We start from the raw sequence: 143764 nt of genomic DNA, 5'->3' as shown, positions 1-143764 counted from the left end.
AGCAGGAAGGAGCAATGTTTGCATCAGTCCTCCACAGCAGTGTTTCTGAATATTTTTTTTTTTAAAAATTAGAAGTAGCCTCATCCCCCTCTCCCCACTTTAACCAATCCCCCCCTCCCCTACTCCAGAGCCAGGCACTCCCAGCTCCCCACCCCACTTTAACCAAATCCCTCCCCACCTCCTCCAGAGCCAGTCATTCCCAGCCCCTTTCACCCTTTCCCTGCTTTAATCCAATGCTGGTGACTCACCAGAGACACCGACACCATCACCTCTGCCTGGAACTTCTCCCTCAAAGAGTTGGCAAGGGATGCATGCTCAGAGTGGTGCACAGCACTCCTGTGGCTCCAAGCATTTGATTGCTCAAAGAGCTGCGTGCAGCTCAGGTGTGTGTACCCCCAGACTTCTGTCACATCACAGGGTCGGCAACTTGCCAGCAGATCAGGGAGCGCGCCTGAGGCAGCTCTGTGGACAGGCCTTGCCTGGAGAGCTCGTCAGGGGGCTCATAGACAGACACAAAGAAGACAGCGATGGCAGTGTCCAGAGCCACAAATAACTCCTTAAAGAGCCACATGTGGCTCTGGAGCAGCAGGTTGCCGATCTCTGCCCTGTGTCAATCTTCTTTCAAATTGCATGCACTGGAGCTCAACCAATGTGCTTCTTAGAACAGTGCACAGTATTGCAGCTAAGTCCTTATCAATGCTGAGTGGAAATTTAACTTCCCTTGTCTCGCTGCTAGCACGTCCCAGCATGATATTTGCCTTTTTTAGTATGGTAGAGGTTGAACCTCCCTAGTCCGGCACCCTGGGGACCTGACCAGTGCTAAGCAAGAGAATTTGTCGCACCATGGGAGGTCAATATTGTCTAGTAGCATTACCAACACTGCTACTGCTTACTGGGCTCTCAGAAGACATTTGGGGGTAAATTACAGCTACATAACAGCACAGACCCCTGAAAGCCAGGACTGGTGGCCGTAAACGAACTTTATTGGACTACAGGAAACATGGCCACACTAATGATAAGTGGACATCTGGCTAACTAAAATCATGCCAGATTACGGATGTTGCCAGGTGAAAGAGTGCCAGACTAGAGGTTTAACCTGTATTACGTTGTTAACTCATAGTTAGTTTGTGATCTACAATGATCCCCAAGATCCTTTTGTTGAGTCCTCCTTCCTAAGCTGTCATTTCCTGTTTTATATTTGTGCCATTGAATATTCCTTCCTAAGTGTAGTACTTCCCATTTACCTTTATTGGATTTTATCCTGTTTGTTTCAAAACCATTTCTTCAGTTTGTCACAATCATTTTGAATTCTAAGCCCGCTCTATCCACAAATAGATACAAACCATTGGTGAGTGTAGGTGATAGGTCCCCTACTGTGCCTCCTTTATAGAGTTTATAACTGTTACATCAGTAGCTAAAGGAAGTTGGCTATTTAGCTCAAGCGGTGACAGCTCACGCTTTTATGGAGCAGGTTTACACTACGTGGGTAAGTTACCTAAGTCACACAGTTCCAGCTCTCTGAATAATGTAACTCAGGGATCTCAAACTCAATTTACCTTAGGGCCAGTACCAGTCTTCAAATCCTCCTAGTGGCCTGTAGTCCGGCAGGATGCCTGGATAAGAGAGCCAGGGCAGGACAACCAGCTGGCATCTACATGGGGGTGAAGAGAGGCCAGGTTGTAAGCGGTGTTCCCTGGCAGCTACCCCTTCCACCTCGCAGGACACTGGGGCCAGAGCCCCAGCTTGCCCTGGCAGCCGGGTTGTAGGTGGCTTCCCTTGGCAGCCCCCCACCCACTCTGTTGGGCACAGGGCTGGAACCGCAGCTTGCCCCAGCAGTGCCCCATGGGGCACAGGCCTGGATTGCTGGCCTGCCCCTGCAGCCCCAGGTGGAGCATGGGGCAGGAACACCAGTGCCCCAGCCAGTCCCACACAGGACTGGAGTGCTGGGCATGGGCCTGGGGAGCAGGCTGTGATGGTGAGATGCAGAGAGCTGGAGAGCCACACAGGGAGATCAGCTGGGGGTGTCCAGGGACAGAGACATTAACCTCCCCAGTTTGGCAAAATCCCTTATTCAAGACCACTGAGATCCCGAAGGTGCTGGACCAGTGAGGTACAACCTGTATTCTTAGATAAAATATTACAGATCAAGTCATACTGTTCTGGAAAAGAAATTGAAACAATTATATCATTTTTCCATGGTCTAACCAAATATAAAATCAATACAATGTCTTTTTACTGTATCACTTTGAATAAACATGACTGGAATTAACACTTCACAAGTACACAAATTGTCTGAACTTTCAAGTCATGGGATTCTCTAATGTTGCACCAAGTGACTTATTTTCAACATGACTCATCTCAAAAACCATTGAAATTCATGTCTTTGAGAAGTGAAATCTGGGCCCAAGTCATGTAGAATAGAATAGCAAACCCTCACATCTGTGAGCCAGAATGAAAAAAAGAAAAGGAAGTGGAGATGGGAGGGTGAGTAGAAATAATCCACATCCGATGTGAGATAAAATCACTGTTTCCCTAAGCATCAGTGTTCCTTTAAGTATCCAGGATGGTTTTTCCCTTCCAGGCAATTTAATCAATCTCTTCAGAAACTATTATCCAGGACTGTCTGTACTCAAGCTATTTTGTCCTTTCTGTTCTCAGAACTAAGTTTTCAATTTTATTTTCAAATCAAATGGGCTATACCAGCCTTCAGGCTGCGAAGTGTTCTTGTAGTCTGTAGGAGTAAACAAACATATTACCTTAAGCTGTGCCTGTACAGGACAGCTCAGATATTCATAAGAGCCTCAATAATTGTATGACCCATGTTTCCCCAAGCACTGTGTGTGGTAAACAGGAAGGAGCATTTGCCATGAGGTGTCCTTCAATGTGGCACTTGATTTCTCCTTGGTACATCAGAGTCCAGATCTAATTTACCTTCCAGACATGTTGCAACGTCCATCTGTTTTCACAGGCTTTGGGCAGACACATTAGTGCTTCCAACTCTGATGTTTCTATACAGAGTATTGGGCTAACAGGTATTTTTTCTACAGCCCTAACACTTGGGAGTCATGTGAATATGTGTAGGATTAACATAATTTACCTTTCAAAAAGGAGCATACCCCGAGAGGGAGTGTAAATGTATGAGTATCTACCAACTCAGGTTGTATTAATGTGCTATATACACTATAACACATTAGTACAATATGGGCTTGTCTACACTACCTCCCTACTTCGAAGGGAGGATGATAAGTAGGGTGTTGGGAGTTCATTAATGAAGTGCTGCGGTGCATATGCAGCACTTCATCAAGCAAATTCCTCCCCGCGGCAACTTCGAAGTGCTGGGTCGTGTCTAGCCACGGCTCACCTGTTGGTACTTCGAAGTGCTGGGGCAACTTCGAAGTCCCTTTATTCCTCAACATTTTCAGAAGTAAAGGGACTTCGAAGTTGCCCAAGCACTTTGAGATACCGGCGGGTGAGCCACGGCTAGGCATGAGCCAACACTTCGAAGTTTAACCCTTCGAAGTTGTTGCGGGGGTGGAATTTGCTTAATGAAGTGCTGCATATGCACCGCAGCACTTCATTAATGAACTCCCAACACTCTACTTACCATCCGCCCTTCAAAGGAGGGAGGTAGTGTAGCCTATGAATTGGTAGACAGTGATACAGATACACCACCACCCTGCCCCAAGAGTGTCCTCTTTTTCTGAAAGTTCAAATACAGTAATCCTACATATGTGAAAATCTTAGCTTACATTTTTAAAAGAGTAAGTAGGTAGCCATGAACGCTGTGCACAAAAAGCATGAACATATGACCCTAAAGGTTAAAAACACAGAAGGCAAAAAGAACACAAAATGCATATATCATTTATAATAATCTCATGATTTCTAAACCAATCTCTTGATTTTTTCAAGACCAAATTGTGGTTTTTGAACATTTGAGATTGGCAGTACCGTTAGCAGCACCAGAGTGGACAGGGAATAAAACTGAAGAGTTGGGCTGGATTTTGCTTTGTCTTATTAATAGTCAAACCCCAGGAAAAGGGTGTTTTGATTCTACCCAGACTGTGTTGGCTTGCAGCTATGCAAGTCACCTATTCAAATACTGAAAACTGTCATCTTTCCAAATTACTGTGTTTCCATGATTTTACATACCTTAGATATTAATTTCCCATGAGATCTTGAAAAAAAAATCAGGGCTTACTACACCACACAAAAAACCTTTCACAGGCTATCACAGTGCTGCCAGTTGCTTCTGGACCCAGGAAATGCAGAAGACAAAAATGAAAAATAAGGAGAAATCATGGTTATGCAAACTTTGATTTGCTCAGATAGTGTGGGGTATGGTGGGCTAAGGTCTGTGGTGTTTTAACTCGCTTAAACTGGTTTGTGCCATCAGTTCTAATCAGTGAATATTCTATATGTATTTAAAACCAGCACCAATGCTACTTAACATTGCTCCGGAAGAATGTTTCTGACCATTTGAAGAGGGTACTATGAGAACAGAAGTGGAAGTCTGGGGTATGAGTCAATGTGCCTTAAAATAGCCACTGATTATCAATAAGAATTAAACAGGAAAATGGAAGATTAAAAAAAAGTGAAGGGAAAGTAGTGTGAGCATTTCTGAAGCAACTCACAGTGTTACAACACAAGCACTGAAACTCATACATGCTGTTCTGTGTCCCATTGGTAAAAACTGAATAGACTTCTCATAGAAATAGATGCAGTCAGGTTTTCTGACAGTAAGATTCCAGGCCTGAAATCATGCTGTAACTACTTCCTTTGGCCACTGATTCTATGCACAATAGATTGACCGTGTGTATTCTCTTCCAGGCAAGGGCATTCAAAATAAAGCCATCTGAGGACTGTAGCGCTATGTTGTAATAAGATTACTGTTTTCTGTAATCTCTGTAGTAAGAAATGTAAAAAGAGACAATGCATTTAAAAGGATGTAGTGAAAAAGAATCATATGTCTGTGCAAAATCTCCTCCCTGTGTTAGTGATAATGTCTTGGACTATAAGTCTGAAAGCATTTTTGTAAAAAACTAGTCTATTTTATTTGTGACTGAGAATGGTTCTGTGCTTAGGATAGTAGATTGGGAATTAAGAAACCTGGAGCCATAGGTACCAAATTCCAGATTTCCCTGGGTATACTCGATCCCTGCTCCATCCCCAGCTGGGGGTGAGGAGACCCCACAACCCCATGGCTGGGTGCTGGCTGGGGCTCCAAGCCCTGCCAGCAACCCCAGCCCTAGGAATCCCAGCTGAGGGCAGGAAATTTCCCTGCCAAGTCCCCATCTCCCATTTATGTAAAAATGTCTGTGGTACTTGCGGGACGTGTCCGGGAAATTCAGGACTGTTCTGCACATTGTGGGAGGTCCGGCAACCCTAACATTATATAGGTTTATTTCCCAGCTGTCCTGGCTCCACCCCTTCTGCTTGAGCCCCACCCCTTCCAGGAGCACAGAGCAAACCCTCGCTCTCCCACCCCGCCCTTGCCCAGAGTCCTGGCAAGTCTGTCAGCTTGCCCAAGTAGGAATTGCCAGGCACATCAGATGAGATAGTTGTTCTGTTAAGTAAATTACTCTGCTTCTCGCCACTGCAGATCAAATCATTGTTCCCTCTAAGTATCCTGTCTCTGCTGGAAGGCCATTGTGTGACAGAGATGACAATTTCCTGTAATATCTGGTCAAACCTCATGAAATTAAGTTAAATGTTATTGAATTAAGTTTAAGGATCATTGTGGCCTGGGGACTGTATACAATTCCATCAGGAAAGGGGACCACAGCCTGACAGGAATTAAGAGCGGGGAGGTGGACTGCAGGGGTGGGAGGAGAGGAGGATTAGGCAAATTCACTCAGGTTGTAACAATTCCAAAGAGCTACAACCACATGGAGAGAGGCTAACACATACAGAATCAAACTAGACTCTGGGGAGCAACAAAGACAGGATGGTAGGATGAATAGTCTGAGTTTAAACTGACTCGGGGCCATGTAGCAGCAGGGCTGGACTACCATCAAGGCTATGTCCATACTGCAGGCTTTTTCGACTACTTATTGCTACCTTCTTGTGTCTAAATAAGTACTGTCAGAAAATTGCATTCACACAGGCGTAGATTTGCAAAATTAAGTGTTCACATTGAAAAAGGCCAATTTCAAACAAAGAGCAATGCATTTTGAGCATGTATCCCACCGTGCCTGGTGTCCCATCAGCCCCTGCTCTTCTCAGAGTCCTGGGGGGCGGGCAGGGTGGTTTCTGCTCCCAGAGGGGAAAAAAAGGCAGAGCTTGCAGCACTGGCTACATGGCAAAATGCTATGGGAAAAAGGCACGAGAGGTCGCAGTGCTGACTAGAGTGCGTTATGGGAAGCCTCCCCTGAGCCTCATTGGAGGTCAGTAAAGTTGACAGTACTTCTGCCAGGTACACACACAGTCAATTTCAACCTTGAAAGAAGAGGGGTGGGTGAAAGTCATTCATCTGGATAGTTACTTCAAGGTAAAACCTTTCTTATCCTGGATTATAAAGGTTCGCTGGGTTAAAACTTGGTGTTTTGTTGGGAGTTTGTTTTTGTTTTTGTTTTTGTTTTTCCCCAGAGAAAAGGTTTTTCTGGCCAAAAAAAGCAAAACAAAACAGTTGACAAGCCCTTAGTAGGCCCAATGTGAAACATGTGTATGGAGACCCATATAGGCATTATCAGCCCTTTGTGAGTGGGGGCCTGCTGTGGCAATGCTATAGTATATCCCGTATTTGACTGCTGGTCAAACAGGGGTCCAATACTTAGGGAATGGTTGGAAGGACTTAGGTCTACTGAGGCCTCAGTAGATGACATATGGTTGTCCTGAGTTGAAACTGTGATGAGCTTATGACCACAGAAAATCCCTTGAGTGGGGTTTGAAAGACATCTCTTGGCCAGAGCTCTTGTTGGAGTTAGAGAGTGAACTCTGGTAAGCGTATTAGTATGTGTGTGTGTTTCTCTGTTGTTTTACATGTTTTTTTTTTCTGTAATGCTTTTATGCTAAGACTTAATGTGTTTGCTTGGACAGATCTGTCTGGTAGGATAAGGGTGGCAGTAACCTTGTTTACCATCTCTGGAGAGGAAAGCAAAGCAGGCTTGCTTACATAGCCTGACGTCTCTGGGAGACTCACCCATGTAGCCTGGGAGTTGTATAGTCTGGAAATAGCTCATTCAGGAGAGACAGGGACCTGGGAGTCCACCCAAGAAAGGCCATGAAATGGGCTGAAAGTCTGAGGCTAAGGCCTTGTCTCCACTATGCTGTGGATCATTATGGCAATGATCAATGCATATTGTAGACATGATAAATCGATTTCAGAGCTCACACCCTTCAACACTGGTACGCCACCAAAACAAGAAGAGCAGCCAGTGTTGACGGGAGAGCAGCCCGTTGACCTCACCATATGCAAAATGCTGCGGCAAGTATTCGACTTCAGCTGCGCTATTTGTGGAGCTGAAGTAGATCAACGATGAAGCTAAATGTAGACAAGGCCTAAGTTAACACTCAAAACAGTAAAGCGTAGCCATGGCAGCAGTTTAAAGTGAAAGAGTAGCTGTAGCATCAGCTCAGGGAGAGAATTCTCCTAGTGTTCTGTGTAAACCACCTAAAAGAGGGGAGTAGCTACCACTGCTGGGAGCCTGTTTACACAGGTGCTTTATGGTGCTGTAACTTGATGCCCTCAGTGGGGATGTTTTTTCACACCCAGACTGAGAAAGTTGCAAGACAGCATAGTGGCAGCAAAGACGTGACCTGAGAGTAGGTGTTCTTGCTGGATCACTAAGGATAAGTACAGGTGTAGTTGCCTTGAATTATCACACACACACAAAATAACTGAACTGTTCAAAAATCATTATTATGGCCCCCAGAATCCTGAAACCACTTCACTGGTTGTGTGGCAGTGGGAGGGGGAGGGAAAAAAGAGAAGGGGAGACAATGGAGCCATATGTTCTAATCTACCAGCATTTTGCACCCCCATGGTTTTTTTCATTCAAGTAATAAAATTAGAATGATAACATCTTGGCTCTTTTTATTTGCATTCTGATTATTGAAACGTTAGGATGCACTCTGGTCGTGTTTCAAGCATTGCTGTGCAACCATGAGGATGAGAAACATATTTGCCCTTTTAAACTGAAAGCTGAGATTCTCATGAAATAACATGACTCGGGGAGCCAGGGCTTTAAGATAACTGCCAGATATCATGAGGCTGAAGACACAGTAAGCAAAAATGAACATGGTAACGGTGGTACTAGGATAAGAGCCAGTATCCCCTGATTCCCAGCGTAGTGCTGTTTTCACCGGCATAGACTGCCTTACAGATCCACCAGTTCTCTTTCCCTTTTTCTCTTTGGTGCAAGCATTAAGGGAAAGCTCAGAAGGAATAGCCTCTAAACCTCCTTCTGCACTCACTTTCATACTTCCCCTGTTACATAAATAATCTTGTAAGTGATATAAAACATTTCCAAAAAAACATACGTCAAAAGCATGCAGCATTTGAGAGCCTCTGCCCAAACAGACTCTCTTCCTCTCCCTATTTCAGTGAACACTCAGGCAGCCTCATCATTTGGATAATTAGAGGTGCCAGATGGCCATCAATATGCTCACAATCCTCCTTATCCAGCTCCCTTCTATCTGGTACCCACATCGCTTACCCTGTAGCATGCACCTGGCCTGTTCCCATTCTGTCAACATCTTCCCCTCTCCTCTTTTGATCTAAATTGTTTCCTCTGGTTTTTATGTTCAATGCAGATGTAAAGGGAAGCTCTCCAGGGCTGTGCTTTGTGATGGGTAGTATTCTATAAGAATCCTCATTGATATTGATTAGTTAATAATACGTTGCCCTCTATTGAGTTCTTTTGCAGCAAAGATCTCAGCGGTCTTTACAACGGGTGGAGGTGGGGCAGGTGTAAATGGTATTATCCCTGTTGTGCAAGGGAAGATGCAGGGGCACAGAGGGTGAAATCCAGCTCTGTACAGAGAATCGGGAGAATGCTGTGCACCATGTGAATCCTATTCTGAAGACTTAGGTGTCGTGCTGGCCCCTCTTAGGGAGTGATTTGCACCCAGCATAAACATGTGACACATGCAAGATCATATCAAGGGAGTTCCAACAGTTCTGTGCTCTAACCACAAGACTATTTTGCCTCCTCTATCAATCAACACTATTTTTGCCCAGGAAGTCAGTTATAGCACAGTACTCCAACCCTTCCACCCCTTCCACAGTTAATTTTAGCTCTTGAGGGTGCACCTCACTACTGCTGGGATGTTTATTGGTTGATGTGTCGCTTTCAGGACCTGTCCACTGTGTTTACACAACAACTACAAACCCATGGCTGGCCCACGCTAGCCAACATGGGCTTGTAGGGCTTGGGCTGTGAGATTTTCATTGCTATATGGACTTCTAGGCTTGATCTTCAGGCCAGGCATTAGGACCCTTCAGGGTCAGAGATTTATTGATCAAATTCCAGTAAGTGACAGCCCTGATAGAGTATAAGTTGAACTATTGGGTCTTTGCCCATGAAAGCTTATGCTCCAAAATATCTGTTAGTCTATAAGGTGCCACAGGACTTCTTGTTGTTCTCGAAGATGCAGACTAACATGGCTGCCTTTCTGAGGGCTTGTCTACACTACCAGCTTTCTTCAAAGGAAGGATGGTAATTAGGGTGTTGGGAGTTTACTCATGAAGTTCTGCCATGCATAGGCAACACTTTATTAAGCAAATTCCCCCTGCAGCAACTCCGAAGTTTTGAACTTCGGAGTACTGGCACGCATCTAGCCACGGTGCACCCGCTGGTACTTCGAAGTCCTCTTACTCCTCAAAATTACTAGATGTGTGCCAGTACATCAAAGTTTAAAACTTCGGAGTTGCCGCGGGGGCGGGAATTTGCCTAATGAAGTGCTGCCTAAGCATGGCAGCACTTCATTAGTAAACTCACAACACCCTAATTACCATCCTTCCTTCAAAGAAAGCTGGTAGTGAAGACACAGCCTGATACTCTCTAGTCTGGCACCCTTGGGACCTGACAGGTGCCAAACAAGAGAATTTGCTGAACCACAAGAAGTCAATATTGTCTAGCAGCATTACCAATGCTTCCACTGCTTGCTGGGCTCTCAGGAGACATTTAGGGCTAAATTAGAGCTAAATAAGAGCACAGAACACTGAGAGCCAGGACTGGTGACTGTAAACAAACTGGATCACACCCACAAGAAGTGGTCATCCAGCTAACTAAAATCATGCTGGATTATGGATATTGCTGGATGAGAGAGTGCTGGACTAGAGAAGCTCAACCCATACTAGAAATGTAGGGGTGGAAAGGACCTCGGGAGGTCATTTACTCTGTCTCCACAAGCTGAGGTAGGATTGAGTATAGCAAGACCATCCTTGACAAGAGTTTGTCTAACCCAGTCTTTAAAACCTCCAGTGACCTTCCTATGTAACTTGTTCCAAAGTTTAACTATCCCTGCAGTTGGAATCTTGTTTCTAAGGTCTAACTTTGATCTACCTTGCCACTCACGAAGCTGATTACTCCTTGTCCTCCCTTTGGCAGACATAGGCCAGGCCTACACTAGACCTTAAACTTGATCATAGATACACAATTCCAGCTGCAGCAATTGCATAGCTGGAACCAATGTATCTACGATTGACTTACCTGGCTGTCCTCTCTTTCTAAATATCTTACCATTTTTGTTACTTTCCACCGGAATCTCTCATTTGTCCACGTGTTTTTTGAAATGTGGTGGTGCCCAAAACTGTGAACAGTACTCCAAAAATCTTCCATCTCCTTTTATGCTTATCTGATTTTATATGAACCTCTGTGCTGGAACCATTCTGGAGAATTTCACAAAAATGTATTTCCAAATTTTTTTGAATTCAGGAGCCTTTTATTTTTAAGATTGCTATGTATGTGCCCTAGTTTAGACAGTTTTCTAGTGGAAACATTTCATGCTTGCTAAGCAAGACCGAAGCGGAAATAGGATGTTTAAGCTATTTAAAGAGGGAAGTTGTTTTCAAGAAATTCTAAAATATACACAATTACTTTTGTAGAAAAAGAAATTGAGAGGAATAAAAGAAGGTCACAAGCTGTTTTTGGTGATTCATTTATGCTAAGGAAAGCCATACAAAACAAAAATTCCAGATCACTGCAGGACTCCAAAACGGTTAGCTTTAAAAGATGATGTATGTTAGTTTTTGCAGATTATGAATATATTAATCTTGAGTGTTACCCCTATTTCACATAACAAGACATAATAAACTCTATCCTACCTAGCCCCTAAATCAGTACCCTAACCAATGTTCCACATGTCTTAAATGTAGTAGAATCTGACCCTTGATCTCAAAATTGTTCAGTAGAGTTAATTTGGTTATTTCAGGGACTCTAGTGTGATGTTCAGAGCAGCGTCTGCAGTGAGCTCTGTGTGCAGGTGCCCTTAGGATCTATCTCTTGACTTGCTGTGTAATGTTCATCCAATCAGTTTTAACTGTGCTTCCGATTTCCCAGCTGTAACAGGCAGATCATTCTATTTCTCTACTTCCAGGGCTGCCAGGAGTTCAATCAATTACTGTTTGCAAAGCATTTCAGGAAGCTCTCCCATGAAAGGTGCTAGATAAATGCCAAGTCATACTGTGTTAAAAACATTTCAACTTCAATTTAACAAGGCAATGTTGGGAACTGGGCTGGATTGTTTAACTGTTTTTTTCCCCCACCTGTTTGTCTTTTTTTAAAAACTCTGCGCCCATTGCTCTAGCACTGTGGTGTCCAACATGCTAGCCAGTAGCCACATGTGGCTATTTGCCTGGTTAAGAGTGGCTAATTGGCTTGAACAATAAATATAGTTTCAGAATAAGGTGGCTAGTTTGCTATGGCAGTACCCACTAGAGAACTGATTGAACACCACGGCTCTAGCATTATCTGTCTCTAATGTCAGCCAGTCAGGGAATATTCATCCCTGTGCTGAAAAGCAGCAGAAACCAAATGTACCACTTAAATCCTCACCAAGTATTACATGGACCACTGACGGCAGATCCTGTTTCTAATAGTCATGGACTTAGATTAGGCAGATGGGCAGAACATCAGGTTCAGCTCCTCTTGTCTCAGAGAAATACGTCACATGGGGCAGCACCTGAGATGTGCAGAGGTCTTGTCAGACATAGGATGGTAGTATTGCCAACTCTTGCAATTTTAAGAATCTCAAGCTGTGTTCCCTGTAAACTAAGCACTCTGGTGGCCATCCAGGAGAGATTCAGGTGCCACCCAGCTGATTAGCAGAATGTCCACAGCCACCCACAGCAAGTGTTCCTATGGGTAGTGAACATCTGCACATGCCTAGGGTGCATAACAAAATTTATTCAGCCCAAGGATGGAAAAAGAATTAGAGGGAACACAGCTCTGGCATCCTGCGAGGATGTGAGATTCACAGAAAAGTAACTGTGTCGCTTTCCAGATTGTGGAGAAAAGCTTGAAAAAGTGGCCCCTAAAGGATCAGGATCCAACGGGCAAATAAAAAAAATCAGAAAGTGCATTTTTTAAGAACACAGAACCTTGTGATGTTTAATACAACCTCGTGATTTTTGGGAGCCCGACTCATGATTTTTGACCACTGAAGGTTGGCAATGCTGGGTGTGAAAGAGGAAGGTGAGGCACTTGGCTGTCAGGAAATGAGCAGCTGTTTCAAAATAATAAAGTGATTGTCATGGCTCACCCAATCAGCACAGAAGCCAATTCTGACTCGCTATTGCTAGCTCTACCCAGTAGACACCTGACACCATTGACCCAGTCTGATGTGTTATTTTCTTCTGGAAGGAGCTCAGATATTAGGTCAATGGGGCTTTAAAATAACCTAGCTGATAGCTTAATAGCGAGGAAGGATGGTCTGTCCAATGACTGGGGAGAAGTGGGTGAGCAGGGTTTTGGGACACTCAGGCTAAATTCCTAGCTCTGCCACCAACTTCCTGAGTGAGTTTTGGCAAACCTCTTAGCCTTTCCATGCCTGAACTCTCCATATATGCAGTATGAATAACAGCAGTGGCCTGATGAAAGATTGTGAGGTGCTCAGATAGTCCGCTAAGGGGACTTCTATAAGTAGGTGGAACCAGAACCGTGCATAGACAATAAAGTGCTTAACACAGAAAGGACATATTCTTCATCATCAAATCATCCTCTTATGCTCAGTCCCAGAACCCTAACTGGCGTGTAAACCCTTTAGAATTCAGATATTGGTTCCCATTCTTCAGTTCAGAGATACCTGGTGGGGATCTGCTTGACCCATCTGCTCAGGAATTGGATTTTCTGGTGGGGAGAAGCCAAAATACCATCTTGCCCCAAAGCCCCTTTTATCTGAGAGATCCTCCAACTTGCACGATTGAGCCTTCTGGAGTCACGAGAGCTGGTATGACAGCTATGTGGTATTTGTGATTTCAGTCTAGCATGGGTATCACAAGAATAGGAGGAGAAATCCTGTCTCTTTCCCACTACCAGAGAGACCCAAGCCTCAAATTTTCAGGCTTTTAATTTGTATTATCTCTCTGTTTTAGCAACGAAGCATCCTGTGGCACTTGATCAGATGCTCATCTGTGCTCACGAAAGCTCATGCTCAAAACTTTTCTGTTAGTCTATAAGGTGCCACAGGACCCTTCGTTGCTGTTACAGATCCAGACTAAAACGGCTACCCCTCCGATACTCTCTGTTTTAGATACTCATAGAACCTCATCCCTCTATCTGATCATTTCACAATCTTACTTGACTTCTGAGGATCTCAGCACACCTTATTAATTAAGCCATATAACAGCATGGGTAGTAAGTAAGGGACCACTGTTAAAATGCGTCCACCTCTAAAGTAAAACACAGCAGTTGGTGAACAACAAAGAGCAACACATGGCATTTGCATCTCTTTTCTTAGAAAAAGAGCCAAGGGACCACCAATGAGCACAAGTGGCCAGTATCTTTGTTTTCTTTCACAGCCATCTCCAATAGCACAGCATCTACCATCACTACAATAGGGCGGTGAAACAATCCTGACACAGACCACTAGTTTTGGCAACTTGGGTTTTTTCAGCATATCCAATAGGCACCTGGCCTGACCCTATGTAGCTTTTGAGATATAATGTGCTCACAGCATAAGGTTTACAAGACACACACATGACCTTTAAAATCACCCTCAGGAGGACGAAATAAACCATCCTCTAGAACCCAGGTACCAGTGACTTCCCTGAGCATAATCATTGAAACTTAGTCCCTTAAAGCACATTATCTGCCACTGCCACCCCTCCCCCCCACCAGCAGTTCTAGTCAATGCTAGCACTTGTGCACTGTTCAGGATCATATTTTTGGTCACTAATTATTGCAGCTCCGAATAATCATCCTCTGTCTGTGTGTGATGTTCATATGAATCCTTTCTTCTGAGCACAGAGCCCTGGCATGTCTCCTACTCTTTATCAGCCTGAAGAGAAGAGTTTCCAGAAATACACAGCTCTTTTGGGAACAGGCCAACATCATTAATATGCATAACTCCCAAGCCACAAGCATCATAAGGGTCAGGCCACCAGCCTGTAGAACTCTGACTTGTCTGACCCCTCCCAGGCACTCAGGAAATTCAGGAAGGACAAAGAAATTTCACTGAGTTTCCTCTGAATTGGAAGATTTGGAAAGAGGCAAAACACAGCCTTGTTAGGTTTTTGTGTAATCAAAAATTAATAGAGTGGAAGACTCTATAGTGGGCTTTGAGGTAAGTAGTTTGTAGAAGCCCTCCAGAGACTCAGCATGCTCAAAAGTATATGAGAGGATTTCCTGCCCTGAGCTCTGTTGGTATGAATGTTTTCAAGGGAAGGATAACCAACAGTACTACAGGTTGCACCTTCCTGGTCTAGCATCCACAGGACCTCAGTGGTTCTAAATGGGGGATTTTGCCAAAGCAGGAGAGCTTAATACCTCCCTGCTGGCTTCATGCCCTGCTCCCAGGCTCCCCTCCACAGGCCCCGCACCCAGACTCCCTTGCAGGCAGTTGACCCACTCCCGGCTGTCAACCCTGGCGCCTCCTGAGACGCCACCAGCTTCCCACTCCCTGAGCCAAATGATGACACATGAAAACAAAATAAAGCCCTCCACCAAAAACACCAAAACAAAACAGTGAGACAATATTTGAATATCAATAACCCAGAGCCTTTTTCTGTGCAAATACACTAATTATTGAGGGATGCATAAAAACAAGTTTTGAAACCTATCAAATGCCAAAAAATTAACAAGGGTCTAAATTTGAGGCATCTTTTAAGCTTGAGGCCAAGGCTAAATGTCCTTCTTCTTCCTCAACTCCATTAGCCCTGGTGCCCCATTCCTCATCTATACCTTGGAGCTAATAGCACTTCCCTCTCACAAAGAAGGTGTGTGAAGACAAATGCATTATAGAGTGTGAGCTGTTCAGACACTACAGCAGAGAGGGTTGGATAGGTACCCCTCCAAAGCCTTTCCAAGAGGCTACATTCATTCCACACATTTTTAGACCAAGCTCATGTTAAATCAGTGATTCTCTTAGCTTTCATTGCACTCTTTTCCTTGACACGCTACCAATCTGTATAAGAGCTCTGCTGGTTTGTATGGACACGCAATGTTACATAGGCTGTCTGCCTAGGCTGTGATCCATTGGTCTTTGCTTGTGTGTGTGTGTGGGGGGGGGTTCCTTCACCAGAGGTATTCACAAGTCTGTGTTTGTCCACAAAAGTATAGGTTGAACCTCTCTAGTCCTTTACCCTTGGGACCTGACCAGTGCCCGATGAAAGAGTTTGCCAGACTACAGGAGGTCAATATTGTCAAGCAGGAATACCAACAATTTCATTGCTTACTGAGCTCTTAGAAGACATTTAGGAGTAAATTACAGTTAAATAACAGGACAGAGCACTGAGAGTCATGACTGGTTGCTGGAAACAAACTTTACGGGACTGCAGGAAACTTGGGCAAACCCATGAGAAGTGGTCATCCACCTAACTAAAATCATGCTGGATTACAGATTTTGCCAGATGAGAGAGTGACAGATTAGAGGGGGTCAACCTAAAATAGGAAAAATTTGGATCCTAACCAAATCACGGCCAGCTTCAATGACACATGGACATCTCACTGCTAAAACTGAGCCTTATAGTGGGGAATTATAACAAAACATGAATCAGAGAATTTTTTGCTTATGATGCTTTTTCCTTTCCTATAGCCCTGGTTGAGAAAAGGACTTAGTTACCTGATGAAAAATAGCACTTGCTTAACTGCTGTCCCGAAGAAGGGTGCTTTTCTGAATTAGGGTCTATATATAGAAGCCCCTAATATAAATTCTCCTATTCCTGTGAAATTCTAGACTATATGGATAAAAATACTCAATCAAAGCAAGTATTTAGAAGCTGAAGTCCTCCACAAATTGATTTACTGCATTTATTATTATTATTACTGTTATTATTATTATTATTGCTGATATTTAGATTCCAGTAGAACCTCAAGGCCACCAGTTCCAGAGCAGAGCCTGCTTGTGCAAGGGGGCTGTATGAATGAAAAAAAAGTTCCTTCCTAACGGAGTTTACAAGCAAATGCATGCACGCGCACACGCACACATATATATGCACATAATCTATATGTGCACACATTCACACATCTATTATGCACAGTTTCTCTCCCATGTACGTTTGACATCTAATAATATTGTAATGTTTGAGATTTTCTTTTTGAAGGAAAGAGAAGCTGTTCTCAAGGGAAGCTGTATCATCTGCATTAATTCAGGAAACTAGTTAGATCTTGTTATGTCAGTAATTAGCACTTGCAAAAATAGGCCAAAGGATCTCAGGAATATCTTCTCTCTTTCTCTCTTATTTTCCCTTCCAGACTGAGGCTGAGAAGAGTTTTCATTTGCCATTAGTTGATGGTGAGGTTATATAAGGATTCTGTACAGGCAGCTATCCTTTCTATTACAGATAGGTGCCTATCCCTTATCCATCAGATATCTGAAAGACCCCAGTAGTTTAGCTTAATACTGTGAAACCCTTTTATAATTAGGTACCTTTTTCTGTAGACCATTTCTTTCTCAGCCTAATATTTACTGGATATCTGCACAATACAGGCTGTTGAAATAAACTGGGATTTACATAAAACTTATTACAAATTGAGTTCCAGGACACCTCAATTCAAACATAAGGAGATTCCATTGTATTGAGTGCCTTCCTCCACAATAGGTAAGTGATAATTTATGTATCTAGGTTGGACCTCTCTAATCTGGCACCCTCTTGTCCAGCAACATCTGTAATCTGGCATGATGTTAGTTCGCTGGACAACCACTTATTATGGGTGTGGCCACATTTTCTGCAGTCCCATAAAATTTGTTTATAGCCACCAGTCCTGGCTCTGATGTTCTGTGCTGTTATTTAGCTGCAGTTTACCTCTAAACGTTTTTTAAGAGCCATGTAAGCATTGGAAATGTTGGTAATGCTGCTAGACAATATTGACCTCCTGTGGTTCAGCAAATTATCTGGTTTGGAACTGGGCAGGCCCTAAGGGTGCCGACTGGAAAGGTTCAACCTGTATTTAACAAGACAGAGGATGCAGGAACAGGTAAAATCCACTGTCCTTTTATCAGAACTTTATCAGCATATATTCTCATCTACCTGCATGTGATGCATCTATCACTGTGGTAGCTATGTTCCCAGAGCTACCACAATAATTAACAGGGTAACTAGCTATATAGGGTAGGTTCCAGAGGTGGGGGAACAATTTGTTGACTTCCAGGGACCACCGTGATACTTGCTTTTCGGTTTTTCTCCACTCCAATTGGCTGGTTGTGGCCTTTATTTGTTTGGTTTTCCCACCTGCTCACTGGGACAGGGTAGGAACCAGGGTGCTGGGAAATCGTTCCCCACCATGGCCAGGGGTCAGGATGAGGGCTTCCAGCTACTGTGCTGCCGTAGACCCACCTGATTGGCTAAGGCAGTCAGGTGGCTCACTCTTAAACCCCGTCTCTGTGTAGAGTCAGTAACGGTTCAACACACTCACCCTTACGCATTGTCTGCCTCCCAGTGCTCGTTCTGCTGAAGGCCTGGTCCTGCCCTGCTCCTGCCTGGCTGACTACAACTGATCCCATTTGGACTCTTGGCTCTGATTCTTGGCTCGACTCTCTTTTGACCCTTGGCTCTGGCATCTGAAGTCTAGCTTTGGCGCTGACTTCTTGCTGCGACCACGAGGCCTGACTGCTCACAACCCCCTGTCCTAGCTAGGGTGACTCCTGTGGCTGTATGCTCTGCTCTTTCCTAAATTATATTGTATATCATAATGGATTATGGGTGTTGTCCATGAGAATAAGAAAGGGTGGATTAATTGAGACACTTTCCAGCATCCTGTACTACAGGAAGGCAAAGAGATGAGCTTTGCACTTTGATCTGAACAGAGGGGAGGCATGCAGGTGCACAGGGGGCCACATGTATCACCCCAGCATCAGCTTCGCCTGCTATGCTGTTTTCAACAAGTGCGGGAGCAGTCCTGCGCCTCCCCCAGAGTGGTGTGGCTGGAGAACAGCATGAGCTTCCTAGCTTTCCCAAAGTGGGAGTGAGAGGGGCATCGGTGGGGAAGGGGCAGGGCAAGGGGCAGTCCTGTCTCTTCTGTGTGATCTTGGGCAAGTCATTTCCCTGCACCATGCCTCAGTATTTATACCTGTAAAATGGGGGTGCAGCTGCTGCTTTCTCTTGTGAAGTGTTCTGACATCTTCTGATAGTGAGTGCTAGCTCTTATTATGTTCATTAAGCTTCGGCTCTTCTAGTGGGCCATCAGGAGAGGATTATGTTTGAAATGGCCCTGCTGCCAACTGCCTGTTGTCAGGATGTCACGGCAAGAACCTCCAGGTTTGTATTACCTACGTCAGTGGGGCATGAAGCGACAGATGGCCTTTCAAATTATTTTGGCTGAACCACCACCACACTGCAGACCACATTTTGCTCTCAGCTACAACAGGTAAATGCAGAGTAACCCCGTGAAGGGAATTGGGCTATTTTAGATATATGCAGCATAAAGGAGAGCAGCATGCCTATTGCTAATCCCAAATCTTCAAACAGCCTGTATCAGACACCCACAAATCACAATACAAATAATAAATATGGGGTACTTTTTATTCGCCTGTTTTTTGAGCCTTAAGAGGTCAGATTTTTCCATCTTTTCTCTGCAATGTAGAAACAGATATATTTTTTCTCTTATAAAAGGCTGAGAATTCACACCAGAGTCCAGGAGCTGGGGTTTGAAAAAAATAAAACATATTGTGAGACTTGTGATTCAGGTCATGAGATTTGACAACATTGTGAATGAGGCTATTCCCTCAACTGGAGCCCCTGGGAGTAATGAGAGTAATAATAATTAATAAATAATTATGCATATAACAGAATTCAAATCATGCTGAATGTATTTGGCATGAATTGTTCCCCTGTATTCTGCTGTTGATGTGTGGAGTAAATGGGCTCAGAGTTCTCCCTCTGCAGTAGCAATAAACCACATTTCCCTATCTTTTCAGCACACCCTGAGCCAGCAGGCAGCATGGTCTAATGGCTAGAGCACTGGGGTGAGGACTCAGGAGCACTGAGGGCTACTCCTAGGTCTGCCACCGTCCTACTTGGTGACCTTGACTAAGTCATTTCCCCTCTCTGTGTCCCGTTTTTCCCATCTATTGAATGGGGGGGCGATACTTTAAATGCTTTGAAATGTACTGATTGAAGAGGAGCATATGAAAATGAGAGATTATTGTACCAGAAAATCCCTTCTGGTGCACTGTGCTCCCTGCCAGCGCACAGCAAGTATCAGCAGTCAGATCAGAAACCTGCATTTATCCGCCCACCACACTAGATTCAGAAGCCTGATGGTGTGACTCACGACTGTGGATGCTGGCAGGTTGTTGGTTTTTTGGGGTGTTTCTTGTTACGGCAATGACAGCCTCACAGACTGAAAGCATTGGGTGAAATAGGACCTGACCTGCCTAAGGTTCATGACCATAGAACATTTTGTTGGTAAGATGGAAGTGTAGGATGCAAAGTGTTTCTATTTATGCCATTCTAGAAACATAATGGTACCTTTGGCTGGGTGTGTCTCCTAGTCACAGCCCCCTAAAAGTCTTAATGCTGCTGGAATAGAGTAAAAGGGCCCTTGGGCACCAAAAAATCAGGCTCCTCCTTACAGTGTGCATGAAAGCATGACAGAAGTTTGTCTCAGTGTGTCTAGACTACTGTTGTACTCACCTCAGCTTGGGAGTTTCTGCAGTTCATGGCTGGGACCATCTACCTCTGCTGCCTTGCTACTCTGTGCAAGGAGTCCCTGGTTGCTGTGGCATGCTTGCTACCCAGTAGAGCCATCTTGCCCAGAAGACGAGGTGGGGTGGCCCACCTGCTCACTAGCCTATGTTGCCCATCACTGGTTGAGGTTCTCTGTATCTAATTTAGAAGCATTGAATCAGGAGGTTAGTAGTGTGACCAGCCAGCTCTCTGCAAAGAACCACGTCCCCTTGTGATCCACCACTGAGTGTTTGTTACAGGTTTCTCTCTGCAGTGGCACCCTCAAACATTTTTCACTGGGTACACCCTGGGGCTGGCTCCCTGATTAGGCCCTCACTACTAATTGCGTGAGCAGACCAGAGGGGACGTGGCGCAGGGTGGACTGGGGAAAGCCCTGGTGCAAGAGCTGTTCCCACAGTACCAGCCACACTGCTGCCTACTGAAGTTTCATCTAGTGGCCCCTCTGTCATGATGGAAGATTTGTGGGGACAAACCTGAGCAGCCCTGCTACCTCCATGGATATGCCAGTGCCTCTCTGTCTGTTGCAGCTATGTTTTAAGGACCTTTAGCTAAAGTTGTAATAATGCATTTTAGCTCTTGACGTCTTCCATTCAAACCCTCAGGCATCAGCCAAAATAGCACCTGTGTGCCTGGAAGGGCCATGTTTTGGGACCTTCTCTGCCATCTCATTTATTCTATTTACTTCATCCTGGGCCTAGAGCTACCAAGGAAGAGTTTGAGAGAAGAATCTTAGTTTGTGTGGGCTAGTCATCCTTGGCTGGATGGCGTAACAGTGCCCAAGCTCAGGTTGGCTGTTGAGCTGTAGACACTTGTCTATTGTGAACTGAACTGAGACCCATCAGTGAAGCTCTGGGGTTCCCAAGGCAGGGATGACAACCGCCAGCTAGCTGTCTGTCCTTCTCACATTGCAGAGCAGAAGGGTTGAAACTGTTTGTTGATGGGCAGTGGGGTGTGTAGGAAAGGTGTCTGCTTTCTCTGATGCTGCACAGCCACATGACCGCTATGGTACATGCACAAGAGAAGGGACCGAAGTGCACCGGGGGAAATGTAAACTAACCAGGGAGTCACAGCCAAGGGGAGGGCCAGAGTTGACAAGGTCTGTTCGGTCATGGAGGATGTGGCCCATTATCCATAGCTAATGTGGAGGTGTGAACATCAAGAGCAGAGAAACTGCTTTTGTAATGGGCCAGCCACTTCCACTCTCTGTCCAATCCATGGTTGATGGTGTCAAATTTGCAAATGAATTGCAGTTCTGAAGTTTCTCTTTGGTATTTATTTATTTATTTATTATTTATCTGGACCCATGGGAAGGAGGCTCTTGAAGAGTTCCACCGTGATTTCAACAGTTTCCACCCCACCATCAACCTCAGTCTGGACCAGTCCACACAAGAGATCCACTTCCTGGACACTACTGTGCATATAAGTGATGGTCACATAAATACCACCCTATACTGGAAACCCATAGATGGTTATGGTTACCTACACATTTCCAGTTTCCATACAGGGCACACCACACGATCCATTGTATACAGCCAGGCACTAAGGTACAACAGCATTTGCTCCAATCCCTCAGACAGAGACAAACACCTACAAGACCTTTACCAAGCTCTTCTGAAACTACAACACCCACCTAAGAAAGTGAAGAAACAGATTGACAGAGCCAGATGGGTACCCAGAAGCCACACGCTACAAGACAGGCCCAATAAAGAAAACAACAGAACTCCACTGGCCATCACATACAGCCCCCAGCTAAAACCTCTCCAAGACATCGTCAGTGATCTACACCCCATCCTGGACAATGATCCTTCACTCTAACAGACCTTGGGAGGCAGGCCAGTCCTCGCCTACAGACAGCCCGCCAACCTGAAACAAATTCTCACCAGCAGCTATAGACCACACCACAGTAACTCTAAACCTGGAATCAATCCCTGTAGCAAACCTCTGTGCCAACTCTGCTCACATATCTACACCAGTGATATCATCACAGGACCTAACCACATCAACCACACCATCAGGGGTTCTTTCACCTGCACATCTACTAATATAATATATGCCATCATGTGCCAGCAATGCCCCACTGCAATTTACATTGGCCAAACTGGACAGTCTCAATGTAAAAGAATGAATGGACATAAATCAGACATCAGGAACGGTAACATACAAAAACCTGTAGGGGAACTCTTCAGTCTCCCAGAACACTCAGTAACAAATTTAAAAGTAGCCATCCTACAACAACAAAAACTTGAAAAGCAGACACCAAACAGAAACTGCAGAGCTGCAATTTATTTGCAAATTTGACACTATCAACCAAGGATTGAACAGAGACTGGGAGTGGTTGGCTCATTACAAAAGCAGTTTCTCCATTCTTGATGTTCACACTCCACATTAGCTACTGATAATGGGCCACATCCCCCCTGACTGAACTGACCTCATTTCTCCTCTCTTGGTGTTCACAACTTCACATTAGCTGCTGATAATGGGCCATATCTTCCGTGACTGAATAGATCTTGTAGACACAGGGACTCTGGCCCTCCCCTTGACTGAGATTCCCTCTTTAAACTCATCTGATGAAGTGAGTCTTTGCCCACAAAAGCTTATGCTCCAAAATATCTGTTAGTCTATAAGGTGCCACAAGACTTCTTCTTGTTTTTGAAGACACAGACTAACTCAGCTCCTGCTCTGACGCGTGTAAATTCCTGTTTCCCTCCAATCTGGAGTGAGCAGAATTTAAGGCATATGCAATGATTCCACCCACCTCCCATCCGTGAATACCACGGTTGTCTCCATGGTGCTGATTCCACCAGGCAAGATGCCGTGCTGAATGCTGTGCTGACACAAGCATTTCGCTGTGACAGAAAGCCGTGAGCCTCTGTTGGTAGGTGTGCAGCAAAGGGGACACGTGGTAACGTAAGGGGGTATCTGGATCAGTTCAGCAGAACATTGAGAGATGGCTCTTGTTCTTTCTTATGAAATGGAGGCATGCGATCTTGGGTGGCGCCTCTTTGGATTTTTCAACCCTTCAGCCCCAGGTTGTGGCTCGTCTTCAATGCACCACAGACATTTCCCAGCCAGACTGATCTGGAGGGGTTAGGGACATGTGGGGATGGGGCCTGGGGCAAACCAGACACCAGTGCCCCAGGCCTTGCCCCTCTCTTGCTCTGGCCCTGTCCTACCACCTAACCCCCCTCCCCAGCAACAGGGCCTGGGGTTGCATGCAGTGGTGGTAGCCTCTCCCGCCCCACTCACTGCTGCAGACAGTGGGAGCAGCAGACGGCCCCACTCTGCCGCCCTCCGGGCCTGCTGCAGAGAAGCTAGCGGAGCAGGCTCCCACTCCCGCCATCCATGTAGGGAGTGTGGGGGAAGGAGGGGAAGGTGACTCCTTACTGCTGCTGCAGCCACCACCATGCACAGCCCCAGCCACAGTAACCACCCCCCCACTCCCATCCAGAGGACAGCTGGGTGACCTCCCCCAAAAGCGCGGAGCCTGGGGCGGCCGCCCCACCTCATCCTATGGACGGGACAGTTCTGCGAGGGGGAAGCGATAATGAGTTGGTGTGTCCAATGCAGGGTGTGCGTGTGCGGCAGAGGCACACAAAAAGTTCTGCTTCAGTTTGCCGGTGGTTAGTGTCCCTTTTGCTGGTCAGGTGACTGAGTTCTCTCTGTCTCTCTCTGCGTACATGCGTGCTCAGGATTTCCTCGGCATTACGTTTCCTTATATGGTGTGGAGCTCGGGTAAGTCAGTGATTGGCTGGCTGGGCAGACCACCAGAGGTAGGAAGACGGCGAAAGAAAGAAAAGAAGAATTAGAAGGGAGGGAGGGCGAAGTAGAGGGGGAGAGTGCGACTCGAGGGAAGTGATCTGGCTGGCCACAGCTGGCAAGTGAAACCAAACCGACACACTCCGAATTTGTCAAGGAAATCCAAGCTGTTTTTAAGCCATGCACGCAGCCAGCCCATTTTGGGTGAGAAGCCACACACGCAGCAGGATCAGGTGTCCCCGATATTTGGTGGGGGGGCGAAGGGACCTTCCTCTCACCCTTCCACTCACGTGTGGTTTTAAAACACCAACCTAATCGGGCTCCCAATTCATTGGCCAGTGGAGATCTACCAGACTGGCCCATTGCTGCTCTTTGTTGTTGTTGTTCTACAGCAAATGTCGCAAGGAGTCCAGTGGCACCATAAAGACCAACAATTTTATTATGGCACAAGCTTTCACGAGGTGCAGCTCACTTCATCCGAGTGACAAAACAAATGTCTGTCTCAGGAGCTGAAATAATAGAACGGGACAAAACCACCAGGTCTTTCTGGGAAGAGCTGTCTCTCCTTGATCCTCTTTGGGTCAAGAATTGCTTTTTTGTGACATTTCTCCCCACCTGGGTAAACTCAAGATAATATTGGCGCATAATGTGAAATAAAAAAAGGTCTGTGCTGTGTTTGTTGGTTTTTGTTGAGGTTGCAGGATGGTTCACCACAAGATGTAAAGTTCTTCAAAAATGCCAGGTTTTGACACAAAGGCTGGGGAAGGCATAAAGGGGCAGCATTGCTGGAAGCTTGGAATCAGAGGGAAACAAAACTGTGTGTCAAGTATCAGAGGGGTAGCTGTGTTAGTCTGGATCTGCAAAAGCAACGAGGGGTCCTGTGGCACCTTGTAGCCTAACAGAAATGTATGAGCATAAGCTTTCATGGGCAAAGACCCACTTCGTCAGATGCAGGTCAGATCTGCATCTGATGAAGTGGGTCTTTGCCCACAAAAGCTTATGCTCGTACATTTCTGTTAGTCTATAAGGTGCCACAGGAGTGTGTGTGTGTGTGTGTGCAGGAGTGGGGTTAAGAAGGAAGCCTCAGACAGACGAGCCAGAGCCTGCTGAGGAACTGGAATGAGGTCTTGAAATGAGAAGCCTGTGCAGTGATTTGAAGGAGGGGACAGCTAGGTTAGTAAAAGGATTTTGGCAGCAGTGTTTTGGGTGGGTTGAAGGCAGAAAAAGAAGGAGAACTTGGTACTTAGTGTTGCCAACTTGCGCAGTATCTTATGCTTTATATTAAAGAGCCAGGCTTCTGGAATCAGGTGGTGATGTGAGAGTCCCAGCTTTCACTTTAAAATCACAAGCAAGTTCTGGCCCTCACAGTTGCAAAGAAAACCTAGAAAATGTGACACCTAAGGCCTCTGCTACCAGGAGACAAATCAGAAGTAGCTGTTTTAAAAAATCCTAACTTAAGATCGCAGGATGTAGGAGGCCCATCACATGATTTTTGAATGTGCAGGGTTGGTCATGTTGCAGCTGTCAAAACCACAGAAATGATTTTCAGTTATTTGTCATGGCAGTGCTTCTGGGGATTTTGTGGGCCCCAAACCCCTGAAATACCATGGTGAAGAGTTAATTCGTCAAGTATCTCCAGATCACCTTGACACAGGAAAGATGGTCAAATCCAAGAAGCCTGTTGTGCAGATTCCCCTGGATTACCTGGATCCATATTTGAATTTCTGGCTGCTTGTCCATATCAGACCTGAACTCTGAAGCTTCTGAGGTTCTCCCACCAGGAGAAACTCCCCCCTTCATGCAGTGAATTTAAGTTAGGGGACAACAGACCTGCTGCAGTTATGTGTGCTGTCTAGCCAGATTTTGCTCACTGTGCTCTTTAGTAGCTCACCATCTTGAAGGAATTACAGAGAAGAGATTTGGATTCCTGATGGTCTGGACACAATTTAGCAACTCTTTTATTCTTTCCATGGCTTCCTCTTGACTTTCATATGTATCTGAAGTAGTTTATTTTGCCCCTCAAAATGGAGAAGTGCAAAAGACTTCAGGCTGATGATGACTCGTGCATTGGATGAAGCGGGTCTTTGCCCACGGAAGCTTAAGCTCCAAAATATCTGTTAGTCTGTATGGTGCCACAGGACTTCTTGTTGTTCTCGAAGATACAGACTAACACAGCTACCTCTCTGATACGGGCTGATGATGGCAATCATTCATTGCTGAGTATGGCCTTCTTCGAGTTGCGGGTCCTCAGGTGACTAATACGGCCTATCCTGGAACCAGAAGTTCTACTACAGTGAGGACAGATGTTTCCAGGTACAGCAGGGGTCTGTTGACCATGATAGAAAGCCAGTTTCTCCTTCCTCTTGTCCTCCTCAGCTTGTCAGCGGGCAAGTTCAAACTGCATCACATGGGACTTCTCTGCATTTTGAGTGATCCTGGGTGACTGTCTCCCAAGTGTCGGTGTCAATATTACACTTCTTTAAGTTACCCTTCAGCAAGTCCTTCTAGCACTTCCGTTGTCCTCTTACGTTACAGTGCCCTTCTTTCAGCTGAGACAATAGGATGGAACTCCGTGAAAACGAATGAGAACATTACAGTTGCTGTCCATTCAGTGTGAAAGGTGATGAGCATCAGTGCAAAAACCAGCTAGCTAGACGGATGTGTATGGAGCTGGCTGGAGAGCTACAGAGGGTGGTTTCACTTTCTTCCCTTGTCCAAGTATATGGTTTTGGAAGACAGCTCAGAACTGGAGTGCCTGAGAGGAAAACATGAGAGGAGGGTTTATAAACTGGGTTATTTGTTGCAACGTGGCCTTGTAAAGCATGCATTTGCAAATCAGGACTTCACATTTAGGGTAGATAAGTGTGAGTTGTAAATTTCTAATAGGATTTGTAAATCTGCAGCAGGATTAATGAAACTAGACTCAGATTTATAAACTGAGACTACACCCCAAGGGGGAGAGTGTAAATCCTACATCCTGGCTCCTACATCTGGTGAATGTTTTTCACTAACTCTATCTGAGAACTTTTTTTTAATCAAACAAAAGTTGCTGTCATTTGCAGGCAACGTTGTCGTCAGCGTCAAGATCCATTATACAGCTCATGCTTGAAGAGCAAGTATAGAGATTTGCCTAGGAACTGACAGATAAAACACATTTCTGTCTACTCCATATCTATTTTTACTGTAGGTTCTTCACATCCATGTGGGTAAGCGCAATCTGTAAAAACCGCCATTCTGTCTTCTTTATGAAAACTACCTCTTAATGACAAAGAGGTCAAAGTAAACCAGATCTCACTCCTGGTCACAAAGGTGTCACCTCATAATATCTCCATTGAGGCCAATGAATGGAGAGACCCATTCATACAGTTATTACCCATTGAACCTGGGCTTTGTATCTGGGTCTCAACCAGTGTTGTCTCTAATTTTTAACATACATGGGCAGAATAGATTTTGTTCTGTGCACCAAGAGGTGTGTGGATGAGCACCACTAACAGAAACACGCTGCCAGCTGTAAGTGGTGGTGGGTGCTCTGCTAATCAGCTGGGTGGCACCTGAATCTCTCCTGGGTTGCCACCCAAGCACTCAGCTTACAGGGGACACTGGTTTCAACTATGTTATTAAGCTTGAGGTAGGAATCATTGGCTGATCACTGGTCTGTGTTATACACCAGACTAGGAGATCATTAAGGTGCCGTTTTGCCATCAGGGCTGTGGGTGAATAATGAAAGATTTCCATTGACTTGAATGGAGCCCTTCCTCTGGGATAGCTGAGACTGTACCCTCTGTCTGTACTAGTGGGCTCTCATTCCTGGAGCGCCCACTGGTTGTGTGGTGCAGAACTGCAGTTATGTCTTTGCCTCAGTTTCTCCTCGTGGGATTTCATGAAGTTCCAGATGCAAGTACACAGTGAAGAGTGCCTCTTCCAAGCTCTCGTTTAGTTATTTAGTCACCAAACCTAGCGTGCGAACAAGCCTTCTCCTTCTTCTATAAACCCCAATTTTCTCCAGGGCTTGGAGTTCTGCACTTCCTTCCCTGTTGACTGAAGATTATGACTCTGGCCTCTCTGCCTGGAGAACTTTGTAGTCTCTTTCCTCTGGAGGTGTCTTTCTTGGTGCTCATTTCTCTAGGAGCCTTTGCTCTCCAGAGAGACACCACAGGGAATAGCTTCCTACCCAGCTCCCCTGAGGAGTGCTCTTCTCTTGTTTTAACTTTGTGAGCTGGGACCCGGAGGAAGACACAAAATCCTCACTGATAAACCTGGCAGATGACAGAAAAACTGGGGGGAGTGGAAAATAAGAAAGGGGATAGGTGAGTGGTACTGAGCGGCCAGGATCGCTTGGTAAGCTGGGTGCAAGCAAGCAACATACCTTTTAGCATGACTGTAAATATATATGTTTTGAGCAAAGCGTGCAGAAGGCCCTTACAGGGTGGGGAGCGCTATCATGGGAAGTGGTGACTCTGATACTGATAAAGATTTGAGTGTCGTGAGTGATCAGCTGATGCGAGCTTGCCTGGTTATTGCAGTCCTTGGCTGCCTAGGTAGGGGAATCTCGCACAGGAATGGAAGAGAGATTATATCACTCTGTATTGGCCTGTCACAAGGAGCCCAGATACCTGGCCACTTCAAGGGCCAGTTCCCATGACAGTCCTGTGAGGTGCTGTAGACTGTTATTACATGAGTGATTCAGGAGTATTCTGGGTACTTTAGGTCATCAGGAACAGTGAGGTCTATGGTATTATTATGATTATTAGTTTATTATATGGTCTCCCAAAGTATTCCTGAATCACTCACATAATAATAGTCTGTAGCATTCACGGGACTGTTATGAGAACTGGCCCTTGAAGATGCCAGGTCTCCCAAAAGAAGTGGCACAAACTCTGTGGCTTGGGCCATCAAGCAGGCATGGACAGGGCATTGGAGATCAATTACCTGAGGAGGGTGAAAAAGATGAGCTAATACGGGTATCAGTACTCCTTGGGTGTGGCTGTTCGGTGGGTCTTCTCCTGTCTGTGGTCGTTGTGTGGCATAATGCGGGGTGGCCAACCTGTGGCTCTTTGAGCCTTCTAATGCGCTTCCTCCTCAGAGCCACGTGCCGGGAGTTCTGTGTTCCCGCTCCATGCACGCGCCCCACTGCTCGGGGGGATACACACGTGGGGACAGCTGCCCCAGGAGCTCTGGTGAGTTGCTGGCATCAAATTAGAGCAGGGAGGGGTGGGAAGCTAGGGGTGCCTGGCTCTGTGGGAGGGGGAGGTCTCTGAGCCACATATTATATATATCTATATATTGATCTATATTTATTTTATACATTTAGGTATCTATTTTAATACACTTCGATAGATGGCTATATTAAAATAAAATATAATTACATATAAATAAATATATAATATGTGGTTCTGCACTATATCCACCGCTATTTTGGCTCTTCATCTCTAACTGGCTGGCCACCTCTGACCTAATGCCAGCCCCACAATTTATTTACAATGAGGCGTATTTCGGTAGCGCTTTGAGGTTCCAACTGCAATCAGGACTCCATTGTGTCAGGCACTGCCCAGAAACGGAGTGAGAGACAGGCGTGTCCTGGAACTGGCAATTTAAGAGGTAAAAGCCAGTAGGGATGGTGCCATCTAATGACAGTTTAGTGGCTTACATGAAATGAGTTGCTGGGTCTCAGTTTTCTAACCCTCAATCACAGTTGAGGGATCACAGTTGAGGGATCACACTTCGTGGGTCTGTCCCATGAAAGCTCACCTAATAAATTATTTTGCTAGTCTTTAAAGTGCTCCTTGACTGCTTTTTGTTTTGCTCTGTAAGGGGTAGTATATGAATCCATGCTGTGGCCTGAAGGCTACTTACTGTGCAGTGGACCAGAGAAGGTCCTGTTCCCAGAGCTTTCAGTCCAGCACCTTTAGCAAGCACTAGACCAGCCCAAAGCAAAGGAGTCCCAGCTTCCTTGCTGGTGATGGGAGCTGGACTAGTCAAAAGCAGCTTTGTTTTCCTGTAAGACAGAACAGGAGCTTGCTCCCTGCAAAGCTTCTACTGCTTCCAATCCAGTGTTAGATTAGCTACAAAGGATGGAAACCGACACTATTAAGTCCCAGCTGAGCTCCCAGCTACTGTCTGCCCTCTAGTAACCTCCCTCCTCTTCGCCCCCACCCGCCATTCCCTACACACAATCCCTTCTTAGAAATCTCGGTGGAGTTAATGAATCCTGTCTGAAAGGCTGGGCAAAGGCTCTCCCAGGCTCAGCAGGTAGAGAAGCAGATGACCTTCCATGCAGCAATGAGGAGCTGGTCTACCCAGAGGCTGCTTTGCAAATCTGGCGTGAAACTGAGCTGTTCTTTTGTTTATGTTTGTGTTTTAAAAGCATCCAGTCATAGCAACACAGTAACAGGCTTTTTTTTAAAAAAAATTATTTACATTTTTTTCTTTTTTTTTTCCTTTTTTTGCTGCTTTCCCAGCTGAGGCCCGCTGCTGTGCTGGGTTCCCGCCAGTAAATAGAAACATGCTAGGAGTTTGGACAGCCTGGCTGAGTGGAGAGAAATGATCGGATTGTCTCTGCCCAGTGACAGAATATGTTCTGAGGGTTTCCATGAAGCAAAGGGGCGTACTCCATTCAAATTCCCCTCTGCTGCCCTCCCAGACCCCCAGCCAAAAAACCCGACAAGAGAACCCAGTAGAGAATATGCCCCAGCTTTGAAATAGTCACACACCCTGAACCCAGGAATGCGATGGGACCAACCAACACAACTTTTGAAGACCACACACCCTTCATTGTGTGGTGTCCCCAAACCCAGCATCTTACACACACTCTCTGTCCGGAGCAGATTACGAACAGGTAGGGCCCTGGGTCAACACAGTCACAAGGGGCTCCCGATGTAGTGAAGTATTAATGTAACAATACTACGCTTTTAAATGTATTGCAGTTCATTAGTGCTCATGATATATAATAATATTACACTTTATTTTGCAATAAGACTGACATGACACATTTCTTTTGTTCCTTTAAAGCAAATTACTTAAACAGAAGGGAGTTATGGAGCCTTGGGGCCCCTCCCGCCTGGGGGACCATGGGGCAACATCCTCTTATGCCCCTTTGTTAATCTGCCACCTCTCTCTTTAGCTCTTAAAGGTCCCAGATTCTTTTATTCAATTCTGTTCGTGCGCTGTTTGACAGCAGCAGCAGTGGTGGTGGTGAGTGAGACTTAGGCATTGTCTACGCTACCCTGGAAGAACGTCCTGCCCATAGCCAAGCTGGTCTTCTCCTTACTGGGCTCAGTTATTGAATGTCTTTCCCTCTGCATGGTGCAACTACTGGGATACTCCAGCACTGGAATACTTTACTATGGGAGGCTGTGGAGTCCCTGGCATTGTAGGTTTTTCAGAACAGGTTGGACAAACATCTGCCTGGGATGGTTCAGGTTTACCTGGCCCTGCCTCAGCTCAGTGGGACATATGAGATGACCTCTTGAAGCCCAACATTTCTATGATTCTATGACTGCAGAAAACAACAGGTTGTTTATCATTCTTTATTTGATGGGCCTGCAAACATGCAGCCAAAGGTGTTGTTAGAAGGACACCCAAATCTTACAACACTGCAGGTCTCAATGGAAACATTCTGGGTTGCCAAGGGCTGCACCTGTTTTTTGTTTTTTTTTTTGGTTTCACACCACTAATATGCATCCCTCCCCCCATCACTTGTGTCAGCAAAGATGGGTGACTAGATATGGCTTATTGCTTGACATCACCCTCAGCAGAGCATCACAGTCTCTGCCTTCAGGCTGCGAAGAGGGTTACAACAGGGGTCAATTTGGCCAGATTTTTTTGGATACAGCAGCTGCATTCCGAAGCGTTAACCTCCATCACATGGGGCAAGTGTTTGTACTGAGGTAGAGTCCCGGTCCTTGTCCTTGTCTCCCTTTGTAAGCAGCACTGTGCAGCAGGACTCCCTGTAAGTTGAGCGCCTGGGCGGCCGCCCAGGAGAGATGCAGATGCTACCCAGCTGATTAGCAGAGCGCCATCCTATAGGTGGTGCACATCTGCACATGCCTCGGTGCACACAACAAAATTTATTCTACCCATGGATAAAAAATATTACAGGGACCACTGCTGTACAGTCCACTTTGTTGTAATGCCCTCTGTCCCATTACCTGTTCTGAAACACAATGCTACAACGGACATGTTCCTGGGAAAGAATTAGACCCATCCATGTGGAATTGCACTACAGATGCTCAAAGCATTGTAGCTGGAAGGAAGCATCTGTACTAGTGAAGCAAAACCCATAAAGAAAGATACCCGCTGTTTTTGCTTTTAAATTCTCGTGTTTTGTTTTATTTTATTTTTATCACCACCTTTATAATCACTCAAAGTCAACAGAGCTGCAATAGACTGGAGCAATGTCTGAGCGTCTCTGCACTGGGGAGGTTTATTTTTGTAACCATCAGTGTGGATTGTTTTCTGAAAGGAATACCAGAAAAGCAGAGAGGAGGAACTTTGAAAACAAATGACGGAGGGGGGGGCGGGGGTAGAAAACAATTGACTAATCAAGCAACCATATAATCCTATTAGAGAGACACAAGGTGGGTGAGGTAGTGTCTGTTATCCAACCAACTTTTGCTGGGGAAAGAGCGAAACGTTTGAGCTTCAAAGCTGTGTCAGCTCAAAAGCTTGTGTCTCTTGTGGATAACAGAGATCACCTCACGCAACATGTCTCTTTCACAGCCTCCTGGGACCAACACAGCAACAACAACAGGGCAAGTATAACTATATCACATTTGTAAATACTTCATTGAGTGGTTGTAGCAAAACAGCTGTAACACTGTCAGAGACCCTGGAAACACTCTAAGGATGGAGTTTTTCCCAGGAAACTAAGGGAGTAAACAGTGCAATTTTCCTCAGTGCATAAGGCCCACATCTTTCTAGGTGTTTAGACGCCCACTGCAATCAATGAGTGTTAGGTGCCTAGATGCTTTCTGAAGATCTGACTTGATTTTCAATAGGACTTGCACTGCTAAATGACTTAGGCAGTTTGGAAAATCCCTTCTTCCATTCCTGTTAGCCTCTTTTGAAAATTCCACCCTGCCATCTGAGCCATGACTTGCTGCTTGAGTTGAGGACAGAACCATGAGGGTTTTTTTTTAGGCCCAAGCAGTGTTCTCTGTAAGCTTAGTGCTTGGGCAGCCACCCAGGAAAGATTAAGGTGCTGTCTAGCTGATTAGCAGAGCACCCACAGCTGCCCAAAGCAGGCAGCATGTGTTTATATTGGTGGTGCACATCTGTAGAGGTCTTGGCACACATAACAAAATTTATTCTACCCATGGATGGAAAAAGAATTAGAGGGAACCCTGGTCACAAGGTATCGTAATCACTAGGGTCTGATTTTCATTCACTGTCTCACTTCTCATGGGTGTGAGTCTAGGACAGTACAGTACATGAGCATGCACAAAGATGGGAAAGAGTAAAATTTTCATTACAATAGCAAAGATAATGCTGAGATGGGGAAAGTTGTTTTGGATTCCTTCAGGTATTGGATATACAAAAATACACTTGTCTGTTAACAGTAGAGTGAAAAAAGGAAAAAGCCTCTTGATAATACAGAACATCCTAAACCTGGCAATTAGTTCCAGTAAAAAGGGATCTCTGGAGGTTTGCTTCTTACAAATGACCCTGAACCAAATCCCAAGATCCAAGTTTTCTTGTGCTGTGAAGGAATTCTAATGGGAATCTGAGGCCAAGTCTACACTAAGGGGGAAAGAAAAATGGCTTTAAGATATGCAGCTCCAGCTACAAGACTTGCCTAGCTGGAGTCGATGGATCTTAAACTGATTTTTGCCTCCATCCCCACCACAGGAGATCAACGGGGGAACTCTCCTATCACCTTCTCTTACTCAGGAGGAGTCCACTGCAGTGCCCTGATGGTTCAATTTAGCACTGCTTCTCTAGGCACTCTAAATCGAACCCTGGAAGATCAGTTGCCAGCATGTCAGTCCTCCAGCAAATATAGACATGCCCAAAGCTTTGCAGCTGGCTTCAGCTGTAATTCATTTGCAAATTTGACATATTTAAATTCGGCCTTAACAGAGATCTCAACTATCTTCTGCATTACAAGGGCAATTTCCCCACCTTTGATATTCTCAGGAATGAGAAGCATCCTGCTTAATTTGCTTTGTGGACTAGCTCTACTAGTCCCCTGCCCCCCTCTTTCTACTGTATAAACCTGGATTCTACATGTGTACCCATTGCTGTCTCTGAAAGCTCTTCCCTTTTCAACCTCCCCCCATGTTCCACCTCCACCACGTTTATCATAATCATCATTATCCTTTTGTTTTATGCCTCCAATAGTCTTTTATTCCACTGTGGTTCCCTTCAGCTCAGCTAGAACCATCTCCCTCGCAACCTCCGGAGAGTCAGTCAGTGTTTATTGGGAAGGGGAATGTGACCATTGTTTATGTCCCACCTTGCGAATTGAAACTCATTGTCAGTGTAGTAGTGGAGGAGGAGCACGGAAGAGGAAAGCTAGTGAATTTAGCCCCCATCTGGACTGGTGGTGCCCAACCTGCTACTGGGAGGGTTAAAATAAATAAATAATCCCAAGGTTGCAAGGATCTGTGAGAATCAGAGGGACCCAGTTCCCTGGCAGAGAAAGGAGAAAAACGGGCATCTTGTTTATTCCCTGTATGGTATTTGTGTTTGTTCATTCCCGCTAGACTGAGGCATTTGGAGAGGCCAAACCAGAGGTGTATCTGTGCTCCCAGGCTTTCAGGAGGATTTTTTTGAGGGACACAAGTGTTTAATATTGTGTTTGGGGGGACCAAGAACTATTTTTCTGAAAAAGGGATACAGGGAGTGACCCTCTGAAATAGAAGGATGGACAGGCAACAAAAATGATTAGGTGGCTGCAGCATGTGACCTAGGAGGAGATGTTCAGGCTAGCTCAAAATAAGTTGCACAATTTGCATACCTTATTTAAGGGCATCTTAATTTGAACCTCGTGCAATAAGGGTTACTGAGAACGAACCACCATACTCCAAATAGCCGGCTATTCAAGCACAGTGTTTGGCCAGGCAGTTGTTTTTTTTTATTTCGGGATACAAATGTATCCCAAAATAAAAACAATAGTGTAGCCTTAGCCTGAGGGATCTGGGCTTATTTAGTCTGCAGAAGAGAAGAGTGAGGGGCGATTTGATAGCAGCCTTCAACTGCCTGAAGAGGGTTCTAGAAAGGATGGAAAGAGGCTGTTCTCAGCAGTGACGGATGGCAGAACAAGGAGCGATGGTCTCAAGCTACAGAGGGGGGGAAATCCAGGTTGGATATTAGGAAAAACTATTTCACCAGGAGGGTGCTGAAGCACTGTAATGCATTACCTACAAAGATGGCAGAGTCTCCATCCCTAGAGTTTTTTAAGCCCTGACTTGACAAAGTCCCGGCTGGCATGGTTTAGTTGGGGTTGGTTCTGATTTGGGCAGGGGGCTGGACTCAATGATCTCCTGAGGTCTCTTCCAGCCCTAGGATTCTAAGATGCTATGGCCTCTTCATGCTTGCCCAAGAGGCAACATGAGCTTCAAGAAGTGAGTGGCAACAGGCGAGAGCTGGAGAGTCACTGCTCTGCCATAGCTCCCTTCCCAGCAGCACTGCACAGGAAATAACTGCTGAGGAGCACAGATGCTCTGCTGATTTTCAGAGCTGAGGAGCACTGTGGTCCGGAGGTTGGTTTGTTTTCAAACTTTGAGCAGAAAACAAGACTAGCTGGGGAGTGGGTGGTTTGGTGACCAGTAGCAGCTGCTCTGCAAAGGGGAACTGTGAACTAGAGCAGTTCTGCAGAGAGCTAAGGGAGGTGTAAATAGAGGAACAGACAGAGCTGGCCTATTCTTTGTCATGAAAGCTAGTCAGTGACGTTCTGATGGAGCTGTACCCCACTGAGATACACAGCGCTGGCAAAATGGGGTTGGTTTCCCTGGAATTTCATTCTGCAGGGGGAAAAATGGGTGAGAAAACATTCTGTCAATATCCACAGCATCTTGATTTGAACATGGTAGGAATGAAAATTTCAATATTTCATTCTGAAACAACTTCTTTGTTTTTAAATTTCTTTTGTATTATCTATAAGGCAAATAATATAATTACCTCTTAGAACATAATACAGAACAAGAGGAGGCCATTGATGTAAACCATCTTGGGCGGGGGGGGGCGGGGCCGGAACTTCTCAAAGAATTTAAAAAATGGTGGTGGTTTTTCTGATTTGTCACTAAGGTGGATGTTAGTTCCCTTGAGAACCAGAACTAGGGATTCTCCTCCAAAGTTCTCTGCAAGCTGGGGGGCTTGTGTGGCCACACAGGAAAGATTCAAGTGCCTCCCAGCTGATTAGCAGAGTGCCCACAGCTAGGTTTTGTTTCTACTGGTGGTGCACATTGGTACCTGCCTCAGTGCACATAAAATTATTCCACACATGGATGGAAAAGATTAGAGGGAACATTGTTCTCTACCCAGCTCCACAGGTAGGTCGAGATGCTGCTTAAGTGTAGGGGGCTGCATTTACCCCAGTCCCAAACTCACCCTCCAGGTGCCCCTACTCCCTGGACAGTCAATCCAAGAGCCTCCGCAGATACTGCTCTGCTGTGCTCATGGGAGCTGTAGGCATCTGCTGTGTTTGATGGCGCTTATGTTAATTGCTCTCTGTCTTGGGCTACAGCATTTCAGCCACCTCAGGCTTGGTTTGAAGGGCTCTATGCAGAATGGATCTCGTGTTTTAAAATCAGACTGGATAAAACACTGATTGCCCATTCTTTTTTTAACCCTTTCATTATATCTTTTCAATAATAGCTGTGCTGCTGAATGCCACATGCCTGCTGAGCTCTGGAGTGTCTCATTCATGGTGTCCTCCACCTGCTCAGCATTGGAGGCACAGCCAGGCCCTGCCATGTATAACACTGATTTCATTGCAGTGTGACTGAGAATCAAAGAGCGCAAGGTTTAAGTCAAAGGCATGCAAAAAGAAAAAGGTATTGGCCTCTGGGCATGTTCTTGCCTTGATTTGTTCTTAGTGGGGGTAAGGATAGAAAGAGACCCCTTTATGTAGCCTTTTCCATGCTGCTTTATTCATGGCCCTCTTTTTTTGGTCTTAATGAAAGTTTGCTGGCAATTAGAGGTGTGAGACTGTGGATGCCCAGTGCTAAGGGTGAGGCTGGACCCTTTTTATAAACGAAGTTAATGAATGCAGTGAAGCCATAGGGAATTTCAAAATTGCGCCTGCTGCTCTGCCTTTTTTTAGCTCACGCTGAACACGAGATCATCTCAGCTGGCTCAGAGCAGAGCGGCCAGATGGGCCTACCACGCGGAGTGAAAAAAAACGGTTCTGTTCTTGTTCAGTCATTTGTATCAGTGTCAAAGGGGTGTAAAAATGCAACCACTTTGCACTGGTGCAAAAGACTGCACAAAGTGCAGGGGAATGGAGGCTCATGCCCTGAAGGTATGTCTGTACTACCAGGTCAGAGTTGAGCTTTCAGAGGTCGATTTTGTGTACCTGGTAGAGATGTGCAAAATTGAACTGTCTGAGGTCAGCAGTTGACCCCTGTATTCCTTGATATCGCGAGGAGTAAGGGAGGGCAACGGGGGAGTTTCTCCCATCAACCTCCCTCTGTATAGACAGCCACGTACGTTGATTACAGATACATCAATTGTTGCTACGCCATTGCCGTAGCTAGAATTGTGACTCTGCAGTCGACTCACCTGCCTCATGTAGACCAAGCTTTAATCTCTCTATCCCACCTCCTCCCACCACAGACACCCCAGTTCTCACAGACCTTCCTCCTCCTGCACACCGTCTTTCCTCCCCATGACAACGCCTAGAAGATGTGCTTGGGAAGTAAGGCAACAGCAGCACTGAACTGATTGGCATGTTTCCCCTACACTTGCCACTCTCTTGCATTTGGCTTTTGTCTGTAATCCCACAGAAGAGATTGCCAGATGGGGAAAGTTTTGTGAAATTTAAAATAAAATAAAAGAGCTTAGAAGCAAATGGAGGGGGATTTATATCCTGTGTTGGGGACAAGGTTTATATCTTTGTTCTTTGGTTCTACAGCACCTAGTGGCATTGAGCTTGATCCATAATTGGGACCCTTATGTCTTATTGTAATATGTCTAACAGCAATGAAAATGCCTGCATCGCGCACAGTGAGTCTTGGTACCTGATTGCAGCTGTGTGGGAGCTAGAATTTCTGTTTTGTGGGAAACCATGAACGTGAATAAAAAACAGAGCCTTTGAAAATTGTCTTTCTCTCCAACAGAAGCTCAGCCAATGACAGATATAGACCTTGTTTCAGGGATGCTGTTTTAAAACATCTTTTCATAATATAAAATTCAAAACTAAATACTGAAGTGTTCCATTCTGAAACTGTCCAGACAGAATGTTTCATTCTCATCAAAACTCTCTCCCCTTCTGCTTTTTTTCCCCCAAAAATAAAATTTCATCAAAATCAACAATAAGTTCAAGTTTCCAAGAGAAAAACATTAAAATATGGAGATATGCCTATCTCACAGAACTGGAAGGGACCTTGAGAGGTTATTGAGGCCGGTCTCCTGCCCTCTTGGCAGGCCCAAGCCCTATCCCTGACAGATTTTTTTTTTCAGTCTACTTATCCCAGGCCCCCTAAATGGGCTCCTCAAGGATTGATCTCCAATGCTCAAACCACCGAGCTATCCCACCCCCTCCCAGCCCCCAGTTTCCATTGGAAAATTTTCCAGCCCTGCTGCCCAAATGGAAAATGATAATGTGAATGCCCACTTTTGTCAAGTTTGCTGGAAACACTGCAGGGTGGGGGGGAAGGCCAAAGGAGTGGGACAGGCATGGCCCCTTTTTAGGCCTCTCCTTGTGCTCCAGTATGGGGCTGTAAACACCAGGTGCTGTCTAGGTTTATTGACCAGGGAGAGCGATGGAGATGACACACAGAAGGGGAACGAGCACCTCAAAAATAACACACGTTGGGCCCCTCAACATCCTGAAGTTACCTCTGCTTAGAGTCATACAATAGAAACCTGGATTCACTGAGATCAGTGGGAGTTCTGCCAGTGATTTCAATGGAGCCAGAATTTCACCACGAAGCAGCTGCTGAGGCCATTGTGGAGGTGCTTGTGGCTCATAGAGTCATGAAAACCTTGGTGATGCAGGCGCAGAGGCAGGGAAAGGGAGATGACCCTTCATACCTCTTCCCTTCCCTTCCCTAACAGCCTCTCTGGGGCCGTGGCGGGGTTGGGGAGGATGTTAGGAATTTGATTGGACCGAGGGGTTCCGATTCCCTTGAGTTGCTGCTCGTCCTCATTTTCGGTTGGGTGATTTTTGCGCTCTGACCTCTTGGAGTGCTCTGGGAAAGAGCAGGGTGGTAAGCAGAGCTGTATGAAACTTGGCTGTTTGCAGGGGCACTAGTATAATGATTTCCCTTTTGAGCTCACCTCACTGGATTTGTATCACAGGAGTTTGGGGTTGAAACATACCTGCAATGGCCCACTTTGAGAGTCAAAACCAGGAAGCTCCATCCAGAGGGATTCCCTCCCCAAACTCTATCTCTGCCCCATGTGTTCCCAGAAGTCCACTCTCGGTTAGCAGGAAGCTTGGTGAAGTTCGGCAAAACCTGGTCCCAAGCTTAGAACGTGTTGCGAAATTTTGCACAGTTCTAACCATGTGACACGTGCATTTTCATTGGAGGACAAATCTGTTTCCAAACAAACTGGGACCCTCCTCCAAGGTGCTGGAACGTCTTAGCCCCACAAATCCAGAGTGTTGGCTCCACTTTTGCAAACATCCCTAACACAGTTTCAAAGTAGCAGAGCTTCAGCTATCCAAACCTGCCTGAAACTCGGCATAATTACTCCCCTAGTGTGAAATTTGCACCAAGCCCCATCTTTAAAGGGCAAATCCACCTCTGCCTAAGGTAACAAAGCAAGCCTGAAGGGCTGTGGGACAATTCGTGTCATTACCTTAGCTGATTGCTCAAGACAGATTTTGAAGGCGCATAAAATGGTGGGAATCTTGGGCATATATGCACCTGTGACTGTGGGCATCTTATTAGAACTATGTAACCCAATCCGGTGTTTTTCCATACAGATGCTTTGATCTTAGTCCAGTGTGTAGAATCCCAAACCCAGTCATGACTGACCCAGGTCCCTGCTAATCCAGTGTAATTAGAACCTCTAGATCCTTCCTACTTTGAGGGCAGAGTTATTTTTAACGCTTAATGTTATAGCTGAAAACTATTTCAAGATTTTGTGTTGTTTACTTCTGGATCAGAGAATCTCTCCCCCTCCCCCCTTTTTTTAAGGGATGAAATCTGATTCCACTGACCTTGTAAAAGTGGCCCAACACCTGGGAAAGGATATTTCTTGTTAATTCAGTAAAAGCCAAATCTGCCCATTTGTATCATGGCTTTGTGATAAGAACCGAAGTGATCCAGAGGTTCTTCTCCCAGGTGAAGGATAGATTTTGAAGAGAGGCATGAATAACTTAACAGGAGTCAGGTGGAGCTGACCCCCACCCATTTAAACTTTGCAAACAACCAGCCATTAAAGAACCTCAGGCCAATAGAAATATTTCCACCAATGTTGTTTAATTCCAGCTGGTGGGATCTTTTAAAAAAACACAGATCGCCATTTCCCTGCAGGCTTTGCAACCCAAACATCACAGCCTTAGCCGGCAATATGAGTGAAACGGACCCGACGCACAAGGGAACATAATGAGACTCATTTCAAATATGTGAGAGGTACGAAATGTAAACAGTGAAAAGGAAATTAGACATTTCAAACTCAGTCGTTTTTAATATTCTCAAGGGGTCTTTGCAACTTGGGCGAGGAAATTAGATTTCTTTGAAAAAACAACCAATGTTAATTTGCCAGTGTACTTCAACCCCTGGGAGGAATCGGAGCACATTTGCCCTTTGTCTTACTGCATGAAACCTGAGCTACCTATTTAGCAAATTGCTAGACATCAGTCAAGCAAGGAAGCTGAAGTCTAACTTGGCATCCTTTTGAATTTCAGCGGGCCTGATATGGACCTTGTGCTATTGTCAGCTGCGAGACAATGGCATGGCGATTGTGTAAATAGAGTGTGCATAAGCACAGAATCAGGCCCACTAAATCAACAGCAGTGCTCAGCTTTGCTGTTGCTCTCCATGCCAAACCCTGACTTGCCAGTTCCACTCTGGCGTAAATGAAGGAAAGAGAAATGAAAAATGAATCATGGATGCCCTGGATCGAAGGCTCTGATCCTCTGCACAAGAAGGAAGACGTTTTTGTCGCTAAACTCATTGCACCAGGCTAGGAGGAGTCTGCAAAGCATCAGCGGACAGACAGGGTTCGTTTTAACACAGATTGCATACCTGCTGCCTCTATACAGAGGGCTTCATATGTACCACATGTATAACAGCTGCCTGCCACGGGAGTTTGCAAAAGAGGGTTTGGGATCAGTGCAAGAACAACACCAGGAGAGAGCCCTGTAAACTGCAGTTCAGGCAGGTGCAGCTCTCCTGCCACATCTGATGCATCCCAGGCTGGGAATTGCCTCATTCTGACAGTGGAATTCCAACCCTGGCTTGGATGTCCCCCACAAGCATCTTCCAGTTTTTGGATCACCAAGCGCTGACTCTTTTTTTAAAGAGGGGGGTGGGGAAAAAAACCTACATGAGGCTACCAACGCTCTTGCTCACGGAGCCACGCGGCGGCCATGGAATGGCGACTCCGGGTGCAAAGCAGCAAACCCCAGGGTGTACAGAGAGAGAGAACATCCGCCTCTGCTGCTGGGCACCTAACTCCACAAATACGCTTCACAAGGAGCTTTCTAGGTCCGGGTGATTTTCCATCCTTGTAAGCATGACACAAGCAGCCCCAGAATGCTGTGAAAAGATGCTTCAGAGAAAAAAAAAAAAAGGAGGAATCCAAACGGATTTATTAGAACGCTTTTTGTTTCGTGTCGGGCTGGGGGAGATCTGGGAGGGAAAGGGGACTGAGCTTGAGGAGCAAGTTTTGATGAGAACAGGCACCTTGTACTGTTTCAAACACTGTAATCAAAAGAAATCCTCCCCTCGGCCCCCCACCTGAAAGCCGGCCTTCACATCATGCTCTTCCTGTACTGCGGCTGTGAGGTCTGTTTGGATTTAGGGTCCAGCGGCTGCAGTTCTAACTGTTTGTACAGGTCCCTCAGTTCTTTCACCTCCTGCAGCACCTTCTTGGCTTGGCTCCAGGTGGAGGAGGCTTCGCCCAGCAGCCGCTCTGTCTCCTGCAAGATGCTCTCAGAGTCTGACTTGGATGAGGACGAGGTGGTGGAGGCGGCTGTGGTGAGATCTTTTGTCTTTCGCTTCCCTTCGCCGTAGCCCTTCACCTCGCTCAGCAGTTCCTGAGTTTTTTCCAGTTTCAGTGCAACGAGTTCCTGTATTCGGGCCAGCGGCTCAGGCTCTGCAGAGGTGACCTGACCCTCCGGCCCCTTCCTCAGCACTGCTCGCTGCGCAGAAGAGTCCCGGCGGGACAGAATCTCCTCCATGGAGGCACATTTGTTCTTTTCCGAGTGCGAGAGCTTCTTGGGGACCTGTGGGGTGTACATGGTCCCTTTGTCGAAAGAGTCCTTGCGTTTCCCGGCTTTGTCCCAGCAGGTCACCTCCCGTCTCGGTAGGCTCACCGACCGGCCTTTCTCCAAGGACCTGATGTTTTCCGAATCAGCCCGGTGTCGGCCTGCCACCAGGTGCGCCACAGACTTATCCAGGTCTACCCGGAAGCTCTCTTCGCAGGTCCCATGGTCCTCTGGAGAGGTGTCTTCCTCCTGGATAAGGTCCAGCGTCAGCATGCCATCCGACGTTGAGGTAGATGCCTGCAGAGCAGGGAGAGAAAGGCAGGAGTCATGAGCGGATGGAGGCAGAGGCCACCCATCCATTACTTTGAGCATCACAGCACATTCTCTGTGCATTTCTAATACACCTCTCTAGCAGGCTGTGGTGCCCGTGTGCTAACAGGCAGGGGCATGGAAGGGCAAAAGTCTAGAGGCTGAGGCTCAGGAGCAGTGTTACGTGTAGGCCGAGCGCTTGGGCAGCCACTCAGGAGAGATTCAGGTGCTGCCCAGCTGATTAGCAGAGTGCCCACAGCCACCCGGGGCTGGCAGCATGTGTTTATATTGGTGGTGCACCTCCACAGATGCCTCAGTGTACATAACAATACTTATTCTGCCCACAGGTGGAAAAAATTAGGAGGAACCCTGCTTGGGAGGCCTGGATTCTGTTCCCAGATCTGACACAGCCTCCTCATGTGACCTTGGGCAAGTCTTTTATTCCACCCCATGCCTCAGCTGCCAGCCAGTAAGGCACACCTCTATTCAGAATTAGAAAGTGACACATCCATTTGTTTCACGCAAGCCAGGAAACAGCCATCCATCTTCACCAATCCTGGTTGCTTTTCAACCCGGAGCTAGAAGACTCTGAATCATCTTCCACCCATGTCACAACAAATAAATGCATAAGAGAATGTGAATGTTGGAAGTGATCCACCTGAACTTGGGCCCAGGGTTTAGACTACATACCACAGCCATCAAGTGTCCCCGGGTCGGAGGCCGTCTGGAGTGCTGGATTTTTGCTCTGTCACGGGTCGGATGGGCGAGGTAGCTGTCCTCCTCAACAGTCACCTGCAAGGAGACACAAGAGTGGTGATAAAGGTTGTCAAACACCCCAGTGCTTGAGAAACGCAAACCACAAGGTCATGACTCCCTGCCAGGGTTCCCTCTATATTTTCCATCCATGGGCAGAATAAATTTTGCATGTGCACCAACGCATGTCTGGATGTGCACCACCCATAGAAACACATGCTGCTTTGAGCACTCTGCTAATCAGCTGGGTGGGACCTGAATCACTCCTGGGTGGCTGCAGGGAACACTGCTGGACCTGGGTCAGTAGTTCCTGGGGCGTAATTTATTTAACCACTTTTGCCTTTCTGTCTGTGATCTGTCCAGGAGCTGATGGCAACACTTCCCACTGTCACCATGGTGCAGAAGAATTTGCTCATATGTTTCGGGAGGAACTCTCAGGCTGCAGATTGTTTGAACTGCAAACTGCAAATCCAAAAGTCAAACATACAGTTTGCAGAGGACCCTGGCAAATATTCCAGATAATAAAAACCCAGCTTTGCATCACGAAATACACTGGCAAAACCCAAGAGATATAACATTCGCTGAACTCTGCTGGAATCAAAACTTGCTTTGAACTGGAATCAGTTATTTGGGAGGGGCAAAAGAATTCCACTGGTGGTAACAAATCCAAACCTTCCAGCCACTGGCAAAGATGCATGTGATGTGCTGTCTGCCCCAAAAAGTGTTTGCAGAACACCAAACAGCAAAGCCAAAACCAAGAGAACTTGAGACACTGGCATTGGAAAAGGTATAGAAAAGGGCAAAAAATGATGAGGGGTTTGAATAAGGTGCCAAAGAAGAAATGTTAAAAAGTCTGTGAAGTTTCAGCTTAGAAAAGAGGAGACTGAGGTGGGATAGGCTAGAAGTCTATAAAATCATGACGGGCATGGGGAAAGTGAATGAGGAAAAGTTATTTATTTTTTCCCCATAACATAAGAACTAGGGGTCATCCAACAAAATTAACGGGTAGCAGGTTTAAAACTAACAAAAGGGAGTTTTTCTTCAGTTGGCCTGTGGAACTCCTTGCCCAGAGGAGGTTGTGAACACCAGGACTTTAACAGGGTTCAAAAAAGAACTAGATCAATTCATGGAGGTTAGGTCCATCAATGGCTATTAGCCAGGATGGGTAGGGACGGTGTCCCTGGCCTCTGTTTGTCAGAGGCTGGAAATGGATGACAAGAGCGAGATCACTTGATTATCTGTTCTGTTGACTACGTCTGGGGCACCTGGCATTGGCCACTGTAGGAAGACAGGAGACTGGGCTAGGTGGCCCTTTGGTCTGACCCCGTGTGGCTGTTCTTATCAGCATATGAGAATCTCACTATCTATTTTAGTTTTTGATATGGCCATTCATCATTGTAGTATCTCCCATGTGAGACTGTTCACAAGAGCAGAGTCCTTAGCCGACCTGAATTACGGGATGAGGATGGACCAGGCTGATCAGAAATGCAGGGCATCACATCTGAGTCCCGGGGGAGGAAGAGGAGAGTGAAAAGTCATCCGCCGGGCTGTTAAGCCACTTGAGGCCCTCCTTTGAGCTGCAGACCTCCTGTTTGCCATGGCAAGCCACCTGCGTTGCTCTCCCAGACCAGTGGCTGCTTGTGCCATTTTAAAGGTGTGGCTGTAGGCTGATGTAGTGACACCGGCGCCACTGTGCATGAGGACATGGCTTTCCATTTAAACCTGGCTTCTATCAGTTTTGCTTGTGTTGGCAAAAGTGGGCCTTGTTTGCATGGGGAAGTTGGACCAATACCTCTTTGGTGTTTCCAGCAGAAGCTCTCTGACATCCTCTCACAAATCAGCCTCGTTTTGGTACCTCCTGCACCTGAGCTCACAATAATTCCACCACCAGCCGATGCCTCTACAGTTCATCCTGCTGCTTTCGCACAGCATCTGGGTGAACAGCTGGCCTAGCCTGCCCCATTGCCTGTGCACACTCCACCACTTCCAGCACAAGCTGCATGGAGCCAGACAGCTTTAAAATGAGATGTGCCCTGCATGGTGATGAGTCCTCCCAGTGTTAGGGACCAGTCAATCCTCAAGCCTAGTGCTGGTCAGGTGACTCGCAGGGCAGGTTTATAAACCTCAGAACAGTGTCCCAGTGTTCCTTTGTGGCTTGAAATCCCTCTGGGTCTGAGGGAGGGGACAGACTCCACTAAGGTTGCTTCTTTCCAGCCCTGCTCTTATTTTATTCCAACCCTGCTCTTGATTCTTGATTCTGGGTCTGACCCCTAGGCCTGACCTATCCTCATGTTGGGCTCTGACATGCATCCACAAAGGGTCCGTGTTCTCTGTAAGCTGAGCACTTGGGTGGCCGCCCAGGAAAGATTCAGGTGCCACCCAGCTGATTAGCAGAGCATTCACGGCCATCCGTGGCAGGGAGCCTGTGTTTCTATTGGTGGTGCCCATCTGCACACGCCTTGGTATTGCTCCCAGGAATGGAAAAATATTACAGAGAAGACTGCTCAGGGTCTCTGTCTCATCTTTACCTCTTTGCCACAGGATGGGATCTTAAATGGGGAGGTGGAAAGGATGGGGTGGAGGATGCTGGTCTCCATGTAGTTAAAACACAAGGCTCAAATTCATCCTGGGCTGTCAGCTATTGCATGTTTCAGTCATGCCTCCAGGACACCAGCCCAGCTCACAGGGCCCTGTGCAGACACTTATCAAAAGACAGTCCCTGCCCCATGGTGCTCACAGTCTAAACAGGACAGATAACGGGGTGGATTCCTGGGCACTTCAGTACAGCATGCTGTGGTCTCTTAAGATACAAGTGAGGGCAAGATAGTAGAATCATAGGATTCTAGGGCTAGAAGGGACCTCAGGATGTCAATGAGTGCAGCCCCCTATCCAAAGCAGGATCAACCCCAACTAAATCATCCCAGCCAGGACTTTGTCATGCCTCTAGGGCTGAAGATTCCACCACCTCTCTTGGTGATGCATTCCAGTGCTTCACCACTCTCTTAGTGACATTGTTTTCCCCAATATCCAGCAGAGACCTCCCGCACTGTATGAGACCATGGCTCCTTGTTCTGCCATCCGCCAATACTGAGAGAAGCCTCACTCCAGCCTCTCTCTTTAGAACCTCCCTCCAGGAAGTTGAAGGCTGCTATTCAATTGCCTCTCGCTCTTCTCTTCTGCAGACTAAATAAGCCCAAATCCCTCAGCCTCTCCTTATGGGTCTCTCATCTCCTCTGTTGTCCAGGTGATCCCCTGGGTGCTTTTTGGGGCTCTGTCTCAGGAGGCTGCCCTCCCAGGATTTATATCCCCAGAGATAGCACAGGTGTTGGTCAAAGAACCTGGAAGTCATACAACGCAGCATGTAGTCAACACCTGGCCTATGACATGGTAGGTGGTCACAGTGTCCACCAGAGCTGGGCTGACTGTCATCCACCAAAGCTTTGCACCTCTGGTTGTGAGACGGAGAAAGAGACCTGTTTGCGTGAAGGCAGGGAGGCCGGGCAACCTTTCCCACAAGATCTCCACAGCCAGCGGCAGCTCAGAGCAGCCATCCTCCCAGCCCAGACTGACAAATTTGGGATCACTGGGCAAGTGCCACTGTGCGAACACTGGTTGTGCAGATGCTTTTAAATGGGGGCTCGTGCTCTGAACCCCACTGCTCACCTAGAGATGGGAGCACCAGCTGGAACCTCTCCACAGCTATTTTATTTCTGCTGACCCCAGCTGGGAGACCAGCTCCCAGGCAAACGCATCTTAGGCAGGAGAACTGAAGCCAAAGGTTCCCCCCAGGATTAAGGCTGAGGCAATGGAGCGGGGGCCCCAGCCCTGAGGGAACGGCTCACCTCGTCTAAGATGCGGTTTTTGGCTCGGGTGATGGCAGAGTTGAGGGCGTTGATCCAGGATTCTTTCTCTTCCGGACTGACCGCCAGGAAGACCAGATTCGGTGCCTAGGAGAGAGGGAATTCACATCAGTGTCATCGGGGGAGGTGGGGGGGAGGGGCAAAAGGGGGTAGTTGCCCCACAGCTGAGCATTTCAAAGGGCCCCAGACCTCTAGCTGCCACTGCCACTACTACTCCAGGCCTCTTTCAAGTGCTGTGTCAATGTTGCTCTGCTGTGAGTGAGTTTGGGGGGGGGGGGCGCAAGTGTGCGGGAGCAGTGCTGTGGTCCTGGCAACGCTAAGGACTGACTGCCCTTAGTCCCGCCCCTTTCTCCTTTGGCCCTGCCCCTTCAGGAACACAAAACCTGTCCCCTCTCTTCCCTTGCCCTGGGGCCAATCAGCCCCACTGGTGCTGCGCCCAGCGCCTGGATGGCAATGCGTTGGCGTGGTCCCCATTCAGAGAAGCCACCAAGCAAAAGATGTGGGAAGCCGCACAAAGCCCAGTTTCTCCACTAACATGAGCCCACCCAGCTCCACGACTGACAAAACTGACAGCAGCAGAGGACCACGCTGGGGGTCTGTTTTATTTCTTGGGAAAAAACGCACCGCCACCCACCCATAATAGCTGAAATGTTTCCAGTCCTGCTAAATGGTTCAGTTCTAATTCCTGGTGAAGGTTGCGGTCTGTGTCAAGATCCCCCAAATGCTTTGCCCATCCCATCTTGAGAGGAACCCCCATTTTCAGCATCTGGAGCTAAATGATTGGCTTATTTAATGACACAGGCCAGAGGCCTGATTCTACTGCCATGACCAGTCAATGGCCATGTCTACATTAAAGTGAGCTGTCTTCCGACAGTAACTTCTGTTGACATATTGTGGCCAGAGAGCAAAGCGAATCAAAAAAATGATCCGCTCTGCCGAAAGAGAGTGGCTGGACCACCTGGCTTTTCTCGCAGGAGAACGGCCAGCCAGAAGCACAGCAGACAGGGTTGCCTGGTGACCCAGAAGCCCGGAGCATCCATCTGGCTTTTCTGTTGACAGATTGTCGAGAAAGGCGTTGTGCCTCGTGGGGGAAAGGCAGAAGGCTGTCGACAAAAGTGTCGCATTCTGTTGACAGAATGCATTTTTGGGGTGGACGCACTGTGACTTTTGCCAACAAAACTGGGGTTTCGTCAACAAAACTCTCTCGTGTAGATGTAGCTACTGAGAGAAACTCCTGGCCATCACTCATCACTGTAGGATCTCCTGCCTCCAGCAGATGGCGGTTCGTAGGTCTTAAAGCCAGAAGGGACAATTGTGGTCATTTGCCCGGAGGCTCTGCACAGCACAAGACAGAGAATTCTTCCCTGTGACTGCTGTGCCCAGCCCCATAATCTGAGAGGTGAGGGGGACTACGCCTTTTGAAAGGGCAAAAGGTGGGTGACTGGACTGCCATAGTCAAAGGAACCCTCGGTCTTGGGGAAGGTGATCACCAGCAGTGGAGAAAGCTGTACCGTGTTTCCAGGCTGTTTGGAGTGTGCTAGTGTGAACTTGCTGTGGTTCTTTTTGCTTCTGCTTTTGGATTTCCTGAGCTCTTCACATTTTTCATAGTCGCTCAGGTCGAACACTTCCTGGGCGTTCTTTTCATCTTTTACCTATGAAGCAAAAATGAACAGCTGTCAGTGGTAGGCCATTGCAGACAAAGGTTTTCTGCTCTGGACAGGCTGCTGGTGGGATGGCTTTACTGGAACTGCTCACTACTTGTGGTGTATACATTTATAGCCTCTGTGGTGTCACTCTGGCTGTGTGCTTATACTTGCTTTCCATTCTGAGGGCTGCACTGTGTACGTACACCTGACGTAGTAGACCCCGTTATGTCAGGAGTCTTAGATGCGTTTATGTTTGAAGGAGCTTTTCAATGGCACAGTTTGAGATAAGTGTCTGCCCGCCCTGCGAGAGGAAGACTATGGTAGAATACTAGCTTGGTGCTTAAGAGACCTGGGTTCAAATAATAGAAACACATAAGATCAGGGTTGGAAGAGACCTCAGGAGGTCATCTAGTCCTTCCCGCTGCTGAAAGCAGGACAACCCCAGCTAAATCAACCCAGCCAGGGCTTTGTCGTGTCTGTCCTTAAAAACTGCTAAGGTTGGAGATTGAACCACCTTCCTAAGCAACCAATTCCAGAGCTTTACCAATCTCCTAGTGCAATAATTTTTCCTGATATCCAACCTAGAGCTCCCTCACTGCTCCTTGTTCTATCATCTGCCTCCACTGAGAACAGCCTCTCTCCATCCTCTTTGTAATCCCCTTCAGGTACTTGAAGGCTGCCATCAAATTCACCCTCACTCTTTTGAAGACTAAACGGACCCAGTTCCCTCAGCCTCTCCTCATAAGTCATGCGACCCAGCATCCTAAACATTTTTGTTGCCCTCCGCCAGCCTATCTCCATTTTGTCCTTCTTTCTAGAATGGTGGGGGGAGGGGAGCCCAAAACTGGATGCAATACTCCACGTGGGGCTACACCAGTGAGAGAATCCCAAATGTGCTGTTGGCTTCCTGTGTGATCTTGGGCAAGTCGCTTTGTCTGCCTTGTCCAGATGTACACGGGAGGGCACAGGGCTGTGGCGATCACTGTATTAAAGATGGTGAGGTGCTGAGGTATTTCAGTGCTGAGGAGGCATCATACAACAGTCACAGGGACCCAGCTCTCATTGAGCATCAAATTCAAACTGTCCTTTGCAACTTTTGAAAACCTTTTCCTTTGATTTCTGTGTAGTGTGGGATTTCCAAAGTCCATGCACCTCGCACACCTCTATTTACACCCTTATGAAAAACTCCTGCTTTATTCCTGAGGGATTTCAGTGGCGGGTCGGACAGGTGGAATTTCCAGTTTCCTCACGCCCCTGCAATTGCGGCTGTGATGACGTGGGGGTGGGGGGGGAAGGATTTTACTTCCCTGTGGTGCCTCAGTTTCCCTTGGCACAGCATCAGTGCATAGTGGTGAAGAGAGTTTCGGTGTGATGACTTTTCACACGCAGGCCAGGCCCTTCCTGCTCTTCATAACCTACACAGCCAGGTGACACCTTTCTTCCCCGGGAAACAGCACAAAGCCGAGGAGGGGTCGGGATGGTTTGAATTGGACCTGGGCAGCTGGGGAGTGGGGCAGTTGACTGACTTGAGAAGGAGGGAGGAGGACCAGGGCCCTGGCTCCTGGACCCACTCTGGGCCCTGCTCCCCACAATGGAGGGTACTGACGGCTTCTGAGTTCTGTACTGACAAGTCTGTTCTACGCCGCATCACTGTTGACTAATAAACTCTGTGTTCTCCCTGCTGAACAAGAGTCACATCTGACTGCGGATGGGGTGCAGGGCCTGGGGACCCCCACACTCCATGACTGCAGCCCACGTGCCAGACACTGCCAGAAATTTTTCAAATCTCTGCACCCAATGAAATTGCAACATGTGCTGTGAGAAAGCTGTTAGCAGCCCACCCCCTACCCCATCCCCCTGGACTGCCAGGAGCCCCTCCCCCGCACAAGACAAAGCTACAGGTCTCCTTTGGTCTTTCACAGCTGTTCACACCCCTGTCCCAGTTAATACCCCTTCTGGCTCTGGCGCACCAGGTCAGGCAGCAGGCATAGGCTGGAGAAAGGAACGTATATAGTTCTTTGTTGAAAAAACGTGACTTTGGGCTTGTTTTCCCTCCTTGAAAATCAACTCCACAGAGCTGCACACAATCTGCTGCGTTAAAATTCAGACACAGTCCACCTGCTGTATCATTTTTACGCCTGCGTCCATCGTTCCCTGTAAGCTGTGCACTTGTGCAGCCACCTAGGAGAGAGTCAAATGCCACCCAACCGATTAGCAGAGTGCCCACCACTAGGCATATATTATATATCTATATCTATATCTATATATATATAGATATAGATATATAATATATATATTATATATAATATAATAATACATATTTCTACTAGTGGTGCACATTCGATTAGCAGATGCAATCACATTAGCTCTCAGGGCCTTTCGGAAGACGGCACAACAAAAGTTTTGGAGGATAAAGATTAGCGGTTTCTATTTTTAAGCAGGCTGTATTATTTCACAGCATGCAATGACAGCTGTTTCATGAGGCCAAGGCAGACAGCCAGTCCCAGGTTTCTGACACAGGTTTCTGTCGCTGAGCCTCATCCCTTGTGAAGAGGCAACAGGAAAAAATCGTGGAAGTGCAAAAGTTCAGAGAACAGGGCGTGGTGAACAGACGATTACTGGTGAACACCTAGCTTATCAGCTACTTCAACTCACAGTGGCTACGTCTACACTGGCCAAAAACTTCGAAATAGCCATGCAAATGGCCATTTCGAAGTTTACTAATGAAGCGCTGAAATACATATTCAGCGCCTCATTAGCATGTGGGCGGCCGCGGCACTTTGAAATTGACGCGGCTTGCTGCCACACAGCTTGTCCAGACAGGGCTCCTTTTCAAAAGGACCCTGGCTACTTCGAAGTCCGGGACTTCAAAGTAGCTGGAGTCCTTTCGAAAAGGAGCCCCATCTGGACGAGCCGCGCGGCGGCTAGCAGCGTCAATTTGAAAGTGCCGCGGCCGCCCGCATGTTAACAAGGCGCTGAATATGTATTTCAGCGCTTCATTAGTAAACTTCGAAATGCCATTTGCATGGCCATTTCGAAGTTTTTGGCTAGTGTAGACACGGCCAGTATGTTTATGCAGCTCCTTCAGAAGAGACTGCACCTGAGGGCCTGAATCTCACTGATACAGGTTGAACTTCTCTAATCTGGCATCCTCGGGACCTGACTGGTGCTGAACAAGAGAATTTGCCAGTCCACAAGAGGTCAGTATTGTCTAGCAGCATTACCAGTACTTCTACTGCTTACTGGGCTCTTAGAAGACATTTAGGGGTAGATTACAGCTACATAACAACACAGAACACTGAGAGCCAGGACTGGAAACAATCTTTATAGGACACAGGGAAACTCGGCCACACCCATGATAAGTGGTCAACTGGCTAACTCAAATCATGCCAGATCATGGATGTTGCAGGATGAGAGAGCTCTAGATTAGAGAGATTCAACGTGTACTATGGTCCCTTTACACTACCTATGTAAGGTAATGGCTCCCATTTCTGCCATCTCCCACAGGCTTTAATGTGTTTATCATCACAGCCTGCTGTGGGACAGAGTGGTGCTATTATCCCATGGCACAGATGGGGAAACTGAGGCACAGAGCAAGGGCGTGACTTGCCCAAGGTCACAGGGGAAGATTGTGCTGGAGTAGGAGCTCGAGTCTGGATCCATGGTGTCCAACCAGTTCTGAAGCAGTAGTGAACTACAACAAACTAGCCACATTATTCTGAAAATACATGCGTTCAAGCCAAGTAGCCACACTCAGCCAGCCAAATAGCCACATGTGGCTGATGTGTTGGACACTATAGCCGCGTCTACACGAGCTGGCTACTTCGAAGTAGCCGTGCCAACTTCGAACTAGCGCCCGCCATGTCTACACATGGCAAGCGCTATTTCAAAGTTGAAATCGACATAAGGCAGCGAGACGTCGAAGTCGCTATCCCCAACAGGAGATGGGAATAGCGCCCTACTTTGACGTCTGCAACCAGTTGTCGGCTCTGTGGATCTTGAGTTGTTTAGTGCAAGTGTGTCTGGGAGGGGCCCTTTAAGGGACCGGCTTGCTGTTGCCCGGGAAGTGCCAGTCCGCCCTGTGAACCCTGTCTGCAGCTGTTCCTGGCACCCTTATTTCGATGTGGGCCGCTTTGGCACATAGACGCTCCCCTGCAGCGCCTACTTCGATGTAGTGCTGCCCAACGTCGACGTTGAATGTCGACGGCACCAGCCCTGGAGGACGTGTAGACGCTAATCATCGAAATAGCTTATTTCGATGTTGCCACATCGAAATAAGCTATTTCGATGTAGCATACACGTGTAGATGTAGCTTATGGGTCAGATCCTAGGCTAGTTCTGTAAGCACTGGCCCACCTTTCCAGCACAAAGAGCCATTAATGCAGGTATACCTGTAACTGACATCCACTAAAAGGTCTTTGTGCAAGAGGAGAAACCTGGAGTGGAGCACTGGCTGCGGATCAGTCTTTGCATTCCCCGTTGGAGGATTTCCTGCCTCCCCAGGTGAATACCTGGAGGTGGAGGCTGGGGAGTAGATTTAGCTTGTTGAATACAGCAGGGCTTGCCTAGGCTCCTGGGACAACAGGCTTCCTCTAGCCTGGGTCTGCCCTTACTGTAGGATGAGATTTTCCAAACAGGCTATGTGAGTTAGGTGCTCAGCTCTCACCAGCTGTCAGCAGGAGCAGAACTGGGCCCTACATACAATCCTGGGGCTTAGAAATGGAGTTGGAGCAAAGACAGTCACAGAAACAATGTTCCCATTCAGCAATCCATATCCATACGTGGATAGGGAAGTGTATAAATAAAACCCAAGTGGGTTAGATTCCACAGTCTGGGTGCAGGAGAACTTGTGTCTATCTTTTTAAATGCCAAATCTTTCAAGGAAGCCAGTCAATTTCTGCTCTGTTCCCTTACAATGGGCAAAGACACCTCCCCGGTGCCATGTTCCAGCCAACAAAATACTCATAATTTCAGATGTCGGCTCAGCTAGGCCAGCGGGAATTGACTGACTAATAACTCTTTTCGTGCATGCAGGAGCTCGCCCCATGGCCACCAGGTTTGCTGCCAAGAAAGTGCACCTTAAATGTCTTGCCTCTGGTGCTTACAAAGTTTTAAAGAACTCAGGTCCACAACTGGCCCAAATCAAAGCCCTAGATTCAACCATCTTCGATCTCTGGGGAGGTTAGAAACCAGACATGGGGACTGGATTCACATTTTGCAAACGGCCCCGTCTTTCTGATGGGTTGAAAAAGTCTCAGTTTCCGTGCATCCCTGTCACTTAGCGCACTCAAATCGAGACCCAGATCCAGCCAATGTTTACAGAGACTGCATCACAAGACCTCAAGAGAGTAGACAGTGGAGCATGTACAGTAAATAACTGGCACACAGTGGTAAGTGTGCAAAACAGGAGCTGGTTTGAGCCAGCCTCCTTTGACAATAAAATCTTCAATGACACAATCGCTGTCTTTAGTTAGAGGACTGTGAACAGAATGGGTGATGCTCTCTTAACGAGCAGCAAATCAATATGGTATTTTCTGCTGGTCGCTTGCATCTGTACTTCCAATGTTATGTCCACAGAAGCACTGCCACTGATGTCCTTTGATAATAGGGATGGCATTTTGGGTGCTTTGGAAATGCCAGCTTGAATCTGTATCCCTATAAATATGCAGAGCCTAGTTCTCACGTACCAAGGCACTGGTTGTGGAAAAGGGACATCAGCTGAGTGGGGCTGTAATTTATGCCCGTCTGAAGGTGGCTTTGCGCTGCCAGAGTGGTGTGAAGGGGACATGATGTCACTGAGAAATAGGCCCCTTAATGGTGATGTGATTTTCACACCCGCAACATGGTTTTCTCACACCTACAATGTGGTTTTCACCAGCCGCAAAAGGTGCTGCGCCTCCAACCACAACAGGACTCAACAGCTGATTCCTGCCACATCTCTGCCGCCAAGAGATGGAGCGAGAGAAATAAGCAAGGAAGCAAAATGACATGGAGGGCAGATTCTGTGAGCAAACAGTGAACCTGACAGGGAACCATCCACTTAGGTATTTCAAAGGTCCTACCCAGCCAGCTCCGCCCCCAAGTTGGAAACACCAGAGTGACACCAAAAACGGGCACATGGATGGGAATTTATCACATCTGTGGGTCCTCTGTCTATTTCAGAGATACGAGCCTGACAAATGTCTCCTCCTCTAAAACAAACCCACTGGAACAATCACCCCCGCCAAAAGCCCAAGTTACCAAATACCAGTGAACTGAGTGTCCCAGTGTGTATTTCTGTCCTCTGCCTTCGTCTGAGACTAGGGCGACCATATCTCCCTGTCCCAAATACGGGACAGGGAGATGTGGGGGAGAGGGGTGGCTCCTCCAAGCCCCAGGGAGCTGGGACGGAGGCAGCAGCTGCTGGTGGTCTCCGGGAATCCCAGGGAAGCCGCAGTTGCCAGCAATGCCCCAGGGAAGCTGCAGCCGCTGGCGATCCCCCAGAGCCCCGCGGAAGGGGCAGCCCCCCGCTGCTCCCCGAGGCCTGGGGAAGCGGCAGCTGCCCAGGCTCCTCCTGCTTCCCCAAGGCTCAGGGAAGTGGGAGGGGGGCAAATACAGGACAATGAGTCCCTTTTAAAAAATGTCAGGACACCTTTTTAGTGGCTCAAATATGGGACCGTCCTGTCCAGCACAGGATGGACGGTCACCCTGCCTAGGACCCTCCTGGCCTTTGCTTAAAGAGGTTACCAAAATCGAATAGCTCACAAGGCTGGCTATCTATCTCCCTTGCGGTGCTCCACGAGAGATGGGGCTGTCGTGGAGTGCAAGCAGTCACCAGGCCCCCATCCGCAGTCAGCCGTGACTCTCACTCATCAGGGAGAACAGAAAGTTTATTAGTCGACAGGGACACAGCATAGAACAGACTTGTCAGCACAGAAAATCAGAAGCCGTCAGTACCATCCATCTGGGAAAGAGGGGTCCAGAGGGGATCCCTGAGCCGGGGCCCTGGTCCTCCTTTGTCCCTCTCCAGCTAGATGAGACCGCCCCACTCCCAACTGCCCAGTTCTAATTCAAACCAGCCGGGCCCCTCCTCTCTCCTTTGCCCTGTTTCTGGGGAAGAAAGTTGTCACCCGACCGATGGCCTAGGTTACAAAGGCTCTGTCTACAATAGAGGGTTTTGTCGACAAAACCCATGGGGCTTCCAACTAAAGACACGCTCTGTCAACATACTGCTGACAGAACTCGCCGCTTTTCTCGACAGCCTGCTGCCTCTCCCCACGCCTTTCTCGACAGAATCTGTTGACAAAAAAGCCACGTGGCCACTCCGTGCAGCCCTGTCTGCTGTGCTTCCGGCTGGCTTTCGTGTGTGGCCACGATCTGTAACTTCTGTCGAGAGATCGCTGTAGTGTAGACATAGCCAAAGAGCAGGAACTTCCGCTGTCTATGTGTGAGAAGTCATCACACTGAAACTCCCATTACCACTATGCACTGATGTTGTGCTTAGGGAAACTGAGGCTCAGCCACTCATCCCCTGGGCTCTCCTGCAGACTTCCCCCATGTGCAACTCCCTGCTCCGCCGGCTTCCTCCTCCGTTGTCCCCTGTCCTGCCAGCTGACTTCTGCAGACCCTGCCACAGTTGACTGCACAGCAGGTCTGGAGGTTGCCACTGCTTAAACAAAAAACCTAAATTCTGTTTAAGCTGTGGCAGCCTCCGGAGCCGCAAGTGGTTCCTTAAAGAGCCACATGTGGCTCCGGGGCTGCAGGTTGCTCACCCCTACTCTAAGTTGAGCACTTGGGCAGCTGCACAGGAGAGATTCAGGTGCCACCCAGCTCACAGCCAGCAACATGTGTTTCTATTGGTGGTGCACATCCACAGATACCTGGGCGCACATAACAAAATTTACTCCACACATGGATGGAAAAAATTAAGGGGAAACATTTCTCTTGGCAGGGGCAGGATTTGCAAAGAATGCCGAGCCCTATGCAGATTAGCTCTTCAGCCCGTGGAAACTGGATTTAAAGTGTCTCACATTTCACTTGCCTCTTTTGCAAAAAACAAAACAGAAGGTAAAAACATGGTGACTTATGATTAGCATACTTGTATTTTGTGTTCTTTGTGCTACACTCCATCTCTGTCTTATCTGATCTCCTGCTTCCTTGAAACACGGTGTATATTTAAAATGAGGAAGGATGTCCTTGGGGTTTGGGAATGGGATCTGCAACCCTTCCCCTTTGGCATTTTGTATTCCAATTTTGCTCCACTCCGTTGCTGAAAATCTTTGTCTGTGTACTAGCTTAAGTGAAATGAGCTTGGTTGGGTCTCACCCTGGCTCCTCCTGGGTAATGTCTTCATGAGACTCAGCCTGAATCTTTTTTAGGTCTCTTCTTTAGCATCTCAAGGAAATAAACGGAGAATGAGCTTCTGGCTCCCTCTCAGAGGCGATTCTTTGCAGGGCAGGGGTGAGACGTAGCCTGAGTAGGTTGGGGAGGATGCTTGCCCTGCAGCTGTCTGGGCTGTATTCAGTCTGTTTAGGCCTTAGTCCTCCAGCGCTATCAATCCAGCATGTTTCTCACACTAAGATCCACTGCCCTTATTTGCCATCCCTGCCACTTCACTGAAGCAAACAGATTTGCACAGGTTTCCATTTGACTTGCAGCTTTTTAGGGAAGGGCTGGTCTTTGTGTCCTGCGTTTGTACAGCACCGAGCACAGGAGTGTCCTGGCCCACGGCTGTGACTCCGAGGCATTACCACAGTGAATACACAATAATTTACTCTTGCAGCACTTGGCCTGACATGAACGGTCTGACATGAAGTGGGTATTAGTCAGGCAAGTCCTGAGACAAGCTGACATTATAGCATACTCCGCCGTTCATTTTGTTGCTTCAGCCTCATTCCCCCACCCGATTCATCCCTCCTAGCTGCCTGTCATCTGACGTCTGGACTGTGAATGCGCTGTCACCTCGTGCAAGTCACTTCACCACCCCAGACCTCAGTTTTCCCCCATCTGTCCCGTGGAAAGAATGATACAAGTTGTCCTGGGACTGGACTCAATGACCTCTTGAGGTCCCTTCCAGTTCTAGGAGTCTATGATTTTTTTCTTTTAACAAAATCCAAAATTTCCCTTTGGAATTCCAGCCACAAGATGGGGTGAATTCAACGGCTTAATGGGCCTCTAAAAAGTCTCTGTTGCTAATGAGCAATCCAGAGCTAGATTAGCTCAGCAGTCCTGGGCTCAACTCCTGGCACTCACATGGTGAACCTACGCATGTCATTTAATTCCTCTGTGCCTCAGTTCCCCCATCTGTACAATGGGGAGAATGACACTCTCCCACCTCACAGGGGGCTGCGAAGGAGAATGCTGCAGCCAATGGAAACTCCCCAGAGGATTTAGGAAAGCAGGATACAGCCCCTGGAAAGACAGTTTGCCTTGGAACGTGACATGGGATCCACTTGTGCTGGGAAACGTGCCAGCTGCTGCAAATAAGCTTCTTGCTTCAGAGTCTGATCCTGCCCCTCCTTTAAGAGGGGCAGGAAGAAACTTCCACAAGTGGCAGATGGTTCCATAACTGCCCTGACTTGGAAGCAGCTGCGCTGGCTGCTGCTGGGCATAGAATGTGATAAGGCTGGTCCTTTAGTGCAGGGCCCTGCCTCGCCTTGACACGTCTGCTGCCTCCCTGCCGGGACAGATCAAGCAGCTCAGCTGAAGGAGCTGGAAGGAGGTTCTGAGGACAGCCTGGCCAGCTGGGAGGGGAGGGAGGAGAGAACACGAGGGGGCCATTTGGGAGGGTGGCAAGGGGACAAGGACAGCAGCTGTGCATAACGCCACACTGCTCGCGCTTCTCCCCATGCCTCGCCCTGTCAGGGAGCGGGGGAAAAGTACACAGCTTGTGTGAATCACTCCTCTGCCCACTCCCCTCACCTGCCAGGAGGGAGGGGCAGGCACACAAACCATGTCGTTTTCCTTCGCTCCCGGACAGCCAGGGGAAGGGGAAGAAGAGCAAGCGGTGTCCCTGTATGCTTGGCTGCTGTCCCCTCGGCGCTCCCCTCCCACACTCCCAAAATGGCGCCTTTGTTTTGTTGTTACTTTCCCCTTTGGAGAATCAAACTGTGCCCAGAAGGGAAGCGTCTGAGTGGACTGTAGGGGTGGTGCCCAGTGCTCCCTCTAATTTTTTTCTATCTATGTACGGAATAAATTTTGTTCTGTGCACTGAGGCATGTGCAGCACCAATAGAAACGCACGCTGCCAGCCGTGGGTAGCTGTGGGTGTTCTGGTAACCAGCTGGCTGGCACCTGCATCTCTCCTGGGTGGCTGCCCAAACACTCAGCTTACTGGGAACACTGGTGGTGTCAGACAATACTTAATTTGCCATGAAAAAGGTGCCTGGGCTATGTACTGCCCAGCCTAGAGGCAAATTAAGCACTGGTCTCAGCCCTTCCCAGCTAGCACCTCTGCTGGGCTTAACAGCTGGGAGGCCTTTGCTAATAACGCAGTTCCTAGGGACACATTTTAGGGCTGTGAGTGCAAGTGTCAGGGGGCTGCAGGCAGTGACCATCTTGTATCTGTCCCCATCCCTTCCTCTCCCAGTCCCTCTTCCTCTCATGGCTCGGCTATTTTTCTTTCTTGTACGTTCCTTGTCAGGAAAGGTTATTTCCAAGATCAAACTCAGCCCAGCTGGGCATCTGTCAGCAGCTGGGAGAGAGACTGTTTTTCACACCTACCTCTGTTGGGTTCCCTGGAGCATCCCAGAACCTGACAGTGTATAAGGGAATTGGGAATGGGATTTTGGTTGGGGTCACCAGCAGTGTTTCCTGTACACTAAGCGCTTGGGCAGCCATCCGGGAGAGATTCAGGTGCCGCCCAGCTGATTAGCAGAGCACCCATAGCCAGTGGTGCGTGTTTCTACTGGTGGTGCACATCGGCACAGAACAAAATTTATTCCACCAACAGATGGAAAAGAATAAGAGGGAACCCTGTCCCTGGTTCCCATCTGGTCCCAGTGGGGAAGAGCTAGAAATCACTCCTAACAGCTGTTGGGTGTGATGAGTGAGGGGGTCTCAGCCTAGTGCACAAAGGGTACAGTGACACTTTGAGCTGGGGGTGTGATTCCCAACTCGAGCAGGCCTGCTCACACTAGATACAGATTGGTGCAAAAGCAGCGGGACAGGCTAAGTGCCCGGAGCATGTGTCTAGCGCCTGGGATGGTACCCAGGGTGGCTGGCTCCTCCCCCTGCCATGGCTCCATCTTGAGCACGCCAGTGCGGTCACAGCGGCCAAGAGGTGTGTCTCCCCCCAGCGGGAAATCTCCCCTTCAGTTCCAAACCCAGACGCACCCAAATGCATCGCTGTCGAGACCCCCTCCCCCATGCGGGCAATCCCTGTTGCAAGGTGAAAGGCCGAACGGGAGAGTGAGCCAAATGGCCTTGCTCCCAGGGAAGGGCTGCAGCGTAGCAGCCGGGGAAGCAGGCACAGCTTCTGCCTCACTCTGTGCACACTGGGAGGTTCCTTCTCCAGGGGCTAAATCCAGCACCTGTCATAAGCACTAAAACAACAGATAAGAGCGAGGGCCGGGAGGTGAGGGGTGTTCCCAGGATGGAACATCCACTAATGACACTCGCAATGATGAGGATGACGATTTACATTACAGTAACTTCTAGAGAGCCCGGCTGAGAGGCAGCCGGCGGGAGGGGGCTACCCAGAGATACAGGACCAGATGTTTAAAGGTATTTTGGCACCTGCAGATGTGGTCAGTTGCCTAAATCCCTTTAAAAGTCCAGCTGGGAAGTTACAGTCTGAGCGGACAGGATGCACAAAGGGGAATCTTGTATCTGGCATCTGATGGGAGATTCCCTCTACATCTCCAACAGGCAAATCCCCGTCTCCTGGGCGCAGCTAGCACGCAGGGGGAGAGTCTGTGCCACTCTCTGCAGGAGCAGAGCCCAGCACTCGCAGTTCTGGGGGAGGGGAGGGTTCCAGGCTGCCTTTCCTGGCCCCTGACCCTGCGCTGCACAGAGAATGGAGTGCCCCATGTCCCCCCTGCCAGGTCGTGGGAACTCGCCCAAGTCGCAGCAGGCTCTGCCACCCTGGCCTCCCACACCACCCTGTGCTGGACCTGCCCTGGTGGCAGTGTTCTTACCCCACAGTCTGTATGGGCCCGCTCCTGAGTGGTGCAGTGTATCAGCCCTGAAGTCAGTGGCCTCCAGATCAGGCCCCTGTTGGCAGAGCATTGCCATGTACTAATTCAGTTAGCTGCTAGCAAATGGTATTTCGCCAAAGTCATCGCTCCTGGATTATTAAAACTCCAGCAGCAGGTCAGACACTCCCTGTTCCTTACCACTCCCCGGCATTCCATGCCCGTCTCATCTCCTCCCGTCACCCCTGAGCACTGCAGCGTCAGCCCTATCGTGCCGTGGGAGACATGGTCACTGTCTGGGCACAGGAAACCAGGCCTTGTTGGGCACAAACTTGTGCCACGGCAGCAGAAGGCTGCTGGGGAACTGTACCGACCAGGTGATACTGGTTCTGATTAACAGTGAGCAAATGAAATCAAGCAGACCAAGCTTTCATCTACACAAAGGCCCCCTTGGGGCCCTCGTGCAATGCAAAAGGTCCTTAAACCGGGCTAGCTGTGCTCATTTCACACACACACACGCTGTTGTGCTGCCAGGATGGTGCATGGAGAGCCGGGTTTAAATGCGAAACAGGCCCCAGTATCAAGGCACTGTCTGGTGAATTCTCCCTGTCCTAGCCTCTGAACTCACCACCAGCTCCTAATTTCTTCTTACCATAGCACCTAGAAGCCCCACATGCAGCTTACGCGCCACATAAACACGAAGGAAACTGAGGCACAGAGCAGGAATAAGGCTTGCCTGAGATCACCCACAGCAGCTGGAACAGAACACCTATCTAGCCAGCAGTCCAGCCCTTATCTGTACAGCCACATTGTCACCAAATCCATGTTAAAGGGAGGAGTCGTGGTGTGTTGCTAACGATATGGCCAAAGCAGTCGGTGGGCTGGTACCTTTTGCCAGCAAATGAACGACACTGGAGCAGACTCACGCGCTGGGGACTGCTGCTCACAAGCAGCCTACACAAGCTGGGACGGCAGTTACCAATGCCTCCAGGATGATGCCATGTGGTCTGCAGTCCTGCCCCCGAATAGGACAAGCTGCGCCCTTGCTGACGTTCTAGGCCAGCCCATGCTCCGACATCTGCAACTCAGATCTCCTGCAAGCTTCCCGCAACCTTCCCTGCCCAGCCTGGGGCTTGGGAACCTCTCTGACACCGGGCTGACTACAGGAAAATGACTGATCAGACCCTAAAGTGACTCAGCAGAGATCCCCCTCCCTGCCCCTGTCTACTGTCATCCAAAATGATGGAAATTTCAGTGAGGTTCATATGAAAAAAAAAAAGAAGCCCTTTTGGCACATGTAAGAAAGAAAGTCTGTAGAACACAAAATCTTTATTAGTGGGTATATCAGTGTGAACACACAGACGTAAAACAGTCACATAGTTCAACATTTTGAACAAGATGGATGAACCTGAGACCCAGCAGCCGATCGAGCTGTGCCCCCCTTATGAAATTTTACACCACTTTGTGCACCCCAGCCCTGTGGCACGAATAGGGCTCCATCATCCCTGTCTGCACTGGGCCACTCTACACATATGGTCCATATGTTTCCCTCTCTGAGGAGTCTTAGACTGGCAATGTTAGAGCAGAGCAAAGGGGAGAGACAAGACTCTAGGGAAGCAAACCCTAAGGAAACAGTTTGCTGAGCAGGCTGGGTACAGGCTAAGACCTCAGAGCTTCTCCTGGGCTTCCAGCCCTGTCCCTCTGGTGGGGCAGGAGGCGGGGAGGTGAAGAGAGGATGGCTGGAGTGTGGGATCTACTGCGGTGGCCCAGCAGAGGGGCTGGTGGAGGGAACAGGACTAGAACAGTGGTGGGTGGGACAACGGAGGACAAAAGCAGGAACAACATAGGAGGGTGGAAGAGTTCCCAGTCCCCGTCCCAGCTCCCCATCAGAGCTGCCCTTGGCCATGGTGGTCCAGGCAGTTCCAATGGCCGAAGCCACACACTCATATGATAGCACCACCTCCCTAACGCCTTCCAGTGCACAACACCCCCGAGCACACACGCACGCTGCAGGGCACACCCATGCCCTGCACAAAGAGACATGCCAGTGCTCACATGCTTCCACAAATACGTCACCATACGCCCCTCACGCAGCTCACACAGTTAATGCATGCTGCTCCCCAGGAGCCACAGAGAGCCAGTTAAAGAGTGAAAGACGGGACAAAGCTGAACATGGCTGCTTCTCAGTGGTCGGGGGGCTGGCTCAGATAGAGCACCCCAGCTCCGTGGCCTGTGCCTTTCCAAACACACATGCACAAGCGGCACCGCCGCATACGCATGCACCAATGCACACAAACAACACAATCCACACCTCCCTGGCTGCACACGCAGCTCGCTGGCATTCAGAGGTGCTGCAGCAAACCCTAGCAGAGAACCCCCCAACTTTTGGAGGGTTCTGGTGCTCAGCCAGGCGAGGTCTGCATTAGAGAACAAGAAGCGGCTTCAGGAAGGCCGGCTGTAAAGCACTTCCTCATTAGCATCTTGTTAGCACTGGGTCTGTTCTTGATGGCCCTGGGCTTCCTGGCAGGAAATGGTAGGAGCCAGGCTGTGTTAGTCTGACTGCTAGTCCCACGTGTAAACCAGTAACAAAGCCATGCTAGAACAGAGAGAACAATGACCAGAAATAGGAGGTTGGGGTGAGGAACAGGGAAAAGTCATGCAAAATGCCTTGCTGTTGATTAGAAATCAGCTCCAAGCAGCCTGTGTTTTGTGAGTGGGAACTTTCTGATCACCGAGCAAAGGCACAATAACAATGGCTTTGCATAGTTTAGGGGACCAATTCGCAGCAATGGCTAAAGATTTGTACATCAGATCGATGCAATGAAATACACAGAGCCAGATTTCAGGGGAGTCATTTGTGTGGCCCCCTAAATAATAATCCCTTGTTCTTTTCCTCAGTCCATCTCACAAAGGAGGCATCATTCTCCCCATTTTACAGAAACTGACAGGCAACATCAAGGTTCCTTTCTCAGCTAATATGAGATTTAAGAGACAGAGGCCCAGGTCCCTGGTGGGTGTAAATCCATCCAGCTACCTATGACGGGACACCAATTTGCATGAGCTGAGGCTCTGTTACTGTAGCAGAGCCTGGTGTCTCCTCTCCTGAGGTCTCCCTCTACTGCTGAGCCTCTGCCCGACATCTCAGCAAGATGTTCCCATCCTCATCTTCAGGGGCCCCCTCCTCAGCTGCATCGACCCCCTTAGCCTCACTGGAGTTGACAGAAGGTCCCCTCTAGCAGCAGAGCATTGCCAGTGCAAAGCTACCTCCGCTCAGCAGCAGAGCCCGGCACTGCTCCCTTTCCTCCACTGGGCATAATCTGGCCTGTGACAAAGCCAAAGAGCCTGCGTCCTGCTCTGCTTGGCCAACCCTGATTTATTAACCTATTTGTAGGCACCGCAGGTGCTGCTTCCATGGCAGCTCACTCACCACGACTGCAAAACAGAGGGGAAGACCTGCGGTTCACGGCGGAGATACGTGGGGAACTAGCTTGGGGCCTGCTGATTGGAGGGGGAGGAGCGGTTGATGATAAATGTCCTCCCATCAGTTCTTGTGGGTTCTCATTTGTGCTCAAGACTGTCTCGAGATCCAACGGCTGAAAGGGATCAAACAGCACAGTCAGATCCCACACTGCACGAGGGCTCGCTCAAAAGGAGTGTTCTTTCTGGACTGAAATCCCTAGCAGGGCAGAGAGGCAGCGTGACTGTTTCACGTACGTGCAAGACACCACACCCAAACAGCGCACGAAGGCATCACATGCACCCTGGCAGAAGACACAAATGTGGCTGGTTTGTCCCCAGGATGTCACGTGAGGCAGGACAGCTCCTCCCGACACATTTTCATTTATATATCGAGACTCACAGAGACATAATCCCACCCGCACATCCGCCCATGCTCCATTCGCACCAACACAAATGTTCATAGAGACAGCTGCTCATTTTAATGCTCACAGAGGCAGCCAGGTATTACCCCGTTAGACACAATATGTACAGCCATGTTATTCTTTCATGTAGCCATGGGGATGTTCTCTAAGGCACAGCATTCAGACATGCATAAAAACATAAGAACAGCTGTACCGGGTCAGACCAAAGGTTCACTTAGCCCAGGCTCCCGTCTTCCAACGCTGGCCAATACCAGCTGTGCCAGAGGGAGCGAACAGAACAGGTACTCACCCAGTGATCCCTCTCCTGTCACCCATTTCCAGCCTCTGACAAACAAAGGCCAGGGACACATTCCTACCCCTCCTGGCTAATAAGTATCGATGGATCTAACCTCCATGAACGTATCTCATTCTTTTTGAACCCCATTAAAGTTCTGGTCTCCACAGTGCACCCAATGCCACATTCTGCTACACACACATGCTTATTGAGACACACGGGTCTTCTGCTTCCCTACAGTTAGACTCATGCCTGGTCACTGACACATTACGCATTTACAAACTGGAACTCGTGGCCGTTTGCACAAAACCACCAGCTCAGGGCACACAGTGATGGGCGGTGGATCAATGTGTTAGTTCTCCTGATGGACGCATCTGCACAGGGCAATCACTGAAGCAATGACACAAACCGGTGAGCTCTCCCACCGGCGTGCCATCGGTCTGCTACGCCCAGAGACACTGCATGGTACCCACCATGGCAGAGCCTTGAGCCTGGATACCAAACAAAGACCCAGACAGGAACTGCCCACCAGCTCCTCGAGCCCTTCATAGAGGCTCCTGCTGAACGCCTCAAGGAAGAGAACAACAGCTCCTGGACCCAATCAGATTCAAAACCCAGCACCACCCGTGTGTTACTGTTCCCTGGCCCCAGCTAGTCACGTTTCAGTGCCAGCGGCTGGGCATGATCTTTACATGAATCCGAGATAAACCCTGCAGTAAGTCACTAACCGGAAGATCCATCTCTTTGCCCCCAGTGCTCCAGGTGCATATGCCGGATGGGGGAGGTTGGAAGAGGAGAACTCAACACAGGGCAAAACCCAGACCCCACTGCAATCAATGGGCATGGGGCCAGGGATCGCTCCCCCCACCCATGGGCTCACGACAGGACAGTCACCCCAAAGCGCAATAGCACCCAGACCGACTGCTCAGCTGCTATTCCAGTCTCTCTGCCTGCAGACTCAGGAAGGTTACACAACAAGGGGAGGTTTCCTGCTTTCCTGCCAGGCCTAGCCTGCTAGGGTGATATCCTGACCCCTGTGAAGGCCAGGGTGGAATTCCTAAATCCGGCAGTTTCTGGTCCGGCAACATCCCTTGTTCAGCAGGACAAGGGATATCACTGGACCAGACAGCCAGGCAGGAGGGTGCAGCCCACGTCCTCTGGCAGCCCTGGAGGGAGAGTGGGGGCTGCAGCAGAACCCATATTCTCCCAGCGACCCGTTGGGGGTGGAGGGACAGGCACACAAGACTGGGGCACGTGTCTGCAGCCCTGCGAGGTCAAGTCCAGCTTCCTCCAGCAACCCTGCAGGAGCTGGGGCAGCTGCACAGGGCTGGAGCCACATCCCCAGTGCAGGCAGAGCCGGCTTCCCCTGGCAGCCCTGGGGCATGGGCAGTAGCCCGGCAGCAGCCACAGGCTGGGCCCTGGGCAACAGCATCAGATAGCGGAGCAGCCCAGTGGCAGAGCGGGAGGAGAGGTGGCAGACTGGGGACCACTGGCAGGGAACCTTCCCTGGTCTGGCAAATTCTCTTGTCTGGGACCAGTTAGGTCCCGACCATGCCAGATTAGGGAGCTGCAACCTGTATTAGATTCGAAAGAGGCAGGAATTCACCAGTCACTTCTGATCCTGCCCTCCCCAGCTCCCCGCCCTTGCCCTGGCACCGTGGCTTTCTGGAAACACACAAACTCAGCTCTTGGTCAGCAGCCCCAGTGGTTCACTGCATCTTCTGGGAGAATCGTAAAGCAACCCACAGATGCCATGAAACATCTGCCTGGGTATCGCAGCCTCATGGCCGCAGCTCGCTGCAAATTTACCCTCCTTATCGTTCTCTTCCAAGGAGACAAACTGTTCCCAGCCCCTGCCTACCTGCACCCATGGGATGGCTCATGGCCTTTGGTGGAAGCAAACAGCTCCCCTTTGACCTGTGTGCAGCAAACGGAATGTGTCTTCTAGGCCCTGATCCAGGCAAACACAGAGGCACATGCTCAAATTCCATCCAAGTCATCTGGAGTTGAAAAAGTTGATAAAAGTGAAGCATGTGCTTATGTGCTTCCCAGAATCCAGGCCCCCTACAGAAGAGCAGACACATGCAATCAGAGCACGCCGGGCAGGGAGTAAGGAAACACCCTTCCAAACATTGAAAATCATGAGCTAGGTCTCCATATATGTTTAGCTGTCTGTCCCTATAGCATATAATCAGTACCATTCTATCTAGAGCTGTGGTTCCCAACCTCAGGTCTGTGAGAATATTACAAGGGGTCCATAAAAAAAAAAGATAAATAAAAATGATCACAGACGATAAGTTTTAAATAAATTGCAAAGTTACAATCAGTTATTATTTTTAAATTAAATCTCTTCCAATCATATTATGAATCACTGTCTGAAAATCTATATTGTGGTTTCCTTTTTCATTTAATGAAGTGTACCAAGCAGCTAGAACTGGCTTTGATGAGGGTCCATGAACGGTTTTGGGGGGTGATTGGGAGTCTGCACTAGTGAAAAGGTTGGAAACCACTGATCTAGAGAATGTAGCTAGAGTAGCTCATCTTCCGGTCCAGTCTTTCTCTGACTACGCCTTTCTAATACGCTGAGCCCAGTCATCAGTTTGTGCCCAGGGTATCAGATCCAGCCGTGCCCTGTTCCCTGCACCCATCGGGAGCATGTTTGGGGTGAGCTGTGACAAGCTGATAGATGGAATGCCCAGACCATGTCCCCCCCAGTTTGTTCTCCAGTCACCTCTCCCCTCCGCTAAACTCAGAGTCCTCCACACTCTGCCATGCCCATTGATGGGATTGGCCTCTACACCCCAGGATCCGTCTCCCTCTGGGCCCTGTTGTGTCTCTTGTTCCTTCTTCGATAACCTGGGCGAGGTTACCTGACACGCAGGGAGTGGACCCATCCCATTGGCTGTACACACGAGTCAGGGCTGCTGTAGGATGGGGCTGAGGGGAGTGGGGCTGGAAGTCAAGGTGCCTGGGGTGGCTTGAAGTAAATTCCACCACACACAGGTTTACTGTTTGCTAAAGCAGCTGTCAACCCTCCCCACTTCCCCTCTCCATATAAATTGTTCCATGAATTGTTCCTGAAATGCACCCTGGGGGGATCTGGTTGTTTATCTATATCCAGGATTGTCTCTCCTCCATCCGCATGCACACCTCTAACCCCAGCAAGGGCTGACACCGACACTTTCCCTGCTTCTTGTTTACATGGCACCAATTAATACCAAGCCTTTGTCTGGAAAGATACAGCTGCTTCCAAACCAACAAAAAACCCTGCTGGATGGATTTACTGATTCCAACATCTGTGAAACAAGCAAGGAACAAACCTCCCTCTGCCAGACCAGGAGAGCCACAGATCACAGTGCCTGGGCTCAGAAAGCCACAGCCAGTTAAATTCAACCCATTAAACTCCAAACCCTCAGACTGCTGGGATGCGAGAGAGGGGTGCTTTGTCCACCCTCTCCGTTAACAAGAGGTCAAAGAGGGGATTCAACTTTCCTCCTGCCCTGTGCTTTGGAAAAACATCTCAGTGATAAGGGTCCGGCTGGGAATCCAAAACCAAGCCAGTCGATCTGGCGTCCCCGCCGTGCTGTTATTTCCGTCTGGAAAACGATCGGGGTGCAGGGCTGGAAACCAGGCCACGGTGGAACTTGATAACAGAGGGCAGACAGAAGGAAATACATGAGCACGGCTGATCCGCAAAGGGGAAAGGAGAGACTCAGCAAATCGTTTCATGTATCGGCGCTGGAAAAATGTCTCCCCGCCAGACCTCTCTGGGAATCTCTAGGGCACAGTTGTGCTGGTGGTGGTATTAGAACCCGCATGTAAACCCAGCTCATATTGCTCTTGAACTGACAATGCAGAGCCAGCCAGCAACAAGAGAATTCCCCATCGAAACCCTCCAGTTAGCAAATCACAAGAGGGTTAATAAACACCACGGATGGAGAGTCCCAGGTTTCTAAGGGCTGTTGGATAAACACGGTGGCTGCTCAGTTTGCTTTCAAACAGCAAAGGGAGGATGTGGAGCGGCGGGGGGATGAGAAGCAAATGGAACAAATCCTACCTCTTTCTCTGAGATATAGAGCTGATCTCCCTTCAAAACCACGTAACGATTTTTCCAGATCTCCCTAAAAATGCCTTTCCCGCAAAACTTCCGAACCCAGCCGACCTTCTCTGGCTGCATGGATTGTTGGTTTCCATCCTGTGGCCCCTGACACAAAGGGAGCAGGAGGGAGAGAGAGAAAGGACTGTTAACGATTTTTATGCCCCTATCCTTCACCCTTCCTTCTTCTCCAACTTTGTCCTCCACCCCTCACCTTGCCCACTCTCCACCAATGCTGAGCTACTTTGCCAGCTTCTCTCCTGCAGAGATTCCCCGCTGCAAACACCAAGCAAAGATAATCACACTACCCGAGCCATGAAGCAAAAACCATAGGCTCTCTCTCATTCTGTGTATGAGACAAGGAGGGCTGGGATCTCACACACACCTCATCCAACATGCTATCCAGGAAGGAGGAATTCTCACTATTTCATTTTTTCTCCTGCAACAGAGATTGCCTATTTGAGCCTTAATAATTCATTTATTCCAGGGAGGGGCGAAATGGCAGGGCAGGGTTTTCCGGGCGATCTCTAACAGCCTGACACACTGAAACCCACAGACACACTCCAGAGAGGAGACCCAGACAGATGCTCCAGGGCTGCTGTGTGTGCTTCCTTGCCATCCAAATGAAAACCGCATGATCCTGCATCCTTTGCAGTGCACAGCGGGGCTCGGGCGTTCCTGGCGGATTGAAGTAGAGGAACAGCCCGGGGAGCAGGAAGGGAAGAAGGGGTGGATGGACAGGGGAGGATATTGGTTTGTTTTCTTTTTGCAAAGACGGGGGGGGAAGGAAACCTCAATAAAGAGCCCCCCCAAGACCCCTCCCCCAAGAGCCCCCCAATCCCCCCTCCCCCCAGTAGTAGTAAAGACCCCCCAATCCCCCTCCCCCAAGAGCCCCCCAATCCCCCCTCCCCCCAGGTCCCCCCAAGAGCCGCGTCGACTCACCCTCTTGGCAGAGTTGTTTTTTTTCATCGTTCCCGGTGGGAGCCGGCCGGCGGGGCGCGCGGCGGGGGCTGCTGGGGGAGCGGACAGGCGCTCCCGGCCGCGCCGAGCCTGGGCTTGATGTGCCCGTCCTCGGAGGGGGCGGGCGGGAGACACACCGGGCGCCGCCTCCCGCGCCCTCGGCCGCTCACAGCCGCGCTCCCGCCGCACGGCCCCGCCGCCGGCCTCCGCAGCCCGCGGGCGCCTCCATGGCCGGGCGCACGGGCTGGCGCGGGCGCGGCCTCCGCAGCTCCATCTAGAGCCCGGCGCGGCGCGGCCCCCGGGGCGCTGCTTTGTCTCCGGCTCGCGGCGCGGCGCGGCGCGGGGGGGGGGAGCTGGGAAATGTCCCACGTGCCCGGGCCGGGCGCACGGGCCCACCCCGGGCTCAGGCTAAGCCTACCCTGGCAGTGCGGGGCGGGTGGACCTGTAGGTACAGTCTATGGGGATGGGTTGCTAGGCCGTGTCTCTATCTGCGGGGATGGATGGAGACGGCTAGAGGGAGAGAGAGTCTGTGGGGGTGGATAGAGAGAGAGAAATACAGTCTATGGGGATGGATGTTGGGTGGGGACTGATAGATAGTTACAGTCCATGGGGATGGACGGAAGGATGGGGATGGAGAGAGAGAGAGAAATACAGTCTATGGGGATAGATCTATAGATACAGCCTGTGGGGATGAATGGATGGAGGGCTTGATGGGGATAGATAGATGGAGAGATAGACACAGTCTGTGGGGATGGATGATGGATGGGGGTATATAACCAACCAACCGCACAGTGAAAGTGACCAACCCGAAGCTTTTGTCTGGCACAGCCCCGCCCTGCGCTGAGAGCAGGTCATTTTAACACAAGTAAGCAAGTTGGAAGTAAGGCCGTGAGGATGCAGACGATGCATTTGGGTTCTGCTGCTGGCCCCACTTCGTGCATGATGTGTCCGAAGCAAAAATTGATGCCTTGCCCTTGGAAGATGAAGTATTGCCAGGCCATTTGTGGAGGGAGCCATTGGCTTTTCACACCTTTTTCAGGTGCTGGTACTTCTGCAAAGACGCCCATGGCAGGGGCGTGTGCCCCCTGCCAGCCTTAGGGGTGGGGGTCTGAGAAGCCTGTTAGGGTACCAGGCACTGGGAGAGGGCAGGGCAGGGTTAATTGAAAGTGAAGCCCAGCTGGGGGAAGGGCTGGGACAGCTGTTGAAGCTGCAAATAGACAGTTGGAGGAGAAGTTTGTGGGCATTTCCCTGAAGGCTGGGCTCCTTAGGGGGCAAGGAGGAAGTCGACGGCAAGAGGCACCCCCGAGAGCTGCCCTGGAGTAGGAAGCCTGGGAAGGAGCTAGATGGGGGACGTAGGGAGCTCCCACAGTAAACCCAGAACCAGGCACAAGAAGATGGAGAGGCTTGGTAGGACAGCATGACAGAGATGGATACTGAGCTGTTACAGGGACCTGGGTTTGGACCCTGCTGTACAGGTGGGGCTGGCTTCCCCTGCCCACCAGCAGTATAGTGGCAGACAGCCCCACACTGGGGCCAACGGCCACCCAGAGAGGACCTCTCCCAGACTGGATTGGTCTACACTTACGGCGCTGTAACACTGAAAGCCAGAGAGCTTCTCCCATCCTCCTGGGTACGCCGCTGCCCCGAGAGGTGGTAGGTGTGGCTACAGGAGAAGCTCTCCTGCCAACAGCTCTCCTGTCTGTGCCAAGGGTTAGGCCAGTAAAAATACATCACTCAAGGGTGTGAATTTTTCACACTCCTGAGTGATGGAGTTACACAGATGTAAGTCTGTATGGTAGACAGATCAAGCCTCAGACACCAGCGGGTTGCATTAGCTCATTTCATTGCCACTGTCTCATGTTGTGGGATATATAGAATGTGTGCAAGAACACCATGGATCACTATCTGTAGAGTTTATGGAGCTTATGAGCTTCCCCCTTTGGTTCAGGGACTATCCTTTAGTACTGTGTGCAGCACCTAGCACCTGGGGTCCCAAACTATGACTAGGAGCCCTGGAGTAGTGCAGCACCAATTACAAAAGCTAACCACAATGAAGAGAACAAGCTAGAACAATACATGCCTCATAACAATACACCAATACAATACAATGAAACAGAACCAATAACAATAATAATTATCTACGTAAGGCCATACTTGATCCAGGGAATGATAGTCAAATAATTGCAGCTCAATTGTGGACAAGATGTAGAAAATTGCAGAAAAATAATAATGGACCTTTATTAATTGCAGTAATTTGGAAAAGCCAGAGAAGTTTAAGAAGCATAAACACTCAGCTATCGTGCCTGCTAATTTTCTGATCACCAGACATTTTGCTGCAACTGTGTTTCAGTCATGAATGTGGGGCTGACAGCCCAAGCCCCAGCCACTGTCAGTTTGGATAAACGGGCTTCCCTTGCCCTAATGGGGGTGAAGCATTGCAAAGCTCAGAATTTGTGCAAAATCATGGGCTGTGCAAAGTAAGCTAATTAAAATCAGAACTGTGGCGGAAGGGCAACCCAACCCACGCAGCTGGCCTGCAGCAAGCTCCCTGGTTGATTGAGTGGCCAGGAAGGGACGCTGGCTGGCTTTTAGCCCAGCAGCAGCAGCTCTCTGGCTGTTAAAGTCTTCCTGCCTGCAGCTGTGATCCTCCTTGTGCCTGCTGTTATTCCGGCCATATCCCCACCCTGCTCCAGCCTTGTCTCCCAGCCTAGTGCCTGATCCATCTGTGCTACCATGGCTCCCTCCTGGTGCTGGCTTCCTGGGTTTTGACCCTGGTTGGGACTGTCAGTGTGGCTGATAATTCCCTAGGGCCACCATTCAGGAAAGACTCAGGTGCCACCCAGCTGATTAGCAGAGTGCCCACAGCCAGCAGCGTGTGTTTCTACTGGTGGTGGACATCCCTCTATAGCTGGGTGCACATAACAAAATTTATTTCAAGCATGGATGGAAAAAATTAGAGGGAACCCTGCCCAGCACCAAAGACTAGCACATCCCCCTCCCCACCTCAGGATCAGGTAGACACACAGCCCCTAGCTTCCTCCCACCCTGGTCCCATGGCCCCAACCCCAGGAGCATCTGGGCAGCTGCACTGCAGCCCCAGCCTTCCCAGGTGGATGGAGCACTGGTCCATGGGACAGCCAGTGCCCCAATCTTCGCAGCCATCTGGCATGTGGTTGAGTACACTGGTGAAACTAGGCAAATATCTAGATAAGTTGATATACCCCCTGGAAAACCTCTGTGTACTCCTGCTTGAGAGCCAAAGAGCTAATGGACTTATCCCTCGATCCACTGCATTAGCCTTTGCCCTGATAAACATATCCCAGGAACTCACAAACACCACCCACTAAATCAGCAGATATTGCAGGCCTGGATAGCTAATGGGAAATTTTAGGCTACTAGTTTCCTTAATCCACAGATGTATGTAGATTGTGGCCTCAGGTTATTTCTATTTCCAGTCTCTCTCTATGGTGATTGCAGGAAAGATTGAAAAGTAGTGATTGTGGGGCAGTGTGTTGCTATTGAACTCTGTTACTCTGTGATGATTCTCTGTTCTGTTCGCTCCCTCTGGGGAATTGGCCACTGTCGGAAGACAGGATACTAGTCTAGATGGACCTTGGGTCTGACTCAGAGTAGCCGTTCTTATGAGTGGAATCAAGAACTCATACTGGGGTGGTCTGTCTCCTTGCACTGACAGCACAAGATCAAGGCTTTGGGTTGGTTAGATTTGTACAGCACCTAGCACTAGGGTACGCAGCCATCCCAATAGTAGCAGCAACATCTCACTGTTAAGGGCTTTGTCTTTTAGACATGACTCTGACTCACCCGCCCACAAAAAAAGTGTCCCAGTTTTTCATGCTTGCTCCCTGCTCACCTGACCCAGCACAGCGTGATTCTGACCCAGGACTGGGGCTCTTAGCTCATCCCACAGTACAAATAATACCAGGACAATGGACAATTAGGCTCTTTGGATTTCTGCCAAGCACTCATCTTGGAGAAAGCAATGAAAAGGGAAAGGGAATATGTGGCTTGCAGGATGGAGTGGAGTTCCCAGGCCATGTTTGGCAGCACAATAAGGATTGTATTTATTTATTTCGGGAGGGCTGGGTCGGCAGGAAAGCCTTGGGAGCCACAGATTTTGTTACACAAAGCACAAAAATGGCATTGTTTAAAGGGGAGACGGGGGGACGGGACCTTGAAAGCATAAGGCGGAATGAAAGGAGGTCCTCTTCCGAAAGAAATTCTCACTTGGCTTGCTGTCCTTGAGCCTCCTGTTCATTCCGTCCAGCTCGGATGGTGCAATTTCGTTCCCCGTGATGTGCTGATTCATAACAAACAGTTACCAAAATATCTTCTTGCAGCACAATCAGAGGAACTAACACTGGGGTGTGGTTTTTGCCTTCTCCCATTCTTCCTTTTTGCATCATTTGGCCTCAGGACAGTGAGTGTGTAATGGTGCTGGCTGCTGCGTACCCTGTGAAATGAGTTCAGCGAGGGCGCATGGGTAGGGTTGCTTCTGAAGGTAATCGCTGCACGCCAGGGAGCACAGGGAAAGACCTGGGAGGAGTTGCAGACTCAGCTCAGGCCAGGGAGATGATGTGGTGATGCTGGCGGTGGCTGCACAGAGAGTCCTAAGCGGCGTTCCCTGTAAGCTGAGTGCTTGGATGGCCACCCAGGAGAGAGTCGGGATGTCCAGCTGATTAGCAGAGCACCCACAGGCGGCCCTGTGTGTTTCTAAAACTGATGCATGTCTGCAAGTGCCTTGGTGCACATACCAAAATTTATTCTGCTGGCCACAGGATGACATTGCCTTCGGGGTGGCTTTCTGCAGAAGAGACCTGGGAAGCTGTGGGCCAGGGCCCAGCCGCTCTGGTGCATACAAAAATGCAGCATCAGCTGCCCTGCTTCACTCCAGCACAGGGAAGGGGACCCTCAGGCGGAAGGAACAGGGCTCCTATATAAGCTGTTCCTGCATCAGGCAAAGGCCACGAGTATGCACCTTGAGCATATATTGCCCTGGGAAGACACCAGTGCTGGCCAGACCTTCAGTCGTGGCTGAAGCATGGTTTGACTCCTCGTTCCAGGTTATGAGCAGGGTGCACCCGCCAGTGGTTTGCAGGGCTAACTCATCGGGGCTCTGAATGCCCTGCTGGGGTCTGAGTTGAGTTGGGGGATTCTGTGTCCAAGGGCTACCCCAGACCCTTCCTCTGCTGCTTGGCCATGGGCTAAGCCCAGGTGTTCAACCCAAATCTGCTGCCTGTTGCATCGTGCTACCAGCACCAGTGCAGGGAGGGCACTTGGCATCAGCATGGAATTCAAACCGACTGGGGCAGGAGTTTACACACTTCTACCCCAGCCCCGCAGCCTCCTGCAGATTCTGGCACACCCACTGCATGCATTCATGTGCGCACACGAGCCGGGAAGGAGTTTACACACCTCTGCCCCAGCCCTTCTGCAGATCCTTGTATGCCTGGACACAGTGGGTACACACAATCATATGCATGCACGAGCCAGCTGAGCTGCAGGACCGCAGCTGGAATCTGAATGGCACGGCCCTGAAAGCCAAGATGCTTGGGCAGCTCAGATGGCAAAAGGAAAATGCAGGTGGTTCAAAGCCCTGGGAAGGGGGGCTCCTGTCCACTGCTTTGCCATCCTCCAGACTGTCTTCTGCTGCCCATGCACGAAATTTCTGGGTGAGGCTGTGCTAATGAGCAGGGATTTAGGAGTCGTTAATTCCCAGATCTATGGCTGATCTGAGGTCTCAGTCTTTGCTAATAACACCACAGTGTGACAGTGCCTTATAGGCACCTGAGTGCAGGCCTGGGTCTAGTAACTGCCCTGGGATGACAGTAAGGGCTGGTTGGGCCTTTAAAGGCAGCAACTGTGGTTAGAGATCTGAGTGGACACTGGTAGGTTTTTAGAGGTGTGGCCTTCACCCTGGGATGGCGTGGGTGCAGGTCAGGCCTGCTGGGTTCTAAGCCCAGTTCCACTGCTGATATGCTGGGAGAATCCGAGACACCTCTCTTTGCCCCTCTTGCTCTTTGAAGTGGGAGGAGCATTTGACAGGACCCTTGCCCGAGGTTTTGTGCCCTGAGCAACAATCATTCACTAGGGCACAGGGTTCCCTGTAAGCTGAGCACTTGGGTGGCTGCCCAGGAGAGAGTCAGGTGCCATCCAGGTGATCAGCAGAGCACCAGGATGTGTGTCTATTGGTTGTGCACATCTGCACATGGATGGAAAAAATTAATCGGCACAATGGTAGGGGAGGCTCTGCTGAAACCTTTCTGTAAGAGCCATGCACAGGCCCTGAGTCAGCTCCAAAATTGCTGCCCGGGGGGAGAACAAGGGTGCATATATCTGCAATATGGGCCTCTTCCTTTGTGGCTGTAGCTCAGCAGGCTGAGACTAGGAGGTGAATAAAGTGGCAGCAACGCAGGTGCTGGAGGGTTGACTTCAGAACTGGCTAGGGAGAGGAAATTAATGCCAGTTACTGCGGGAGGGAAGGTTGCAGTGCAGAGCTTGGAGGTGATACTGAGCCCCAAGCAACTCATCTCATGTACACAATCCCAGCAAAGAGCCGTTGAGAACGAAACTCATTCAGGGCTGGTACGAAAAGGCTCTGGGCACCTCTTGCTGCTGCGTTATTAAGGGAAAAAAGCGACACCGAGCCACCTCCAGCTGGGCTTCCTCTCCCCACCCGACCCCCCATGGCCTGCAGAGTCTCAGAGCTGGAAACTCACAGCAGCTTCTTCCCAAGGCTGTGAGTTCCCCATAGGCCCCCAGCTGCTGTTAATTAGACAGGGACTGGATGTCTGGCTCCAGCCACTGAATGGAGCAGGGTTTGCAGCTGACGCCGATCCCAGCTTGGCACAGGGCTGATCTGTCATGTAAGGGGGAATAGGGGACTATAGAAAGAGGTGTTAAATGGGGGCGGCCATTAAGGAATCTAGCAGAGGCTGCGGTAATGGCGCTGGGGGGGAGGGCAGCCTGGCCTGGCCTGTCCCGTCCCCAGCTTATCTCTTTACTGCTCTAGTGCAGCTGTTTGTATTGGGCACATCATTGCTGGGTATTTAGAGCTGAACAAGCCCCCTGAAGCCGGAACTGGCTCCTGGGACTGCTCCCAGCAGGGCTTTGCTGAGCCTAGTCTGAATGTCCCCTGGCTGCCTCATTCCTCTCTCTGGCTGAGCCAGCTCCCCTGCATGGGGCTGGTAAGGGACTGGCAAGCGAATCAGGTGCTTACGAAAGCAATTGAACAGCCCTGGTGTGGGTGCCAGGCACAGGGCAAGCTTGCTCCTGGGGGCTCTGAAACCATCTGTGCCCATCCATAGCTCACCTGCTAGCCCAGCCCTGGGCCCCCCCAGCAGCCCGTCACAGCTAGTTCCCTTCACTCCTGCTCTACAGGCCTGGGCTCCTACCCCAGCTGCAGTGATGTCCCTGAGTCTTGTCTCCCAGCTCCCATTAGCCCAGCCCTGGTTCTACTGACTTGGAGCTTGAGCTGCACCCACCCCACATTGGTCCTGCCAGGGGGTGCCCCACCTCTGCAGGGCGCCATCAATGCACCACATCACAAGAAGCCAGCCATGCTACAGCCAAGAGGGGAGGATTCTCACTCAGGCCTGGGAACGTGCCAGCACTTTATGCCCACTGGGTCAGAATTTTCTGGTTGCAGCAGCTGTTCCCACAGCGGGTGCAATTCAGCCCTGGGCCTGTCTGACACATCAGTCTTCAAACACAGGCTCGGCTGTGGGGCCGTGACTTCATGCTGCTGCTCCAAGCAGGCCAGAATCTTACCCGTCCCCCATCACTGCATTCCCCCTCTCTATGGATTTTTACTTCACACCTTTCCTTCAAGTGCTGCTGTGTTAAAAAGCTGCCACGTTCCAGCCCAGAGGTGGCTGCATTAGCAGATGTGCACACCACAGGCAGCCGGCAGTTGGGGATGAAAAGCGCTCATGAGATTTTTCAGCCCACGGCCCCAGTTGAGCGCTGACGGATCCTTGCACAGCCTGGAAGGAGGAATTTACAAGGCCCTTCCTGTTTGGCAGCCGGTGCCTGCGGTGAACCAGCTCAGTGGCAGGAGTGATCACCCATGCTGGGGAACGAGTAAGGGTCTGAATGGTGGGAACCCTCTCCCGTGCCCAGAACAATTCCAGCTGAGCCAAGCCCCAGCAGACTGACAAAGGCCACCAGCCTGGCAGACATTCTGCCTCCCTCCCTCCCTCCCGCAGCCATACTAGTTCCTCTCCAGCCTGGAAAATTCCCTTGATAACTAGCCTGTGACCCCAGTGTCTCAGCACAGGGGGCTTTGGTCCAGGACCCCAGACAGTCACACGTGCCTCAGTCCAGCAGGGAGGACAAAGACATCCTGAAGGAGATTGCAACTGGGGCCTCCAGGCTTTGGTTCTTATCTGCCTCCCTCTATAAGTGAGGGGGCTTCCAGATCAGTCTTTCCCCATTCTATTTTAAACTCAAAAGAATTTTGCAGAACCCCTATTAACCCCTTAAATCCTCTCAGCCCCAAACCTGCCCCTTACCCCCAGGCTTAACCCCTCTCAGCTGCAAACCAGCCCAAACACCTCACCCAGCACGCTGGATGAACGTACCTCAGCTCCTCTGACTCTAGTCCTGAGGGCCCGATGCAGGACCCGTCTGACTCCCCTTCCAGCAGCAGCAGGGCAGGGAGCCACAGAGGAGTCAGTGACGGCAGCGTCCGGAGCTGCAAATGACTCCTTAAGCTGCATGCGGTGCCAGAGCCACAGGTTGCCGACCCCGGAACCCTTAGTTTCACTGCACAGAACCCTGGGGGTCCTCCTGCGGAACACTGTTCCCAGGGGGGTGTCAGAGCCTGAAACAGATGGATCCTGGTCTGTGTGTACCTTCACGGGCAGGGAAGTGTACAGCAGAGGACTCGGCCATCCAGCAGACAAAGGGAGCGGGAGAGCTGGGGGCTGGAAACAAACCAGACAAATACAGGCTGGCAACGTGGCACAAATGGTGAGAGGGGAATCAGTGATGGGAACAGCCTAGCCAGGGACGTTGGGCATTCTCCATCGGGAGCGTAACCCATCCACCTAGGGGTGTGGTTCACTGTCCCCTGAGTGATACCTAGACCAAGAAAGACTGAATCTCCTCTGCAGCCTTCGTGGACAGTCCACTGGCTTTTAGCTCACATGCGTGCCAAGAGTGGCACATGAGCCTATTTTCATTGGCACAAGAGGCAGGAGCTCGGCCCTGCTCCTCCTCCCCCATTGCAGCCAGGAGCTTGCTCAAAGCCAGGCCGCCTGTGGCTTACCACCACACCAGCTAAAGCTACCAACCACCATCCGAGCGGTAGAGCTCTGAATCTTCACGTATTTACTAATGAAGCTGTTGTAAGTAGGACTATGAGGCTGTGTCTACATGCCAGAGCTATTTTGGGATACCTCAACAAGCTCTGAGGCTTGTTCCTGCACGGAGGCAGGCAGGAGCCAGGAATTGAATTTCTCATCCCATGGGCTAGCCCCAGCTCTTCCATGGCACTCAAGGCATTAAGGCTTTTGGCCCAGGAGTCTGGAAGGAAAAGGGGTTGAAGTCTTGGAGCGCTGGGCCCAACCACCTCAATGTTCAGTATCTCCCCCTAAGCCCAGCCTAAGGCAGCAGGATGTAGCCCAGAGAAGAATGAACGGCGCTTTTGGCACTTTCCAGCAGTGGAGCCATGAGCCACAGAGCAGCCAGGAAAGCGACTATCTTGTCTCGGCCCAGGCCCTGCTGCTCGGCTGTCAAACTCATAGCGTCAGGCTGCTGTGAGCCACTGACCAGACTGCAGTCATTATGGGGAAACTGAGTCACAGAGCCAACCTCAGACCCAGATGTCCCTCTTCCATCTCTGCCGCAGGGTTAAAATTCACACTCCGCCTCCCAAAGCATCACAAACCCCAAAACCTCGTTTCTGCCAGAAAAGTGAACTGTCTTTTTATTCGTGTCACACAAGCTTTTCCTGATCACGAGACGGGAAGAGGACAGGGGCCTGTGATGTTCCCTTAGGGACACAGGGGCTTGAGAAAGGGGCCAGACCACAAAGCAGCTCATTTCATGGAGGTTATGAAGGAGAGAGGGGACATATCTGGAATTGTCTGAAATAAGAGTTGCTCGGGGACAGAACACATAATGAGCTTCCAAACAGACAGGCCCAGCTCCTCACAGGTGTCAGCAAGGACTGGGACTGCAGACAGTTACACAAAGCTAGAGGCTGTGAGAGCCCACCCGGCCTTTACCTCAGAGTGTCCAACACACACAGGGAGCCGGCGATTCTGGGCAGGCCAGCTGGGGCTCTGAAGAGACACAGAAGTAGCTGGGTTTTCAAAAAGGGGCTGGGTACTCATAAGTGTCCTCAGTCAGTGGGCGCTCAGCCTTTTGCGCCAACGGTTCGGTTTTCCCATAACGTAGGATTCTGCCCCCTTCCTGTAGTTCCGCTGTGCCCCACTAAAGAGCTGATAACGCTGAGGGTACTGTGATTTGGGGGCATGGTGCGGCCAGGCAGAGGCCAGCTTGCTGCTGTCTCTTGTCCGTGTGAAGGATCCCAGGACAGAAGAGTGCAAAGGGGCTCAGCAGCAGGACGGCAGGAAGGACCGTGGGAATGCCCAGTGCTACTCGACTGCCGTGCGGTCATCTGCGGGAGGGCAAGATGGGAAGTGGTGTTGGCAGCATCGTCCCATGTTCACCGCCTGCTGCTTGGCCTCGCTGTCGCCTGAGAGCTCTCGGGGCCCCGCCCGCGGAATCCAGAGGCAGAGATTTCCTCCAGGAAGCTGCCAAACAGAGAGTAGAAGTTAGTGGAGTCCAGAGGCAGCATTTCACTCCCAGGCAGCGCCTGGTTTCGCGCCTTCAGTGCAGGCAATGAGCACACTGCGCCTACACCTGCTACCCTGCGATGGGCCCACCTTGCACCTGGAGGAACTGAGGCACACTCCCCGCCCAAGGGAGTCTGTGGCGGAACCAGGGATAGAAGCCAGGAGTGCTCCCGCCATGCTCAGTCCCCCAGCAATGCCCCTCTTTGCTAGCAGGTTGCCTGCAGACCTGCTGCTTTCCAGCCAAGGGGGAAGCATAGACGACCTGGGTCAGTGGGGGAGGGGGGAGAAGGAGTGCGCACTGATAGATGCTCAAGGAGTGAAGGCAGGTCTGGGCTTGTCAAGCCAGCCTGGAAGTGCCCACACTGCCCATGTCCCTGCCCACATGCAGGGGCACGGGTTTGGCCCTAAGATGGCTGGAGGCATCAGAGAGGAGTTATGCATGGTGAGAACGTGGCAGCTTTCTCCCCTACCCCCCCGTCCTAAGGATCCCTATGACATGCTGGGGGGGGGTTAACCCAGAGACACCCTGCTGCGTAGAGTAGGGGAAGAGGTGTACAGACACCCCTTGCTTGCACACAACACGTACTACACCAGCCAACAGAGCAAAACTAATGGATGCTTTCATTCAGCCCAGTCGTTCAGAATCACAGCATCTGGGCTCCTGTCTCTCTCCTCCCCCAGGCAATGAACTGCAACTCGCCTGAGTCAGGGCAGCCTTTACTCATTATGCCAGCTCTGCCCTTGCCAGCATCCAGGCAGCCGCCAGCTTTGTGGCTGATGGAGCAAGAAGAGTGGAGGGCTGTAACCTCCAGCTAATGCTTCCTTGACATTTCACACAGGCTGGCAGGGTTCTGGGGAGGTGATCCCTCCCACTGGCTGGGCCATGACTCCATGGCTCATTTGCTGGCCGCTGGGACGCAAGGAAAATGTCTTGACCCCCAGGACAATCACTAGTCTGTGTTCAATCCAGAGGTTGCTGGTTTGCAGTTAAACCATGTTCAGACTTTTGAGCACCTGACAATTAATTCAGCTGCAAGCTCTGGCAAAGAAGGCCCTGATTTAGCAAAGAATTTAAGCATGTACATAGGATTGGCAGAGGAGTTTAGATTCTAAGGGTAGCCAAGTGCCTAAATCTCATAGGCAATGTTAAAAAGCCCCAGACTTTAGCACATGCTGAAAGTTATGTGTGTAGTTAAGTGGCAGTGAAGCCAATGAGTCATAAGCAGGTACCTGAAGGCCCTCCAGAATCTAGGGCCATTAAGCCAGCCTCATTAAGTGATCACATGCAGATGAGTAATTAACAAACCTGGCCAGGAATCAAAACCCTTTCCACCTCCCCCTCCAAACACAGCCTTCAGCCTTTCCCCAAAGCCTGCCAAGCAAAATGCTGAGGGCGATGCCTTCATTACTGTGCGCCCCAAAAACCACAATGATGGGTGAGCTACAGAACGCTATATGGAGCTGAGTTGGCAAAGCTGTGACCTCCTGGGGGAACTTACCTGATGGAGGGCAGCTCCTGTGAAATGCACCTGGTTGGCAAACCCTTCTGGCAGGTTCTGGGAAAGGAGCTAGCAAGCCCAAGGCGAGCCCAGCTCCACAGTCTGCACAGCCATTAGTGTAAGAATCTTCTGGGGCTTCCACAGTGAGGGACAGAACAGCTGCTCCTCAGCTTGTGCGCTGAGAACTGGATTTGTGAAGCACTCAGTAATGGCCCAACTCAGCCCTGTTGAGGTCAAGTGTAAAACAACCCTTGGCTTGGACAGGAGCAGAGCTGGGCCTGGCTGAGCACTTTTAAAAGTCCCACTCTTAGTGCCTGCCAAGTGCTGGGAGATCGTAGCACAGGCGAGGCAGTGCAGATGGAATTCACTGTTAGCATGTCCAATGGGTGCGGCTGATCAGTGTAGTGCCTTGCCATACTCCCTATAAGCCGAGTGCTTGGGGCCCCCACCCCAGGAGAGATTTAAATGTAGTCCAGCCAATCAGCAGAGCGCCTACCGTCAGTGCATGTGTTTCGATTGGTAGTGCACATGACAAAATTTATTCAGCACAGGGATGGAAGAATTAGAGGGAACACTGGTTCACAGCTGCACAGGGCAAACAATTCACCCTGTCTGGGACCAGATGGGCTGAACAGGCTGAGTGTCCAAGCCCTGACACGTGCCCTTGTTTTCAGGGCAGAGGTTCGCACCTCTTGGAAATCCCAAGTCACTTAGCAACTGAGAGACAGCAGGAATTCAAAGAGGAGATTGAAGGGTATGTGCCTAGAGAAGCAGGTACGTGTGAACATGGGTGCACGTTAGACTGTCTGCATTAAGGACCCAGTCACATCACAAACAACAGGGAAGCTTAAATTGGCCGAGCGTACACGAGCCAGAGGCTAAGCCTTGCAAACACATTAGATTTAATACATCTCAGAGTGGTTTATGGGCTGGGGCTTTCATTCAGTCCCTTCAAGGAAAACAAAACTCCCAAAGGATAAATAGGCTAAAGCCATTTGCATTATTTGTGTTTCATTAAAGGCTTTTTATTTTCTGGCTCCTGTGGTATAGAGAGGCTTTGTGGTCCAGTGGGGACCAGATGCTGTGTTGGACCAGGCCTCAGGAGACCTGCATTCTGCTTTCCCTGAACACAGCCCTTCAGAATTTAAGATGCAGGAATTCCTCCTGTCCCAGCCGGGGTTCTGTTCCCAGTTCTGCCACTGAGCTGCTAGATGACCTTGGGCAAGTCCCTGTCTCATTCTGTGCCTCGGTTTCCCCCTCCATCTTTTGCTGTGGTCTCTTTGAGGCAGGACCTGTGCCTGTGCAGCACCTGGTCGAACAGGGCACTGGTTTAAGGCAGGTCTGGTGGCACCAGAATATATGATATAAACAATGGTTAATGACTATTTTCCCAGTCGCCATATGAGACAGGAAAGGTATATTCTCCCTTTTACAAGCAAGTCATTCAGACCCACCACCTCACTGCCAGCAGGCTTTCACTGCCCTGTCTATACCGGAGAAAACTGAGCTACTCGAAGAAGTGACTCGTCCAAGGCCACATGACAGGCAGTAGCAAAAGTCTGGTTAAAACCCAGGAGTCTCACCTCCCAAATCAGAGTCATAGAATCCTAGGGCTGGAAGAGCCCTCAGGAGGTCATCGAGTCCAGCCCCCGGCCCAAAGCAGGACCAATCCCAGCTCAGTCATCCCAGACAGGACTTTGTCAAGCTGGGTTTTAAAAACCTCTAGGGAGGAGATTCTGCCACCTCTCTGGGTACCGCTTTCCAGTGCTTCATCACCCTCCTGGTGAAAGTTTTTCCTAATATTCAACCTAGACCTCCACCACTGCAACTTGAGACCATTGCTCCTTCTTCTGCCATCTGTCACTACTGAGAACAGCCTCTCTTCATCCTCTTTAGAACCTCCCTTCAGGAAGTTGAAAGCTGCTATCAAATCACCCCTCACTCTTCTCTTCTGCAAAGTAAATAAGCCCAAATCCCTCAGCCTCTCCTTATAGGTCATGTGCTCCAGCCCCCTGATAATTTTGGCTGCTCTCTGCTGGACCCTCTCCAATACCTCCCCATACTGTTTATACCAGGGGGCCAAGAACTGGATGCAATGCTCCAGATGTGGAATAAGGGGAAAAAATGAACTTCTCTAGATCTGCTGGAAATATTCTTCTTAATGTACCCCAACATGCCATTAGCTTTCTTGGCTATAAGGGCAGACTGTTGACTTATATCCAGCTTCTCATCCACTGCAATCCCCAAATCTCTTGCTTTGATCTTGAGACAACACTGCCCCTAAAGTGGTGGTGGGGGAGGGGTAGAAGAACAATCACATGATTAGGTTGAAGTGCTGAGCCAAGAATACACACACCTTTAGCTCTGCATCAGCACATATAGGGCCAGAGGCCCAGCTGATGTAGACCAGTGTGGCCACACTGAAGACAATGGAACAGGGCTGAAACCAGCTGGGGATCTGGCCCAGCCCGGGGATGACGCCCCCTGTAAGATCTGAACAGGACGTTGGCTGCAGGAAGGACAGCTACACACGCAATGCTCTATCTTGCCATTGCTAAGCTCAGAGTTGATTCATCCCCTCAATGCGCTGATCAAGTAACTTTTCATGATAATGTCCCTTAAAAAAAAAAATCAGGTGACACTGCACAAAAGGGAAAAAAAACCCTGTAGAAATGTTATTCCCCCAAAATAGATTGTCAGCACCGGGGGCTGCCTGCCAAGGTGGTGAATCACCAGGCTTTTGAAATCAAGTACTGAACCAGATGCAAACGCTTGCACCACTTTCAGCCCCGCATTCTGGAGGGGGCACGGTCCCGACTGACAGCGGGCAGAGCAGGACCCGCGCGCACGGCGGCCACTTAGATCTTTGACTGCAGCTGTAAGGTTCCGCCTCCCAGTTTTATTTTTAGGCATTCAAGACAGCAGATGGAATCCATAACAGAACCGCAGGGAATGACTTGCTTTTTTATGGTTTAAAGGGGACTCTTGCTCAGTAGCTTTGTCTCCAGAGGGCAGGAGTCACAGCTATGCTAATGCCCCTTCATGCCAACAGGGGCCAGAACTGGCCCTGTGACAATTCCCCTATGGAGGGGCCGCTCCCCACTTCAAGTGGAGCTGCTCCCAGTTCACAGAACAGAGGAGGATTGAGGAGCACAGGTACAGTGCAGGGTGCTGTGGCTACGCTTCACTTCCTGATGGCCACAGAAATCAGAGAGCAAATCAGAGCAGCCTTGATGTTGTGCTAACTCACACTCTGGCTTATACTGGGGGCCAGGTGCACAGGAGTCCTGAAGCCCCAGATGCAGGAATAAAGTGGCTGAGAAGTAGGCCCCTATAACTGTAAACATCAGAAGCACATTACAGCAGAGAGCTGGACAAGATCTACGCAGTTCACGTGCCCCTCACTGCACACTAACTCCTCCATCGCTGACACATGTTTGCAGGCAAGCATAACCTGCCTCCAGCTGCATGGCAGATCCACATTTAGCACCAAATATTTCTCCTAGCCACACAGCTCGAGTTAGGGAGCACTGCTGGATAGGGGACACCATGGCTGGGAGGGGGGTAAATGGAGAGCCATGGGGCTATTCCTGTGTTAGTCACAGCAGGATTGTTCTTAACCTGGACCAGCAGTTCCCAAACTTTTCAGGCACATGGCACACTTCAATGAGACAATTCCATGGTACGCCCACTTTTTTCCGCTGAATCGATTGCTCATAAATGTTACCCCTCCTGCCAGCCCGCTGGAGCCGGGATGCGGCATTTAAATCACATGCCAGCTCCAACAGGCTCCCTGTCCTCCCTGCTTGCCCCAGCAGGGAGCAGGCAGGTTGAGCCCCAGCTGGCACGGGATCACCAATTTCCCCTGCTGTGGCTCTGCAAAGAGCTGCAGGGATGGGAAACTGATGAAATGTCAAGGCACACTTGGACAATTCCCCTGGCACACCAGTGTGCTGCAGACCAGGTTGAAAACCAGTGTCCTAGACCCACTAGTATCTCTCTCTCTTTTTGCCCAGTATTTAGCCTCTCCTGCCACCTCTGGCAGTCCTGAACCTCTACCAGTCAAAAGCACACAACCTCTCTAGTGCTGGAAAACAGCCTAAGGGCTCCATGGCAAACAATCCAACCTCCCAGTGAATTTCCATAAAGGGGAAAACTAGCTCTCATCACCCACGGCCTAAAGAAAGGGAGAGGGGAAGGACCAGATGAGGGGCCAGAGTTTTAACTGCGCTGGAGCAGCTTCCTCTTCCAGATGTGCTAGGCCAGTTCTGAGATCTGCAGCGTGCAGCAGGGTTGCAAAGAACGAGCAAGCAGAGAAACTGCTCAGGTGGGTGTGGCTGAATGGGAGCAGCTGATACAGTAGGGGGTGCTTGTCCCAGTTAGAACTGACCCCAGTGGCCCATAGGGTGGAGCATGGAGGAGTTAGCAGAGATGGGCTTTTATCTGAAGTCACTACTGACTCCAATGCTTGAGCACACAAGTGCTTTGGAGCCAGAGGTGCAGATTTTTGGGAATGAAGTAAAACCACTGGCACAGAGATAGGTGGAAACAGGATGAGACAGTCCGTGAGACTCCAGTGCTGTGGCCAAATCCAACGTCAGGTAACTCCATTCTTTCTGACTCCCCCGCACCCATTTCAATTGCGTGCCACGCATCTCTTTTACTCTTGCCCAACACTGCAGAACAGTGTCGCATGTGGATGTTCAACTGCTGCCACATTCCATCCCAGAAGTGGCTGCATTTCAGTGAAGAGTGAAGGACTCTTCCATACATGATTTAGAGAGAGTTTTAAATGCTTCAAGATGGGAAACTGTCAATAAATCCCTAGATGTTTTCTTAAGAACTTGGGACTTACTCTGTTGGACAGATTCACCCCTAATCCTGCAGACAGCTGCAGAGATGGTTAAGATCGAAATTCAGGACTGGAATCGGGCCAGGGGGAGACAGTTCCCTGCACCACAGTGAATAAAATTAAACAAAAGACTAAATTATGTATATATAGAAAAAGATACCATGAACACCCCAAGCTTTTCAGCTCTTCCATTACTGTGTATTGTGCTAAAGGAGGAAGCAGATGGGAGCTCCAGTCAGAGGTTTATATTTAGTGAGTGGTTCCACCAACAGGCAGATGCAGAGGAATTGTCTTGAACGTAATCCTTAATGTAGACCCTCTACAAGAGAATTACATTAAGCGGACAGATAGGGCAGGTGGTGCCTCATCTATCAGGCCCATCTTTACGAGGAATTGCTGCCTGGTGTTCTCCACAAAGGCCTTTGACCTTTACGAAAAGGCATAACAAGGGTATTTTTAAGCAGAGCTGACAGCTTGAATTTAAAAACAAGGAAGGAGATTTTATTATGAAGACATGGAACATTCCTTAATAGGTATTTATAGCCTACTAGTGTTTTCCAGCAGAGGATGAGAAAGCATTTCACAGTTGTGAATTTTGAGCTTTGTGAGAAGATGGGTAAATGATGATCCTCTGCCCCCAGGCAGGCAAACTGAGGCACTGAGCAGGTAAATGCCTGGTTTGCACTTAAAGAGCATGCACCATTTCTCGTGAAGTCAAGATCTATCAATCGTGCTTATTTAGCTTCCATCACTGCAGTATCTGAGCCCCTCACGATCTTGGATGTATTTACCCTCACACGCCACTGTGCAGCAGGGTGGCGTATTCCACCCATTGTAGAGATGGGAAGACTGATGCACAGCGAAAAAGCAACTTGTCCAAGGTCACACAGGGTGTCTGCAACAGCAGGGACTGGAACATAGCTTTCCTAACACCCAAGCCAGAGCTCCAAACTTTGCACCATCCTCCCTGGCTATGCTTGGCTACTCAGTCTCAGGCCCACTGAGTTGAATTCTCATTTACACCAGAGTCTTCATTGCCTGGTTATACCAATCAGTAAACCTCCCTTTAGGCTTGTGCCAAAGTGTTGGCAAGATGGTGAACACAGAGATGAGGGAGATCACAGAATAAGGCAGCAACACAACCTCCAAGATAACTACCTGCAGGAGCGCAAGGTGAAAGCCCACACAGAGCCAAGCATCTGCGCTTCCAGACCTCTGCTCTAACTAGACCACACAGAACAAGTCCTCTGCATCCCTCCTAACCCTCAGTTTGGTCCGTCCCTGCAGTCCCAGGTGCCAGCCCATGAGAGGTGGCTGGAGCAATGGATGGAGAGATGGATGGAGTCATCCGGGATGACTTAGTGGGGGTTGATCCTGCTTGAAGCAGGAAGCTGGATTAGATGACCTCCTGAGGTCCCTTCCAGCCCTCTGATTCTGTGAGCCCCAAATCAGAGTGGAGGGCTGGCGAGGACAACCCTAAGAGGCTGGTAGGAAGCAGCCCAGGGGGGGTTGTAACCCCGAGCAGCTGGGCATCTTGTGCTGGGAGTCCCCACCCGGCTAGTAGTGGAACATATCACTGCTGAAACAGACCTGGGCTGGGCCCAGCTCCCCCTAACTCCCTCCTCACCAACCCCGTGTGGGGGTTTCTACTTATTTGGTTGCTGGCCACTGGCCCACACCACCCTGAAACTGCAGGGAGAATAGTTTTGAGTGACTCTGGCCATTGGGCCGCATGGCCCTGAGAGGTGAAGGGCCGCAGGGGGCCCAACACTGCCCTCAGAAGGGGACGGTCATGGTGCCCCTCGACAGGTGTTCTGCAGGCCAAGCTTGAATCCCAAATCCATAGCATGTGGGTGTTGAATTCCACATCAAAGAGGTACAATGCTGGTCGTTTACCAGAGGAGAGAGGCCTGGCCAAGCCCAGGTGCTGCCCCAGAGGAGGGAAATTGCACAGAGGAACAGATGTCCTGAAAGGATCCCAATTAAATGTTAAATGGGAGAGCGCCCCATTCAGAGCTAAGTCACTGCTCTCTGAGTGCACTCCGGCCTCATCCACACAGAGGCTTTCAAGTTTAAATAGCCCCAGGCTCTGCGGAGGAGCTGTTGCCACAACACTGACACACAGTGACTGTTGCCAATGTATTCTAAGAAAAGGCAGGGTGCTGGAGACAGCTGATCCAATGCTTTGCCCGCACAGAGGCGTCAGAGCACCTCTTAATGCTGCTGGAAAATGACATTTGCTAAGAGCCCAGCTGTGAACAGAGTGTACAGGATATGTTCAGGGCCCGATCCTGCACAGCAGACAGCTCTTGCAATTCCTGCTAACACTCAGCATCCTGGAGGACTCAGTACATCACTAGATCAGGCCCTGGGGCCCTTGGACTCAGACCTCACTGAAGCTAATGAGGGTCCCATGAACTTCAATGAGCTTTGGATCTGGCCTCAAGGGATTACATTTTTAAAGGTATTTAGGCACATAAATCCCACTGAAGTTGGGAGAGTTTTACCGGGAGTTTTTAGTCCAATTAAAGCCTCTAGGTTGGTAATTTTCTAGCAGACAACCCCCCTGATCTTTGCAGAATTGCTGGCACTTTATTCAATGAGTTAAGCTTGTTACATTTTTCAAGAGTAATTTACTTACACAGAATTCCTTGGAATGTATGCTCCAATACCCCACCCCCCCACACACACCCCACCCCTCCTCCCGACACTTTGGTCACTGTAGGGATATAGACACAAGTCTAGTTATAAGAGCATATATACACGTTACTCTCCACCCCAGCTTGGCCAGATTCTCATTTACACGGCAGTTCCTTCACATTACAGATTTTTGCCTACTTTAAAGCCCCCTTATACTGCCCCAGTGACGTACAGGTGCCTTAATGTCAAGGAGAATAAAGGGGCCCATACTGTAAAGTGTCCACTCCTGGTATCTGAGAGTTGTGCTTACTCATGGCATGTTAAACAAACACCATCACAAAGATACAACCACAATAACACAGCCACTCCAAAAGCACATTTGTCTCCTGCTTAGCTAACCTCCCCTCCACACAAAATAGCTTCCTCTGCCTCTAGACACAGCTGTTGATTAAAGAGCAAAAGCAGGACTGGTAAGAATAATGAAAGCAGAGAATTAATGTGCTTACACCGGCTGCTTGGAGTATTAATATAAAAAACTCCTTGTTTATTGTGAGATATCAACTCTAATCCAGGAGGAATAACAGATAGTTCATTACAGGGAGGCTGGTGGATTACCCGAGGAGTTAGAATGTGGTGGAAATATAATAAACCCCAGGTAGGCTTCCTTGTATTAAACTCCTCTGTCATAACTGCTCAATTGCCTTAGATCCCTTCGCACTTTGTTAAAATCCTCCTCTTTATATGAAGTCAGCTGGGAGGAGTGAAGAAAAGTTCTCTATTGTGCCGATGTCACAAACCCCAGGGAATCGATACGTGTCTGATTCCATAATGACAATCTGCCTCGTTAGAGGTTTTGGCTCAGGACAGTAACTGCAGGAAAGTCCTTGAGCTACGCAGGAAATCAGATGACGTGATCGGAGGATCCCTTCTGGCCATAAAAACAAATAAATCCACAAACCTTGCATCCTGGGTTTGCTAGGTAAGCTGTAAACATTTACACAAAAAGGTGATGACTCCAAAAGGATCTCAAATTATCTGCCCCTTTCTCTGGAACAGATCATTTACCAAGTTCCCAGACTGTTTAGTATAGAGCCACTGTAGTTTAACATGATCACATGGCTCTAGGGTTCTGGTCTTGTATTTACCAAGTCTTGCCATATTCGACGTATACATCCATTAGTAAATAAATGTCCACTGCCATGATGCCTTTTGTCTGAAAGGCTTCTGGACCTAGTAATACCTGTAATGCCTTACTGAGTCTATTGTCCAAAAGCAAACCACCTCTGGGGTGGAATGCAACAGTTGCTTCTGATGCTTCGCAACAATAAAAATGATGTATCCAACAGGAGGAATTTCAGGTGGGCAGGAACATACAGTGCTTAGCCAAACTGAAATTTAGCCATAACAGTAAGATTCATTTCATTGCCTCAAGGGGTCAGAGCCTCCACTTCCTCTCTCATTTGAATAAGCGGCACTTGTTCCAGTACAGCCCTAGCATCATGGGAGAATGCTGGCTCAATGCTGACAAGTGGTATTTTAACCCTAGACCTCTCCCATGCAAGTTCTGGCCTAGGCCCCACCCTGCGTGGTTTGTAAGACCAGATATAACAGCCAAATGCAAAACAATGGGAGAACGTATCAGCCAGGTCATTTCAGGGCCATCAAGGAATTCCGTGGGATGTTATAGACCTTCCTTCTGTGGCCTCATCATGTATCACGTCACTTGCAGACATGCTGCAACTGCCCAGAAATTCATAGACGGGAAGGTCTGGCTTCCTGTACAACGCAAACCAGAGAGTTCTTCCCGCTTACCCCTGGACTGAGCCCAATAACTGATCAGGCTAAAGCACCTGCCAGCAACACACCTGCTCCGAATTTGTAGGCATCCAGAGATGGAGAAGCCATCGCTCTCCTTGGGAGTTTGTTCCAACAGTCGATCCCCCTTGTGAATAAAGATTGGTGCCTTATTTCTAATTTGAATCTGCCTGGTGTCAGCTTCCAGCCCATGGGTCGTGTTCTCCCTTTCCCTGGGGGACTGAAGAGCCCTTCCGTACTCCGTGAAGGTCCTGGGGCTCTAATGGAGTCAACTGCCTGATCTTTCTGACACCTTCTTGGGAGGGCACTGTCTCATCACTCAGTCATGGACTCATCTTCTGAGAACATTCGAAGGGAATTCGTCAGTGCACAGTCTGAAGGAGCTGGCATCTTGGGGGATTGAAAGTTTGGCCCCTGGTCCAAGACACCAACTCCCTTTGCTTACATGACACCAAACAACTTCCAGGCAGAGAACCTTCAATCTCTACCAAACCAGGCTGGCTCTGAACCAGTGACCTACAGAGAAAAAGGGGGTTAGGAAAGAGATGTCTGAGCTGTCCACATCACTGACACTCATGCCCTTTGCTGCTTGCACCTGGTGTAATCGTTTCCACACATGAAGAGCGCATTTGGACTTGGTGTAGGATGCTGCTATTCTGATCTGGTTTCATTTTGCGCCCACTGTGCATAGGTGAAAATGGCTATGTAGGGCACAAGAGAAGTGCAAAGCCAGACCCTTGCGTATTTGATGGTCACACTGCCACAGCCACTTTCCTTTATGTTTAGAGCTAAAGCTCATAGAATCATAGAACACTAGGACTGAAAGGGACCTCGAGAGGCCATCGAGTCCAGCCCCCTGCCCCAATGGCAGGACCAAGTACTATCTAAACCATCCCTGATAAACATCTATCTAACCTGTTCTTAAATATCTCCAGCGATGGAGATTCCACAACCTCCCTTGGCAATTTATTCCACTGTTCGACCACCCTGACAGTTAGGAACTTTTTCCTCATGTCCAATCTAAACCTCCCTTGCTGCAGTTTAAGCCCGTCACCTCTTGTTCTATCCTCAGAGGCCAAGAAGAACAAGTTTTCTCCTTCCTCCTTATGACTGCCTTTTAGATACCTGAAAAGTCCCTTTTAGATACCTGAATTAAAACTGTATTTTCATCAGCAAGTCACGGCTCCAGTGCAGAGTGGGTCATCCACCTCCTTGCCTCCTTTGCTGCAGAACTGAGCTGCAAAACATCCACTGGATGTTTTGGAGACCAGTCCATCTGGCAATCTGTACGACATAACTGGCTTTTGTCCTCTTCTCTGTTTGCCTGAGATCCTGTAAATGTGCCAGAAGCCAGTCGCTCTGCTCTTAGCAGAGTATGTGTCCATGTGTTACTCTCTCACCTAGGGTCTTGAGTAAGTGTGCTCTTAAAATGCATCCTTATCATCATATCTGTTCATGGTTCTGCTTCACTGGCTAGTTTTAGCCTTCTTCTAGAATACCAGAACTCAAATGTTCCATGTCTTCTCTGTCTCCTTTGTAAGGCCAGGTGTATGCTAGGGCATGAGTTTGAATTAACGTACACTAATCCAGATGCGTTGATTGCACAGCTGGAGCTGACCTCCCTTGAGTCAAACTTTGGGGCCGTCCCCCCACTGGAAAAATCAATGGGAGAAACACTCCCATTGACTTTCCTTACTCCTCATGACTGTAAGGAGTACCAGAGTCGACAGGAGCACCTTCAATGTTCCATTTTGTGTGTCCCTACCAGGGTTTCCTGTCAGCTGAGCACTGAGGTGGCTTCCCAGGAGAGATGCACTTACTGCCCACCAGCTTGTTTCTATTAGTGGTGCACATCCACACATGCCTTGGTGCACATACCAAAACTTATTCCGCCCATAGGTGGAAAAAAACAGATGAAAATAGATGGAACGCTGGTCCCTTCTGGACACGCTAAAATCGAGCCCTGGAAGATCAACTGCTGGAGCATCGACCCATGGGTAAATATAGACGTGCCCTAAGCCTCCAGCATTCCCATCCACGCAGGGCTGCTGACTCCATTCAGTGCCTCGGCAATCTCATGCCGATTGTTAATAAGAAAAGCCCTGAGATTTTAAGAAAGTGCTCCAATTATGCCCATCGACACTGCTGAACCCCAGCACTCTGTAGGTCAGAATCACAGGCTCTTACAGCTCCTTGAACAAAGCTTGCAGCAGCAAAGGCAGCATGGTCCATTGGCTATGCTGCTAGACCAGAGATCAGGAGACCTGGGCTCTGCTCAAGTCACTTGGCCTCTCTCTAGATCCTAGAGTGTATGCGACTTGACCTTCCTCTGGAAAATGCTTTGAGATTTATGGCTGGAAAGCACTGGTTCTATCAGCATTAGGAGGATGTTTGCCTCATGCAGTGGGTGAGCCAACCCCCCCAGCCAATCATTCCAATTCATGTCCTTTTTAGACAAGGATCCTGCTGATCGCCTTCCAGGAACCTGTAGGCAGGACCCTCCAATAACACCATATCCACCTTCTCTCTTTCCTCCTTTGAAATGCAAAGGCTGTTACCGTACCCTATCTTTTCTGTAAATAATTCAGAGAGGGCGCCAAGCTGTGGTCATGGGAGAAGGCCCCGTTAGCTGACCTTACTCAGTACACCAAGAATCTAGGTACAGCGTGAAAGGGGGATTCCAGCACTTGGCTCCTGGGATACCGTACCAAAAGGACAACCTGCCAGCTGATTTAGAGGAACTAGCAGCACTTTGTCTGGAGCTAGACGAACGGTCAGCATTCGGGCATCCTCTTGGATGCACAGAGCAAATATCCACTGTCTAGAGCCAGGTGTCATTTTCACAGACATTCCTCCTTCTTGACCCTTCATCTCAGGCCAAGTGCTAGACTGGTTTAACATCTGGCGTGCACCCTGGCAAATAGAGTGAGCTCAGCAAGCCCCAGTGAGTGGGAGGAGGGGAGGCCAAAGGGGGCAGTTACCCCAGGGCTCCCAGACACTGCTGCATGACTAGAAGCTGGGAGTCCAGGGCACTTTAAATCACTGCTGGAGCTCCCCAGCTCTGCCCAAGGCTATGCCCCTTTCATGAGCAGGGACCGCTCCCCCGCCCCCACGCATCTTGGCCAGGGGACCAGCAAGTCTGCTCAGATACTGCGGTGACTGGCAGTGGTATAAACCCCTAAGATAAGCACTTGCATCACTAAGTTCTAGGGTTTACCTTCCTACAGGACACTGGTAATTCTAATTCCATCACTACAGCTAATATGGGTAATCTCTTTGCAAGACTGCTCCATGATTAACTATATCACGCTAGTGCCCAGAGATATAAGCCAGAATTGGGACCCCACTGAGCCAGGCACAGACTGTCCCAGAAGAGCTTCCAATCTGATGGTGTGTCTGCACCACAGTGAGGCGTGACCGTGGCACAAGCAGCGACAACCACACCAGGGCAGCTAAAAAAAACAGCAGCGTAGAACAGCTGCAGCACAGGCTAGGCTGGCAAGGCTCTGGGCAGGTTCATAGGGTGTGGACAAAGGGTGAAAAAGGAAACTGACAGATGGGATAAATGACTGCCAAAGGTCACATAACTGATCAGTGGTGAAGGTGGGAATGAAGCTCATGTCTCCAGATTTCCAGTTCAGAGCCTTATCCACTGGAACTTCCTCTGTCTTCCTACCATCTAATCAACACAGTACAGCAAAAGCCATCTCCATCTCAACCACCTCACTGTGCTGTTGGCTGACTCCGAGCTGTAACAAACAGAAGCCCCTTCTCACATCTAGGGACCCTGCCTATGTGTTTAACTGACGGAGAAACTCCTTATGTCACCTCTTCATCTCCCTCCCACAACCCCCAAATGCAGATTCATGCAGCAAATACTAAAAATGAAGGGTTAAATTTTCAAACCCAAGTCAGTCAGTGGTTCTCAACTTGGGGTGACAGCCTCGGGGGGGGAGGGGCTCAGAGTCCAACACCCCACACTTTCCAAATTGCCAGAAAGGGGAAAAACAGTCATTTATCACTTTAAAGACTAACACAACGATTTATTAGGCGATGAGCTTCCGTGGGACAGACCCAATTCTCCAGAGCTGGAAAATTCTGATTTAAAGTAAACTGGCACGATGCGAATTTAACAGAAATATAGGGAAAAAAGTTTGCATTCCATCTTTTCCCCCTCTAGCCTTCTGTTAAATTCCCATCGTGTCAGTTTACTTTAATCAGAATTTTCCAGCTCTGGAGAAGTGGGTCTGTCCCACAAAAGCTCACCACCTAATTATTTTGTTAGTTGTCAAAGGGCTACAGGATGGCCTCTTTTGTTTTGTGAAGATACAGACGAACACGGCCACCTCTCTGTGACTATTCTGACAAAAGGAGGCCCATAAAGAGCCTCTGGAAGTGAAATTTTAAGCCCACCATCAAATAGAGAGGGAAACATGCCTACAGAACTCAGCTTCCCCTCTGCTCCAGCTACGGCACACAAAGCTGTTCAGTGGAGCACGTTAATGGTAGGACAGCTTCTTTGCAGAGCCTTTCCAATAAGCTCTGTCTCCAAGTGCCTTACTGTACATGCAGTCCAGTTCACTGGTGACTCAGTTACATGGATCCTCTTTCAAGGTAGGTCTCAGCCTTCAATAATGGGTGAAAGTTACACCTGTCAGGAGATCTCTGCTATCAGTTACTTTCTGCCACTGTTCTGTATTTCATTAGGGAACAAAGGCCAGCAAGCCATCAAGATTTGCAGTGGGGCGTCTGCTATAAGCCTAATTGTGCCATTCCTCAAAAAGTCAGATATGCCTCAAAACAAGTAGATTAGACCTGGGCACGAGGCAGCAGCTTGCTCCAAATTGCGAGTGACCCAGATTAGTTGTTCAGGGATTATGGCACTCTAGTAGCTGTGCAGCAGTTCTCGGAACCACTGAACCTGGTACATTAGCAAAGTTACCTTGTGCTGAGAGCTGGTGTGGGCAGCAAGTGTACTTAAGCCTGGTGCAGCTGCAAATGTAGCACAATATTTTCAGCAGGTTCAGGAGCCATGATTAATACCTGCCTGATACGGAATTCAGATGGAAGTGGGGTTAGAACGAATGTTCCCTCTAATTTCTTCCATCCACGTAGAGAACAAATTTTATTTTGTGCACTGCGGCATGTGCAGATGTGCACCACCAATAGAAGCCGATGCTGCCCACTGTGGGTGGCCGTGGATGCTCTGAATCAGCGGTGTGGCACCTGAATCGGGGTCATGACACAGGATGAGTTCAGTGGTAGACAGCACATGACCAACACGTCAGCAGTCACAGGCTCTGTGCAATAAGAGATGTGCCAGGACTAACGTGCTAGCTGGACAGGCTAAAGTTTCGTGTCTCTGAAACAGATGCCATCACCTGCCCTGCTCAAGTCTTCTTTGGTAACTTCATCTGCCCCCTTCTCCCACTTCCCCTGGAAGGAGTGCATATGAACAGCAACAATGGCACTTGGCAGGACGGCCCTGCTGGGCCTCTGCGAAGTGCTGATTCTGGATGGGCAAGTGGGGAAAGAGGGAGGGAGGACAGGAGCCTGTTGGATCTGGGACACCGTTTAAACGCTCTTGCCTCCCCCACAACATCCTCACTGCACAAGTAAAAACTGGATGGGCCACGGAATTGTTCAGCTCATTGAAGTGCGTCATGGTACTGAAAAGGGTGGGAGTCACTGGCATAATTCCAGCTTGGGCAGAAATCCATGTGCGAGCTCTGCTTGAGAGAAGGCCTTAAAATGGTGGTGTGGCCATGGCAGCCCTGGCATGTGCCTAGGCTCTTCGATGGTGCTGTGCTCTAGCTAGCTAGCTAGCCTGGACCGCAGTATGGACACCACCGCAGATGTAAGAGATTAAGCTAAGGCTGCGGCCAACTTTCTAGAGCGAGGAGCTTATGTCATAGGCTGGGAGTTCTGTTCTTGGGTTTAATGCAGATTTGCCACCGGGCCTAGGGTAACACCTGCCCCTCTGTGCCTCAGTTTCTCATCGGTGAGGCAAGGAGCGTGCTACTTCAGAGAGCGGTCCCACATAATTCAAGAAAGGATCTCTGTTCAGCAACACTAAGTAGACACTGACTACAAAGCCAATGGGAATTCCTCACAGCTTTAAAGTTAAGCATGGGACTCAGTGCTCAGCTGCACAGGGATGAACGTAAGCAGATGTTTACATGCTCTCTGGAACGAGGGCTGCTGGGAGGGGTGGGATGAATTAGTTAGCCTGGAATTTTCTGATAGGAGTTAGGCACCTAACTCCTTTAAGTTCCTGTGGAAGTATGTGGGGGTGGGGGTGAAATCAAAGCCTCACTGTAAGAAAAGTGCTCTGAACTGACCTGATGAATGCTGCTAGAGAAGCAGTAGAATTGCACGAGCAGGAATATGAAACAAGCCACTGCTGAGAACATTTTTACAGGATTCAGGCTCCTTTTGCAGACAGGAGATCTAGAGGGTCTGGGTTTCACTTTGTTTCCCTAATTTAGGGTCCTAGTTTGCTTGCAGCATGTAGCATCTCTGAGCATCACTGATGAATAGTCAGCAGGTGGGAGAGCTTTGATCCAGTTTCTAATCCTGCAGGAAGTTCTCATTCATCTTGGAAATTGATCCCCAAGGCTCTGTGTCCCGCACTCAGGCATTGTCTACACTAGGCACATAAGTCGATTTCAGATATGCAATTCGAGCTACGGCAATTGAGTTGCTAGAATCAATTTATCTGCAATCAACTTACCTGGCCATCTTCATAGAGGCTGATGGGGAAATTCTTCCATTGATCTCCCTTACTCCTTGCAATATCGCATAGTACAGGGTTTGACTGCTGACCCCAGGATGGTTTGATTTCACACATCTCTACCAGGTGCACAAAATCGAGCTCTGGAAGATCGACCCTGACTGGGTAGATCTTCTGCATAGTCTAGAGGTTCAGATTTTGTGGCTTATATGAGCTCTTGCACTTGGAAGGGAATGTACATTCAGCCGCTTCCTGGGAGTTAAGAGTAAATGGAACATCAGGAAACTGGTTTTCAAAGCGATTTGTGATAATGAAGCCAGATGTTTTCACTGTAGCGGCATTTTACAATCTGGGTGCATGTTTCCAAGGTGGCATTTTAGCAACTCCCTACTTCCTGAGGGCCTATCAGCCAAAGAGCAGTTAGCGTGACTGTGACATTCTTTATCTTTCAGCTACTAGGAAAGCAGTTTAGGTCAAACCAAAAAGCAGTCAAGTAGCACTTTAAAGACTAGCAAAATAATTTATTAGGTGAGCTTTCATGGGACAGACCCACTTCTTCAGACCATAGCCAGACCAAGGTCAGCAGGCTAAAATGGAGAGCGACTGGGAGGGAGGGGCAGATGGGAAAGCTAGCTAGTTTGGGGAGGATTTGGTCAAAATGTGGGTTAATACAGACTTGCCTTTGTAACCCAGTTCAGAAGAGCTGGTTACATCTGGACTGGTGTCCAATTTGAGGGCCGTAATAAATGCAAGAAAAACCTAACCAATTTGCACCTGTGTGAAAAAAGCCTGTTTGTGGAGAATGGGAGGGTGAAATTTACTAGATCTTTCAATACAATACAAATTATTGCAGTTCAACTTGGATACACCTCATGGGAGAGGGAAGTAAGGATGGCAGTGCAGGAGAGAAGCTTTTGAACAGTCTAGCACAGAGGTGGGCACTAAGAATTTGGTAAGTGGTCAAGGGCTGCACTTTTCACATTAATTGAGGTGGCAGGTCTGGGACAGAGGCTGGGTACAGAAGGGAACTCAGGGTAAAGTGCTGGGCTGCAGGGGGCAGTCTGAGTTCAGGAGAGTATTCTGATCTTGGGGATGGATGTAGGAGGGGGTGCACAGGGCTTGCAAGCAGCAGGAGGGGGTTGTGACCTGGAGCAGAGGTTTGGGGTATGGGAGAAGGTGGGTGCCAGGTGCAGGCTCTGGCTGGGAGATGCTTATCATAGGAGGCTCCCAGCCAGTGGCCCAGGGAGACCCTTGGGCACGCTCCCTGTCTGCTGCAACCCTCCATGCCACTCAAAGTGGCAGGCTACTGGGGCCGGCATGCGTCTCTGCATGGCATGCCCCCCTGGGTAGGGAGGGGAACAGCGAGAGACACACACTCTGGCCCAGGGGACCACAGCACACAGGGAGTCTGCCAGAAGGTATACCAGGCTCCAACAAGCAAGCTCCAAATGTTAGGCCACACCCCAAACCCCTGCTGATCACAACCCCCTCCTACTGCATCCAACCCATGTTTTGCCCATCCCTGGTCTAGCAGGATAGCAGCAATATGGTATATCTGGCCTAAAACCCAGGCCACTTTGCTGTATCTCAGTACACCTACATGCTACCTTTGAGCTCAGCTCTTAGGTTCGTAGATCCCAAGGCCTCTGCGACCTTCCAGTCTGACCATTGCACAGCCCAAGCCACAGAACTTCCCCAAAATAATTCCTAGAGCGGAGCATTCAGAAAAACACCCACTTTGGAGTTAAATGTTATCAGTGATGATGAATACACCTGACCCTAGGAACACAGTTCTGAAGGTTAACCAGTCTCACTACTAAAAGAGCTTGAAGCCTCCCCTCCATCCACCCCTACTGAGCAGAGTCATCCCTTTAAGTTCACAGCAGCTGTTGGACAAACCCAGGGACTGTCCCAGCTCTTAGATTTCACCATGTTTTCTGATCGAGCACGTGGGATGGTTTGGGTCACCTGTCACTTTCCTTCTCACTTTACCCTCCTGTTCCCAATCAACTGACTGGCTACTGGCCAAAGAGACTTACTTATGAAAGAGGACAGAATGGGATATTTGGCTGGGTGTGGGGGGGCGAAAGAATTCTCAGTTCTCTGCTTAGCTAACAGCTGGCATGGGCGAGAAGGAGGTATGCCTGCCTGTTCCCCCACCCATTGGCAGGAAGTAGTACAGAAGATTGGTCTAATTTCCACCTTATTAGGACAACCAAGTCCTGATCAGCATTTTGGTGCCCGTGTTTGGAGACTGGGCTCATAAGTTTCATCAGCTGATCACATCGCACAAGCAAGATGGTACTAGCAGGAACTAACAGAATTTAGGGTTGGATCACGGAAATGCCAGGCCGTCAGTGCTGCCCATCACAAAGCCTCTCTGGCTCTGCTGTTAGCTGCTTGGAATCATTCAGAGGCAACACTGGCAGCACAGGGAAATCAAAAGAGAATTGAGGGTGATCAGTAAACCCTTGAATCTTGCAGGATCAAATCTATACAATTCTGTCCCATCTCCTATGTAAGGAGATTGTTCTGTTAAGAAAGGAACTTTTTTGCCCAACCCATTGTGAAGAGCAGTCAGTCCTGTGTACATCGGCAGGCAGTGCAGCGATTGCCATTACTACATGCACAAGAACTGCTTCCAATCTCACAAACATCAGTGAAACTCCACCAGCCTTAGCAGATTCTGTCAATTTATGGTAAAGCAACTGAAAACAGACTCAGGCGTCTGGGCTGGATTTCTGGGTACTCCTATCCAATATTCCCTCTAATCCTCTCCAGCTCTGTGTGGAATTTTTGTCCTCCATGTGCAGGATAATATTTTTATGTGCACCAACACATGTGTGAACGTGCACCACCAACAGAAACACAAAACCTAGCTGCAGACGCCCTGCTAATCAGCTGGGTGTCACTTGAATTTCTCCTGAGTGGCTGCACAAGCACTCAGTTTACATCAGTGGTTGGTAACCTGCAGCCCGTGGGCTCCATGTGGCTCAGTGGGATTCCACTGGTGGCCCATGCACCCCACCTGTGCCCCTCCCCCACATGCCTCTCACATACTACGGCACCGGAGCCCCGTACTTCCTACTGCTCCCCCTCCCTCCTACCGCTTTCAGAAAACCATGCATCAGCGGATTTGCAATTGTTTAAGCACCAGGAGAAAAGGGGAAGGGCGGGGCAGGCATGTGAAGCAGGTGGTTTGGGTGCTCTGAAAGTGCTGGTGGGAGTGGAAGGAACAGGAAGTGCAGGTCACCTGTGCACAAGAGGCAAGGGGGGAGCGGGGAAGGGGCAGAGGAGAGGTGCATGAGGGAAGCTGCAGGTGGAACTCCAATGGGCTGCAGGTTGCCCACCACTGCCAATCACACGGCCCACTGAAATGAAGGAGAGCCACTCTCGTGACCCACTCGCTGGTCTTTGTTGCCCACTGCTGGCTTACAGAGAACACTTCTTCCATCCCTTGTCTTCCTGCTCAAGCTACAGTGGGCAGCAAATCCAAAGCAGGAGAGACGATGCACACACTTCTCCATACCTAGCACTTTTATCTTTGCCTTACAAGCTCCTTCAGCCTTCCACCACCTGACAAACTCTCGCAGAGCCAACGAAGCATTTAGGGCTACATCTAGCAGGCTGGTGGTTGGACCAGAGATCTGACCAGTGCTGCCCTGGCAGGCTGCAATTCTCCTGTGACTCAAATCAACCGTTTTCAAACGTGCCAAGGCTCTGCTCGCTGTTACCTTTTCGTGTTGTGGATCGTGGTCCCACCCAATACAATCCGGACACCAGGGGTGGTGCGGTTAAGGTTGTAGACCGTTAACGCCTCCTCATAGGTTGCTCCTCCAATGATGAACACAATAATATCTTGAGGCCTGCAATGAAGAGGGATAGCTGTTGAAATTGGGCAGGAAGAAATATTAGGCAACACAGCCTAAAGGACAAATCCTGCCCTGGCCCGAGATACTGATTGAACAAGCCTGCAGACCTTCCCTATGTCTAACTTCTGTGACGTACAGGGCCCTGGAGGTGTAATGATGCAGTAGTACATTGTGTGGCACTTGAAAACTGCTTTGCTAAACATTTACTTTGTTAACAGCAGCACCCATTCAATGACAGCCAGGCAGGGTCCGTATTCCCAACAGACTCCATCATGATACATCCCAGAGGGAAGGTTACACATCAAAGAATTCCAACCACTTTCAATGCACAGTCAAGGCAAACATACAAACTACCTTAACTCTGACCTGCATTGATGTCACACAACAACACAGGACTATGAGTAATGCATTCTAGTGACTTATCAGCATAACCTAACTTCAGCTTTCTAAACTCATTCAGGTTTTTCTCTTCCCTTATGGTGTTGCTATAGGGCAGACTTCAGGCCCACAAGAGGTCCGGAGCTCCATTTGCAAGCTAGCCAAGAGATGATAATACCTCCAGAAGTGCACAGTTCTCCTTAGTCTGTACATGGCTGGAAAAATTAGAGGGAACATTGCCCTCTAGCACCAGAATGGGGAACTGACTGTGAGGGGAGAGTATTCAACATCACTGCCTGCGTCGTTTGGGAGAATTTCCATCCAAATATTGCCCGGGACCAACCTTGCTTAGCCTTACATTTGATGAGAACCCAAGACAAGGTGATGCAGCTGAAGGATGGCAACTTTCTCCACAAGGTTAAAAACGAAAAAGGCACAAAACCCTTATCACTAACTTCTCACCCACTGAGGCCCAAACTCTCTGAATGTAACACCAAAGGAAGTGAATAGGTTTAAAACAAATAAAAAGAAGTATTTCTTCACACAACGCACAATCAATCTGTGGAACTCCTCGCCAGAGGATGTTGTGAAGTCCAAGGCTATAACAGGGTTCGAAAAAGAGCTAGATAAATGCATGGAGGATAGGTCCATCAGTGGCTATTAAGCTGGATGGGCAGAAGTGGGGTCCCTAGTCCCTGTTTGTCAGAACCTGTGAATGGGTGACAGGAGATGGACCATTTGATGACTATCTGTTCTGTTCATTATTCTGGGGCACCTGGCATTGACCACTGTCAGCAGGCAGGATACTGGGTCAGACAGACTTTGGTTTGACCCAGGCTGACTGGTCTTATGTTTTTAAAGTAGTTTCCAAGATAGGATGCCCAGAATCTGGTGCCTCAAATCAGATTTTGGAAGTTCTTGGAAGCTGCATGTACTTGGCCCCTCTAAAAATCAGATCCTGAGTGTCAATAAGTGCCTAACATTACATGATACTTGGAAAAGTATGGCTCACAGAGTTATATTAAACAGAAAAACTGCTTCCTGGTGCATTCAATGGACTTTAGCACAAGTTTCTGCAGCCAGCGTATAACCTCCTCTTGTTAATCTTTGGATAGTGATTCCCAAGACTGCAAGCTTCAGCTATGCAAACCTTATGCTTTCAAAATGGCTACAATCAGCGAGGCACCCCTTGTGGAAAAAGCCCCAAAAGGAATGTGAACATACCCCCCTCGCTGGTCCACTCTTGAGCTCTGCAGCCAAAATGGTACCATTTATTATGCCGTTATTTTAGGCTGTCAGTGAGGAGTAGTTATAAGGCAGGATAGGGATGATGGTTTCAGGCACCACATACGCAGCATTCGCAACATTCCCAGCTAGCTGGGAGTCCTGGGCAGCGATCGCTCCCCAAAGAGTTGCAGAGTCAGAGTCCCTCGCATAAAAGCCATCTGTGAAGTCTCCTGCAGTGCAGCCTTATGATAAGCAGGTGATATACAGAAATTGCGTGTTCAGACTGTCCAGGTTCAAATCTTTCACTACAGCAGACGAACATTCTACACGAGTCACTGAGGCAGCCCTGGAGGATGGACACTGCTGGCACGCAGGCTTCTTTGGAAACTGGATGCAAAACTGCCCAGCTCTTTTGGCGAGGAAGGAAGTGAAAAAAATCTAAAACCATAACTTGCTGTATTGAAGTGTGTTTCTGAATCCTGCTCCAAGACCCACTTACACTTCAACACGCAAGAGACCAGCCAAGTCACCAGTGACTGGAAGAGCGTTTGCAGGGTTATAGCACACAGCTGGAGTCAGGACTTCAGGGTTTTATTCCCTGGCTAGCTGAGGGCAAGCACTGTTTGCTCACCTGGGCAGTACGTATAATCCCAATCTGCTCTGGGGGTTGCAACGCTTGTATATCCCAAAACCCACCCAGCCAAGTACAGCTATTAAATTGAACTAGTGACTGTAACTGGATCAGTAATGCAACAGGCAAAGGAAATAAACAACTGAGCATAGGGAGACAGTCCCTTAGTTACAAGCTCCATCCATCCCCATTTCATCCACAGAGTCCGTCTCCAAGGAACTCCTGCTCACAAGGTCTAATGGATTTACGCCCCCAAATCCCTCCAACTACTTCCCTTTGGCTGCTGCTGCACACCCAGCCTCAAACTCGGCCTCCCAGCATGCACTGAGCTTGGCTCACTCTTGTTTCCAAAGCTCCATGCACCACCACTACAATTCACACACACGTAAAGTGCTTTGAGAGCCACACGTGGGAAGAGGTATAGCAGCCCTACGCCAGCAGCGGCCCTGCCCTAGAAGTTAGGGCTGTGTTACAGCACTGGAAGTTGATCCCAATGCACAAGACCAGGAAGGCACACCACAGCCAAGGACACTGATTTGGCTGGAGGGCACAGCAGGTACTTACTGCTCAGAGGAACCCCCTCAGAGAGGGGTCTGTCTCTGGACCCAGGGACAATCAAATCTTGGCTGCTTCCAACTGCACTAACCAGATTTTTTTTAAAAACCCAGCCCAGCAAAGCTGGCTTAAAGAGGAACTCAGAATGCACATGAAAAAAATAGAGTCAACACCGCTCGTCCTGACATTACTCCTCCCACGCTCCCCCCGCAGTAGCTTCAACAGCAGCACAATGAGAATTATAAATACACTGAGGGGGTCTGGACAGACATAAAACCCTGAGCCTCTGTTTGCTCAGCTCTGCAATCCATACCAACTGGGGAGGAGTTCGCAGGTCTGAATTACTTGGGGTGGAGTCAACCCTCTTTTTCAAACCCTCCACAGCTTCCCCTTCTTGGTCAGCGCAAACCTGTGCTGATTGAAAGCAAATATATGGCCTGTCACAGTCAGTCCCCAACACCCATCCTCTCCCATTTGCCATGGAGCTGTTAATATTCACCACTGATCTACCAACTTTGCTGGCCTGCACTGCCCACTGGTCACAATTTTCACACAAGCTCGAAGGAGCTCCCCACACCCATCTGCCTTCAAATCCTTCCTAAACACTCTCCCTCACTGTAGTGTCTGCTAAAACCTTCAGTTCAGGTGCTGCTGGGCCCAGCTTGCTACTTACCGTAACTGACTAAGAGAGTTAGACCAACCCATTTGTCTAGAGCCAGTCTCAGCAACCTTTCTGAGGCAGACTGCAAAATTTTGACCTCTGTGTATGGGTTGAGTTCTGGTGATGGTTTTTAAAGTCACTAATAGTCCTGCCTGCAACAGCTTCATTAATAAATACATTAAGATGCAGAGCGTTTAGGTGATGGTTGGTAGCATTCACTGGTCTTTTGTTGATCCACAGGAAGCATGGCTTTGAGCAAGCTCCCAGCTGCATGGGGGAGGAGGGGAGGGGCTGATCTCACACCCCACATGCCAGTGAATATCGGCTCGCGTGCTGCTCTTGCTGATCCCTGGTCTGGATGGTGCTTGGTCCTGCCATGAGGGCTGGGCATGGGACTCAATGACCTCCTGAGGTTCCTTCCCATTCTAGTATTCTGTAGTCTGCTTGGTTACTTGTACTTCCCCCATCTGGGGGTCTCCACTCATTCACAGAGAAGGAAGGACCAGCATAGGTAATCCTGGTCAAAGCAGGTTTCCAAGCACCGTGTTATTCTTGTATTGAACAGAGAAAATCCTCATTACACTGAAGTCCCAGCCACAAAACTCACCGTTACTGGCAGCCTACTGGTAGCCCAGAGCACAGAGGCAGGCTGGTTTGTGGGTAAGGTACTGGAGTGGGACACATGGGATTACAGCCTTGCTACTGGTTCTCTCCAACCCTGGGGAAGCCCCAGCATCTCTCTGTCTCTGTTCAACATCTGCAGAAGAGGGACAATAACTCTTCCCTTCTCCTGTCCTGGGTCTGTCTCTACACAGTGGCTATGTCTACACTAGGATAGGAATAAGGGGATTTCAGCATCTGCAGGGTCCTTTTGAAAAGGGGCCCCCACGTAGGTGAGCCGCATGCGAGTGAAATGCCGCGGCTGGTGGCATGCTAATGAGGTGCTGAATATTCATTTCAGCACCTCATTAGTATTCTCCGATTTAGCTATTAGCATGGCCATTTCGAAGTTCTCCCCTAATATAAATGTAGCCAGTGAGCTCTTTGGGACAACTCCTACTACTCGCTTAGCTCAATGGAGCCCTGATCTCAGATGGTGCCTCTATGCACGACTGTAATACAACGGAGGAGCTGTTGGATAAGTGCAGCCAGCGTGACTCAAGCAGCAGTGCTGGTGGCACACAGGAGAGGGAGGACATTTAAATAGCAGGCAAATGAGAGCTAGGAAGCAAAAGATGAACTGAATGCTTGGAACCCTGCTCAATGCTTGACAGAGCTTCCCCTCCCTCCTAGCTGCTAATTTGGACCATAAGTGTCTCCTCCCCCACAAGAGGATAATATTTATTGCGCTCTCTCTCTCTCACACACACACCCACCCACCCACCCACACCCCCTTCAGAAAATTTCTTGCCGTTCAGCAGTGGCCCTTCTCCCACATCCTGCCCTTTTGTTGAACCTGTGTCAATCACTGTAACTTCGTCCTCTGAAGCCACCAGCAGCATGTGGTCTAGTCCCATTTTCAGTGATTCATTTCCCTTGCATATAGGATTGATTTTGTTCAATTTATGAGAAATTCAAGCTGGTTCCTCTCTCTGCCTTAGGGTGGGTAGCTGCTCCTGCCACCCTGCCAACATTTCCATTTTGAGAACACTAGCTTGATCAGAGCTATCTTGGGTATGTCTCATGAGGCTGGGAATGGCCCCAGCTTGAAATGCAGATGTAACTAGCGAATAGCCTCAGGCCAGACAGGAGCAGGGAACTGAGTGCAGGTCTCCCAAGTCAGGGGACAGTAGCATTACCCCCCGGCCATCTGTACGCTGAGGCCTGTATTTCCAGTGCTTTAGCACCCTGAACTCACTCGGATACGTTCTCCCCATTAGTGCCAGGAGCCAGACCCTCTGGGGCTCTGAGCCAGCCTCCTGCGGCAAGGAGATCCTGGAACAGGAGATCGAGGAAGTGGGGCATCAGGAAGCAGCACCTGCATCTCCAGGGGTCACTCAGCTCTGAGCCAGTGCTGCTGAAACTCTTGTCAGAGTAGCACTGGGGGAAAAAATATACTGCCACCCTCTGACCTTAAACTGCAGCAAGGGAGGTTTAGGTTGGACATTAGGAAAACGTCCCTACCTGTCAGGGTGGTCACACACTGGAATAAATTGCGTAGGGAGGTTGTGGAATCTCCATCTCTTGAGATATTTAAGTACAGGTTAGATAAATGTCTGTCAGGGATGGTCTAGACCATGGGTATCCAACCTTTTGGCTTGCCTGGGCCGCATTGAGCGAAGAGGAATTGTCTTGGGCCGCATATAGAATATATAATATAGTTAATGTATATAAATCACATAATAATGTTAAAAGTTTACGATCTTGTGGGGCCACATTACTAGCTGTCCAGGGCCGCATGCGGCCCGCGGGCTGGACACGCCTGGTCTAGACAGTACTTGGTCCTGCCCTGAGGGCAGGGGGCTGGACTCGATGACCTCTCAAAGTCCCTTCCAGTCCTAGTATTCTATGATTCTATGACCTCATCCAGAAGCAAGGGGCAGGTCAGCTTATAAAGCCCACTTGGTCCTCTGCCAACCTGGCCAGTGATGCTAGTGGGTTTTGCCAAGATGACTCCTGTCCTTTTAGAAGCCAAATTAAGCTAACTTTCATCTGCCTTGCAGCTTTCAGTGCTCATGGGCCAGCCCTCCCAGTCTCCCCAAGAAAATCAAGCACTGGCTTGTTTTGTACTTTCCAAAAGGTGAAAATAAACACCAGCTTTTATCTGTCAAGTCTAGATGTAGGGCTCACAATGCTTTCACACACAGGGAAACTGAGGCACAGGGCAAGGCTGTATTCCACCCAAGGTAATCCATTAGGCCCATGGCCAAGATGGGAGTAGAACCCAGGTCTTCTGAGACACAGACCAAATGCTGTGCATACTAGGCCACACTATCTCGTCCAAAGGGAGACAAGGGTGGTCTTTCTACATAACCCCAAGTGGCTGCAACAAGGTACTGGCTTTCGGGGTCCACCCAACTCTCCAGCGACAGCACAACTAACCTCATGGCCCTGTGCTATCGCCCTCCAATGGCCTGTGATGGACAATCTCTGATGCAGCCATCATTTAATATTGTGACCCAGGCTTCCCAAGCGGGTTCACCCTGCTAGGCACTGTACTAGCTCACAGGATGACCTGCTCTGAAGCGCTCAGGGCACAAGTCAGTTGGTATCTCCGCCAGTGACCTCAGGGGTTTATTTTACTGATGTCATAAGGACTCCCGCTGTTAAGTCAGTTACAGCATTGGGTTGATGCTGTGGTGGGAAGGGGGGCAGAGGAAGATGGAAACGTGGCTGTCTTCCATCTCAGCTATACATTGTTTGGATTTGTTGTTTCTGACCTAATGAAACCCTGTTCTCATGGGCTGAGGAAATTCCTTAGTATTACCTCCTGGGGGCACCTCATTGGAAACCACCATGGTTAAAGGCAGCAGGTTGGAACAAGCCAGAGAGACTGGCAGGCAGGGCACAAAGGACCTTCTGCCCCTACGTTGCTGGCTCCAGCCAAGGCCAGGTCTGTAGCAGCTGGAAGCTGTTTGGTGGCCTGGGAGAAATGAATTGGTGTGGGGTGGGGTGTCCTCACTTCAGAGCCACACAGCAAACCTGGCCCCTTTGGTGGGCTGAGAGGAGAGACCAGTCTCCAAAGCCTGCTTCGTCCTTGAAGTCCCATCTCTAGAGGTAGTCCCTTCTCAACCCAGACGGTGGATTTCCTAGGTGGAGACTCATTTCTTGTCCTTCCTAGGAGGACACTTGCATTTCTGTTGCCTTCATCCCCATCCTGGGACAATCAGATGCATTCCCCTCTCTGGCTGCCCTTCCACAAGCCCCAAAAGGCACTACTGGATTTTTAACTGAGCGTCTGGCATGAGCCAGAGATTTCCTGGCACACAGACAAACAAGTCATCTCTTGAGTGAGAAACAATTCTTTTCTCACTCAGAAGGAAAGCAGTTAATGACCCCAGCAGGAATCTCGACACCTTTCCCTTCTGAAATACCTTTCCACATTCATCAGCTGGACGGCGATGCCCTGTGGTAGGGCTATGGAAGAAGTGAAAGCACTGCAGGGTATACCTCCCAGAGACATTAACGCACAGTCTTGGCCACGCTTCCTCCCCTCCCACTCGCTCAACACTGCTGAATCTCGGCCCTGAAGTCTGCATCCCTTCTGCTCTGCGAGTTTGCAGCTTTCACTTAAGCCAGCCTGCCTTGCAACAGCCACCTGATTTGTTGAAAACTATTAGCTCCCGTTTATTTTCTGACTCAATAAAAACGTGGCAGCTGCTGATAAAAGCTGGCAGGACCCAAAGTGTGAAAGGAGGGGAGATCGTTGCCATGCTGCAGAGGATTGCCAAAACACTTCCGAAGCCTGGCAGCAGCTCTGTGCCAATTCCCGTGGCTCATCAACAAGGAGTGAGCCTGGGATGTTTAGCATCAGCCGCACAGCTCTCTCCACTGGAGCAACTCTAAGCTGGCAGCTATGGCAGGCTCTCTGCAATTGTTCATAACGAGGGGCTATCGCACCCTGAATCAGCACATTACAGGAGCAGAAATCCTGATTTACAGACTGACCCCACCAATAGGGGTGCAGGGGGCAAAGGGGCCAGCTGCACTGGAGCCCGGCCTTTCAAGGGGACCTGGTGATCCGGCCACCACTCTACTGCAGCAGTTCCAAGGTCGTTTGTTCTCTTCATGCCAAGACAGAGGAGGGTAGTTTCACACCAGAGGTTGGTAGTGTCACACCAGAGGTTCTCTGAAGGCAAAGGGAAGAACACAGGGGCAGGCTGCCAAAAGCACTCAGCCCTGGACTAACTCTGCTGTTACTGCTTTTCCCATAGACCTCAGTGGGAGCAGAGTTTGGCCCAGACTGAGCGCAACGGTCCCCTGCTCCCTAAGCACACAACAGAGTTGTTTTGTGTAATGACATCATGAATGCTGGCTGAGCATACTGGCCACAGGTATCAACTATCCCTCATTTACCCCAAAGAGATTCTTCTGTGCCCAGCCTCCCCCACTGTACCTGTCCCGGAGCGTGCTGGGACCCAGGTAGGGGTACTGGCTGTCCTTCAGTTTCCCTTTGATGAGCTGATCTAGAGTCTCGTGCAGCAAGGGCTGATGCTGCGTATACACGTTCTCCACTCCCTGCGACACAAAGGGAAAGTGGTTTTAGTTCAGACGCAGCCAGGCCACAAGCAGAGAGCGTGGCACAGCAAAACCGCTATCCAGGATGACCAGCGTCCAGTGGACACAGGGACTGTTGGAACAGACCAACTGCCCTCCCCTGGGTCCAGAGCGCTGAGTGCACCACCCCTTCAGCCTCTGAACCCCTGGAAACTCAGAGATCAGCACCACCCATAACCTTAGCTCCATGCCCAGAGCTGACAAGAGCCAGTAGAGATGGCATATTAAAGGACAGCCCTAGCAGACGCACACAAGCCAACGGGAGGAATGGCTAAAGGTGCCGCCATGTGTGCTGAGTGGTGTCCCCTGAGCTCACCCTCTCACCCACTTCTGCCCGTTGTTGAGTTAGAGAGTCTGTCGTGTGGTGCCGCGATCGCAAACCTTGTGTGACTACCACATGGCGAGGCATGTAGAGCCCCTGGGGTCACAGGCACACTCCCCCAGTCTTGGAAAGGGAACATGTGGCAGAGACCTTAATACCTTCAGTCCTTTGAGGAACTGTTTGGTGATCGACACGGCATCCTTGGGGCTGAAGAGATCGCTGCCCCGGACCCGCTTCCCCCCGTATTCCACAACCGCCGACACCAGCTGTCCAGAGAAAGGGGAAGTCGGAGCCCAATTAATGTGGGCAACTAGCTTCAGGAAAGCTGGGGTGGAGTTAGCATTGAGGGAAGTGCTGGAGTTGTGCCCAAGGAATCAAAAGGTCTCCAGCCAGGAAAGGGGACAACAGCTGCTGCTACCTTTCGATATTTCTCTGAGACTCCTTTGTTCTTCAGGTCCATCATCAGGCCAGGCAGGCTGTTGCTGCTGTGTCGCTCGTAGTGCAGTGCATAGAGCATCACCAGCCGCGTGGCGTCGAACTCAGTCACCCTGGGATTCTGCAGGAGCCGCCGCACGTTCTGAAAGGAGAAAGAAGCAGCCCCCAGATGTAGTGTTCGGGGGTTGGTTTGGATTTTGCCCTCTGCTTTAGACCTGCCTCTCTCGGGAGCAACTGTGTAACTCATGTAGCAAACCTGCTGTGGGGGAACAACGGAGTTGTGCATATGTGTACATGATGGGTTGGATCACCAGAACCCCTTGGGGTTGTTATCTATGTGCTGGTCATCTGTCTGAGCACGCCAGCCTGCCTTCTGGGGCTTCCCACCACCCTGTCCTGTGGGCCAGAATCTCTGCTCTCTCATAGTTACGGCAACAACCCCCGATAGAGCACCACAGGCACTCAACCAGCTCTGCTATGAGGCCACTGCCTTCCCAGGAACACAGGCCCCAAAGAGGACCAAAACCAAATAAATCCATCTTACTCTATGAAATTTACACAGAGAAAGCTTAAGTGCACCCTCTTTGTCAATGAAAGAGAGAGAGGCACAGTGGCTGCTCCCCCTCGGGGGCAATTATTTACACTGGGCTTGATAAGAAAGAAAAAGTATAAAAAGTAGGATTTAAGTGACTGCAAGTAAAAACAGACACTTCACAGTAAAATAAACAAAACACACCAGCTAATCCTAACACAGCTAAGAAACTTGTTACATGTCAAGTATATTCCTCACACATTGTCCCTGGTTCAGGTAAAATGCTTCAAGACAGAGTAGATTTTTAACCCCTCTGGCTTGGGTCCACTGCTCTGTGTATCTTTACAGTTCTTTGTTTTCAGGTTTCTTCAGGTATATCCTCAAACTGGAGAGGCAATTTCAAAAGCCAGGTGAAGACAAAAGCCCAAGTGCTTTCCATACCTTAAATGGACTTTTCCCAGGACAGAAACCCTAAGTTTAGTATCCCCATCCTCATGGGAAAATACCAGATTCAAGATGAATTCCACTACCAAGTGGCATGGTCACATGTCCTGGCATGACCAGCCACAGTTTGGGCTTACAGGAAAAACAAAGCCATTTCCAGATCCTTATGTTGCATACTGGGCCATTAAGTTTCCAGAATATCAGTAATGGCTCACATTAGCACATTTAGAATTATAAACAGATCTGCACTTCATATTTCTAACTTCCCATACAAGCATGACATACGCACAGAAATAGAATATACACATTCAGCAACTGGAACTGTAAAAAATATGTTCCATGATGTACTGTGCAGAAACCATCTTTGAGTTATGTATATTCATAAGCCAATTTCATAAGGGGGGAGCTATGACAGCGCATAACAGGCAGACTTTGGGCAGGAGGCAGCATGCAGGGAGCAGGAGCGAAAAAGGTGCAAGGGAGTCTGCCTGCTAAAGGCTTGTCTACCTTAGAAAATTAAGCTGGCCTAAGTTATGTCAGCAGACAGCTATGACAGTAATTACATTGCCTGTGCCTATGTGTGTACACCTTGCTCCTTGTTTCAGCAGTGCACTAGTACTGATTGTATTGTCAGCACGGGCCATTGTGGGGCAGCTCCTGACAGATATTAATAGTTGATGTGAGTAATGTAGTGTCTATGCTGATACTCCATTGACCTAGGTACATCTACCTTGACCCCAGAATGCGTGTGGAGGCGGGATTATTAAATGACTGTAGCTTAGCAGTCATGTTGGCAGGAGTGGAATTTAAGTGTAACATTGCACAACTACATTGACACAAGGTACTTTGCATCCTCCTATCTCTGTAGTGTGGGCCTGGCTTAAGATGTGATGCCCAATGTGAAGAGTTTTAGACCCTTTGCTGCATCCCACTAGCTCAGCAGTCCCCTAGGCTACATGGGAGTATGGTCAAGGACGTGCAGCATGGCCTGGGTCCCACTCTGCTCTGGCCACCTTTGCCCCCAGCTGCAACCCCAGCCACACTGTGGCCTCGACTCCCAACCCTGGTCTCAGCCACAACTCTGCTTCCAGGGTGAGCACGGACATATCATTATGGCTAAAGGGAGGTTAACAGAACACGTTTGGAGACCGCTGCACTAGCTGCTTAGGGGGTTGAGATGGGCAGTTGTATTTTGTACAAACTGGCCTTGGACCAGGCTCTGCTAGCCCAATATTATTCCTTCCCATTACAAGCCACAGTTATTTCTCCCCGCTCACACACACCTCCCTGGTGTTCAGCACTTACTGCTCGACTCTGCAAAAGTTAAGATAACAGAACAGTGCAGCTACTGCAGCCAAATTGGTAGGGGTTTAGAGAGCATGGGGGAGAATAAACCTCTCCTATGTGCTGGAAGTCAGAGAGGAGGTACCAAGAACTGAATAAACCTGGAGAGACCTCCTGTTAGCTGCTACAGAATCCTCTAGACAGTACAAATCTGCTGCAGGTTCAAGAGAAAAGCCCATGGCAGCTTAGAGGCACAGAACTTCTGTCTCTGTGACGGACTAGAGAATGTGATCTCACCTACTAAAAAGCCAGGCCACATCAGCTACTTTATCTCATGTGGGTATGATGGCTGCACTATGGGATATCCCCCAGAATGTGCTAGCACAATGAGGCAAAGTGGATGCACACATTTGGTGGAGCTGAACTGTAAATGGGCCTCTCCCTACGGAAACACGTGGCTGTTACTGGGTTAGGTGACAACCACAAAGAAGCAGGCTGAAATCCTGGCTCCATGGAAGTCAACAGCCAAGCTCTTGTTGATTTCGAAGCGCCGCGGCCGCCCGCATGCTAATGAAGCGCTGAATATGTATTTCAGTGCTTCATTAGTAAACTTCGAAATGGCCATTTGTGTGGCCATTTTGAAGTTTGGGGCTAGTGTAGAAACGGCCTTACTAAGAGACCACAAAAGGAATAACCGAAATGTACTGTACTCTGGGGTCCGATGGCACAAGTGAAATTACTCACTGCCAAAATGACTTGAGAGGGAGAACAATTCCTTCTTTCTCTGGTGCATTGGCTTATTCTTCATTGTTTCATGTCCTTTCCCCTACACTACCAGTAGGAGACTGATGGAGAACACCCTGGGGTAAGACAGCTAAAGATAGACTGATCATAGGCATTTCCACAATAAAATAAATAGAAGGCAACTACGTGGTTTGCGCATATTTATTTTCTGCCAGCTCCACAAAGGTCCATGCGCATGCTGATCATACCCTTTTCTCCTTCAAACAAGTGGCCACAATACATCCTGGGAAGGTTTGAGCAGTGGAAGCTGGAGCAATACCCTGAATGGTTTTTCACATGTGCAGTTCATAATGCAGCTGTCCCATTGCTTGTAAAAGGTGCATCTTGGATCTTCCAGGATTAGGGCCAAGGGGTGATTCCATCGAAGGTGGAATTATGAGGCAAGACCTAGATTTTTCAGGAGCAGAGCTTGATTCTGGGTGCTACTGCGTGAAAGGGTTTTCAAAGGTGCTAAGCAGCTCCTGTTGGCCTCCTTTGGAACTGTTCAGGTCGGGGCAGTACAAATGATCCTCTCTCCCTGAAGCTGGGCAGACAAACACTGAAGCATCCTCGGCAAAAGGCACTTCTGAAGATCTGCTGTGATTCTTTTTCCCTTAGGCTCCATCTACACGAGGCAAAGTCAGTCAACCACAGATATGCAATTCTAGCAATGGCAATGCGTAGTTAGCCGAGGGTAGAAATGTCAGTTCTAACTTGGCTGTCTCTACTAGGGATGATTGATGGCAGTTTCTCCTATTGACTTCCCTTACGCCTCCCATCTTGACTGCAATCTCTGAGAAGTCGATTTCGCGTGTCCATACTGGACGTGTGAAAAATGGAACCCCAGAAAAATCAACCCTGAGCAGGTCGATCTTCTGGGGTCACGTAGATGTAACCTTAGAGTGCACCTTTTGTCAGAAGACACTGCATGTTCTTACTCAGCACTTGTGAGAGCTGAGGCCTAAGTTCTCGGTTACATTAAGGCCCATTTACACCACTCTGGCTCACTCTTCTGATCTCTTGGGAGGATAGGTGCAAAAATATTAGCGTCTTTTGGAAGAGTCGAACATGACCAGAATTGAAGCCATTATCATTCGTCAACAACTTTGTTGGACTGGTCACATGGTTTAGATACCCAATCAGTGCCTCCCAAAACAGATTCTGTTTTCCAAGTTGGAGAAGGACAGAGGAGCGTTGGGGGCCAGCAGAAGCGAAATAAGGACATGATCATAGAATCATAGAACATAGAACATAGAATCATAGTGATGAAGGCATGATGAAGGCATGCATGAAAAAATGCAGCATTGGTATCAACCCTTGGGAGAACCTTGTCCAAAACCACCCCCTGTGGAGAACGGTAATCCATGAGAGGGTTGTGCAGTTTGAGAGGTCCCACTTCAGTGCAGATGAGGAGAGGTGGAGAAGAAGAAAAGAGCATCAAAAACTGCCCCACGCCCCTCCAACAGCTACCAACACCTGCCCTGTCTGTGATAAGGCCTGCAGCTACAGACTCAGGCTGATCAGCCATCAACAGACTCACAGATAGGAGGGGGGACAGGAAGACATCCTATTCCTTATTGAGTGACTGCCAAGAAAAAGAGAATGAACAGCACTTTGGCTGCATCCAGCTTTCAGTGTGTGGACAAGACAGATGTGAGAACTGGGCTCTTACCATGCATGTGTCTTTCAGCCATTCATGGCTGCCTCATAAGTTCTTGTGTCTATTTCCACTGCAGGCATAGGCCACTGCCTCCTCCATCACTGGTTGCATCACCAGTTAAAGTTATTTATTTTGTTGTTTTTGTTAGCATTATGCGCTAGGCCAGGGGTCACCAACCCGCAGTACACATGCCAAGAGTGGCATGTGTGCCAATTTTAATCAACCCATGCGGCCAGGAGCTTGCTCAAAGCCAGGCCACCTGGGGACTAACAAAAGACCAGCTAATGCTACCAACCACCACCAAAATGGTAAAGCTCCGTGTCTTCATTTACTCATTAATGAAGCTGTTGTAAGTAGGAGTATTAGTGAAAAAGTATGACTGGCACAAGGACTGTACACAGAGGTCAAAAGATCAAATTTTGGCTCTCTGCCTCAGAAAGTTGCTTACTCCTGTGCTAGGCACTTGGCAGAATCTGTTACTCCTGATCTGAGAGGCAAAAAGATGCCAGCAGGTGGCACATGGTGCTGGCAGTGAGAATTCAAACACTAATTTGTAAGTGTCAAGATTACACTTGCTCCATGAGACAGCAAAAGTAAGGGACTCCAAGGGTTTGTTTTTACCCTTTTATGGCTAAGACTCTACATTAGTACGTCATTATCAGGATATATCAAAGTGAACACAGATCTGCCTATCTGCACTGACTTCAGCTGTGTGATCGGGTTTACTCCAGCCAACGTGGCTATGCTAGGAGCAGATGCTCTGCATGTGCACATCCGAGGATGTGGACTACAGATTAAAACATTTGGACTGCTAATATTTTCCAAGCCAGCCACTTGGAGCACAGAACACCACAGATTAGAAAAATGCACGTCAAATTCTTTGCAAATATCATTAACGTAACACACGCCTACTGCGTGACCCCACATAGCTGCCACTGCAGTGAAATTTCTTTTCAAAAGTTGTATTTTCAGGCCACCAACCATCAGCGTCATAAAGGATAAATACTGAGTCTGTGGCTGAATTCTTTGTGTGTCATAAACCAGTCGCTCTCAGGAAATAAAAAAACGGCAGCATTGTGTAGAGTCAGCAGCTTCAATACATCACTATTGACGTACTGTCAGATTCTGGGGCAGGTCACGGAATTATATGAGCCATCAAGGGGTCAGAGCATCAGTCAACACTCAGCCATCTAACAGAAGTCCCTTTTCAAGGCGTTCTGAGCCTTTCGCCAAAGAAAGCCTTTATTTAAGCAGCTCCACGCTATTAAAAAAAAAAAAAAAAAGCAGGGGGGTGGGAGGCAGACCTCACAGGCAAGGGATTTCCCCAAACACAGTCTGATCACAGCTGGATTTCACATTTTAGATTGTTAGAGCTTTGAAACTCAAAAGAATCAAGGCCCAACTCATTCCTTCAGCATCACAGTCATAAATTGTGAAGTTTAAGTCTATTTTACCACTGCTGTGCATATAAGGAGGGGACAGGCACACAGGCAATATAGTTTTGCTTCATTTAGGTGGGTTTCAAATTTGGGATTTTACAAACCTAAAAGGAAGATAAATGCTTGGGTTTTGTTTTTGTTTTTTTTTTATTAATAATGATCATAGAAACGTAGGGTACCTGGAGAAGTCATCTAGTCCAGCCTCATGCGCTGAAGTGGGACCACGTAAACCTAGACCATCCCTGACAAGTGTTTGTCCAACCTGTTCTTAAAAGCTCCAATGACAGGGATTCCACAGCCTCCCTTGGAAGCCTGTGCCAGGGCCTAGCTACCTCTCGCATTTTTCCCTAATACAGGCTGTAGTTTCATCATCTGGCACCCTCAGGAACTGAGTGGTCCTAAATGAGGGGATTCGCTGGACAAGGAGAGGTCAGGCTGGCTGCTTGGCCGGTGGGGGAAGGGTCCCCCCAGTCCTGCAGGGCTCCCTTGTGGGGCTGCAAGGCTTCCTCCATCAGAAATCCCAGTGGTTGCAGGGCTGCTGGCCAGGCTCATTGCCCACTGGTTCCCCACCACAGGGCTGACAGATTCCCTGGCCCTAGCTGGGGTCCTCACCACTGTGGGACTGCAGGTGCTGGGTGCCACAGCCTGGTTCCCACCTTCCCCTCCTCCTCACCAGCGGGACTCCTGACAGGGTTCCCACCTGGGGCTGGGCTCCCCACAGTGGGGCTCCCTAACCCCAAGTGCGCTTCCCTTCCCCTGACCCCTCTGCCCCAACCTGGCTCCCTGCCTGGGACTCACCAGAGCAGACTGCCAGCAGGACTCCCTACCACCACCAGGCTCTGCTGTGCCAGGCACAGCTGGAGCTCTCTGGTCCAGGTGCCTTCTCCGTGAGCAGCGTCCATTGTCCCGCCAGACAAGAGAGCTTCAACCTGCAGAACCTGAATTCCCAACCTAAAGCTCCCTTGCTGCAGATTGCCCATTACTCCTCATCCCCTCTTCACTGAACATGGGGAATGATGGATCACTATCTTCATGATAGGTCTTCAAATGAGCGAGACTTTTCAGCCATGTTCCTTCTAATCTTTTCCATCCATGTGCAGGATGAGTTTTTATGTGCCCTGAGACACATGTGAATGTGCACCAGCTGTAGAAACACAAAAGCTAGGCGTGGGTGGGTGCACTGCTAATCAGCTGGGCAGCATTTGACTCTCTCCTGAGTGGCTGCACAAGCACACAGCTTGCAGAGAACACTGCTTCACTCCCTTTGTCTTCTTCTCAAGACTAACAACATCCAGTGTTTTAAGTCTCCCTGCACAGATCAGGTTTTCTAAACCTTTTAGTGCTCCAGGCACCCTCCTCTGCTCTCACTCCAGTTTGTCCTCATCCTTCTTCCAGCGCAGCACAGCAGAACTGGACTCAGTGCTCACAACGACCTCCCGCAGCTTATACATGCACAGTGTTGATGCTAATACACCACAGATTGATATTAGCCTTTTCCACCCCAGCATCCCATTTTTAAACTTCTAGTCAATTTGTGATGAGCTTTAAATGGCAGGTCCTTTTCAGCAGTACTGCCAATCAGCCAATTATTCCCCATCTGTGGCTGTGCATTTTGTTTTCTTCTCCCTTTGTGTAATACTTTACAAGCCTCCACTGAATTCCAGGCCAATTTTCCACTTTTTTTTTTTTAATGAAAATATGCTTTTTTGGGTCATAAATTGTTTCCCTGCGGCATTGGAAACCCAAACGCAGAAGCATGGTGTGCATGAGAATCAATGCAACTGACTAAAGTCCCACTGGGGCTTTGCATGGACTCAACCTGGAGCACATCCTCTCACAGAGGCCTGCAAATCCTACTGTGAAACTGACTCATCTAATCACCTGCAAGATACATACATCCAGGAATCCATTCTCACAGAGCTTGTCGCACACTGTGGTTTGCAGGCCAGGATCATGCAACAAACCAGTCTAGTTACATCAAAGTACCACATGCACCTTCAGTGCTACAGACAATCTTAGTTTCAAAGATGAAGGCGAGTGAAGTGCAAAATGCAAATGAACAGCAGAAACAAGGAAAAGAAAACTTTCCTTTCTATTATAATCAACATAATCTCTCCATTACTAGTAACCCAGGAAATGACTGCTAGTAACTGAGTCCCCTCTTAACCAACTATATGCATGGAGCAGTTATAAGATGAGTAATTTTATGTCAAGTTCTCTCACCACCTGCTTTATGTGAACACAGCAAATTACATGTGTCCTAGCTCACACCAGCACCAACTCAGATGTAGCACTTCTCAAGGGAGCTCAGAAGCTACCCTCAGGGATTGAGAATAACATTCTTGCCTCTAGACGTGGGATTCTCACTCTAAAAATACACACACCCATAAGGACACTTGTGCATAGCTGCCACAGACGTTAATAGGAATAGTTGGTGCTATAGCAAAAAATTCACACAGCACCCCCAGCAGAAAAACCCTACAATCTTCTGTAAGTGCCAAATATCCCACCGTATGGAGATGCTCAAACTTCATTCAACTGATGGCTGTACTGACGACTCACCATGGCTACGTCTACACGTGCCCCAAACTTCGAAATGGCCATGCAAATGGCCATTTCGAAGTTTACTAATGAAGCGCTGAAATGCATATTCAGTGCTTCATTAGCATGCGGGCGGCAGCGGCGCTTCGAAATTGACGAGCCTTGCAGCCGCGCGGCGCGTCCAGACGGGGCTCCTTTTCGAAAGCACGCCACCTTCTTCGAAGTCCCCTTATTCCCGTGAGCTCACGGGAATAAGGGGACTTCGAAGTAGGTGGCGTGCTTTCGAAAAGGAGCCCCGTCTGGACGCGCCGCGCGGCGGCAAGCCTCGTCAATTTCGAAGCGCCGCTGCCGCCCGCATGCTAATGAAGCGCTGAATATGCATTTCAGCGCTTCATTAGTAAACTTCGAAATGGCCATTTGCATGGCCATTTCGAAGTTTGGGGCACGTGTAGACACAGCCCATGAGACACAGAGCTGCACATAAAGAACAGATGGCTAAGGATACTTGTATGCCATGGTCATAAAATCCTAGAATACTAGAACTGGAAGGGACCTTGAGAGGTCATTGAGCTCAGTCTCCTGCCCTCACGGCAGGACCAAGTACCATCTAGACAATCCCTGATAGATGTCTGTCTAACTTGTTCTTAAATATCTTCAGTAATGGAGACTCCAGAACCTTCCTAGGCAATTTATTCCAATGTTGAACCACCCCAACAGTTAGGAAGTTTTTACTAATGTCCAAACTAAACCCCCTTGCTGTAGTTTAAGCCCATTTCTCCTTGTCCTATCCTCAGAGGCCAAGAACAATTTTTCTCCTTTCTCCTTGTAACACTCTTTTAGGTACTTGAAAACCACTATCATGTCCCCACTCAGTCTTTTCTTTTCTAAACTAAACAGGCCCAGTTCTTTCAGTCTTTCCCCATGGCTCATGTCCTCTAGACCTTTCATCATTCTTGTTGCTCTTCTCTGGAGCTTCTCCACATCTCTCTTGAAATTTGGTGCCCAGAACTGGACACAATACACCAACTGAGGCCTAATCAGCTCAGAGTAGATCGGAAGAATGACTTCTTGAGTCTAGGTCACAACTCTCCTGTTAATGCAATCCTAATCTCCTCATCCCCAGGCACTATTAGGATGCAATGAGCAAGTTCAGCTGACTGTGGCTTGCAAACTGTATCACCTGTTTGTGTTTGCTATTGTTACTCAAGACTCCTTCCTGTCTGAATCACATGAGTGGCAGTGGGAAGCTAGCTCTGCCACTGGAGATCCCAGCTCTGTAGGCTCCATGTGCACAGGTCTGACTGATGTTTGATCTAGTTCCACAAGCATAGGGGCTGCAGGATCAGCCCAAGTGGAAACAGTTAAAGGAAGGAGGAGATTCAAGTACCTGGTGCGCACTGGAGTGGTCATTCTGGCAGGCTAGTTCCTGCTCGACCTCCGACACCTCCAGCAGGTTCCGCTCGCTGACCAGCCGGGAGAGCTCCCCCACCACCGTCACATGCTTCGATACTGTGCCCGACATCTTCTTGAACTGTGGGTAGTTCTCCACAAACGCCTGCAATGGGAAAGCAGAGACTCACCCCTCTAGAAAATGGGGAGCAGAATGTTGTACCAGAACGTGCCTCTCAACCTGTGCTGGGTTTACCACCAGGCATTTCTACTGGGTCCATTGGAGTTACTCCTGACATATATCAGAGATCAGCACTGTAGGGTGAATTGTCGCTATAGCTCCAGCCTCAGAATGTCTCTATGGTGTCCCCTGCAGGGGGAGCTTTGCAGGTGGCAGGAATCTTTACAGAGAGCAGCTGCTCTCTGCTGCTCACTCTCCTGACTCCTGGAAAATTACTTATTGGAAATCCACCCAGGTTTTGTGGCTTCTTCAGGTCCACAACAGATGGGTAAGATAGTGAAGTGTGTGCATGGGCATGGTACTATTGTAGCTACTTGTAGTGCAGTAACACCTATACACCCTAGCCTTGGCCAGGACAGGGCTGTATAAACACACCCCAAAGAGTCATCTTCCACCCCCAGGAGCCTACGTGCTATAGCAGAGCGAGTCACTGGTACTGGCCATGCAGAAGGGATCTTTACAAGCTGCTGCATGTGTTTCTAAGGTGCCTGACTAATCACAGCCATCCTCTTTACCTTCATGTCAGCTATGGACTCCAGCTTCTGCTGCTCCTTTGGCTTCCTGCGCTGGAAGTCCTCCATTAGGTTCTTGATATTGCTGCCGATCTCGGCAAAGTTCAGATACATGTTCTGTGGAGGACAAAACAGAGGGGGTGGGAGGGAAGGAGGCTCCCAGCTGAGCTGGTTGCTGTTTGGGCAGCAGGGGGTGGTGATCTGCAGATGCTATGGGGGTTTAGTGCATCCTCCCATGCAGTGCTCGGAGGGCAAGTGACAAGCTCAGAGATACAAAACGGTTACATTTAGGCAATAGAAATGGGCACTAAAGCCTATTTCTTCCTTATAAACATTCATTTAACTGGCACGTAGGTAAAAATCATCACTCCATTATACTGGGGAAACTGAGGCTCGGAACTGGGACCGATGCTGCCCAAGGCCACACAGCAACTCAGTGGCAGAATAAGGAACAGAACCCAGACCTGAGTCTGGACCACCTCAGAGCTCACAGCACACAGCCACTTACGTTGGCATAAAACTCGTCATTCTCGGCAGACAACACCACCTCCCGGAGATCCTTGCTGATGCCGGGTACTCGAGAGAGGTCGATTCGGTTGTTGTTAATCCCCAGCAGCTCATGCACCATGGCCTGGTACGTCCACTAGGGGAAAAGGAGACAAATGTTTGACTTATGCCACAATTGATTTAAATCAAGACTGAGATACAATGGGCCTAATTTGCATTTCCACTAAAGCCCCTTTACGCCACTTCAGGACACACCCCCAGTGCAACCAGAAGCATGAATCCTGCAGCCATAGCCATGCTAGCTGTGCTCTAGTCAGCTTGCTACAAATAGCAGCGAGGAGGCTGTGGCGTGGCAGGCTGGCTTCCACAGCCCACGCTGAAACCTGTCCCACAGTGCGCTCACTGCTGTTTGTTGTGAGCTAGCAAGAGTAGAGCTGGCACTGACAAGCTACATGGGTGGCCACGCACTCCCCCAGCTGCAAAGTAGCTGGATCCACAAGGGACCCTTAGAGTGAACTGTGAGCTCTCTTGCTTTAAAGCAGCTTTGCATGGCCAGAGACCTGAGTGTAAATGGGAATCAAGAGCAAGGTTTAAAAGCAAAAAGACAATATTCATGATTCCTTACACCTTGTAAGCCGGAAACTCCCCAGGGCAATTGCCAGCATCTTGCAACTGATATTTCTCATAACTTAGCAACTTGGGACTCCCATACAGGACCCCCTTGTACCGCCAGAAAGGAACAGTTCCTGCTCCAGGCAGCTGGTTGTATTTAAATGTACTGCAAAGGTAACACCACCAAGCCAGGACACCTGGGCAGGGTGGGATGAATATTCCTGTTAGAACCCGTGTGCTTGCCATAGTCATCTCCCTGCTCTCTGCCCATGAACGGGAGTGTATTTTTGGCTGCAGCTTTGACTGTTACAGGCTGTACCGCTTCTTGCTTGCTCGTCTGCTTCTTATGCAGCAGGAGGAGTGTGTGGTTTTGAAGATCAGCGCGTTACTATATTTATCCTGAGAAGCCTAATGTTATCGGAAGGGACGTTTGTGAGCTGATCAAAGTGCTGACATGTTTGCCACTTCGCTTATATTCATCTGAATGTTTGTGCTGGGTCAGACATCTCTGTACACCAAGTAATGTTCTCCTGGGACCTATCCTGCCTGCTGTCTGTAGCCCTGCAAACCAGGACTCTGCTGGGCTTCTGACACTGCCACATCATTCTGGTCAATGAGCCAGAAGGGCCCAGGGCAGAAGAGAAATTCTTGTCTTACTTTTTGATCTAAGGAGTGGCTGAAGTCACACCACAGGTACAAAATACATCAAGTAGGGGGTGGGAAAAAGCTGTTTATGGCTACGTCTACACTAGCACACTACATCGAAGTAGCCTATTTCGACATAACATCGAAATAGGCTACTTCGACGCACATCGTCTACACGTCCTCTAGGGCTGGTGCCATTGACGTTCAACGTTGAAGTAGCAACAGGGAACGTCGAAAGGAGCCACCCCAGAAGGAAATGTGGAGTGTCCACACACACACAAGCGCTCCCCGTCGAAGTAAGGGACCAGCAAAGCCCCAAGCCACTCCCTTAAAGGGCCCCTCCCAGACACACTCGCCCTGCACAGCAAGAGATCCACAGAGCCGACAACCGGTTGCAGACCCCGTGCATGCAGCATGGACCCCCAGCTGCAGCAGCAGCAAGAAGCCCTGGGCTAAGGGCTGCTGCACATGGCGACCATACAGCCCTGCAGAGGCTGGACAGAGCATCTCTCAACCCCTCAGCTGATGGCCGCCATGGAGGACCCCGCTATTTTGACGTAGCGGGACGCGGATAGTCTACACACACCCTATTTCAACGTTGAACGTCAAAGTAGGGCACTATTCCCATCTTCATATAGGGATAGCGATTTTGACGTCTCACCACCTAACATCGATTTCAACATCGAAATAGCTCATGGCACATGTAGATGCGACGTGTACTATTTTGACGTTGTGCCAGCTACTTCGAAGTAGCTGGCTACTGTAGATGCACCCTGTGTGTTGAATAAGCCCAGAAATGCATCTAGGAGAGATCTTCTTTAGAATCCAGCTACCTAAACCCAACTGCATCTGGGGACCAGGTTATTCCCACATTCCATAACTCTCCCATGTCCCAAGCTGTAGGCCACAGAGTCCCATCTATGCTACAAACTGGGACAGGTCTCCTGACACAGCTGTGTTTGCAGCACAGACGGGGTCTTGCTGGTAAAAGGGCAGGTCGTTCTCCAAGCCCTGCTTCATCCTTGGCCTCTCTGCTCTAATTAAGGCCAGCTGTGATGGTGCTTGTCCTTGCTGGTAGAACTGGGTGGAGGAGATTAGCTGAACTCATTTCACACAGGCTGATGAAGGTAAGCGTTTACTACCTCCTCTGACCTCTGCTGGATTAAGTCAGTGCCCACACAGGGCACAGAGGTTCCTTTCCCAATCCACTTAAGCATCAAATCACCTGAGGAAAATTCCCCCAAGCAGAAGAAGAAAAAGTCGGGGATGAAAATCGAAGTGGTGTTTCAGCTTCCCACAGCGTCTCCCACCATCCACAGACTCCCAGATTGCCCTATGAGTACACACCACTGCCATGACAGCCATTACCTAGCCCCAAGGCCAACCAGTCCCCAAGCACATCCCAAAGAAATCAAAGGTGACAGAATGGGCAGGTCGATGCAGAGTCTGCAGCGCAGCCCTAGTGCAGCTCAAAAAGCCACAACCGGCCACACAAGAAATGCTAGAGCTCATCCATAATGCAGCAGTGAGAATACACTGGTACGAGGTCATTCAATGGATTGCTGCCAAGAATGTGCTTCAAGTAATCCATTAACGGGGACATTGCTCAGAAGTTTAGGCCCTGCATTTAAAGCATGTGTTAGGATACACCAAAGGCTGGAGTTTCAGGAGGCCAACTGGATCTGCCACTGGAACCAGTAGGATCCTGTGGGAGTGAGCCACAGCCCTGAAAACCCAGTAGGGGAGAAGAATTTTTTCAGAAGGGAACCATTCTTTACTTTAAACCTTTCCCAGGAGAGCTGTGAACCCAAACCCTGGGACTCTGACAATATTCCTGGTAAGCTGAGCGCTTGGGCAGCTGCCCAGGAGAGATTCAGAGACCGCCCAGCTGATTAGCAGTGTCCACAGCCATAAGCATGTGTTTCTATTGGTGGTGCATATCCACACATGCCCTGGTGCACATAATATTTATTCTGCCCATGGATGGAAAAAATTTGAGGGAGCGCTGGACTACTGCGATAAACACCTCAGTGTCCCATGCACCCACCCATTCCCAGCCTTTTCAGCTAAGCAAGAGGTCCTTTCACCTGGTTCAGAAGTGGGGTGATGGCATCATCTGAGCGGTCCAGAATAAGCAGTAATGGAGGAACTTCGGTGCGCCGGAAGTCAAACAGTTCGTATTCCTTAGTAATCACTTGCTGGAGGGGCAGAAAGCCAGAGAAGTCCGTCAGTCCCGCCTACAGAGGGGCAGAACTCCCTGAAGCCTGGATGCTAGTGAGTGCAAGAGAGTGCGCTGTGATTACAAAGCACTACTAATGCCTTGCATTTTGCTGTGGGTCTTGGAAAGCTTGAGAAGACTCCGTCCCTTAATCTCCACCACACTCCTAAGAGTGAGGGAAATCAGCATTCTGCCAGTTACACGACTGGGAAAACTCAGGCCCAGAAAAGAGAAGCAACTTGCCCAAGATTGTCCAGCAAACCAGTGGCCAAGGCAGGGATCTCGACAAAGAACTGTTCCCAAAAGAAAAATTTTCTCCTTTTAAAACGCTGCTGATTTGCGACAGGAGGTGCAATCAGCGAGCCAGGATCAGTGCAGGGCAACTCCATACCTTGACGCACTCCGCAAGCCTCTTTGCTGGGTCAGAAGAGAGCTGGTAACGAATCATGGGGCACTTTTTCAGAGACAGGAGCAAAGCAGTCAGCCCTTGGGCTGTTCGGGACAGCTGGGCCAGATCCCAGCTGCGACCCTGAAAGAGAAGAATACACCCATTAGGAAACCCCATTACTGCACTGTACCCCACTTCGGTTAACCAGAGAAAGAAATGCACCGTTCGGTGAAATAGCACACACAGGCAGGCTCCCCCAGACGGGCACAGAAGGACGAGGAACAGCAGTAGGAGAGGTCTCCACAATGCCACTAAATTTAGGGGCACTGTCAGAATAAAATAATTAGTTTAGTTACACTGGTCCTGCCTCAGCTTGAGGGAGGAGGAGACCAGGTGATCTTAAGCTCCCTTTAACCCTATGTTTCTATGATTCTTTATGTGCTTTCAGGAGTACAGCACAGACAATTACAACCCAAAGAATATTAACAACCTAGGTCCTAATCCCGAAGGATTCCTGTGTATGCCAGGGATGAATTCCACTGATGGGACTCCTTGTGGTAGTCAAGGTGAAGAATGTGTGGTACGTGCGTGCAGGATCAGGGCCCTAATCTATGTTGTTCATCCGACCTGGGCCTGGAGAGAGACTCAGGCTTCACAATTTCACTTTCTGTCGCTAGGCATTTTCCATTTGGGAATTCAAGCCCTAGCACAACAGCTGGGATGTTTGGCTTCTTCACATTGCAGGGATAGTTACTTTTTAAATGGCTTCTCAAATATGCATGAGACATTCTGATTTGTATTTGGGTATTAAAATTTGCTTTTCCTAGAAAATCCTAGTTTTGGCCCTGAACTGCTTGCATGGCCCCTTGAAACAAGCTCCTTCACTACTGAAAACACACGGGTGAGATTTTCCCCATATGCATTTCAAGGGAATGAAACAGGAGCCGAAAGCTAGTATCGTGCTGAGGGGCAAAGAGCAGTTTTTAGTGATACTGTAAGATCAAAAGAATCCTGAATCTGCTGTCATTGAAGTCAGTGGGAATTTCACCGCCATCTTCAATTGGAGAGGAAATTATCCTTTAGAGACACATGGCTGCTAACAAAAAAAGATCATTTGCTTATGATTCCCAGCAAATGCAGCTTGCATTCCTAGCAAGAGGAAGCATGGTCATCACTTGCCAAAGCAGCTACTGGTTTGGGGTATCACAACCTTTTTAGGGTGCTCAACCTGAGGCCAGATTGATCCTGAGCAGTTCAAACTGAAGTCAAATGGAGCTGAAAGTGCCAGTACTTTCTTCCTGAATGCGGCTGTATCTCAGACTGAATGTCCATAATCAAGGGGTCACCAAATGAAATTAAAGGGTAGCAGGTTCAAAACTAACAAAAGGAAATATTTTCTTCATGCAGAACATAGTTGGCCTGCGGAGCTCCTTGCCAGAGGAGGTTGTGAAGACGAAAAACTTTAACATGGTTCAAAAGTGAACTAGATAAACTCATGGCGGGTAGGTCCATCAATGGCTATTAGTCAGGACGGGTAGGAATGGGGTCCCTGACCTCTTTGTCAGAGGCTGGAAATGGATGACAGGGGAGGGATCACTTTGATGATTACTTGTTCTGTTCACTCCCTCTGGGGCATCTGTCACTGGTCTCTGTTGAAGACACACACACACACTCACACACTCACTCTTGCTCTCTCTCTCTCTCTCTCTCTCATTTGTGGATGTTTTTTAAAGCTGTCTTGTGATATATACATAGTCTCCTTCAACTAGTGTCCAGAGTCTGCATTCAAAAGCAGAGCAGCAGCACTCTTAGGTATTTACTGGACAAAGCAATAAATAAATAAATAAAATGAGTAGTTAGGAACTTCTGAAGTATTTTATTTAATTTCAGTGGTGTCACACAGGCCACAACCCTGCAGTCTTTACTCATAGGTTACCGCTATTGATTTCAATGGGAGTTTTTCCAGAGTGAGGACTACTGGAGGAGCACGGGAATTGCCAGACTGAGGGTACCTCTTGCCCAGTGTCCTGTTTTTGATTAGTGCCCAGCCCAGCTGATTTAGAGGAAGGCACAAGAAAAGGGATCATCCTGATCTATACGGGCTTAAACCCTGAAACATGAGGTTTAATAGGGGTAAGAAGCATGGTATTTTCTTAACTGACTGCTCTTCTCTTTCAGGTTCCTTGTCCCTTCTCCTACTGCTATGTGCATCTTCACTCATTCCTACTGCTTAGTCTTTGACTTATGGAATGGCTTTTTATCGACTCTATCCAAGCTGCTGCACGAAAGACAAACACCATGACACTTGTGAGATTAAGACACTGACTGACATCTGTAGGGTTTGAAGACAGCCAGGCAGATGCAGCACGGGCAGGAATTCAGGCTCCCTGCCTGAGTACCACATTTACTGTGACTGGCACCACAGTGAGAGAGTTGCGCATTATATCTAACTTCCCAGCTGGGCAACTGACCAAGATCCCCAATTAGCTGGGGTTGAAGGAGACCAGAAAATGGCCACAACTAGCAGCCCAAATGAGATCCTGCAGAAGTGGCCAGAACCTTTTCCATACCTGGCAGCAGCCCAGGAGGTTGAGGGAAAACACATGTGGATTCACCGCAATGTAATCTCCATAGAATTCCTGCCAATGAACCCAAATAAATATCGTTAGTGCCACATCAACACTTACGCCTCCTGTGTTCAAATGTTTTAACACCAGCTATTCAGTCCAAATACCATGAACACAAGCATGTGTCCTTAAAGGCATAAATGATTCATGGCTCTGCTGCCTCCTGGTAATCCCCACTCCTCCTCCTGCCACACCTCCCAGAGTTCCTGTCTCTGCTGGCATTTCCAGGCTGTTCCTGATGCATGGCTTTTGCTCCATCTTTTGCACATATGCCTATCCATCACAGCTAGGAGAGACACATACCAACCCTGCTATGGCAGAGGAAGCAGGAGCTCTGGTAGCTCAGGGAACGGGCAGATTATTTTTAGAAGCACCTATGTTCTTCTAGTCCTAACTTGTTGCCTAGCGCTGATGAGCCTGTGATGTTCAACAGCTGCTGAGGTCAGTCCCCAGAGGTGGCTGGGATGAAAAATACAATAGTCTCTCAATCAATTTTGAAAGTACTTTGGGATGAAAAGAGCCATGTAAAATATGAGAGAATATTACACGTACCTGAACTTCTGCCACAACTTCCTGCTCATCGGCCTCAGCGAGTGACTTCACATCGCTCTTACTGATCACATTACTGAAATCTGAAAGGAGATGTGTAAGACAGTAGCGCAATCGTGGCTGGGGGCAGGGAAGTGAACGTGTAATACTCAAAGGAGCTGTTGCATAAAAAAATAATCAAGAATCTTTCTGCTGGAATGGGCGGGGTCCCAGTCATAACAGGGATGGCTTTTACCCTAGATCTGCACTTATATGATTATTAATACAGATAGGTAATTATCTCAGCCCAGTTTCCCACATTAAGATCACATAATTTAGGATGCTGGGTCGATGGCCATGGAAGAGTGAAGCTTTTCCGTGTTTAGCCATAGAGAATGTACATTGGGGCAGTGGCACAGAATGTTTCCTCCTTATGTTGCTCCCGATGTAATCTACCTGGGTCACTTTGAATTGCAGCAGCAACATATATCTCATAGAACGGGAAGGGGACTCATGAGGTCAGCAAGTCCAGTCCCCTGCACTCACTGCAGGACCTATGACCATCCTTGACAGATTTTTTTTTTTTTTTTAAAATCTAACCTGCCCCAGATCCTTGAAACCCCACCAGGATTCAACTCACAAACTCACAACCCTGGGTTTACAAGGCTAATGTTCTAACCATTGAGCTCTCTCTCATAATACACCATAGCACATAGTACAACATAACACAGCGGTTCTCAACCATGGCTACCTGTACCCCTTGGGGTGCTCAGAGGTCTTTCAGGGGGTAGCTATTGCCTAGTTTTACAACAGGCTTACATATAAAGCATTACTGAAGTTGGTACAAAGAAATTTCATACAATGACTTGCTTGTACAACTCTGTGTTTTACAGTATTTATATTCTAATTCATTTATTTTATGGTAAACATGAGAAGGGAAACAATTTATCAGTAATAGAGTGTTACAATGATTTTGTATTTAAGGTCTGATTTTTGGAGGCAAGTAGTTTTTAAAAGCAAGGTGAAACTTTAGTCTTGCGTGCTCCCATCAGACTCCTGAAAGGCTACACTGATCTGGATAGATTGAGAACCACTGCTCTGTAATATTCAGGCAATTATTCAGAATTTCTAGAATGCTAAACATACTACTAACATGACACTGAAGTACAACTTGTCGGATACAGTAGAACAAATGTGTTGCAATGGTAGAAAAAAATTATCTGAAAATTATAGATACTGTGAGTACTTATTTTTTCAAAAGGGGTAATTTTTAAAAAAAAAAAGGTTGAGAAACACTGTCATAACAAACACTCTCACTGTGTGTTTGTACAGCACCTAGCACAACACAGCCTTGAGCTGAGCTGTGGCATCATCACGTCACCACACTTTATAAAGTTGTACCGTATTGTTTTCCCCTCTAGACAAGCAGCTTTGCTGACTTTGTTGTGTACTCGCAGACTGACAGTGACATCTAGTGGCCAGTTGTGCTCATTCCTAGGCATCTTGCAAATTGGAAAGAAAAAGGGTTAGGGATCTGTTTCTAGAGGACTGAAATTAAACCCTGTACAAAATGGGAATGGATCATTCAGTTTCCAGTACTTAAGAAATTCCGGGCTAGGGCTTTAATCAGTGGAAAGTACAGTCTAGTCAATCTAGGCACCCCTGGACCAATACATTCTAATCTTGGCTTCTGGCTTATATCCAAAGCGAAATCATGTCAATCTCTCAAGCCTTGCTACCTCAGTTTCCCCATGTGCAGTATAGGAATGAGAAGGGCCTACATTCCACCATCAAGTGTTGGGAAGATGTAAAGCCCCTGAAGAGAGAAGCATTATTAATGGTTGTGGAACACACTGCCAAAAGGGGTCAGCATTCAAGTTGCCAGCCCTCTCCCTCAACCCTACAGCTGCCAGGATGACACACTCACAGAAGAGAAAGTGCTGAAGAGGACAGCAATCTCCCATTACTTTGCAAGAGGCTGCTCTGAACACTTTGTGAGCGTTGCTGACCTGGGGACAGAAGCAGCTGAGAATGAGAGCTGGTTGTAAGATTGCGATGCTAGAAATCACAATCTCTCGACACTGTTTCTGAAAAAAACATTTGTTTCTTGGGTGACATCCCAGTAACCTGATTCACTTTTCTGGGGCCTCAGTTCTCCCAGAATAAGAGAAACTCCCTGCCCAATCGCTTTGCGATCCTTGACTAAGTGAACTTCGAAGGACAAAGCAGTTTTAAGTGCCTTTGATGGACTTGAAGTACAGTCCAGAAGAACTAGCAGCCCAACATGTAGGGAGGAGCACATCACAAAAAACTCAAGGCTAGCAGCATACAGGAGGAGAAACAACATCTAAGGGCTTGTCTCTAATGCTTTAACTATATTGGTTTGAAAGCAGTATGATTAGTGGCACACTCCCCTAGTTTGGGAATAATACCAGTGTAACGAAGATGCTTATACTATACGTTGAACCTCTAATCTGGCACCCTCAAGACCTGACCGGTGCCGGAGGAGAGAATTTGCCAGACTATGGGAGGTCTGTACCGGCTACCACATTACCAACATTTCCACTGCTTACTGGGCTCTTAGACACTTACGGTAAATTACAGCTAAAAAACAGCACAGAACACTGAGAGCCAGGACTGGGGGCTGGAAACAAACTTTATGCAGCCATGGGAAACTTGGCCGCATCCATATTAAGTGGCCATCCAGCTAAGTAAAAATCATGCCAGATTATGGATGTTGCCAAATGAGAGAATTCTGAATTAGAGAAGTTGAACCAGTAGTAGAGTTTATTTCTCCTGTAAATGTTGGGGAAATATGCTAACCTTGTATAAAGCTGCTGTCTATACCTCCGGTTGTACAGATGTGATTGTCATGACAAAACAAAAAGTTGAATTGGGACAAAAACTTTCTCTCTCAGGCCTTTCTGAGGCGAGACTCGGAATCAGAAGGCTGCTGAATGAGTACAGAACGAAGGACTTTCAGAATGCTTCACGTTTGGAAGAAAATATCTGCATCACATCAGAATCCATCTAAGCAGGCTGAAATACTTGGCGAGCCAGGACACACTTACAAATATAGTAGATGTTGTACTTCGGCCACCGTAGCTCCTGAATGAGGTATTCCACATTCTCCTGGATAAAAGGAGAACCGAGAGGAAGAAGAATCAGAAAATGTCCTATGCAATAGAAAATGTGCCATATATAATAGAAAATTATGCAGTAAGCCAGGGATGGGGAGCCTATGGCCCACAGGTGAGATTTGACCCCTGGCTTGTCGTGATTCAATCTTGGGGCTCCCTCCTGCAGTGTGGCTGGGGGAGGGGAGAGTAGCAGGGAGCTGGTGCTAAAACACCCACATGGCCAGCTCTTCCAGGCACTGGGGAGGAGGCGCCTCTGTTTGTTGCTGTACCCCTTCATCCCCAGTTGGGGGAATGACAGCACAGGGAAGTGCTCACCTGCAGGCCTTTTCCTCACCACTCCATTGGCTGAGAATTGAAGCCAATGGGAGCACTGGGAGGTGGGGCCTGCAAGTGCAGGAGGGTGCAGAGCCACCTGTGCCACCCTGGCAGCTGCACCAGATAAGCACCCCAATCCCTTCTCCCTCTGACATCTTCCCTCCCTGCCTGCCCAGACCCTGCACCCTAATCCCAGCCTGCCCCCCAGCAGTCCCTTCCTGCACACTGAATCCTCATTTTTAGCCACATCCCAGAGTCTAGGTGGGCATCACAAGATATATTTACCCCAGGCTTCCAGAAGGGTTAATCTGACCCTGCTGCTGCTCACTTGGGGGTCAAATCAGGACAAAAGCAAAAACTGTGAGAATTTTTGAGTCTGAAATTCTCGGGGAATAAAATTCAGATTGGGGCAACTGAAATGGACTTCAACTTTAAAGAAACCACTATAAGTAGCTCACATTTTTAAAATGGAAGCATTTCTTCACTGAAAATATGTCAAAATGAAATGCTTCATCAATTTCTAAACTTATTTTTCAAAAAAAATTACAAGTAAGAGAATTAATCTAAACTGACTCTGTCGAAAAGTTTTGGTTTTGACAAACTGGGAGTTTTTCAAACTGTTCTTGATCTGAAAATGCCAACCAGCTCTTCTCAGGGCTTGTCTATGGACCTGATTTTCAAAGGAACCCACAGCCAGATTTCCACACACACAGCACCCGCACCTGGAACCAAATTTTCAAGAGGGTGAGTTCCATTTAGGCACCTAAATTAGGCTCAGATTCTACTGAATGCTCAGTACCTCCCAGGGATACAATTTTGATCAGATTTTCAAGCTGAGTTCCCAACGTGGGCCTGATGTACTGAGTTCATCTGAAAATCTGGCCACTTATTTGGGGCCCTACTAAGAGCTGGGCTCTTGTCGATATTCTGGCCTCCATTTTTGCTCACCACTATTAATAAGAAAGAAAAAATAAGCCCTGAGGCAGATGTCTGTCTCATTCTGGAAATTAGACATGGGAAAAGCCTACTGAACTCTTGAACTCAGCCTGCAAATTCAACAGATGAACCCCTAGTGACCTCAGTGAGTTTTACAGACACATACTGTAGTATCATAGACTAAATGTGTCATTTTGCCTGAAGGGTCATGGCCCACAGAATTCTATTTCAGAGTACTACTGCTCCCACAGTGCAGCCAGCTTGCATGATCCTATCTTGGATTCTTCTTAAAGTCCCAGTTCCTGGAGTCATGTGACTATGAGAAAAGTCAGTTGTCATAAAAAAGAAAGAAAGAAAGTGTTTCTAGCTCCTTGTGGCTGCAGAGAATAATTTGAAAAACATGACTCTTAAAAGGTTATAAAACCAGATGAAAAATGAAAGACCTAAAATGTTTTTTTAAATCCTACGATTTTTGGAGCCTGAATACTGAATATTACTCCAAATCTTAACTGGAAAAGGGTTTGTTGTTCAAGCTTAGACAAAAGGCTGAGCATGTGCTGTAAGACATTACAGGGAATTGTTAGTGGCTTTCATTATCTAAATAATTTAATGAATCAAAGAATTTTCACCCTTTGCAAAACTACAAGGAAATTTACCAGCCCAGGTATAAAATCCACTTGCCCACACTTACAATGAGGCTATGAGACTGAGGAGAGAGAGTGTTAAAGGGTATTGTATTTTTATTATTACTATTAATCAACCTTGTGGACAAGGTGAAGTTTATACATCAGACTAAGGCACTGAGCCTGAAAAACTTGTGCTTGATTTTACACACATTAGTCACCTCAGTGACTTCACCAGGACTGCTCAGAACTAGGCTAAGCATATGGGAAAGTATTTACAAGATCAGAGCCTTAGATATCAGCATTAACTGATTAGTTTGCACCCAGACCCTGTGCAAAGCAAATGCCCATACAGCCAGCCGCTGCTTTTACAAAGTACCTTACCTTTGTTGGTCGCAAAAAACAGATTGCTTTCAAATGTTTCATTGTTTCTCTGTTCAAAGAATCAATCCGCTCAAAGAGGTAAACTTCCTTCTGAAGGATTTCTGACTGCGTATACACCATGCTCACAATACTCGTCTGCAGGGAGAAAGAAGGAGAAGCCAAGTAATTGCTCCTTGCTGGGGCAGGCTCATGAGATACTGGGTGAGACAAGGGAGCATTGACTAATGGTTAATAAACAGGATTGAGGTTCAAGATTCCTGGATTCAGTTCCTTCTGGCATTCCCCTGATTTGTTGTGTGACCCCAGGTAGATGTTTAACCTCTTATACCTCTGTTTCTTGAATACTCAATTAGAATTTTAGATTATTAGGCAGTGAGCTAACACTACAAAGCATGGCCTAAGCAATGCTTTTATGGAATGAGCGTGGCAGAAGATTTATTGGCCTTTAAGAGCAGCCATCTCACACAAATCCTCATTACCCCTTTCTCCAACCTCCTTCTGGCCCAGCAGAACTGCTTGCTGTCCCCACTCTAGCACTGGCAGGACACTCCCCAAGAAGCGGTGAACTGCTTAAAAAGGGTCACCACCTTTGCAAATTATTAGTGCAAAGCAGAGGCAAGGAGGAGGGTCTAGGAAGTTACTATGACCCCCTGTTCCTTGGGCAGGGCATGCACTAGAACTGTGTTTCTCAACCATTTTTTTTTAAATAAAGAACCACTTTTAAAAATACAAGTACACCCAGTCCCTACAATTTTCAGACATTTTTTTCAACCACTGCACACACATTTGTTTTACTGTATCAGAGCAAGTTGTACTTCAGTGTCATGTTACTAGTATATTTAGCATTCTAGAACTTCAGAAGACATTTTCAGAATAAACTGCCTGAATATTACAGAGCAGTGGTTCTTAACCTATCCAGATCAGTGTAGCCTTTCAGAAGTCTGATGGGAGTACGCAAGACCAAAGTTTCACCTCACTTTTAAAAACTACTTGCTTCAAAAAAAAAAATCAAACCTTAAAATACAGAAGTGTTGCAACATATACTATTACTGACAAATGGGTTCCCCTCTCATGTTTACCAGAAAAGTATAAAATAAATGAATCAGAATATGAATATAAATATTGCATTTAAATCTGGGTGCATAAAACACAGAGCTGTACAAACAAGTCATTGTATGAAATTGGTTTGTACCACCTTCCATAATGCTTTTTTCATAAGCCTGTTGTTAAACTAGGCAAATATCTAGATGAGTTGATGTACCCCTGGAAGACCTCTGAGTACACCAAGAGGTATCAAAGAATCATAGAACAATAGAGCTGGAAGAGACCTAACAAAGCCATTGAGTCCAGCCCCCTGCTCTAAGCAGGGCCAAACCCGTCAGATCAGCCCCACCAGGGCTTTGTCGAGGCACGACTTAAACACCTCCAGGGTTGGAGACTCCGCTACTTCCCTGGGTAGACCATTCCAATGCTTCACCACCCTCCTAGTGAAAAAGTTTTTCCTAATGTTCAACCTGGACCTTTCCAACCACAACTTGAGACCATTGTTCTGTGTTCTGCCATCCGTGGCCACTGTGAACAGCCTCTCTCCAGCCTCTTTGCAGCCTCCCTTCAGTAAGTTGAAGGCTATTATCAAGTCCCCCCTCAGTCTTCTCTTCTGCAGACTAAACAGTCCCAATTCCCAGGCACCCCTGGCTGAGAACCACTGCATTAGAAGTAGCAAAAAAGATACGTACCTTCCTATAAACCCACACCAACGGCAAATTGCAGGGTCTGGCAGGAATGGAGGCCACTGCTACCCCAATTGCCCATGAAAGACCAAAATACAGAGCCAGAAGAGATGCCATTGTAAATACAAAAGCCAGAGGGGCCTAGCTCACCGTTTCTTTGTCCATCAGGAGGACCTTCATACCAGGCCCGCTGTCTTCAATCATCTTGGACACATACTGCTTCACTGCAAAGACCACGTTCATTTTTGCAATTGATTGCTTTCTCCCCTCCCTGTCCCTTCTGCAATGGGCAATGTTAGACTAGGCTGCACCAAGCAACCAACTCCTCGGCAGCTCGTAGCTTACTTCCTTGCTATCACCTCCTATTTCAGCCCTGGGAATTGTAGTTCGTAAGGAGGAGGAGTGCAATGCCAGGCAGCGCCCACCCCCAGTGTAGGGAGGGTTTGCAACTACAACTCCCAGCATCCTCAGCATCAAGGCATTTAATTTCCTGCAAAAGCTGAGGGAGTGTGTCTGTTTCAATGCACTTGACGTTGTGGAGCTGTCAAGCGTCTTTCATGTGGGAGGGGAACACTACACTGTGTTTGTGTGTGAAAGAGAGAGAGAGACTTTGGCATAGTGCTTCTGGGAGCACGCTTTTGCAATGAAGCATTTTGCTGCATGATTCCCTGAAATACAGAAATTCTCCCCCACCGCCTGACAGCTGGTATCATGGGAGATTAGAGGAGATGTTGCCCCCTTTTTGCCTTGAAAATCATCAGGCTCTTCAGAATCTAAACTTTATTTTTAAATAAAGTTCCTTAGTCTTACAGCTGCAAAGCAAACCTTGCAGACAACCAGTGCAGAGGCTGTTGCAATCATTATTCTAGGAAAAAAGCAATTACACAGAATCCCAGATGACAATTCTCCAACAAGCCTTAATTTTATTTAGTTTTGTCCTAAAGTGAGCTATGAGATTCTGCATGTCTGATGCTCAGCCTGCAAGAAAACAGCATGATGTGTAAAACCTTGAGGGGTGGAGAAAGGTGTGCTATGCTGGCTGTTGTGTGGCTCTTTGATTTATGGACAATTGCAGGTTTAAATTAAATTAAAGTTGATGGGTTGGCTGGCCACCCTTCTTTTCTGGCCCAATGGAAGAGGTACTTAAATGCCCTTTTGGCAGTGATTACTGGGTATGGTAGAAAGCCACATCCCAAAAAATGGGCTTCATGGAAATTGTGTGTGTTTCCTGGGGAAAAATTGCAAACACTGGGGCCAGGGCTCGCACCTGTGTGTCTGTGTAGGCAAGACAAAGCAAGAGAAGCTGTAGTGAATGTGGCCCTTGCCTAGGACAAAGCCAAGAGACAGAGGTTCTTGTGGACATAGTACTTGAAAGAAAGGTAGACCTACATTTCTAGGCAAGGAAACTGCCTGCTATTTTTTTCTTTCTATTGTGTTTAGGGAAACAGAACTTGGTGTAGGGTTCTTTGAAAATAAACATGGTGGCACCAAAGAAATAGCTGGCTCCTCATTTCTCCTCTTAGCAGAAACAAACTAACAAAACCTTGAAGAAATATTGACTAGGTGTTTCTTGGGCCAAAAGGGGATAATTAAAGAGCTTTGACAGCTGTTGAATATCAACCTTGAACTTCTGTTGATTCACACTGAGCAGGGAGAGTAAGAATTTGCAGGATCAAATTTTAATCTCAAAGCTCAACTTTGGGGCTCCTGGGAATAGTACAGAGGGTAGCAGTTTGCTTTATGGATCATCTCTCAATTGGCTGTGCAACAACATGACAATAAGGGTGAATTCCTGCCAAGAATAAATGGGCAACTCCCTCTTCCTTAACGAAACCCCAAGATCTTAGAAACACAAGACCTCTCCATTATAAGATCCACCACCAGATACTCAGTTCCCTGGTACCCCTCCAACACACACACGCTGGCTGTAGCATCTGCTCTCCAGGTTAGAGCTTCAGCACTAGTGTTGCTCTGCTGACTGTTTTGTTTGGCTTTGTGTAGGAAATGCTGGTTATTGCCTTGGACCCTTGGGCAGGGCTGATCTTAAAGAGCTTCCCTGGGCTTTCAGTGCCAACTTCCCTTCCACCAGGCCCCATTCACCTCTCCAAGTGAGCCACCTTCCACCAGGGATGCCCCTTTCCTGCCCGTGCCCTCAATGTGCTGTTTTCTTTCCCAGTTCTTTCTCTGCCATCGCGTGCCCCCACCCAGTGCTCTCAAGTTTGCACCTGCATTCCCAGTGTCATGCCCTCTCCAGGCTGCACCTGTACCCCCAGTGCCAATCCTCCAGGTATTCTTGTCCTCCCCTAGGACCTAGTCCTGCCACCCCATTGCAGTCCTGCTCCATTGGTCCTATCCTCCCCTCCAATGCCAGGCCACCCCCCCAGAGGCTGCTTTTGCCCCACACAAACCACAGCTGCCTGCCCCCCAGTGCCCACCCTTCCAGAGGCGGTTCCTTCCTGCCCCAGAGCCAAGCCCCCCAACTGCTCCTCCTGTCCAAGCTTCTCCAGTCCCCATGCCAATCCCCCCTGCTGCTCCTGCCACCTCATGCCAGCCCCTGCTAATCCCCTCAGTCCACTGCACCATGCCCCCTCCATGCCAAGCACCCTACAGGGGGCTCCTGCCTCACCCGCACATATCCCTCATGCTGCTCCTGGCCACCCAGTGCCAAGCCCCGCACCCTCCATAGGCTGCTTCCCCCACCCCCGCCAATCCCCACTATTGCTCCTGACCCCCAGAGGCTTCTCCTCACGCCCTGCCAATACCCCTCCAACCCCGCTCGCCCTTAGTGCTAGACCCCTCCCCCCCCACTCCTGCCCCCGCCAACCCCCACTGTCGCTCCTGCCCCCGTGCTAAACCCCTCCCCCTACTCCTGCCCCCCGCCAATCCCCACTATCGCTCCTGACCCCCCCCTCAGTGCTAAACCCCTCCCCCACTGCTCCTGCCCCCCAATGCCAAACCCCGCCCCCACTCTAGCCTCCCCTCCCCTCCCCCCGCAGCTCCCTCCCGGCCGTTGGAACCGCCGTCCGTGACGTGGAACGGCCGTTGCAGACCGATCTGGCCGCCGGGAGGGTGGGCGCGGGGCGCGGGGCGCGCCCGGGGGTGGGAGGGTGAATATGGGGGGTTCGCTATGCTCCCCCACATCCTAGTGTGCGAGTGGGGGAGCTTTGCAGAGCCCCGAAGTCCCCGGGGTGCCTGGGAGTGCGTGAGGGCCTGTGGGGAGCCCCCACATCCCAGGGGTGCAAGAGGTGAAGGGGGAACTGTGGGGAGCCCCCCACGTCCTTGTGATGCATGGGAACGAGTGGTGGAGTTGTGGGCAGCCCCCAAATCCTAGGGGTGTATGGGGTGTGTGTGGGATCTGTGGGGAGCTATGTCCTTGGGGTGCATAGGGGCAAGTGGGGGAGCTGGGGGAATCCTCCAAATCCCTCGGGTACATGGTGAATGGGGGAGCTGTGGCGAGCCCCCAAAGTCTCTGGGGTACATGGGGGTGAGTGGGGAACTGTGGGGATACCCCAATTTCCTGGGGTGGATGGAAGTGAGAGGGGGACCTGTGGGGAATGAAGTCCTTGGGGTGCATGGGGGTATATGGGGAGGCCCCCCAGTTCTGGAGGGAGTGGGAGAAGCTGTGGGAACCGCTAAATTTCTGGGGTGGATGGTGGCTGTTGGGATTTAACTATAGTTCCCAAATTCCCAGATGAATGGGGGAGCTGTTGGAGCCTCCCCCAAGTTTCTGGGGGTAAACAGTGGGATGTGGGGGCCCCAAATTCCTAGCGTTAGTGGAGCAGTTATGGGGGTTTCGCCGTTGTCCTCTAGGAAATAAGTAAAGTGTGGGCTGTGAGGAAGTCTCACTATAGCCCCTCAAATCATAGAATCCCAGGGCTGGAAGGGACCTCAGGAGGTCATCTAGTCCCATCCCCTGTTTCAAGCAGGATCATCTCCTACTAAATCATCCCAGCCAGGGCCTTGTCAAGCTGGGATTTAAAAACCTCAGGGGATGGAGAATCCACCACCTCTCTAGGCAACGCATTCCAGTGCTCCACCACCTTCCTGGTGAAATAGTTTTTCCTATATCCAACCTACTCCTCTCCCTCTGTAACTTCAGCCCATTGCTCCTTGTTCTGCCATCTGACACCACTGAGAACAGTTTCTCACCATCCTCTTTAGAGCTCACCTTCAGGAAGTTGAAGGTTGCTATTAAATCACCCCCCAGTCTTCTGTTCTGTAAACTAAACAAGGCCAAATCCCTCAGCCTCTCCTCATAGGTTATGTGCTCCAGCTTCTTAATAATTTTTGTTTCCCTCTGCTGAACTTGCTCCTTAGGGTTCAGTAAATAAAGAGGTGCTATGGAAGGTTTTGCTGTGCCTGACCTCTCCCCAGTCTCAGTGTGATTAAGGGGGAGATTGGGGTTATTTCATCCCCATTCATTACAGGAGAGGAATTGTGTGAGTTCTCCTGTTGTCATCCCACAAATTACAGGGAAGTAAAAAAGATTGGGATGGGCTTGTCTTACAGCTTCTCCACCCCATATTCCAGTATGAAGACCAAGGGGGAATCAGGGTTCTCCTTTTAGCCCCCATCCTCCATGTTTATAAGGAGTTCGGGTCATCTAGCAAACTCAGGTCCTGGATAGTGACACTATAGTATAGTCACAAGTACCTATCTAGTGTTTCGGGTGGGGCTGTACATCCTCACCACAGCTAATCAATGGACTTTTTGTTACTTAGAAACATATTGAATGGGGCATTAAGGTTGAAAATTGTAACATCCCTACAAGGAAGGAATAACCATAGATCATAGCCTAAACTCATCTCTGTTTCTTATTTCAGGTTCCGCTCTCAAAATGCCATTACTTGAAAAGCAAGGTAAATTCTAATCCTTGTCAAGGGGTGAGGCCAAAATGATAATTATTAAAATAACTCTGCAGCCTGGAATAACACAATAATCAAATCCAATCTTTCCAATCAATAATTTATTTCCAACATATTTGCCAACAAGCAACTACGGATGAGAATTTACGATCCAATTCTGCAAGGTGCATCCCGAACTCCCACTGAAGCAGTTGTGGAAGAGGTATTCAGCACCTCAAAGGATGAGGCCCTTAAGAGGCTTTAGACCTGATTCTCCATTCGTGCACATTGATGTAAATCAGAAATGACTGCATTTAAGTAATTGGGGATAACATCAGTGAGTCTGAAATCAGAACTCAGGCCCTTGGCTATCTAAATCTCCAGGGTTCTCCAGCGTCAAGTTTAAAACAAGCAATTCTGTATACTGTTGCTAGGACTTAACATTGTCTTCCTGTAAACTGTGGCCCTGCTCCTGCAAATGGTATCTCCATCCCTGGAGGTTTTGAAGTCCTGTCTTGAGATAGTCCTGACTGGAATGATTTAATTGGGGCTGATCCTGCTTTAGGCAGGGGGCTGGACTTGACCTCCTGAGGTCCCTTCCAGCCCTAGAATTCTCTCATTCCATGAAATGGAGCTACATGTGCAGAGCTCTGTTCCCACTTAGCACTCAGCTGAAGTGAATGTGAAGTGCAGAGGTCCATCTGCATCGAACAGCTTGTAGAACTGAGACCTATATAGATCTTGCTTTAAAGCACCAGGTCTGGGTGACGCATTTTGATGCTATTATTATTCCTGATTGTGACATTTTTGGAAAAGTGCTATTATGTTTGTTAAAATGTAATCATACTATGTTTACGTATTTCACACAGAAAATGGTGAGCAGGTGCTGGTCAAAAATGAAACCTATTTGCAAATCTTGTAAGTACCTTTTCTGAGAAACAGCTTTTCATATGCTGGGCTTTCGTAGATCTAGTTCTCATTTTATTCTGTTTGATTTTCACTTAATGTACATCAGAACATTTAGAGGTGCAAATATAGTCTAAAACATCTATTTTGTAGGAAAAATAAGGATCAGAGAAAGAGGCTTGTCCATGAAATCTGTTCCTTTTTAGACAGCAGCCAGTCTGTAAGTAATATATTTAAAACAAGATTACTGAAGACATTTATATATATGTTACTAATGTGAAAACTGAGGTTCACGTATGTATCTTAGACTCTGTGAGGAGTGGTCCACATGCTCTTTTCAGTTTGGTATAACTATATCTATTGGGGATATTGTATTTTTACTAATATAGATATATTAT

At 48.7% G+C, this 143764-nt stretch overlaps 2 protein-coding genes across 2 annotated transcripts; both read right to left on the bottom strand.

Annotated features, from left to right (window-relative positions):
- Positions 1-40622: 40622 nt before the first annotated feature.
- PLEKHO1 (pleckstrin homology domain containing O1) lies at positions 40623-70784 on the bottom strand. The gene is made up of 6 exons (XM_074981147.1): positions 70461-70784; positions 69480-69626; positions 49021-49161; positions 47492-47596; positions 43587-43688; positions 40623-42884 (listed from the first exon to the last, which is right to left on the bottom strand). The coding sequence occupies exons 1-6, from the start codon at positions 70485-70487 to the stop codon at positions 42132-42134; spliced, it is 1275 nt and encodes a 424-aa protein (XP_074837248.1). The 5' UTR covers positions 70488-70784; the 3' UTR covers positions 40623-42131.
- Positions 70785-80406: 9622 nt separating this feature from the next.
- Positions 80407-137962, bottom strand: VPS45 (vacuolar protein sorting 45 homolog). Its single transcript, XM_074980633.1, has 15 exons — positions 137767-137962; positions 135887-136021; positions 133560-133620; positions 130513-130592; positions 129904-129972; positions 127337-127474; positions 126815-126925; positions 123472-123606; positions 122967-123080; positions 122209-122376; positions 112122-112280; positions 111862-111969; positions 111221-111342; positions 102575-102706; positions 80407-81259 (listed from the first exon to the last, which is right to left on the bottom strand). Exons 1-15 carry the CDS (start codon positions 137857-137859, stop codon positions 81172-81174), a joined length of 1713 nt encoding a protein of 570 aa, XP_074836734.1. The 5' UTR covers positions 137860-137962; the 3' UTR covers positions 80407-81171.
- Between the last annotated feature and the right edge of the window lie 5802 nt (positions 137963-143764).

This window comes from Carettochelys insculpta, chromosome 30 (genome assembly GCF_033958435.1).
Source record: "Carettochelys insculpta isolate YL-2023 chromosome 30, ASM3395843v1, whole genome shotgun sequence".
In the NCBI taxonomy this organism is placed as follows: domain Eukaryota; kingdom Metazoa; phylum Chordata; order Testudines; family Carettochelyidae; genus Carettochelys; species Carettochelys insculpta.
The sequence above is the reverse complement of the archived record's forward strand: the minus strand, read 5'-3'. Positions and strand labels throughout refer to the sequence as shown.

Bases quoted from the DNA above. Each gene is read 5' to 3' on its own strand.
- PLEKHO1 (XM_074981147.1), bottom strand. From the start codon at position 70,487: ATGAAAAAAAACAACTCTGCCAAGAGG. The intron at 49,162-69,479 runs GTAGGATTTGTT...TTTGCTTCATAG, and splicing joins TCTATATCTCAGAGAAAGAG to GTAAAAGATGAAAAGAACGC. The intron at 43,689-47,491 runs GTGAGCCGTTCC...GTCTCCTTGCAG, and splicing joins AAAACCGCATCTTAGACGAG to GTGACTGTTGAGGAGGACAG.
- VPS45 (XM_074980633.1), bottom strand. From the start codon at position 137,859: ATGAACGTGGTCTTTGCAGTGAAGCAGTATGTGTCCAAGATGATTGAA. The intron at 126,926-127,336 runs GTATGGAGTTGC...CTGCCCCTCCAG, and splicing joins GGCTTGCGGAGTGCGTCAAG to CAAGTGATTACTAAGGAATA. The intron at 123,081-123,471 runs GTAAGTGGCTGT...TGTCCTCCACAG, and splicing joins ATGACGAGTTTTATGCCAAC to AACATGTATCTGAACTTTGC.